Source organism: Balaenoptera borealis, assembly GCF_965194805.1.
Source record: "Balaenoptera borealis genome assembly, chromosome: 13".
NCBI classification, from domain to species: Eukaryota; Metazoa; Chordata; class Mammalia; order Artiodactyla; family Balaenopteridae; genus Balaenoptera; species Balaenoptera borealis.
The window spans coordinates 44,253,496-44,377,360 of record NC_138870.1 but is presented as its reverse complement, the minus strand read 5'-3'; the positions used below and the strand labels follow the sequence as shown (position 1 = coordinate 44,377,360).

Below are 123,865 nucleotides of genomic sequence, written 5' to 3'. Positions count from 1 at the left end.
CTGCTCCAGTAGACATTTCCTGGTGATGGTTACCCTGGGCCTGCACTTCCCCCTGCCCCAGATCACATTCCTGTCCACTTAGTTTATTTGTCCCTGGAGAGGAAGGGGACACCTGTGTATATTTGAGACACTTTGTGTGAATGTCTGTACACTTTTGTGTGTATGCACCTGCCCTGGGCTTGGCTGCATGCACACCCTAGGCATGTGTGTTTACATATGTGTCTGCATGTCTGTGAATGTACTTATACAAGTGGGCGTCTATGTTCGGGGGGGCAGGGGGATAGGTGTGTCTGTGAATACACGCTTGCACGCCTTTGTACGTATGTCTGTGCAACGTGCTTGTATTTGCCCTCAGACACTCCTCCCCATTCCCCACCCCTGCCAATTTCCTGTTTAAACGTCCCCAGCTCTCATCACCTCCCCCACCTGAAACCACCACCAAACAATTCCCAGCAGTTTCGAACCCAGCCCAAGATGGGGATAAATGTGCTGTTAGCTCTGCTAGAGGGGCAGCCTGAGGAGCCTTTGGAAAAGACAGCCGACAGGACATTGTCGCCTTTAGTCCACCTCTAGTCCCGCCCAGTGAGCTGGCCAGGTTGTCACTTCAGATCAAGCCCTTGGGGGCATCCTGGGTGGAGGAGGCTGGGGATGGAATGCCCTTCCTGGTTTCCATTTCGGTTAGACAAGGAGGACTAACGCACAGGAGCCCCTTCTCAGTGATCACAGTGGAGACCCAGGCCCCTTTCCCTCCCTCTCCTCCATATTGGTGTTGGGACAGCTCAGGCCAGAGGCTGAGGGATGCCCAAGGAGACCTTCAGTGTGTCTGCTGCAGGGTGTGTGTGTGTGTGTGTGTGTGTGTGAGAGAGAGAGGGAGAGAGAAAGAGAGACACACACACACACCACATCACACACATACACACTCACATACATATATGCATACATAAACACTCCCATACATTCATACACACACACACCACATCACTCACATGAACACATGCACATACGCACATATATACCACATCACACACACACACACACACACACACACACACACACACTCATACACTCCAAAGTCCTTACCCTTCAGCGCTCATCCTCTTTTCCCCACTACCTCCTACCCCAGCCCCCTCGCCCTCCACCCCCTAAACCCACCCAAGTTCCACAGCTGCCCCCCCCACAACCTGGATCTGCCCTCTAGAGGCTACGCCCTGCCCATGCCAGGAATCCCTCCCTTCCCCGCCACCCCCATTGCTTCCCTAGAGCCTGGCCTGGGAACGCTGGCAGGGCAATGCTGGTGACCCTGAATAAGTCGCTGCCCCACCCTGGGCCACAGCTTCTTCACCAGAGACGAAATCCTCAGGTTCATGGGGAGAGCGAGCTGGGAGGACACTACAAAGGAGAAAAGGTCTGCGGGCTTTTCAGGCCCAGGATGCAGCCTCGCCTCCGGCCACATTTCCCCATTCCAGACCCACCCAGGATCCGCCCATCGCCTCCCCATCCCCTCCCCCAAGCGTTCCTGGTGGCTCCAGCCCTCACCAGTCTCTTCCTGTCTCTCCATTCCTAGGCCAATGCCATGAGCCCGCTGGGTGCCAGGCTGCCCACAGAAACACCCTCTGGAGGGCTTCACGAGGAGTGTCAACACCGAGAGGCCGAGGATCAAATTCCTGCCCCACAAGATTGCCCCGTCCATTGGTTCATCTAAACCCAGTCTCCCACCAGCCCATGCCTCTGCTGGCCTCACAGAGACCCTGTTAGGAGATTCCGGGCATAATCTTGAGATGAATTAATTTCCAAAACCTTTTCGCAGTTGTTCTTCCGTAATCCAGAGGCTCGCTTCCATCTCTGTAGCGTTCTGTCACACAGACACACACACACACACACAGATATACCCGCCATGCACATCACTTGTCCTCCCACTGCCCGCCTGGCCTCCCCTGCACCCCTGGACCCAGCTGTGAACAAACAAGCAGCCCAAGTTCCACAGCGCTGCTTGGTGTCACTAAACCTGTCCAGACACCGCCGTCCTGCAGCCCTCAAAGCTGGAACTGGCTGGTCCTCTCTGGAGAGGTGGGGGAGACATTCTTTCTGGCTCCATTACTCATTGTCCATCCCCTCAAAACACCTCCTCAAATTCCTAAAGAAAAAAATCTTTAAGGCATAATGTGTTTTCATTGTCTTGGAATTCCAGTGATTGCAATCATAACAAAAGCCATGTAATATTTTCTCATGGAATGTAATATCTTAAAAATAAAGTCAAATGACAAAACACATATATGGCAGCCAACAGGCTTTCCAGAAGAGACAAATCCATAAGGAAAAGACAACGCAGCAGAAAAGTGGGCAACAGACATGGATATTATCAGCCAATGCTTATAGAGTACTTACTTAGCGTGTGCCTGGCCCTGTTCTAAGCACTTCGCATAGTGTACGTTATTATCTCATTTTAAGAAGAAATTGAAACACAACGAATTTAAGTAAATGGCCCGTGGTCACACAGCTAATATGTAGAAAAGCCAGGATTTGAACCTTGGCAGTTTGAACTACTAGGTAACTTATTAAAAAAGAAAAGAAAGAAACAAAATCAAATAGTAAATATGAAAAAAAAATGCTCACTTCATTCAAATTAAAGAAATGCCACAAGAATAGCAATAAAAAGCCATTTGCACCTGTCAGATTATCAAAGACTAGTTTGCTAACAGTGTTGGAAAGTGTGTGGGTAACAGAAAGTTCTGTCCTTTGTGCGCGGGGTCATCTATTGGCGCATCTTCTTTAGAGGGCAAGTTGGCAATAGCTATCAAAATTAAAGACATTTGCCTTTACCTCAATAAACAAAACAAATAAAATGAATACACTTGTCCTTGATCAAGTACATTCACTGCCAGGAACTTATCCTACAGATGTTCTCACCAAAAGTGCACACATACATGTGGTCTCTACCTCCATTATTTTATACTAGCGAAAAACAGGAAACAACATAAATGCCCATCAGTGGGATGTGATTCAATGCATTGGGCTACATACATTCAGAGGAATGCTATCTATTGAAAAGAAGAAAAGCCTTTATATACTGATTGAAATTTTACCTTTATATATTGATTGTACAAATCACTGTAATTTTTACAAACTCCCAGGAGGCTCATGCTATACCACGTCCACCCCCTCCCCTGTGGCTGGTCCCTGGGGGCCCCACAGTCACCTCCTAATCCCCTGGCCACTCTCTCACATTCACCAGGGATTCTGGCACCTGGTCCTGAGTGCTCCTCTTCACCCTGGCACCCTCATCTCCAGGCACGTGACCCACTCAGCATCTTAGCCTGATCATTCCCTAGCTCCTCAGTTCCAGTGACTTTCACGTTCATCCTTTTTCTCTTGTCTCTGCCCTTGTCCCCTCTCTAGACCCTAAACTGGTTCGCCTCTTAAGTTTCAAACTCTGATCTCACACCACGGTACCATTCATAACCCTCTCACTTGCGGCAGATGGGTTCTTCAGCCACACCAGCATCTCCAGTCCTGAACCCAATCATTCCATTTTCTAACCCCCCACTACCCTCCTTCACACTTTCTTTCCAGCTTGGACTCCTTGTACCCCTCCTTCTCTGGCCCCTACCCTTCAGTTTCCTCCACCTGGATAAACCCCCAGCCCTGTTTAGCCTAAACGCTGACCTTCTCTGCTGTAAACTGCAATGCCTCATGAAGAAAACTGTATCCTCAAGATCCGGCGTCACCACCGACTCACAGTCCCCAGGCTCAGCTGCATCCTCTTTGCTACTAAGGGCTTCTCTCTGCCTTTGGTCAGCAATTTCTCCCAGTCCCCCTGGTTGCTGCTGCAAAGTTTCTTTACTCTCTTCCTATCGCCCACCCTGTACCCTACACCCTCGTTCTCAGCAATAGATCATAGCCTTCTTCTTCGCTGAGAAAATCAAAGCCCTCTGGTTAAAAACTCTCTTACCTTCTTTCCCCCCACCTGAACTTACCTCCGCACCCATCTTTTCTCTCTGCCTCCGGGCTCTGAGGACAGACTGTCTGTCCACCTGCGCCCTGGATGCCAGCGTCCCGCACGTCCTCAGATACGGGCTTCCATTCCGTGGCCACCACTCCCTAATACAGTCACCCTTTCTTTCTCCCCTGTCCCTCCCCTCCCTCTGACTGCCTTCCGTTTGTCTGCATGCACGTTCATTGGCGCTGTAGGAGTAGAAGCCAAATGTCAGCGGGCTGAGGTCTGAATGAGGTGAGGACGAGGAAACTGTGAGTGCCGAACACAATTTCTAATGGAGCCTGGCAGGAAGAGGAAGCGAGACGGGAAATTAACTTGAAAGGAAAGAAAACTCAAGGAAAGGATTATTGTAGGATAAGAGACTTGAGTAGGCAGATTGACAGAGGAGAAGGAGAAGGGCCACAAAGAGAGATGTTAAGTATGAGAGGGGGGCGGAGCTAACTAAGGGAGCGAGGTGGGTGGGGGTGGGAGATGGATTTAAGAGTGGGCTGCGGCATATCCAGCCCTGGTGTAGAGGACAAACGCCTACGTCTATGGCAGGAATCAGCTAAGGGTGGACAAAGATCTAGATATTCCAAGGTGTGGGCAGAGGAGGCTAGTTCAGAGACGTTTCTACAGACTCTAAGAGAATGGCTATTTCTGCTTCCAGAACATTCTGTGGGGCTGTCCTCACCAAATGCTCTACCCAATCATCCTATGCACGCACTTTCTCTGATCTCAGTCTGCGTGACAGTGACTCTCCCTAAAGGAGATCAGCAGTCTCCAAGGAAACCAGGCAGCTCCAGGTGAAAGGTGACGACTCTGACTCAGCTGCGCTTCCCAGCTACACGACCTTGCAGCTACCTTCTGTGAGACTCAGTTTCTCCTTCTGTAAAATGGGGGATTAAGAGTGTCTGTCTCATGAGTCCTTTTAAGTATTGAAGAAGATCATATAGAAAATGTACTTAAGGACTCAGTAAGCAGGAGTTGTTGCTGGCCTTGGAGCACCTGCCCATGGCGATTCCTACCGTCTCTTTTCTGGTAGGAGCCCAAGGAGGTTGGGACTTGAGACACCACTCCGCTTGATGTGCCCTTCATTTGACGACTCAGTGCTACTGGGGGGTTTACAGGGTGTTCCATTACCCGAGGTGGTGGCGCCACCCCCCACCCTGCTCCCATTCCTCCATCCCCCGTCCCCATGGCTCTCTTTCCTGCACGCTGCCCCTGGCAGTCCTCACCCACCCTCTCTTTCTTTCCGTCTGCATCCTGGCATTTCCCATGTACCTGCTGGACTTTCTGGGCTTGTGGAACCGGATATGCAAAAAATCACTCCCCTACTTCTTGGCAAGGTTTACTGTGATGTACAACGAACAGATGGCGAGCAAGAAGCAGGAGCTCTTCAGCAATCTACAGGAGTTCGCAGGCCCCTCCGGGAAGCTCTCCCTGCTGGAGCTGGGCTGCGGCACAGGGCCCAACTTCAAGTTCTACCCGCCTGGATGCCGGGTGACCTGTATTGATCCCAACCCCAACTTTGAGAAGTTCTTGATCAAGAGCATTGCTGAGAACCGACACCTGCAGTTTGAGCGCTTCCTGGTGGCTGCCGGGGAGGACCTGCACCAGGTGGCCGACGACTCCATGGATGTGGTGGTCTGCACACTGGTCCTGTGCTCCGTGAAGAACCAGGAGCGGATCCTCCAGGACGTGTGCAGAGTGCGGAGGCCGGTGAGTGCGGGACGTGAGGAGGGAGAGACCACCTTCACTGCGTGTTAAGCCGCTAGAGCATCGGGCTGCATAGACGCCTGTGGGCTTCAGGCTCCCACGGGCCTTAGACAAGTCACTTCATTTATTCCTTTGATCACTGATTTATTCAACAAACATTTAAAGAATGCTGACTCTGTAGCAGCACTGTCTTTCCGGGGTGAGAAATGAGCCTCAGAGACGTTAAAGGACTCGCACAAAGACAGATGGCTCATAAAAATGGCAGAGACACAACAAAAATCCAGGTGCCCTAACTTCTAGGTTAAGAAGACCTAGGCCAGAGATCTCACCAAGCCATCCCTCTAGTGGCTTCCAACCTGGGGTCACCTAAGTCCCATCACAGACTCCAGTTTTCTAACGATGAGAACACTGAACCTCCCAGAGGGCTGCCAGAGCGTCTCCCTTCTGCAACAAATGAGAATGCGTTAAGTACACAGATAGCCATCTTCATTTATAGCATATGTTCTTCATTTTTCACCTTGGGGCCTCAGGAGTTATCTACATACCATTCTCTAGCCCTCTCCTCAAGCAACAGTCATTAATCATTTGTAGAAAATGAACAACTATGCTGGGAAAGAAAGGGAGAGTCAGGGCAGAGCAGTTCTCCAAAGACATTGCAGATGGTATCACCTTGCATATTTGGCCACTGTTAACTTTTCAGAGTTCCTTACGTCATTGTCTTTAATTAAAAAGGCAATTAATCAATGTGTCCTACTTGCTTAAAAGAATTCAAAACTTCAAGAGGAACATAGAGGGAAAAATGAATGTTCTCCCTTCACTTCTTTAAATCGAACTCCCCTTACCTGTCCTTGTAGGTCACTATGTTAGTGGGTGTCCTTCTGGTTTTTTTCTTTTTTAAATTCATGTTTCTCCTCCCTGGTGTTTGGCAGTTTTTCTATCTATCTCAAGTTTACTAATAATTACTTTCAGATTTCAAGTTATATTTGAACCAGTACTTCCCCATCAACATACCAGAAGTGTAGAGTCATGTGACACCCTCCACCTATTTTGTTTTTTATTTCCTCATCCTCATCCCCTCTTTCCTCTCAACACCGTCAGTCTCTCCATCCCATATCCTGGGCTTGGTTGAAATAATCTGTCATTTTAATTTCAACTTTCTGCTAAGGATTTTCCCCCTTGTCTTCTATTTCAAAGATCTTTTCTAATTTATAACATAGCTAAAAGTCAATTTATCATCATCCATTTACTTGCTACAGATTTTACTAGGTTTATTGCTCTCCACTGCTTGATATGCTTTTAGTCTTCTCTTATCTTGAGATGTCTCTGTTTTCATTCAAATTTAGTTTTCATTTGTCTTTACCTTCTTGAATAGGTTCCTGAGAAATGGTTCATGGATCTTGCAGATCTGAAAATGTCTGCCTTCTACCCTAATACTTTAACAATATTTTGGCCAAGATTCCTTCCCCCTGGAAGCTGTGCGTCTTTTCCATGGCCCTGGGGCTTTCCAAGTTGCAGATGATAACTTCAGTGCCAGTATAATTCTCTTTCCTTTTCAGATAACCTGTTTTTGTTGTTGATTGTTTTATGTCTGGGGGTTTTTAGGATTTTCACTCTTTTTTTTTTTTTTTAAGTTCTGAAATTTCACCAGGGTCTAGGGTTCTAAGAACTCAAAGAACTCAAAGCTTCTGATGTATCTCCTCTGGGATCCAGCAAGAAACCAAACTTTCCCCAACCACTCATTAGCTGGTTAGCTTTTTATCCTATTGGTTGAGTATCCCACCAGGACAATGGGAAAAAGAAAGTCTCCTTTCCCCACTTCAGCCACCATTTTCCCAGTATGCCCCAGATATAGATAGATCGAAGGACGGATGGACCCCTTATTTTCTCTCTTGCACTTGAATCCCTGTTTCCTGCATTCTATCTCTTCCTCTTTCTTAGTTTACCCCTTAGTTTTGATAGAGCATATCCTCCAGTAGCTTTCTGAGAAAGGTGAGGTAAACGTGTTGATAAAATGCATGTCTGAATATTCTTTATACTCAAAACTAATTCATAGTTTGTACAGCTGTAGAATTCTGAGTTGGAAAATGTTTTCCCTCAAAAATTTTAAGGTTTTCATTGTCTTCTAGCTGCTAATATTACTGCTGACAAGTTGGAAGTCATTCTGATTCTAGATTCTGTATATGAAACTTTTTTCTCCTCTGTAAGTTTGTAGAGTCTTCTCTGTTCCCAGTAAAATGATTTGTTATCTGTTGGAGATTTAGTGGTCCATTTCAACCTGCAAACTTATGTCCTTCAGTTCTGGAAGTTTTTCTGGGATTCTTTCTTTTTTTCCACCACCCCCCCCCCCTTATATTTTCCTTGTTCTCTCTTTCTGGGACTCTTCTTACTTAAATGCTGGACCTCTTTGAAATGGTTCCCTAACTTTCTTATCTTTGATGTCCTATTTCCCATATCTTTACCCTTTTTCTCTACTTTCTAGACTCCTTCATATTCTTTTCAAAATAATTTACTCAAGTTTTCATTTCTGCTATCATAGTTTTTATATTTCCAAGGGTTGATTTTTTTTTTCTAACTATGCATTTTTTTATTGTATCCTGTTCTTGTTTCAAGAATAAACTATCTTCTCTTTTTCTTTGAAAATATTAATAAAAGGGAGATTTTTATTTTTAATATTTTCATCTCCCTACTTAGTCTCTGCTTCCTCCAGATTTCTTTTCCTGTTTGTTTTCTGAGCTTCAGTTTTTATGTTGGAGGCTCTTCTCAGATGACTATCGGTCCATGACTGATTACTCACATTTCCAGAGGCAGCACTAACAGCTCCATGAGCATGCATGAAGCATGTCAATGCTAGGCTCTCTGTAGAGTGAGCTAGCTAAGCTATTCACGTGGAGAGATTCCAGTAACAGTGTTTTGGGTCTTTCCTTTGCAGCTGGTCAGAAAAATCTTCCAAACCCCCTCCTGGAATCTGTAAGTCTGACTTCTAGCATTCTGGAAACCAAATGAGAGAAGAGGGCTGGGGGTCTCAGCACTTGCTTGTAAACTTTACTTCATTCACCATCTTTTCAGTAAGGTGTCTATGCCCCACTGTGCCTTGTTATAAAGATCCTCTGTTTAACCAACTCCAGAGAATAAAACTGAAGTCCTCTGTGGAGGTGGGGAGGAACAGTATCTGGCTGTTCTGAGGAGGGGAGGGGATTCCAAGGTCCAATGGCTCATAAATAGATTTCAACCAATCTTCTAGATTTTTTAAATCAGTTTTATTGAAGTACAATTTGCATACAATAAAATGCATCCATTTTAAGTGTACAGTTGGATCTGTTTTGATAAAGGTATACACTCGCATAGCCACCACCAAGATAAAGATATAGAACATACCCATTACCCGCAAAGGATTTCCTTGTGCCTCTTTATAATCAATGCCCACAACCCTAGGCCCCAAGCAAACACTCATCTCTTTTCTGTCACTATAGAATAGATGTCTCTTCTAGAATTTCATATAAATAGAATTATACAGTAAGTACTCTTTAGTGTCTAGCTTTTTTGCTCAACATAAGTTTTTTGAGATTCATGCTGTTGCATGGGTAAGCCTTCATTTCTTTTTGTCGCTGAGTAGCATTCCATCACATGACTATAGCATAATCCATACCTTTTATGGACATTTGAGTTCTTTCCAATTTGGGGCTACATTGAATACCTGATATGAAAGCTCTTGTACATGCATTTTTTATGGACATACATTTTCATTTCTCTTGAGTAAATAAATACCTAGAAGTGGAGTTGCTGGGTCATAAGTAAATATATGTTTAACTTTATAAGAAACTGCAATGTGATTTTCCAAAGTGGTTATGCAATTTTACTTTTCTACCAGCAACACATGAACATTCTAGTTGCTCCACATACTCACTAATACTTGATATTATCAATAATTCTAATGGGGGTTTGGTGGATCTCATTGTGGTTTTAATTTGATTTCCCTAATAATTTATAACATTAAGCATATTTTCATGTGGTTACCAGCCATTCATGCATCTTATTCTGTGATGTGTATGATCAAATATTTTACCCATTTTTAAACTGGGCTATTTGTCTTCTTACCAAGTTGTAAGTGTTCTTTCTATATTCTACATTCAAGTCCATTGTCAAATATATAAATTATGAATATTTTCTACCAGGCTGACTTGACTTTTCATTTTCTTAATGATGTCTTTTGAAAAGCAAAAGGTTTTATTTTGATGAAGTCCATTTTATCAAATGTTTTCTTTTATGCTTCATGCTTTTTGTGTCTTAGTAAAGAACTCTCTCTCTACCCCAAGATTGTAAAGATTTTCTCTTATGTTTTCTTTTGGAAGTTATATAGTTTTACCTTTTATGTTAATGTCTATGATCCATTTATAGTTCATTCTTGTGTAATGCATCAAGTTCTTTTTTTTAATGGATACCCAGTTCTTCCAGGACCCTTTGTTGAAAAGACTATTCTTTCTCCATGGAATTGCCTTTTTGTCTTTGTCAAATATCAATTGACCATATATGTGTGGGTCTATTTTTAGATGCTATTCCATTCCATTGGTCTATGTGTCTATCCTTTTGCCTATATCATACTGTCTTAATTACTGTAGCTTTATATTAAGTCTTGGAATTCGGTAGCTTAAGTCCCCCAGCGTTAAGCTCTGTTAGGGTAAGTTTAGAGTAGTCTTTACTCTGGACTACCTTGGGCTTTCCGTTAGTGCATGATCCTTCTGGGGTCTCTGCTGAGTGCAGAGTGCAGTGTTTATGAAGGACTCTCCTCTCTGATTGGTTCTAACTTGAATGAGCTCTGAAAATTGTTCAGCTTACAACTCCCCAGTCATTCTTTGCCTAACCTCATGGAGTATCACTCTCTCTATGCATACAAGACTGGTTACTCAACCATGGATCCAGGGAGAATCCATGCAGATTTCTGAAGCTCTCTCTCTGTAGATCCCTTCTTTCTCCCAGCTGGCTTAAGAGTCAGCTTTCTTGGGTCTAAGATAGTGTATTTAAAAACCTAGAGTTTTCCTCCCATGTGTCTCCTTTACTACTCACACAGAACACTTCACTTCTGACACTTCTGGTGGCCAAATGTATGGGAAGTTTTCCCCACACCAAGCAATTCTGCAACACCATCCAGATGTCCTACAGTTTACTCCATTCTGGCACTTATCCACCTAGAGATAGGGTCAGGTCCCAAGATTAAGGGCTCAGTCCCACAAAATTGCCCCCTCCCTTCAGCCACCAGTCACAAGTCCAGGTTGTCAGGTGTGCTTCTGATTGATTTGCTATAAATCTGAGGTTCCCACGACCCCTTCCTCAGGTTCCATTAATTTGCTAGAGTGACTCACAGAACTCAGGGAAACATTTATGTTAACCACTTTATTAAAGGATATCATAAAGGATGCAGTGGACAGCCAGATGGAGAAATACATGGGGCAAGGTGTGGAAGGGTCCCCAGAGCAGGAGCTTCTGTCCCCACGGAGTTGGGTTGCATCACTCCCCCAGCCCCGTCCATGGATGTTTTTAGCAATTTAGAAGCTCTCCAAACCCCCTTCTCTTGGGATTTTATGGAGGCTTCCTCACATAGGTGTGATCAATTATTAACTCCATTTCCAACCCCTCTCCCCTCTCTGGAAGATGCGGGGGAGTGGAGATAAAAATTCCAAGCTTCTAATCGTGGCTTGCCATCCAGAGCTCACCCAGAGCCTCCTGAAAAGAACAAAAGATGCTCCTAGAGCTCTTACACTTAGGGATTTACAAGGGTTTTAGCAGTCCTGTGTCAGCGACAGGGTCAAAGACCAAATATTAGAACAAAAGGTGCTCCTAGAGCTCTTATCACTTGGGGAATTATGAGGGATTTAGGAGCTCTGTGCCAGGAATGAGAGGTTGGGGGGCAGAGATCAATATATTTATTTGTCTAGTAGCTCACAGTTAGTTACAACTTGTTCTACTTTCTAACTTCCAGAAGTGTCCTGCCTTAACCCTTGCTGTTTTCTTTGTCTTACACACAACAGTTCTGCTATAACATGATATATACATTCCTAAAAATCACAGTACTATGTGTACATCAACTATACCTCAATTTAAACAAAAGTTTTTTTTTAATCACCATACTGTGCAAAATCATGCAACAAAACCACAGAGCTTATGGAGGGGAAAAGGGGTTAGGGGCACAATACTCAAAAATGTCTTCAGTGACCCGTTAAAAAAAGATAGCCTAATAAAAACAGTAGCGCAGTTTTACACATATTAAATGGCTAAGAAATACATAACAGCTACAATAAATAAAGCATTTTACCTGGGAAAAGACTTGACATTTGCTTGTGGACATGGGCACCGGAAGGGCTACAGCTTGTGAGTTATTGTGAAGTTATTGTGAGTTGTATGTTATTAGCAGGAGGAGGGTTACCTGAAATTTGATGAAAAGCTGTAACAGCTAATGTGGATGGGTATGGGTTGTGAACTGAGGCAGGTGGTAGTTGTTTGAGTTGTGTGCGTTTTGTGTATTTCTACGTGGCTCAGTTATCCGCATTCACCCATGTGCCTTACACACAAAATTGTGCAAAAGCAAATGTGAAATTCACATTAGGCTCAAATCGTTCCATAATATATCAATCATGTTGAAATGAATTCTCATTTTCAAAACAACCAACTGTATTTGTATCCAAACAAACTTCACTGCAGTTTTTGTGAGTTTCGGAGAGTAAATATGTGTGTTCAATCTGCCGTATTTATTTCTTTCCGCAGGTGACTCCCCCAAGTAGACAGTGGGATCTGCCGGAGTAAGGACAGGTGACACTCTGTCAAATTTCCCCACTGTCTAACCCAGCATCTGACCCTCAGTGGGTGCTCACTGATGTTGGTTTAATAGAGTTCCAATGAAAGTTGTTCTTTGGCCATTTAATGCATCAAACAGACAAAATATTTGTGTGAATTTATGAAGACACAGTATTTAAAATAGGTTCCCATCTCCAGGAGATGCCCTTAACTTCTTGGAACATACAGTAGCCAAACATTCTAGCTGGAATTTCTCCGGTCAGCAATTCCTCAGCCTAGCTAGACACTTCTTATTTGAAACCTGTCAAGAAAGAGCCAGAATGTTCTGGAAGGGGCTACTTTCTTTCAGCCAACATTACAGCTCCCACAGGCCCATTGGCCAGAGAGCTATCCCTTCCTCATACCTCTGTGTACACAGAACTAAAAAGAAAGCAGTAGGCACTGCAAGGGCCTCTGCATCTCAGGAACTTAAGACCTGCCCTTTGTCAGTCAGGTTCCAATAGGGAGAAAATGGTCACACTAGTTATTTAAACAGAGAGAATTCAGTGTAAAGAATTGTTAACTAAGTACAGAACTGTTAACTGCATAACTGAAAGAGAACCCTAAGATATCAGGGAACTGGCACTGACAGAAGTAGATACTGTAACTAGGGCTGAGGGAACAAAGGGAAGAGGTTAGAAGTGTTAAAACTCAGAACCTTAGAGGCGGGGCCCCTGAAACGCAGAACTCTGGGGCAGAGGCGCTGCTTGGCTGGCACTGATACCTCTAGTAGGGGGCAGGATGAAACTGATTGATTCTTCAAGTGTTGGGAAAACTGCCAACTGGATTCAGCTGCTGCTACAGGAAGGCAGGGCTGCCGCCAGGGTGAAGACACATTGCTGGGGCATTGCGTGCGGACCGGAAGCCCACAGAAAGCAAACACCCTGCAGTCTCCCTCTGGCACCCCCTACTGGCAGATCCTAACAGAGCCAGCTGGAAAAGCCAAGTCACAACTCCACATTGGAGCTAAGGCACAATAACAACTATTACACCCGTCAACTGGGAATCCCATCTACCCGCCATCACATTTTCCTGAGCTGACTAAACCAGCCCATCGTTTGGGCATTTGCCCCATATCACCCCTCAGTCTTTCAGGGAGAGCATTACCAGCACAGCCCTGAAAACAATTGCCTTAGTCATGGGTTGAATTAATGGAGATGCCTTGTTGTTGGCTTTCTCACTGAGTTGTGCAATAAAAGTATCTTTGCAGTTTCCATTCCTGCCATCACTCCTGGTAAACAGCAGGTACGCCTTAAATGCTCCTTGAATAAAAACAAACTTGCATTCAAGTATATGCTAGTTAAATCGAGTAATTTGCCTATTAAAGTATAGGCTCTCTTTTTTAAATGATAACATGCCAATGTCATTTCAGTGTGGCATTCAAATTAGGTCAACCCTTAAGAGCTACCTGGTTTCCAGTCCTAGCTTAACCAGTTACTAGAAGTGTAACTTTTAACAGTCTCCCTGAGCCTCAGTTTATCTCTGATATCTGGAAAACACCTACTTTGCAAGATACATTAAGGATTAAATGAGAAAGAGAAAACAACCTACACAGAGCCTGGTACATACTAGGTATTTCATAAGCAGTGAGTGTTTTTATTATTGCCTTAGGTAAACATGCAGATGGAAAGGTGTAGCAACATTACAGCTGTAATTATATTTAAAAGAAAACAGGCGCACAGAGGGGAGAAACTGAAAGGAAATACACTAAAATACTAAATAGTGGTTGTATCTGAGTGGTAAAATTATGGATGACTTTCCTCTTTTTCTGTTTTCCAAATATTAATCATGCACTTTGGAACATTTAAAATGGCAAAACAAGAATCATTTTGAAGGACAAGTTTTGAGAAAAACCTCCCAAAGATCAGGAAAAGTAACGATTCATTGGTCAGTAAAAAGTCTAAAATGTCGTCTGCCTGACTGTATTATTCAGTCCCAGTGCTATAAGATGGGGCCAAGGAAAGCAGGCACCCACGCCAGAGAGCTGTAGGGCTAGGGAGTGACGGGTGCTTGTCTCTACACAGAAGAGGGCATCCGTGCTGGGGGCAGTGGCTACAAGAGGAGATGATGGATGGGAGAAACCTAGAATGAACCATGTGATGTTGGGATTGATATTGAAGGTATAAGTGTAGACTCATGGCCTTCAAATTAGACAGATAAATTAAAATACATAGACTTAAGTTGTGTATGTGTGTATACATATACATATATGTGTGTATATATATATATACATATATTCCCTATCTCCCTTCACTGATGTCTTAGATTCAGTAAACTATTGTTTACTCGCTAAATACATCATATATTTCCATTAAAAGTCTCATTATGCCCATGTTGTCCACCACCTGAACAGGTTTTTTTTTTTTTTTTTTTTTTTTTACTTATTTATTTATTTTTGGCTGTGTTGGGTCTTCGTTTCTGTGCGAGGGCTCTCTCTAGCTGTGGCAAGCGGGGGCCACTCTTCATCGCGGTGCGCAGGCCTCTCACTGTCGCGGCCTCTCTTGTTGCGGAGCGCAGGCTCAGTAGCTGTGGCGCACGGGCTTAGTTGCTCCGTGGCATGTGGGATCTTCCCAGACCAGGGCTCGAACCCGTGTCCCCTGCATTGACAGGCAGACTCCCAACCACTGCGCCACCAGGGAAGCCCCTGAACAGGTTTTGCAGTCACTAGTCCAGAAGGTTAAAGCTTGAAGGTAACATTCTGTTCCTGGCTTAAGAGTCAGAAAATCACTGACAACATTTCAAAAGCTGTGAGCATACCTACTGCCCAAATCTTGGTTTCTAGATACCATCCTCCACTAAAAGAAACTAATTTCCCTCGGAGAAATGACAAATTCTAGGGCTGACACAGATAAATCACAAGATGAGTCAGGACTATCTTGTTCCAGAAAGTTGGGAAGTGCTTAAAGAATGGAGGGACTATATCAAAAGGACACAGAAGCCAGCTTGAAGGGGTTCCCACTGGCCAAAGCTGAGATAATCTGAGCCTCAAGATAAATAATAAATAAAATAGGGATCCCTGAGTCTATACTAATATAAATAAATAAATATGGAGTAAAGAAAGTGTTTTTTATTCCCCTACAAAAGATGCCAACTAATAAATGTAGAAGTAATCCTGGATTTGTCAACCATCATAGTAATAATTAAACCAAGAAACATCAGCAATGCTCGTGGAGGAAGTTTGGTGAGAATCAGGATATTTACATGGTCCCAAAGTGTCTTTCCACAAAGTGGGTTTTTTTTTAAATTTTATTTATTTTATTTATTATTTATTTTTGGCTGCATTGGGTCTTCGTTGCTGCGCACTAGCTTTCTCTAGTTGTGGCGAGCCAGGGGGCTACTCTTCGTTGCAGTGCGCGGGCTTATTGCGGTGGCTTCTCTTGTTGTGGAGCACGGGCTCTAGGCGTGCGGGCTTCAGTAGTTGTGACACATGGGCTCAGTAGTTGTGGCACACAGGCTTCGTTGCTCCGTGGCATGTGGGATCTTCCCGGACCAGGGCTCGAACCCGTGTCCCCTGCATTGGCAGGCAGATTCTTAACCACTGCGCCACCAGGGAAGCCCCACAAAGTGCATTTTAATTACAAAAAGGAAAAAAGCACTTTACAATGGAGAAAACCCGGCAGACTATTATGAAAGTTAACATCACCGGTAATGGGACAAATTGAAATTGTGCGCTGCCTGATAGGATACAGGAGGAGGAACACAGCATCCCTTCTGTGGTACTCCTGGCCAAAATGCGTACTCATGAGGAAACATCAGACAAACCCAAACTGTGGATTATTCTACAAAATAACTGGCTTATTATCATCCTCAAAAGTGTCAAGTTCATGAAAATCAAGACTGAGGAACTGTTCCAGATTAAAGGAGACTAAGAAGACAAGAGACCAAATGCAGTAACAAGATTCGGAACTGGATGGTTTTGCTACAGAGGATATTACTGAGACAACTGGTAAAATCTGAGACCCCCTCAGACTGGGGTCTGTGGATTAGGTGGCAGTAGTGTATCAATACTAATCTCCTGGTTTTGATGGCTCTAATGTGGTTGAGTGAGAGAGAGAGAATGCCTTTGTAGGAAATACACATTAAAGTATTTGGGCGGTAAAGGAGCATCAGGTCAGCAATTTGCTCTCACATGGTTCAGAAAAAAAAGTTCTTCGTACTATTCTTGCCACTTTTCCATAAGTTAGAAATGAGTCAGAAGAAAATAAAGTTCAAGAAGTTTATTTCAGCTGTGGCCAAAAGCTCTGACTCTTTATCTCAAAGATAAAAACAAAGGCTGCAGCCAGTTTGGTCAGCCAAACCTGTTTGTTTTGACGGTTGCGGACAGACTGACAGGCATGGGCTGGGCAAACAGCTCAAGGGATCAGACCAGAGGCTTGGAGGGCTGGGATGGCAGCTTTGGCCATGGCTTATGCAAGGAAACTCAGCATGGAACACTTAGGAAGAGCTCAGAAACTTATGGCGTCTGGGACTTGGGGTAGGAGGAGAAGCAAACCAGGATTCTTTCCACACTCCACTAGACCAAGCCCCCTCCCATCAGACCCTAAAGGCTCAGAGAAGGAGGAGGCTGGGGGAAAGAAGGGGAGAGGGAGAAGGAGAGAGAAGAGAGGACAGCCTTGGATTTCTGGTATTGTCACATTGTCGATACAATAAATAAATAAATAAATATATAAATATATATATATATATATATATTTTTTTTTTTTTTTTTTTTTTTTTTTTGGCTGCATTGGGTCTTCGTTGCTGCATGCGGGCTTTCTCTAGTTGCGGTGAGCAGGGGCTACTCTTCATTGCGGTGCGCGGGCTTCTCATTGCGGTGGCTTCTCTTGCTGTGGAGCACGGGCTCTAGGCGCGTGGACTTCAGTAGTTGTAGCACGCGGGCTCCATAGTTGTGGCTTGCAGGCTCTAGAGCTCAGGCTCAGTAGTTGTGGCGCACTGGCTTCGTTGATCTGCGGCATGTGGGATCATCCCAGACCAGGGCTTGAACCTGTGTTCCCTGAATTGGCAGGCGGATTCTTAACCACTGCGCCACCAGGGAAGTCCCAATAAATATATATTTAATCCATAAAAAGTCACCAAACTTTGTTGTCCTTGGACCTCTATGCCATTCCCCAGTGTTGTGTCCCCAGCAGCAGTGGGCAGGACCCTGCTGGTGCAGTAGACAGGGGAACCAGGAGAGGGCTGCCTTTGAAGCAGGTGTCCCAGCCACCAGTCACTGAGGGATTGTGAGGTTTGGTTTTTTTGCCACCCAGCAAAGTTGCTGCTTCATTTTTTGCATATTTTAATAGGTTTAGTGTTTTCCCTGAGACAGTTCTGCAAATTTCAAGAATGGAAAAGAAATAAATGTTTGTCCACGCATATCTCCTCTGTGTGACTATGAGCTGCTATAGGCGAAAGCTGTGCAAAGTCAGCCTCAAGTAGCACTGTTTTATCCACTCTTTCTAGTCCCTAATAAGGGCTGGGCCACAGCCAGTGCTCAGTGAATGCTTTGTTTCTCTCTCTCTGTATGTGTGTGTGTGTGTGTGTGTGTGTGTGATTTAATGGACTTTTTATTGCATGTGTAGGTGGCAGAGATAAGTCCCATCACCACACAACTTCCTTCCATTTTTCCACCTGCAAAGGCTCTCTGAGGCATCTCATCCCAAATCATGTGTTGTATGTGAATGTCTGGAGTGTGTTTAGTTACTGAGAGATGGGTAAGCCATAGTTAGATGCCCTTAGAAACCAGTCAGTTCCCAGCTTCAAAGAAGCAGTGGCTCCTAGCGATAAGAAGCCAGGCACGGGGGATCTGCATAGTGTAGCTAAAATATTGAATGTTGCAACAGATGCTCATCTCCACTTAAGCTCACCCAACACATGGGCACTGTCCGTTGTGCTGAACAGTCACATTTTGCAGAGACAGGGAAGGGCAGACCCCCTGCCCAGAGTCACGGGTATAGGAGAGAGAGTTCAAAGTAGGAATTTCCACATCTCAGATGTTCACCAAAACCTAGAGGAAGTTCATCTGGGTCTTCATTGGAGATCACTGATATCTAGATGAAGAAGAGAGGCTCTCGGGGAACCAAGACAGGGCTCTGGACGTCACAAGCTGGATTCAGGAGCTCTGATAGAGATGAGGCCACCCCCAGGCCGGGCCCAGCCCCAGGGCCAGAGGCCGCACCCACAGCAGCAGCAGCTATGAAAGCAAAGCCTTCTAGGGCTTGGCTGGGTCCTTTTCAGCCTGTTCTATCTGAAAAGCACCTACATATCACAAAGCCCATATCAACAGCACCTTCAGCCCACAGACCTGGGGGTACTCAATTCAGCCCCAGGGGCCTGCCTTCCCAGCTCCTGAGATCCAGTTACTGGCAACAGGCATCGCCTTGTGATAAGGTAGCAGCTAGACACGCGCCTGCTCCTGCCTGGGTCCACCAGCTGACCCCAGTGTGACCTCCCTCCTCCAGGACATGGGCTTGACTCATGCTTCCAGAATGGGAACCTGAGGATTACTGCTGCCCCACGATACCTGACTCATAGCTGGTCCAGGGGTAGCTGTGGAAGGGGCTCAGAGCAGCTGTCAGCTCTCAGGGAGGAGACACCTATCGCTTCCTGAGTAGCTGCAAGGGCCAGGCATCAGGCACACTGCCGCATTTCACTGGTATGATGACTCTGTGGGGTCATTCCTAGAAAGGAGGAAAGTGAGATTCAGAAAAGATCATGCGCTTAGCCAGCCACCCACTTACCCTTGGGAGACTCCCTGGAGCCAGCCAGCACCACCCCTGGGAAGCACCGTTTGTTCATTCATTCCTCCAGCCAGTATTTATTGAGGGCTTCCTGCCCCCTGCTTCATGGCCACTCAGTCCCTGAGGGCAGCCTGTAGGAGGCCCACCCAGCTCTCCTGGAGGAGCCTGGCTTGGCTGGGAAAGGGGTTCCTGGACCCCAGGTCCACCAAGGTGTCCCACAGGTATCCCACTCCCTGTCAGCATGCTGCCTCGGGCCCGGGGAGGGATCTCTGGTTGGGACTGGGGCATCAGCTGGGCAGCGGGCCTCTGCACCCAGTAGGTGCTTCAGAGCAGGAAATGTGCTTGCTCTCCGAGGCCTCAGCCTGTGGCGGGTGGGCAGGTCGGGGAGGCAGTCTCTTCTCATTCCTGTGGTTTCAGGTGCCTGGGTGATGTCAAACCTGAGCGATGCGTGGGACTCACTATGACTGGGGCCCAACTGGGGGTGGAGGCATTTCTTTAAAAGCTTATAAATCACTACTTCCCCTTTCAGCCCAGCCCCACCCCTGGCCTAGGAGGAGTTGCTCCTCAGGCACCCAAAGACGGCTTCCCCCTCGCCCTCCTTGATTCTCACATGTGTCTATGGCACTGCAGATCCAAACAGTCACCCTTCTGGGGATCTCCTATCCCCACACTGCAGTGATAACGTGTACCCACAAACCTACCTCACAGGCAGCCAGCCCATCTTGGACACACAGGTGCACACTGTAGGCAGCCCCGTGCACGGGCTCACACACACACACACACACACACACACACACGTGTCCTCATGCTACTCCCATGCTCACTGGTGTCCTCAGGCACAGATGAGCTCCTAACTGTCAGAGCCCTCAAGCTCCTCCAGGTACCCACAGAAACATGTGCCTTTCCACTGTCACACGTGCTCTGGAGTGTGCGCACGCACCAGTATACAAGGGGCTTACACACGGGCAACAGTCTGCGGGAGCCCGCATTCCATTCACACACACGCACACCCGTGTACGCACTCTACACAGACATAGACACACTCCAGTCACACACCCACACCAGGCACACTCGCCCAAGTCTCCACACACCTTCACACACTCAGGCACACCCTACACAAACAAGTGTGACTTTCAGAATGCCTGGGGTGAGAATGTGAGCCAGCAGGGAGCCAAAGCCAGTACGAAGCCGCAATCCCCAGCCTCACCTCCAGGGGCCGCTGTCCGGTCCGCAGCCCCAGCTCAGCTGCAGGGACAGAGCCCGCCTCAGGCACAGTCATCCCAGGAGGACTCTTCAGGAGGAGAGGGACATTCTGGAGAGAAGACAGTCCTGAACTCCCCGCAGTGTGTGGGGTGACCTCCCACCGAGGTGGGCAGGGATTCCAAGAGGGGAATCTGAATGGGGGCAAGTGAGTGGAAGAGAACCGCAGGGAATAAGGAGCAGATGTGAAAAGGAAGACCAGGAGGTCCTGGAGGGAAACAGGAGACAGGGAAGGACTGGGGGCAGAAGAAGAGAGAAATGGAAGGAGATGGAAAGGATGGTGCCAGGGCGGTGGTGGGGGTGGGGGGTGGGTCGGGGGGGAGAACTAGAGGGAGGAGTTAGGGAGACGCGTGAGAGATGAGAAGGGAAAGAGGGCGCCTGAGACAGCGATGAGGCTGAGAGCCCCTCTTCCAGGACCAGGAAGGGGGTGGTGCTTTCTGTCTCCTAGACCACCCTCCACCCTGCCCCACCATCAGCAATCCCCTAGGGGGTGTACTCTGCCCCGGTGCCTTGGCCAGCCCTAACCTGCCACCCGCCTGACACCCATGTGAGGATGACTTCCAACAAGACCCAGGTGGCAGGTGCCCCAGGAGGGAGCCCTGGGGTGTGAGCACCTCTCAACCCGACTCACCCAGCTGCTCCCCTAGAGCGTGGAGAAAGCTGGGAACCCTGAGACACAGCTGGAAGTTCTCCTTGTTGCTGGAATCCCTCCTGCCGGCCGCAGGGAGGCCTACTGCCTCCTGCTCAGGGCTCTGTGGAGTAAGAAGTCGAGCCATAAAAATGCCAAGATTTACAGATTTTCCGAGCTGGGCAAGTTCCAGGTTCTCGCCCCTTTATGCCTAAGCTGTCACCCCATCTTCCCTGTCCTCCTAACCCTGGAGGGCTCCGTCCAGTTCTCACAGGATAGGTGGTGAGCCTGGTAAGCTGGAAGGTTCTGAGGGAGCAGCTCAGATTACAGAGGAGCAAAGGGGGCCTTGGACCCAGCCTCCTGTCCACCAGCTCTTCACCCTGGACACACTCCCAGAACCCCTGTCCCTCCGGTCCCTCCGAGAGCACTCCAAGAGCTTCGCATCATGCCCAGAGCCCCCCTTGGGCCATTTGCCACAGATTCTGCCTCTCCCACCTTCCGTGCCCCAGGACTCAGGCCCAGACGGAGGAACAGTGACTGCTTATTGCTTGGATGCCCCAAGTGACAGGGACAAAGGTACGGTGCTCTCTATTTTACAGATGAAAATATTGAAGTTCAGAGAGGTGGCCTGTCTTGTCTGAGGGCCTGTGGAGCAGCCCAGCATCTGAGATCGGAACGGAGGAGGAGGCGGAGTCAAGGCCACAGTCAGGCCCCTGGCCTGCTCTTCCTCCAGTTTCAGCCCTATGGCTCAGCCTTCCCCCTCCAGCGGAGCCCCGACTCAACCCCTACCCCTGTACCCCACCCCTCCCACCCGTGTGGGCACACCTCAACTCCCCGCTCCAGACCCACGCCCCACTCTACAACCATCCCACTCCCTCTCCCTCCCCAGGAGCACGCCATCCCCCACCACTCCCTCCTCCTGAAAGCTGAAGTCAGACCCCTCCATCCTCCCCCATTCCCAGAGCGCTGCAGCCCCTGCGTCTGACTACGTCTCTCCCCTGCTTAAAAACCCTTCAGTGGCTCCCCCCTCACCTTGAGACAGAGTGTTCACTCCTCAGCCTGGCATTCAAGACCCTTGCGAACTTTTCTGGCCTCATCTCCGCCCACTCCCCCCAACACCCAGGCCCCCCGTCTGCTCTCCAACCATGCCCCTGCTTTCAGGTCCTGCCTCAGCCTACCGGGCTCAGCTTCTGTCTCACCCCAAGCAGGCCCACACCACCATTCATGGTGGCTCGAGTGTTGCCCTCAGAGCTCCCGTAGCCCCCTGGGCTTCCCCCAAGAGGCCCGTCTGAATCTCCCTCTGCGCAGGCAGGACCCAGTCAATCTTTGCCAAATGATTAACCTCAGTTTCTGGCACACTGCTCAGCTTCTAGCAGGTGTTTTATAATTGGCTAATAATGATTAGACTCTATTTCAATGATGGTGTCTCGGGCTCTCCTCTCCACAAATGCGGGCCAAGGAGATGCTCAGTGCTGGGTGGGATAGCTGACAGTCAGCTTCCCATCAGCCCTCCATCCCATGCTCCCTCTCTGGGCGCTACACCTGCCTCTCTCCATGGGGTTCACAAGCGGCAAGACCCACTGCAGTGCCTGGGGCCCCAAGGACCATCCCTGGGAGAGTTGGCTCGACATCCCAGCGAGGAGGGTAGATGCACATCTTGCTGACACACAACTCCCTGCTCACCTTAATCCCCTCAGACTCTACAAGGGCAATGGGTGGCCAGGAGGGCCTGAGACACCACCACCCACCTCCACCTGCCTGCAGGTCTCTGAGGCCTCTGCAGAGCCACCCAGAGGCCCCCGAGTGCATCTCCCTCCTCAGCAGCTTTCCCAGCTCCTTCAATTCCTGGAGCACCTAGAGCAGGGAGACCATGCATGTGAGCCCTGCCCTTGGGAATCTTCCAAGCTGGAAAGTGAGGAATGATCCTGTGACCCGGGGGCCAGACAGACCCAGGGACAAAGCCAGACCAGGATGCAGGTGGACACGAGCTGGTGGATGATGACGGCCGCAACAGTCATGATGGCTACTCCTCATTAAGCACTTACTAAGTGCAAGACTCCAAGCTGAGCAATTTATAGATGTTTTCTCATTTAATCCTCCCATTACGCATATGGAGAAGATATCATTCTTATTTTACGGACTGAAGGAGGAAGCCCAGAGAGATCTAGCAATCTGTGTGGCATCGTACAGCTAACCAGTGGAAGAGCTGAAACGTAAATCCAGATGTGCCAGTTCCAAAGCCCATGCCCCTTCCACTCCATTTCACAGCCACTCCAGACTCCAGGTGGGGATTTGTTACTTCCCTTCCAAAGAGGCCTCAAGGGCTCCCCACTGCCAAGAGCATAGCCTCCCCCAGCTGAGGTGCCCCACGATCTGGCCCCTGCCTGCCTTCTGCTGCCACCCCGCCCACACCCACTACACTTCGGATTGCAATCTTGCCATTGTCCAAGTCGAGCCCTCTGAGCTTCGCTGTTCACTCAGGCTCAAACATCTGCCCCCATTCTACAGATGAGAAAACGGAGGATTAAGAATGTTAAGGGGTTTCCTCCCTGGTGGCGCAGTGGTTGAGAGTCTGTCTGCTGAGGCAGGGGACAGGGGTTCGGGCCCTGGTCTGGGAGGATCCCACATGCCGCGGAGTGGCTGGGCCCGTGAGCCACAACTACTGAGCCTGCGCGTCTGGAGCCTGTGCTCCGCGGCGAGAGAGGCCGCGATGGTGAGAGGCCCGCGCACCGCGATGAAGAGTGGCCCCCGCTTGCCGCAACTAGAGAAAGCCCTAGCACAGAAACGAAGACCCAACATAGCAATCAATCAATCAATCAATCAATCAATCTTTGAAAAAAAAAAGAATGTTAAGTAACTAGCCCGAGGTTACACGGTCGGGAAGCAATTGAGCCTGGTTGGAACCCAGGTCATTAGAGCATCAAGTAATAAAGCATTCATTTGTGTTACAGACAATTAGGGGATGGGAATTAGCAGGACATGCTGCCAGTAGTGCAGAAGAAGGTAGGGGAGAGTAATCAGGTTGGTTCCAGAGTGAAGGAGGGCCAGGCTAGGCCTTCAGGAATGGCAGGGTCTGGATGGGCGAACTTGAGAGGGGAAGGTCTAAGAAAAGTACAGACAAGAGAAAAAAGAGACAGAGAGAGAAAGGCTGGTCAAAATTAGGGAGGCAATGTACATGGTGGAAAGGGCCGTGTCATGGGAAGGCCCGCAGTGTCCTCCAAATTACTGTGTGACCTTGAGCAAGTCCTTTCCCTCTCTGGGGGATGCCTTGTCTGTAAATGCAGGATAGATGAGCCTTGATGGTCTCTAGGGTCCCACCTGGCCCTGACATCTTAGGATTCTGACTGTGTGTGTTGCAACTGGGCCTTAAAACATAGGATCTGATCCCAGACCCATTGACACGGGGCACAGGCTTGGAAACCAAGAGCAGACAGGGGCCGGTAGTCAACATGGCACTTGACAGGGCACACTGGGGGTTGGCCCCAGTTACACACCGAGGATGGCCCATGCATCCTCCTTTTCCACACATCCGTGCTGTACCTTTGGACTCACTGCAGTGGGTCCAGTCCTATGGAAGCTGGAACACAGGGGTGAATGAGTCAAGGTGGAATTGTGGGCTCAGGGGGGAAGGTCCAGGACATGTCCAGCACAAGCTAAAAGCCCAGGCCCCAGCTCCTCCACAGGAAAGGGGAAGGGAATGGGGGTCCCTGAAGAAGGGGAAGAGAAAACATCCTGAGGGTAAGGTGAGGGCGTCAGGACTAGAATAAACGGTCTGCCCAACTGGAGGACATTTGGGGAACAAGAATGGTCCCCAATCAAGACAGCATTGCACCCAAATATAGAGTACATTCCAGACCATCAGCAGAGGCGTTGTTCTCCCTTGGGTCCCTGTGGTACAAAAACACAGATACACTGGAGGGCTCAGCTGGGGCAGAAAATGTACCACTAGAGACTGTGGACACACATATGTGTGCACACGCATGCACACACACAGAAACTCCAGCACAAAGACCCCCAAATCAGATCATCCATCCCCCTCACCTCCAGACTGAGCCCTTCGAAGTGCTCTCTCTCCCCAGAGAACATGCCCTTCATGTGCCAGTGACACACAGCCCTGAAAGTCAGAAGGTCTCGCTGTCTCACCTTCATCCCTCTTGCTGCAGTTCTGATGCGCCTGCTTCCTTTCTGACTCAAGAGGTGCCAAACAAACAGGCCCACCCACCTCTGCGTGGATGACTTCTACCCTCTGGAACGTGAGCTCACCTCTTATCTTTCCTGCCTCTTTGACCTCCATCTCTTGCCCTCAAGAACCCTGTCTTAATCACCGCTGAACACTAAACTAGGGGATGAGTGAGCCTTGGGAGCCCACCTGGTCCCCCAGTGGCCAGCCCCACTGGACCCTCAAGATGTATCAAAGAGCTTGAGACTATCAGGATGCAGAGTGAGCCCTCAGTGAGGACTGCCCCACTTATTAATATGTGTCCTTAATTATCCCACTAATCCATCTCCTGAGTAGGAAGTCCTTCTTGAAGTCTAGCCTCAAGCCCTCGTGCCATGGTATGAGTCAGTGTACCACCTTTGTTGGAGTCAGGAGACCAAACTGGATGAGGCTACACTGGTTGGCTAGAGGAGCCACCTTCCTGGAAGGGGATGAGGCCAGGAGGGAGATTACGCAGGCGCCGGGCCCAGGGCTCCACCAAGCACCTGCCATGGCTCCGATGGAGATGGGGGCGCCTGCCAACTTACCCCGCCCCATGATCTCATAGCTGCGTTTGCCAGGCGCTGGCTCAGGGAGCAGGTGCTGACAGCCAAGGATTGGGCACAGAGCCCAAGGACAAGAAGGCGGGAAGGCTGCAAGGGACAACAACAGAGCCGTCTCCACGGGGCTGAGACGCGAGGTCCCTCCAGCCTCCATGTGCCACCTTTGGCTAGTGACGCCCCGTCTCGGCTCCTCTTCCCAGGCCCCCCGATTGCCCACCCATCCCCAAAGGACAACAGAAAAGGGGAGGAGAGACTCCCTCTTCCTCCCCAAGGGTCAGTCTCTCCATTTGCATCTCTTTCGGCTTCTCTCTGCTCCAAATCGCTGGCCCTGAACAGGATGCTACAGTTTCGAAGCATGGAGAGCTTGCTGGGCGGGAGACGGATGGTCAAATGTTGTCATTCTGGAGGATGCCGCAGGCACGCATCTAAATGCCAGTTAAAAGTGACTATGAATCCCTAAATAGTTGCCTCTGTCCTGGTTCAGGCTGTCCCCAGAGGTGTCAACCCTGGTCCCAAGGCTCTCCTGAGTCTTGATCCTCAATTCTTCCTCCCAAGGATGCCCCCGACAAGAGCTCCCCTCCACCCACCACGATATCCACCTCTGGGGTCAAGAGACCCCTCCACGCAGCTCTAGTTGGATAAACTGCCACTCTTGGACTCCGCACGGGGACACCTGGTGGAAACCCCAGGCCTCAGAGTGAAGAGTCATCTGGTCCGAGGACTGCAGTCAGAGCCCTGCTGGGCCATCAGAGGCTCCATTTGCCTCTTGATTCAAAGGTGAAGCCCTCAGTTTGGGCTGACAGCTCTGTCCCTCGGGATGCTCCGTCTGCTTCCCATTGCACTCTCACCTCAGCCAGCCTCCCTCTGCATGCTTCCCTCTCCCCACCAGGGAGCCCTAGCCAGTCTACCCCTTCTAGCTGCTCAGCCCTGCTTCATGGCCGACCCTCCTACAGGGCGCCACCCGGGATTTGCCCCTCTCCCTCCTCAACCACTGCCCAGCACTACTGCCCGAGGCGCGTCTGCTGTTCCCACCTTGGACCGCAGCCTGGGATGTGCCGGTCACCCTGAAGGGAACGCCTCGAAAACCACAGCAGTTCCTCTTCCTCAAACCCTGGGTCTATCCCACCCCCTCCCCCACCCACACAATCTACCCTCCCCTCCCAACTCCTGGCCCTCCAGGTCCCTCTCTGTACAGGAAGTGGGTAGACTAAGGGCCCCTCCCGTTCAGGAGCTCTGTGAATCTGAGGTTTCTCTCCACCGCCCCAAGCCCAGGCCCAGGCCCAAAGCAACCAAGCGTGGAGACAGGCTGACTGCAGGTCTGCCGTCATCGTCATCACTGTCGGCTCCCTGGCCCCTGAGAAGGAAGCAGGAGGCTTTATTAGCATCTTCCCTCCACCTCTCAGAATCCCCCTCAGTCTCCCAGAGGCCCCGCACTCCTCCCTCATCTCTTTCCCCAGACATCCCAAGAGAAGCCACCTGGACGGTCCACAGGCCAAAACTCAGCCAAACTTCCTGGAGGGGAGGACCTGGCTCAAACCTGCACCACATTTCTATGTCATTTCTAAGTGGCTCCAAGTGGGCTGGGCAGATGTGTGTCAGATCAATCCCCACCCAGGAGGTGGGGCAAATTCCCAGGGTACCAGGTCACTGAGCCAGCACTCTGAGGCATGGCTCCTGGGGACAGGCTGACTCCAGAATGATGATGTCACTGGGATGCTAGGTGCCTGCTGTCCCCCTTGCCTGCCCCTACCCCAGGAAAGACTTGTCCTTCTTCAACTGGTCCACACCCCCCGGCTCTGGGAAGCCTTTCCCGGACAACCCCACCCAGCTCTTGCCACAACCTATTCCCAGCTCCCGAATGACTTAGGTCCAAAGTTTTCCGTGTATTCAGTTGCCCTTGTTTATGTGCTGCTTTGCAAATGTTCTCATAAAGCTATATATCTCGGGACATCCCTGGTAGTGCAGTGGTTAAGAATCCGCCTGCCAATGCAGGGGACACAGGTTCGAGCCCTGGTCTGGGAAGATCCCACACACCACAGAGCAGCTAAGTCCGTGCGCCACAACTACTGAGCCCGTGAGCCACAACTACTGAAGCCGGTGCACCTAGAGCCCATGCTCCGCAACAAGAGAAGCCACCGCGATGAGAAGCCCGCGCACCGCAACAAAGAGTAGCCCCCGCTCGCCGCAACTAGCGAAAGCCTGCGCGCAGCAACGAAGACCCAAGGCAGCCAAAAATAAATAAATTAAATAAATAAATTAAATAAATAAAAATTTTTTTAAAAGCTATATATCTCATAGTCATCACTAGTTGTGGGTCCCCGTATTAATTCAGCCCATTTTGCTAGAGGATTAGTTTCTGCCCTTAAGGAGTGCCAAGAAAGACTCTGAAATCTAAGTCACATCTCTCTTCCTGCAATTTTTTCCTCTTGATAATCAAGCAATCTCACTGATGAAATGGGCAGTTTCATCATCTCACTCCCAACAATGGGCAGCTTCTCCCCATGGCCAAGTTCTTGCCTTGATTGCCAACGATAATGCTGTATCCCAGCAGGAATCTCTGGGGAGTATCTAGAAGAGGTCAGCTCTTCCTCAAGGGAAGTTTCTCACTTTGGAACACTGCGAACCCTTCCCAGATCAGGTTCCCTCTTCCTGGCCTCTGGAACTAGGCTGAGAACTAATGCAGTGTCCCCACCAACACACTGGGGTCCCTCAGACACTGCAGTCGGATGTAGGGAGAGACTGACATGGGATTGAATCTACACTAATTGTGAGGGCTTATTTCAGTGCTCCGGACCTTGATTTCCTTACCTGTAAAATGGGCACAACAGTAAAACGGAGTTGACATGTGTAAATCAGGCTGAAGCAAGTCCCACCTTTTGCAGAGGAGGATGCTGCAAGTCACTTCAAGGTCACACAGCTAGTTCCAGGGGTGCATTCGTTAACCCAGAAACCCTTTAGTGAGTCCCTACTGAAACCGAGCAGAGGGCTAAGTTTATCTGCTTATCTAGGTAAACTTATGGTAGGAGGAGGCAGACCTGTGAGTGGGAAGCATCAATAGGACGGAACAGGTTCAAAGCTATAAGAGAATATGAACAAATTGCTAAGGGCTCACAGAAAGGGACCAGCAGCCCCTCCCCAGCATCTCCTTCTGAGTCCAGAAGGCTCTTTTAACTTCATTTCAATCATAAAAGACAGTTTGGTACAATCAGCCAATGAGGCTTCAGCAGTGAGACTCCAGGGGGTAGCTTGCCCTGGACGCTGCAAACTCCTGGGCTGCCCCAGAGCCCCCCCCCCCCAACTCCCCAGGGGCAGCTCCAGACCAGCGCCTCTTGAGCACAGACAGGCTTGCTCAGAGAGGCTCTCTTCATCGGCAGAGGTGAGGAGGGACTGAAGGCAGACTCCTGTCTATGGGAGCTAATGTGGGTCAAGGGCACCTTGCGGGGAGGGGCAGCAGGAAGCAATGTTGGGTCCAGGCAGCAGCTGCCCTGCCCAGGCAGAGACGGAGGGCAGGGCCCGGACCTGGGTCTTCCTGCCCAGGAATGACATCAGCCAGCTGACATTCCCAGCCCACCGGGCACCCCGGAGGACTGTGGGGAGGGTGGGATTTATGCTTCTCCCCAGCCCCACTGACACCCCAGCGGGAAATGCTTTGAGCTCGTCAACATCTCTCTGGCCATGGGCCCAGCGCTCCTGTGGCCCTTGAATGATGGGGCAGAAGCCAGGTCATTAGGCAGGAGAGACTATCATTAATGCAGGTGATGCCACTGCCACACGGACAATGGCAAACAGTCATTAGAGGCTGTGTCACACGGGTGAGGCAATGCTGGCAAGGCGCAGGGAGCCGCCCCTCCCCCAGCGCAGCTCACACACACTCGCACGCTCACCTGTGCACACACACCGAGGAGAAAGCAGGCCCACACTGCCCCAAGCACACGTTCACGCACTCACACACTTGCCCACTCACATGTTCACACACACACACACACAAACACACACACACAAAGGGCCTGAACAGACACACTGCCCAGAAGGGTCCACAAGATCTGGGATGTCCCTCCACACACATCTGAAGGGCAGGGTTCCTGGATCCTTCCACAACCAGGTACCCAGACACACAGGTATCGCCCCCTGACTTGAGATGGACACACAGACCTCCAAGGGCCCCAGAGGAGAGAGACTTCAGACACCCGCTCCCATCCCACCCACTCCCTGCTTCAAAGGACCAGCACCCAGGACAGAGAAACCACGCAGAGTGCAGAAGCAGGCAGGATACGCGTGCCCTGAGGGTGGGGACCACATTGGTTTAACACTGTAACCCCCTCCACACCTCCAGCCCTAATGGCTAGCACATGCCCTGCCTTACTTGAACCCCCAAGAAATGATCTGCTGTAGGTATGTTTCTAAGCACTTTTCTGAGCCCCCCAGCAGGTGGAAGGGAGCAGGGGGCCGACTGAGTCCTGGGTTCAGATCCAAGCTCTGCTACCAGCTGGGTGTATTCGTTTCCTGCTGCTGCTATAACCATGAACTTAGCGGCTTAAAATAATGCAATTTCATTGTCTTATGGTTTGGAGATCAGAAGTCCAAAATGGGTCTCCATAAGCTAAAATCAAGGTGCCAGCAGGGCTGCGCTCCTTCTGAAGGTACTAGAGGAAGATCACTTCCCCACCTCTTCCAGATTCTAGAGGCCACCCACCTTCCTTGGTCCCCTTCCATCTTCAAAGCAACAGGAGTCTTTCTCACAGCATCACTCTCCTGGCACCCTCTTCCACATTTAAAGGACCCTTGTGATTACACTGGGCCCAATGTAATCATTCAGAGTAATCTCTCCATCTGAAGAGCCTTAACTTATTCATGTCGGCAAAGTCTGTGGCCATGGAAGGTAACATATTCACAGGCTCTGGAGGTTAAGACATAGACATTTGGGGGCGTCCAAGACATTTGGGGGGGTCCATTATTCTGTCTACCACACTGGGTGACCTTGGACAAGTCCTTTAACCCCTCAGAGCCCCAGCATCTTCAACTGTAATCTAGAAATAGCTCCTGCCACATGGGTGGTCATGGCGACTTAGAAGCCACATGAACGGGAAGCTCCGTGCCTCGCACTGGGGGCGGGGGGTGTCCTGGGCCAGCAGCGCTGCCCTCTCCCTTTTGGGCTTCCTGAGGATAGAGGAAGAAGAGCAAGCTGCAGAGAAAGCTGGGTAAGGGATCTCAGAGGCTAGCGAGGGGGTGGGTGTCTGGGGGCTCAGGCAGGACTGGGAGGAGGTACGGGGGTCTGTGAGGGTCCCGGGACCTGGGCAGCTGTGAGGTCCTGCCTGGAGGGCGGCCACTCCACACGGCTACGGACACACATACCTGCAGTGACCCGGGGTGGGGCAGCAGGCGTGCCGCTCCTGCCTGTTCCTGCCTTCCTCTCCCTCATCTGCCACCATCTGTTTGCAGGGCTCTGGGGCCAGCGGGCAGGCAGGAGCCCCAGTCCAGGCTGCCATTACCCTGCTAAGTTCAGAGTGCAGAACAATGACCCAGGAAGATAAACCCCACATAGAGGAATCGCCCGCTACAAAACACTGATTAGGCCCCAATCTCGCCCAGCGCTGTCTGCCCACTCAGGAGGCAGCAGGCCACCTCAGAGAGGAGCTGAGGGCGTCAGATTCCCACTGGCCGGTCCTGCTCCATCCAGCAGCCCAGGCCACGGTGGGGGTCCAGCCCTGCACCCTGCTTCCTCTGCTCCTCACGCCACCTTCCCTTCCCTACCCCTGCCTGGTCCATCCCCACCCCGGCTCATCCCCGCCTCTCCCAGCCCCCAGCTCCTCCCAGCTTCCCCCAGAACCTCAGAGCTTAACTCAGGAATGAAGACTCCAGTCGGGACTTCCCTGGTGACGCAGTGGTTAAGAATCTCCCTGCCAATGCAGGGGACATGGGTTCGATCCCCGGTGCAGGAAGATCCCACATGCCGCGGAGCAACTAAGCCCGTGCGCCACAACTACTGAGCCTGCACGCCACAACTATTGAAGCCCGTGCACCTAGAGCCCGTGCTCCGCAACAAGAGAAGCCACTGCAATGAGAAGCCCGCGCACCGCAGCAAAGAGTAGCCCCCACTCGCTGCAACTAGAGAAAGCCCGCGTGCAGCAACGAAGACACAGCACAGCCAAAAATAGAAATAAATAAAATAAATTTATTAAAAAAAAAACTCCAATCAACAGGAGGAAGCCTGGGCTGAGGGCTGCATTTAGAGGCAGAAGTTCCAGGTGCCAATCCCACAGCTCCGCACGATGAGGGGCCAGAGATGCCTGGCCCGCCAAGCAGTGTTGGGGAGATGAAATTGGGTCACCTGCTGGAGCGCTTCTTGTAAGCCTGGGTACTAATTTGAGTTATGGGGACATATGGAAGGACTTCCTCCTCCTTTTCTCCCAGAGACACAGTGGGCAGGGCTGGCCTTGGATTGGCCTTTCATAGACAGCTGTCTTGGAGACTCCCCCCATCTCACTGCATCAGGAGATCCCCAGCAGGTGCTGGAGGAAGGAGACGGAAGGATGGAGAGGGAGGGAGCGCTCTTCTAATTCCTAGAGGGGATGCTGCCCAATTCATGAATCCCTAATAAAGCCAATTAGATCTTCAATTTTTTAAAAAAAAGAACAGAAAGAAAGGGACTTCCCTGGTGGTCCAGTGGTTAAGACTCCGCACTTCCACAGCAGGGGGCAAGTGTTCGATTCCTGGTCGGGGAACTAATATCCCACATGCCGTCTGGCGCGGTCAAAAGTAAAAAATAAAATAAAATAAATTTGTTTAAAAAAGAAGGATGGAGAGAGAGAGGACACAGCTGCCTGCACGTGGTAGGTCCTGATAAATAGATGTTGAGTGCATAATGTTCAACCTCTGAGCTCCTACTATATGCCCGGCATTGTGCTCAGTGCTACGGATACAAAGATTTATGAACCACAAACCACCATCGCTCAAACATCAGTTCTCCAGATCCATCCTGAGGGTCTCCCGTGTGCCGGGTATGGGCACTGAGGAGCGCTGGATGAGTGGGACATCCCTGCGCTGGGGGGTGGTCTGCGGGCTGGTGGCTACCCACGGGGCCGGCCAGCCTGTGTCAGCTGGCACAGTACCCAGCACCACCCTGGGCTACTGCCGTCCTGGCAAGCTCGCACAGGCCAGGCACTGACGGCTCCGCAGGGAGCAGAATATGGTTTCGGTCTATTATCAGGGCAGATAAAGCAGCAGCTGAAGCTCAGGGAGCAGTCTGGGCTTACAAATAAGCATCTCCAGATGCCCTACCACTCCCCCATCCTGCCTTTGTCAGCCACTCTGGCTTTCCAGTCCCTCTTTGTTCCTCGCTGAAAGCAGCCCCAGGGAGGAGGACCCTCCTAAATAGCTGCGTGCAGTGTCAAGAATGGAAGGGTGAGGAGGCTGGAACCAGCCGAGCAGCTGGCCTGGAGGCAGCGGCTGGATGGAAAGAGATTCCAGAGTTCAGAAAGAACTGGAGTGGGAAGCAGAGGGGTCGGTAATGTGGGGAGAACACCCAAGTCACCACCTTGCCACCCTGATCTTTGTATGTGCCCCACTGCTCAGCACAGGGATAGGCGCCCAGGAGAAGTGCAGAAAGCATTTCCTGAATGAAGGCACAGTTGGCCGCGGTAGTTAAGGTTGGCGGTTTCTCCAGTGACCAGGATTCCAGGTGTGGGGGGACTCACTGGAGGGGAAACTGGGTCCCCAGATCCTGTCTAATGGGGGAGGGTGCTGGAGGAAAGAGACCCTTGCCTAAGAGAGCCATGGAAACAAGTGCTAAATAATAGAGGACACACCATGTTTTAACTCAACAACTATTTCCATGCGCACCTACTATATGCCAGCGATGATGGAACAGTGGGTAAAACAAAGTCCTGCCACCACAGAGGCTGCTTTTGAGAGCTCTCCACATCAAAGACAAGTAAGGGGGCTATCTGGGAAGACTTCCTGGAGGAAGGGGGCAGGCAGGCTGGCTGAGTGGCCAGCATGAAAGCTCAGAGGCAGCCAGGAGGGAGAGCCGTGGGGGAGGAAAGAAGAAAGCTGAGTGTCTGAGGCCTGAGAAATGAGGACTGTTGGGAGGAACCATCCTCGTGGGTTGAGCAGCCACAGTGGGTGGATGGAGAGTGGGCAGGAGGCCACTAGGAGTCCCCTGTTGCTGGGACCTGGCATTTCCTCCTGGGAAGGAAGGAGGTGAGAAGGTGCAGCATTTCCCGGGGAACAGGTGTCTGTGCTGCCGCGGGGCCCTCCCTGGGAGCAGCCGGCGGAAGCAGGGCCTCCTGCCAGTTTCCCTTTGTGCAATCCTCCTTCCTGCCCCCTCCACCCAGAAGCAGGCCTGGCAACCCCGCCAGACGTCACTGGCATGAGCCCAGCACCCACACAGCTGGGCAGGGGCTGAGGTACCCTACATGGAAGGAGAGGGACCTGGGCAGCTTATGGCTCGGTCCCTGCCCTGCCCCAAATGCATGCCTGACCAAAGTCTAAGCCTAATGGGGCTTCTGCCAGCTTAGGGAGGCTTCCTCCTGCCTCTTTCTTTTGCAAGAAGGACCATGAATCTTCTCGCCCACCTGAGGCACCTGGCCGTGACAGGAGGGCATCAGAGTTCCCACCCTGTGCTAAGCAGGAGCCAAAGGAGCAGGAGGCCAGGCCTCCGGGAGTCCACCAGTGGGCGCGTGACACCCCAAGCGGAGGACCTGGCGTCTTGCTCCACGACCCACCTGGGCTCTGTCGCTCTACACCATCTGAAGCTCTTGATGTTGTAGCCTGTGTTGCAATATCATATAACAAGTGCCCGGTGTGGAAGGGTGGCCTTTTACTCATTCCAGAAGGAAATAGTCATCAAGAACCTACTATGTGCCAGGCACTGTGCCAGGCCCTGGAACCTCAAGGCATAAAACCATCATGTGGTCCCGGGGCTCACAGAGCTTGACAGGGTAGGCAGGCACAAGTAAACAACCAACAACAAATCATCACAAATTGGGCTAAGTGCTGTGAGGACAGGAAAGTGTAATTAGCCTATGCTTACCTCTCCCTGACCCCAGAGGCCTGCCCTCAGTACAGAATGCCCATACCTGCCTGACGTCCCCAGAACACTGCTTGGCTAGAGACCTTGGATCACACTGGAAACCACTGAGTACCTGGCATAACAAGGGGATTGACCACACTGAGAGGAACATTTGTCGAACCAAATTGGAAAAAAAAAATTTTAATTAAAAAGAATTCAAATCATCCAGTACAATCTAATTTTACAAGCTACTAAGGCCCAGAGAGGCCAAGCATTTGGCCCCAAACCACACAGCTGGTGAGTAGCAGAGCCCAGACCAGAAACCAGCTCTGCCACCACCCCATGCTGCCCCCTAGTCTATCCTGGACCAGTTCACAGCCTCCAGGGCTCTGCACCCACCTGGCCCATGCCTTCTTTGCAGATCAGCACTGGCTGATAGAATTGTACGCAGCGATGGAAATGTTCTGTATCTGTGCCAGCACGGACACATGACGTCGCTCGTCAGGTTCAGGGAAACGGGGCCAGTTTGGTGGGGGTGGGAATAGGCAGGGCCTGTGGAGAGAAGGAGAGTGTGAGGAGATGAAACACAGAGAGGAAGAAGGGCAGCAGGTGCAAAGGATCTTGTTTGACATTCCAAGGAATCTTCTAGACCTTAATCCATGGAGAGCCACTGAAGGGCTTTATGCCAAGTGATGAGATGCCTGCATTGCAGCCTTCCTGGGTCCCCAGGGAGGCTGCTGCTCCTCTGGGCTCCGTAGCACCTCTGACACCCCAGTCACGCTGGCTCCCGTCATCGTCACCGTCCCACACGAACAGTTTGCTGCCATCTTAGCCTGAAAGAACCTCCCCACACCCTTCCTGGACACGTCTTCCTCTTCCTTCAAGCCTTTGCTCACTGCCCCAAACAGCTTCGCCTGGGTCAGTGCCTCTCCCGTGTCTCCGCAGCCTGCCTGGCACGTGGAGGGAGCTTCATAGGCACCGTTTTTAATGTCTCCATCCTTGCTATTGGTCCCCCTTTCTTGGCAGTGGGACAGAAAGGAAGGGCAGTGGGCCAGGAAAGGAAGCTGTCTTCTTACCATCTGGGGCTCGATCCCACCTAACTGTCTTTAAGTTGGATGCTCAGTTCTCCAGAGCACCTTTGGGTAACTCAAGTCTGCTACTTCTTGCTGACTCCTGCTGACCTCCGTCAGCCCCTGTGTTTTCACAAGTCACAGTCCCTGGCTTCGAGGCTGGCCTTGCAGGGCGGTCTCTGGGGTCCGAGCACTGGGTGGCCTTCCTTGCGGGTGGCCTGGCTTCTTGGAGGCACGGAGGGCACGCTAACCTTGGACGCTGCGTGTGGGGAGAGGGATGTGGTCCCACCTGCTGCTTCCTCTCTGGCCCAGAAGGCTTCCTTGGGTGCAGTCATAGAGGTGTCTTTGGCTGTCACAGCTCTGGCTGCTGAACAGGATATGCAGCAAAAAAGCTCCAGACGTAACTCCGTGGAAGCACCCAGACCCACCTTCCTCCCCTTCTCCTTCCCTACCCTAGCTTCACCCATGCCTCCCTCCACCCATGAATTAGCATCCTTGGGGGTCCACTGTACAGACCTCTGACTTTCCACCCTAGCTGAGGACCTGACATAACCCTCTCCTGGCCTTGATATGGAGCCCAAACTTCCTAGGGGTTCAGGCCCCCAGGGAGCAGGAAGCCTGGCAGGGGTTAGGAGAGGGAAGATGGAGGGTGGGCGAAAATTTCAAGTCTCTCTGGGGTATGTTTGGGTACCTGGGAAGTCTCCCAACCCCTCCTGGATCTACTCACAGACAAACCTTCTTGGGGCTTCTGGTGGGGCATGAGCTTGGGTGACCCCAGCTGGAGACAGCGTCTTGTGCCCCTTTGGGATTCTGGAGCCCTGTCCTGGTTGATCCTTACATAGTCCAGGGACAGAAATCTCCATCCCCCACCTTGCACCTCGAGTCCACCTCCTTTGCCCCTGGTCCCCTGTAACTGGGGACAGGAGGCAATCCTCATCATCCAGGAGGCCGAGAAAAGGTGGAAGAGGGACAGGGGCTGGCCAGAGGTAAGAATGGGGGAGGCTTGGGCCCCTGAAATTAGTCCTCAGAGAAGCAAGGGGGAGTTTTCTTATTTTCTCTACTTCCTCCTTCCTTCTACTTCTCTCTCCAGGTCACTACCAGCCAACAGCTGATGTATCTCCTGCTCACTCCCATCCACCTCTTGTTTCTTGCCTCCCTGCCTGCCTGTCCCTCTGGGAGCGTCCTGGTCCAGGGCTCCTGCATCTCTCAGCCCTGGGATAGGAGGAGCATCCTGGCCCCGCAGCCCACCTGGATGGCGTTACGGGAATGGCACGCCCGTGTCACAGTTTCAGTGCCTCGTCTGTGCCTCTTCCCCATCTGGCCCAGGAAGGCCCGGGATAATGCAGAACAGCAATGCATACTTGCTGGATGAATGTGCCAGTGAGCACATCCTCGCCTGCCTGAGGCTCTGGGGCGGGACGTGGCTCTGGGCGAGACCGACAGGGACTCCGGCAAGGAAGGCTCTTAGCCTCACCACAGGGCATGATGGGAAGGCCGGGCCACTTCTCCAGGAAGCTTCCCATATGAACCTGCTTAGGTTTTCTGCCCCTCTCTCCTCCTCTCTCCAAAATGCACACCCACACCTATGCCCTCGCCTGGGTCAGTGCCCTCTCTCTTTGTGCAACCCGTGGCTTGGTGGAAAGAATTTCTGAGGGCCCCAGAACTGGGGACTGGGAAGCTGAGAGTAGACTGGGAAGGGCTGGCTTAGAGGCTAAGACAAGAGGAAGGACTCATAATTCCAGTTGTCTGGGTTCAAATCCATTACTTATAAATTGCTATCAACAGACCAGACCCTCAACCCCTCCGAGCCTCAGCTTCCTCCTCTGTAAACAGGGGCTGATGAGAATTAAAGCGTCTACAAAGGATGAGTGTCGTGAGGGATTAGAGGAGCTAATCCATGTAAAGCACTGGGGACATGCATGATATGTCTGCTGCTATTTTGGCACCAGCAGAGCCCATATGCCTTTGCCTGCCCTCCCCCCTCCCCGCAGAGCACACGGGGGTGGCCAGGGTTGGGGCGGGCAGGGTGCTGAGTTCCACCACATGTTATTCAGATATCAGGTCAGGGAGGCTGGGTGGGCCGTGCAGGTGGGCGCTGCATGGGGGAGGGGAAGCACGTGTCAGGAGGGGTTGGGAGACTGCCCAGGTACCCGAACTTACCCCAGAGACACTGCAGAGACACACCTGCAGTGACCAGAAGTGTCTCAGCAGCCCACCCCCAGCATCAGAGCCTGGGATCCAGCCTCAGTATAGACTCGTGCCCTCGGGGCAGATTCCTGTGCCCCAGTGGAGCCAGAAATGCCCACTGTGTAGGACGGAGGTCTGGCCTGGGAGGCAGGAGGCCTGGAAGGGGCGATGTGACCCAGGCAGGAGCTCTCATCTCCAGCCTGTCTCCCCCTCCAGTCCCAGAGATCTCTCCACCCCTGACCACCGGAGTCTCTCCCAGACACGCTCCTCTCTCTACTGTAGCCCCACCACCTAGGGTGGTGCGCCAGGTCCAGGGAGGGCACACAGAGCCATCCAGCCAGGGCGAGAGCACCCAGGGACATCAGGCCAGGGAGGAAGGAAGAGACAGGCCCAGGAGAGCTGGGAAGTCCCTGGAAGTGGAAGAGTGGGGCCTCCAGAACTTCAGGAAGGCAGGAGGGAGTGCGCTGGGCTGGCCGAATCCTCTGCTACTCCATCAGAGGCTCTGCGGGAGCAAATCAGTGTCTTTTCTATTTACACTTCATATTTAAGATGAAACCAGGGCAGGAGAAGGAGAAGAGGGGCAGGAGGAATGGGAAGAAGGGGGAGGAAGGGGGCAGGGGCACCTTCTCATAGCCCTTGAGGCAGAGTTGCACTTGACCCTGGCCATCTCCCCCTCAGGCTCAGATCCCGGAAGGTGGGCTCGGGTCTCAGCCACCATCCATGGAGGGCTTGGTACCCAGCCCTCTCCCAAGTTCTCTGCATATACCGCCTCCTGTGGGGTTGGTATCTTCATCCCGAGTTTACACGCTAGGACAGAAGTCAAGGAACATGCCAGAGGCCACACCAGTGGTGAGCAGCCAGGCTGAGTCTTTTTTTTTTAGGTTTGGGCAGGGATGACTTTGTTTTTATTTGTTTGTTTGTTTATCTGGTTGCGCAGGGTCTTAGTTGAGGCAGGCAGGCTCCTTAGTTGTGGGATGCGAACTCTTAGTTGCAGCATGCATATGGGATCTAGTTCCCTGGCCTGGGCCCCCTGCATTGGGAGCACGGAGTCTTTCTTACCCACTGCACCACCAGGGAAGTCCCCATGCTGAGTCTTGAACCAAGTCTCACTTGTCCAAAGCCACGGGCTCTTGACCTTGACCTTCTATTTCCTCTCCAGCCCTTCAGATGGTGGAATGCACACAGTAGGTGCTCAATAAATAATAGATCAAAGGCAGGAAGGAGGGAGAGCAGGAGGAAGAAAGGAAGAGGAGAAGGTAAGCCGGGAGACTCTTGCGCACGTAGAAAATAAACAGTCAAGGTGCTGTTTTCCAATGCCAGGCTGGCACGGTACCCAGGACGGCTGTCTTACACTCGGGAGCCCAGGGCCTGCGCTTGCCTCATCTTTTCCAGAAGTATGTAAGCCTAGATACGTCAACCTTCAGGTATGCAGTGAGGTCTTCGGTGAGAGGCATAGCTCTCTCTCTCTCCTTCTTTGTTGAATCTGCCTTTCCTCTGGCTACCACCCTACCCCCACCCAGCCAGCCAGCCCAGCCATGTCCCTCTCCCCTGGAGCCAGGCCTGGCTTGGTTGGGAGGCCTAAGAACAGCCCCCCTCAGCAAGGCAGATCCCTGCCCCGGGAGGAGATGGGTACATGGTGCCGGGGGAGGGGCGGGAACCACATCATCTAACAGGTTGGTCGGGCTGGGAGGCGTCACGCCTTCGTGGAGCTAATGAGCCCTGTGCGACAGGTGTCTGCCCCTCAGTCCCCAGCCTGCCCTGCCTGCGACCGGAGCCAGCTGCCACCACCCCTCGAAGGCTCGCTCGCCCATCCCTGCGCCCTGCCCGCTCTGGGTCCCCGGGGGCTGCGATGGCCTGCCGCTGCTGCATCGTCGGCTTCGGCAACCTCAACAGCTGTGAGGTGACCCAGGCGAGCAGTCCCTGGCCTGGGACCTCCGAATGGAGCAATTACAGGGCCCCCGAGCCGGGCTTCAGCTCCGGCAGCCTCACAGGCTGCCTGACAGCTAGCACCATCCACAAGGTGACCGTGAACCCCAGCCTGCTGGTACCTCTGGACCTCAAGGTGGACCCAGCTATCCAGCAGCAGAAGAGCCAGAAGAAGGAGGAAATGAAGGTCCTCAATGATAAATTTGCCTCCCTGATTGGCAAGGTGAGCAAAAGGTGTGGAGGGGCTCTCTCAAAACTAAGCCCTGGGCAGGTGGCTGAGCTCTGTATTTCCCAAGCATCACGTCTCACACCCGCCCCCCAGCCAATGGGAAGCCGGCACTGCTAACTCCGCAGGCTAGCTCTGAGCGGAGAGATGGGGAGGGAAGTCCCTGCGCCATCCTGACATGGGGGAGAAAGGGCCCCCAGAATGGCCTCTGAGGGGTGTCAGGATAATAATGTGCTGCATGGCCTGGGGTCACCCTCCCTCCCAGGCGTGGACTAGGGAGGGGCTCTGAGTATGACCAAGAGGATGCCCCCTCGTAGGAATGGCTGATGGGGCCACGGGCTGCAGTCTGACTCCAAGGTAGATGGACAGGGCCCACCTTCCTGTCCACGCTGCTGGCTCTGTTCAGCTTTCCAGGGTCAGAAACACTGGCAAGGGCTGGGGGGGTGGGGCGTGTGGGGCGGCCAGAAGGAGGCTGCAGAATGGGGATGCAGCCCTGGCTCGTCAGGAGATAGGAATGCGAGGGATAGATGCTGCGAGTCAGAAACAGGTGGCGAGCCAGTCCTCCCTGCACCCACCTGAGTAGAGGGATTGAGTCCCTGGCACCCCACTTCCTGGACCCCACTGCCATGGCCAGCACGCTGGTCTGGGCACTGGTGTCCATCTCCGGCCCAGGGCAAGGGCTTCAAGAGCTCCAAGGAAGTCCTGTCCACCTCCCAAACCCTCTCCTCACTCACCTCCTCCAAGAACCGCCCCTAACCAGCCCTCGAAGCTCTGCTCCCTCCTGCCCTGCCCGAGAATAATAGTCAGATAGTAACAGCTACTGATCGTTAACAGCTTACCATGTGCCAGGAACTGTGCTGCGTACTTTACATATTTATCTCAGTTTCACCTCAACCTTAGGAAAGAAGTCATTTTCATGCCCATTTTACAGATAAGGAAAACTCAACTTTCTTGCCCCCACCCCCTCAATCCTTCTGCCCCTGGCTGGGTCCTTCTCTTCCCCTTGCTCTCCCAGCCTCTGTGTCCCTCTGTACTTCCACTAGGTGGGCACTCACAGAGAGGGGAAGAGGGAAGAAAGTAACATCTGGAGCACCGGCTTGTGCTCTGCCCACACCACCCAGCACTCCACAGTGGCTAGTTCCCCGACTGTGTAGATGAGGAGACGGAGCAGCCCAGGGGTGAAGTGCCTTGCCCACGGTCACACAACCAGCAAGGGTACGGTCTGGACTTGAACTCAGGTCTGTGAGACACGAAGCCAGTAGCCTCTGAGGTGGGAGTCATTTCTCCCCGGCCCCCTCTCCCGCATTCATGTGTCCAGACCAGCATTCCTGCGCCCACACCTGGGGTGCCTGGGGTAGGGGTGTGGAGGGGAAGTGACAACTGGAGGACAACCATCCTAGGAGAAGAGCCCGCTGCCCTGGGAAGGCAGGTCCCTGCAGAGCCACCTCCTCTCCAAGTACAGCTTAATCCCTTAAAAGGAATGTTTCATGAGCTATGTAATTCAGCGCGGATGGGTGGCTTTCTCCCTGAACGCCAGGGCTGATATCACCCTGTGCCTCTCCGCCATGGGGACAGAAGGGGTGTGTAGGCACAGGGAGGGGCCCGAGGGGTCTGGGTTCTGTTCCCAGGGCCAGGGCGATGCCCTCTGAGATCTTCAGAAGAACTGGAGCTTCCCAACCCGCAATTCAAGCCTTGGCCTTGAGGATGGTGCTCTTCAGGGTGGGACGCAGGCAGCCGGGGTGCCAGCCCCTTGGGGAAGCTGATCGCTGGGGCTCTGCCCAAGGAGTCTCAGCTGATCCACCAACTCTATGGAGAAGGTCTGTTATTAGCTCAAATCCCTCCTTGTAAAGACCGTGAGGGCCCAAGTGGAAGCAAGCAGAGGTTAAGAATGTGAAACCTGGAGTCAAGAATGTGAAACCTGGAGTCGTGTTGCTGGGTTTGAATCCTGGCTTCACCTCTGACCGGCTGTGTAATCTCAGGCAAATTATTTAACCTCTCTGTGCCTCAGTACACGTCGGTGTAATGGGCTTGTCAAACGGGATCATTTTTGAAAAGCATTTATAAAGTCCTTACCAGGTACCAGGTGCATTCTGTTTGTTATATTAAAAATACCATAAATGGGCCCAGCCCAGGAAACTCTTGAACCCATTTAGTCCCTTCCAGGCAGGAGGGAGCCTGGGAAGAGGGAGGGAAGGGCCCTGATGGAGGGAGGGGTGGAGGAGCTTCGTGGGTAGGGGTGCAGCACGGGGCTGGAAAGAGATACATGAGCCGGGGGGTGAGATGCCATCACCAGTGGAGGGGTGGGCTCTAGGCAAAGTGAAGAGACAGGCAGGACCACCCTCCAGCTCCGCATCCCCTTCTGGGCCCTCTGAGGCACCGAGAGAAATCAGAGAGCACTGAGGAGGAGGAGGAAGAGGGAGAGGGTTGGCGGGGAGAACCCCAGGAGTCCACCGAGGGGCCCTGGAGCAAAGCTAATTCTTCCACTTGCAGGCTGTGTTTCCTTGGGCAAGGCACTTACCCTCTCTGTGCTTCAGACGCCACCTGCCTGCTCTGCTCCTGCTCTGAGGGTAGCCCTGAGCTCATGCCAGTGGAGGGACTGGTACAGCTGCAGCCGTGAAGGAGGGGGATGAGGAGAAGCAGCAGCAGGAGAGGAGGCCGAGGGAGGAAGGGGGGGGCAATGCCAACAGCCAGCAGAGGCCTCTGGCTGGGCCCTCTCGCCTTCACATGCAGACACCAGAGGGGATGGAGGTGGGACAAGAGGAAGGACTACCAGCGGCGCCCAAGGAGGCTATAGAGAGGGAATCCCAGAGGGGTGGTAAAATGCCTGGGGACAGAGAGTTAGGCACAGTGTCTTCCCTTGGTCTGTGTGGCCTCTGGAAGTCACCAGAGCCACCCGGCACCTGCATGCGGGAAGGCACAAACCAGCCCTTCCTGACGAAGAGACCCTGAGGCTCCTTAGGCAAAGCCAAGTTCTGGCTGAAGGCAGAGGATGTGACACCACCTCCACCTGAGGAATAGGACCTGCAAGTGCCAGAGGCATCGCTCCGAACGCTCACCTGCCTGGACTGTGGGCCATGGGCTGGGGACGTGAAGCCTCCCAGGCGGTCAGCCCCCCTCCTCAGAGGGGGCCCCAGCCCATCCCAGGCTGCTCAGCTCCCTCCACAAGAAGCACATCTCTCCCCACCCTCGTCTGGGCCTGCTTTTCAGTGGGGCGGCCCAGGACCCTGGAGTTGGGTCACAGTGAGTTCTGTGCTTCTGAGCCTCAGTTTCTTCATCTGTAAAATGGGAAGCAGGTAGACCAGAGGCTTGCTCTCTGAGGCTCCTCCTAAAGCTGCCACCTACGATCTAAGGGCAGGGGTCAGCCAGGACAGGGAGGAAGGGGAATGAGAGGGGAGCGCTCGGCAGCCTTGACAAGTTGGAAGCAGTTAATCCGGCACCTCACAGGGTGCCAGGATTTCCTGCCCTCCCTAAGCCTTTGTTCTGAGAGGGAGGAGCCCTTCTGCAGGGAAGGTTCTGGGTGGGGGATGAGTTTCCATCACCACCCACTGAGACAACAAGCAACTCCCCCAAGGGCAGCAGGAGGAGGGGGCTTCCTTGGATCCCCCAGAGGCAAAAGTGCCCTTGAACTGGCTGGCCAAATGCACACCATCTCCCAGCAGGCAGGTACTAAAGCATAGGGGATCGAGGTTAGACTAAGGGAAGGACTTCCTGGTCTAAAGGGTTTTTTGGTTGCTTATGGGTGGAGGAAGGAGTCTCACATCTCTCCTCTCACCCCACCCCCAGTAGAAACATGGGGCTCTTACTTGTCAAAACACAGGGAAGGTGGAGTGAGCAGAAACCTGCCCTCACCCCCACCCAGCAATCCCTCACACACACGAGTAGGACAGAAACTCTCTTGACCGCATCCCTACTGAACCTGTTTGATTGCGATGACGGCAAACTGTAGGCTTAAAGTCAGCTTCAAGCAGAATTTGCCGGTACCAGTGGGAGTTAAGGAGGGGAATGACAGCCCACAAATGCCATTGTCCAGTGTTCCCGCTGGTGTTGTCTGCTGCAAGGGTCAAAGGGGTCTTCCCCAGAGCATCAGAGTATCTCAGGGAAACCCGGGAATGTGGGTAGGACAGAGAGAGAGGCGAGCCCACGTGGCACCCAAATTCAGGAGGAACAGGAGCACGAATGTCCAGAGCAGGCAGCTGCCATCAGATGGGCCTGTCTGTGAAGCTTGGCCACCGAGTTGCTGTGTCACCCTGGACAAATGATCTGACTGCCCTGGGTCCCTATCTCCTCCTCTGTATGTGAAGGGTATAGACCAGCTGATCCAAAAGGCTCCTGGCTGTGGTTCTGGCTCTTTCAGGATGTGATTCTGGGAGCTGATGCCAGCCGTGGACGGGAGGAGGTCCAGCTACTTGCCTGTGGTCACAGGGAACTTCACCAGGCTCGTTGTCACAACATCCTCACGACAACAACAGCCTGCACTGTCCAGGGGCCTAGCCCCAGCCACCCGTCTTGCCTCAGTGGCTTACCCGCGTCCCGGGCTCTGACGGCCTAGGGACCCCAAGAGGCGAGCAGATGGCTCCCAGTCTGATAGGGAACGTGGTAGATCAGGACAAACGAGGAGCAGATAAACCGAGGAGGGCCGAATACTGGAGGGAAGAGGGGAGGCGGCTGGGAGCACGTGGGGGAGGGGCTGGGATGGTGGGAAGGAGAGTGAGTGCCCGAGAAAGGCTGGGCCTGGAGAGGACAGGCGGGGTGGGGAAGAGGCAGGGGGGAGCCCCCAGGCTGCACTGGGCTGAACTGGGTGGAGGGAAGCAGAGGACTCAGGAGGGACCCTGCCAATCTGCCAGTGGCTGGGGTGGGAGCTGTACGAGCCCCTGCAGAAGTCTGAGCAGGAGAGTGTGAAGGACGCAGAGTTTGAAAGGAGCCCTGGGCCCAGAGCCCTCCCACTCTTTGTCCTCAAGGCAAGACCAGCCCTAACTAGAGGCAAGAAGCCCGCCCGGCAAGGGCAGCTGGGTCCCAGGGCCTGCAGAGACCTTGCGGCCGACCGGAGGCCTATGCTGCAGCGGTTCAAACATTCTAAGCCCAAACTGCCTGGATTCCGCACCTGGCCCTGCCGCTTGCTAACTGTGTGACCTTGGGCAAGTTATTTCACCTCCCTGTACCCTGTTTCATTGTCTGTAAAGCGCAGCTGAAAATAATACCTACCCCGTCGGGTTGTTTGGGGATTTAATGCGTTAAAGATGTCCAGCCTCTGACACCCCACGTTCCCTGGGGTCTCCCACCCAAGTCCCAGGCAGGCCTGGAGAGCCTGTCACATGTGGGCACGTTCACAGCTTAGTCCCCCTTCCCTCATCTCCTTGGCTCTGCCCCTCCCGTAGGAAACCTTGGCTAATTGTCCCCACCTCCCTGGGATTCTCAGATTCCATCCTTTTATCTCACCATCTGCCGTTTGAAAAATCGGTAACTGGAGATGCCACCTGAAGGCTCTGAGTGAGGGCCCCGGGTGGGTGTGCTCCGAGCAGGTGCGCTGCCCCTTCCCATGGAGGCCCCCGGAAGGGGGGTGAGCTGGCTGGGCCGCACCTGGCCCTCTCACAACAGCCCTTCCTCTCTCCCAGGTGCAAGCCCTGGAGCAGCGCAACCAGCTGCTGGAGACCCACTGGCGCTTCCTGCGGAGCCGGGACTCGGCAGCCTGTGACCTCGGACACCTCTACGAGGAGTACCAGGGCCGACTGCAGGAGGAACTGCGCAAAGTGAACCAGGAGGGGGCCCAGCTCGAGGCCAAACTGCTGCAGGAGCTTGCGATGGTGCAGAAGTTTCAGATCAGGTAGGGGGCGCCCTATGGGGGATGTGGGCTGGGACTGAGGCTGGGGATCAAGCTGCACTCAGGGGCAAGGTCTGGGAGCCCAGGCCAGAAAAAGAGGAAACTTCTTTAAAAAACAATTCTTTAGTCCACACTTACTTATTGAAGACCTGCAGTGTGCTAGCGGTACTCTAAATATTGGGAGGATATGACAGTGAAGCTACAGTTACCCCCCAAATAGTGACCCTTGCGACGAAGCCAGTCTCATGCTGGCTGACAGCCAAGCCCTGTCTGTGCTTGCTGGCCCCTGGGCACTGTCACAGCTGGCATCCCCATACCCTCCTCTTGTGCCCATAAACACACTGGCTCTCGGCCACATGACCCTCTGGCAACGGGAAGTTGTGTCACCAGCTAGAGCAACAGATGGGCTCCTGCTTTGAATGTAGCTTGGGATTTTGATCTCTCTTGGACTGGCAAGAGAAGGGGGCGGGCAGGCAGGGAGCAGAAATGATGGGGTTTGCTTGCACAAGGAAACAATCCCCTAGAGGTAATGAGTGCCTGACCTCAGTGGTGGACTTGGGGTCTAGAGAGAGATGAGGAAAAGAAAACAGCCCCAGCCTGCAGGATGCTTTTATAACTTAATGGGACACAAAGACAGGGGGATAAGCAGCTGGCAACAGTACGGCCCAGTGGTTAAGGGCCCAGGCTTGAGCATGACTATGTCCTGTGGAAGGGGGTTACTCCCTGCCCACACCCCTCATTAGCTCTGTGACCTCGGGCAAGTTGCCTCACACGTGAACCCCAGTCTCCTCCCGTGTGGAGTGGGAACGGTGATGGCTGATGCCAAGCCAGGGCTGGTGTGAGGAGGAAGCCGAGAGTTCAGCGTGGTGCCTGGGGCTGATAAACGGCCACTCTTCTGACCCCTGAAAGGCTGAGTGCCCAGCACACAGCGGTCCTTGACTTGGGCTTGCTGAGCTGAATCAGCCAGTCTAGAAAGGCAGACCAGTTACTCTGGTAGCTCAGAGGAGAGGTGACCCTTTCTGACCAGACAATGGCCACGGCTTCCAGGACAAGGAGGCTGGGCAGAGCAGAGAGGCCGGTCTCCTTGCAAGGAGTGAGAGGAGGACACCCTTGCAGGGTGAGGAGAGGACAGGGTGCGGTTGAACCCACACCCTCCTCTGGCAGGGCTTGGGCCAGACCCCAGGCCAATGATCTGAGGCGAGGCCCAAAGCCTCCAGAGTCAGAGGGTGGAGGCAGCCTGTCAGGAGTCCAGGGACCTGGCTCAGCTTTTGCCCACCGCCTCTCCGCATGGCCTCCCCTGCTCAGACCACATTCAGAGGGGAGGGTCACACAGGGAGCTCTCCCCTCTCTGGGGACCTCAGTTTCCTTATCTGTGGATCTGGCTGGAACTTCCCAGCCAACTGCCATGATCTGCAGCCCTGGCCTGGGCTGGTCCTCGAGGCTGGGCCCCTTTCTGACCTGGGGGCCACCTCTCCCCCAAGCCCTGCCCTCCCAGGTCCTAGGGAAACACACAGGGAATCTGATTGCCCATTCTGACGGGGACGAGGCAAATCATATTGGTGCACCAGAGCCCACGACTCATTTCACTGATACCTAGCAGGTCTTTGGCCCTCAAAGGAGCAGAGAATGGCAGAGCTGGATGGCAACTTGGATCCTCCTTTTATGGGGAAGGAAACAGAGGCCCAGAGAGGGCGGGGGCTTGTCCTCAGTCACATAGCCACGCATACTAAGTCCCATCCCTGACCTCACAAGCTCCCGGGTGAAGCTGCTCCCGTGAGAGCAGCCAGATCACATCCACAGAGGCACTTTGTAACTGGACGTTCTGTACAAACACTACTTGTTGTCTTAATCTGGCTCAGCCCCCCTCATTTGGCCTGCTGCCTGGTTTGCATCTGCTGCCTGATTTTACTATTTAGGCTCAGGGCCTCTCTTCACCTCTCTGGGTAGGGAACACTCCTGAGTTGGGGGAGGTAAGGCTGGAGGGTTTCTGGGTCTGCGGGCCAGAGCCATAGAAGCTGAAGCCTGGCTGTGCGAAGCCTGGGGCCCCCAGGAGCCAGGAGACGCCAGGCCAAGCCCTGACAGGGAGGGGTGTGCCTTGACTCTACAAGGCCGATGAGATCAGCTTCACTCCTAGAAATAAACAAGTTTGGGGGGGGGGGGAGGTATGGGTGTGACGAGCTGAAAAGGGCTAAGAATGGTTTTGGGAGCCGGTGGCTGACAGACTGGCAGGGGATTGGTGGTGAATGGGGGGACATGGCATCACGTAAGCCTCTAGAGGAATGGAGACTTCCAAAAGCTTTGATGTAGCAGGGACCCCAAGGATCAGCTAGCTAACCCCTCTATTTACTAAGGATGAAGCAGAGGCCCAGCAAGGGAAAGCAACTTGCCCAAGGCCACACAGCAAGTGACTCAGGAATGTCGCGTACGATTGTGTAAGCTGTCTGCTGCACAAGAGCATCTGTTTGAGGGGGTGACCTGGAATTGAAATGCAGTGGAGTCAATGAGAAGGGGGCTGGAAGGCTGCACAGAAGGCTGGGAAGGGCAGTGAGGGGTAAAAAGGAGGTTTGGCACCTAGGAGGGCTCCCCGCTGGACAGTTCTCCCCAAGGTCCTGCACCCAGGCGGGCAGAGCTCTGCTATCCAGAGAAGGGGGGGAAGGGGAGAGGCTGGACACAGGGTGCGCGTGGGGAGGGCCAGTCAATGGGAGCTGCTCGGCTTGGGGCTCCCCAGACCCCTGTCCCCAACTCAGGAGGCCCCCAGATTCCAGAGGGAAGCCTCTTCAAGTCAGATTTGTGAACGATGTGCAGAGAACTGCCCCCTCCCTCGCCTGCAATGAGGATTCCCGTGGTTTCTTTCTGGAAATGCTGAGACAGAGGGGCTGAGGGCCGGGGCCTGGTGTCGGAGAGGAGGGAGCTTGGGTAATAATAATAGCAGTAGCTTTAGTGGATGCCACGCAGCGTTGTAAACACTTTATGTATTAACTTATTTAATACTCACGACATCAACATTATCATGACAAAGGCACACAGAAGTAGCCTATCCAAGGTCACACAGCTAGTTAACAAGACAGCCAGGAATTGAACCCAGATAGTCTGGCTCTGGAGCCCCACGCTTAACCAGCACACTACACGAGCCTCCAAGCCCCTCTCTGTGCCTCCATTTCCTCATCTGTGAAATGGGACCAACAGGACATCCTTGGCTGGGAGCTCTGAGGGTCACGGGAGGGGGTGCAAGTAAAGCTTCTTGGGCATTTTGTTTGCCCTGGCAGGCCCCAGATGGCAGACCAGTCTCCCTGGCCCTCCCCACCACCCTGCCCCCATGACCCGTACTCTCAGAGTCCCTCCAAACTCTCGGAAGCCGAGGCAGTGACCGGGGAGAGCGCAGGCCCTCAGCACACTGAGTTCCAGAGACTCAAGTGCCCCATGGGCTCTCACCCCCTGGGGCCTACTCCTCTGAGTCCCTCAGGGAGGCTGGGGGAAAAGAAGGCCTAGGGGATGGCAGGTCCAGCTAGTTGACATGGGCGATGGGTGACACTGCGCCATCTGTGAGGTCAGGGACTGGGGCAGGCGGGTGGCTGTAATTAGAGCTGCCAGTGATTCAGGCATTCCCTGGAGAGGAGGGGAGAAAACAGGAAGCCACAGAATCCCCACATCTGCTGGGGCAGGCAGGGCTGCAGGTGGGAATCATGCAGCTGGCCGACACCAACCCCGGGGGCCAAGAAAGTAAGGTCAAGGATCCAGGGAGCCTGCCTCCCCATCCAACAGTGTGCTTGTTCTGAATACGAGGTGGACTCGAGCAAGGAAGAGGCACATCTGAGGAGAGAGGGAACCCACCTTTGTGGAACGCTGGTGGACTTCAGCCCCCATGCACACACGCATGCACCCATGCACAGGCACACGTCCACAGCCCGATAGACAAGCGAGGGGGTGGAGTTACCTGCCCCCAAACACACCAGGGACCCATCTGACCGCAAAGTCCATGCCCTTCCCGTCCTCCCGCTGCGGGGAAGATGGCATGGTGTCCTACTGTCTAGCAAAGCAGTGGGGATAAGGGTGGGGCTGCAGGGGCAGGTAGAGTTAGGAGAGGATAACGTGTGAGCAAGATGCTCAGAGCAGACTCAACCAAAGGCACAGCTTGTTTGAAACTGAGACTCTCCGGGGAGGAGATGGGAAAAAGATGAGGGAACAAAACGTCAGGGTGAAAGGGCTGCACAATCAGGAGAGGCTTCCTGGAGGAGGTGAATGTGAAGCAGAGCCAGGAAAGGGGCAGATGCCACTGGGAGAGGAATGGCTGATCATCAGGAAGGAGAAAGCCTGGAGAGCGGGATGCCTGCTTCCCCAGAGCCAACACTAGGGTATCATGGAGGAGAGGGGCTGCATCCGCCTGAAGAAAGGGACCACGTTTTCCTAACTGGCACAAGGCACCAAATGGAACTACAGAGGCCCTGAGCCCCACCCAAGAAGGGTTAAACAAACCCTCACCAAGTCCCACCACATCCAGCTGAGCAGCCCCTCTCTCTCTCCGTCTCTCCCTGCCTCCCCCTTCCCTCCCTCCCCACCTCCCAGGTATGAGGACGAGGTCTCCAAGCGCACGGACATGGAGTTCACCGCTGTGCAGCTGAAGAAGGTAGCCTCCCCAGCCTGCCCCGGGGGCTCCTTCCTCATGGACACTCTGCCCTCTTTTGCTCAGGATCCCCAAGCAAAGCCTCCAGAGGCTGAGTCCCAGGACCACAGGCAGAGAGACAGGAACCTGTCCCCACCCTGCTCCTTCTGCCAGGCTCTGAGCCACGTCCCCTCTGGGAATCACCCCCATCTCACCCAGGAAGCAAAGTCCCCCCTACCCCACCCCTGCCCTGGGACCCCTCCATTCCCTCTCCCATCATTCACTGCTGCTCCCACCCCCAGGACCTGAATGCAGAGCGTCTTCGACAGACACAACTAGAGACCAAGTTAAAAGGCCTGAAGAGCTTTGCGGTAATGATGAAAAGCATCTACGAGCAGGTGAGAAGATGGGGCCAGGGTCCCGCTGAGGCGTGGGTAAGGGATGCAGGGGGGGCAAAGGTGTCCAGTGGGTCGTGGAAACTTCAGCAGGCACTCACTGTTGCCAGCCACAGATGTAACAATTTCCTAAACCCCTTGCATGCCGCCGTCAATAATCCAACATGTCCCCTCGTCACTCATTTCATGGAGTGTGGCAGGTTCCCACAAAGCCTCTCTCAGGGAGAGCCCTGCCTTCATGTGTGCTGGAGTGCTGAGGGCATGCAGGAGACCAGGTACATCAAGGGTCAGGAGGTGGCCTCAGAGCAGGGAACCGGGAGGCCTTGAACAACCTTTCTAATTGAACTAACCTCTCTCTCATCCCCGTAGCCTAAATTGCAGACACCCACAGTTCTAGCTCTGATAGGCCTTCACGGCACCCTCCTCCACTTTGGGGTCAGGCAGGAAAGACCTATAGTCAGATTCTCTGGTTCCCAGACAAAAATGACGCAGTAGGGACTTCCCTGGCAGTCCCGTGGTTAAGACTCTGCACTTCCACTGCAAGGGGCATGGGTTCGATCCCTGGGGAACTAAGATCCCACATGCTGCGTGGTGCCGCCAGAAAAAAAGACCCAGTAAATGTAGACAGAGGAGCCTCCAGACACGTTCTCATTTGGCCTCAGCTGAGCCTGGGGGGACAGCGGCCCAGCAAGGCCTGTCCCACTGCCAGTGCCGCCAGCAGATGAGCCCTGCCACTGGACTCCGCCCCTCGGCGCCACTCTGCCTCCCGGGCATTCTTTTGGACGTGTGTGCTCCTCTCTACATCCCCCGTCTCAGGGGTGAGGAGGCTGATGGGGCGATGCTTCAGTTCATCTACAAGCAGGCAGGACCCTAGTTGGGAATGACTGGGCGCAGCGGCCTGTGTGCTGCAAACCGCTGGTGCCAAGCTATGGCAATGCAGCCCAGGGCAGAGCAGGGGTCAAAGTCACCACCGCAATCAGAAAGGTCTGCTCAAATGGCCCTAGGGCTGCTGACCATGGCTTCAGGGCCTCGCCCTGTGGAGACGGAGACTGGGCCTCGTGGCTGCACGTGGGCCTCAGTACTCTCCGGCGGCTCAGCACCCAGAGGGGCTTCCGTGGGCCTGAGACCTGCCTGCAGCCATGGGAGGTGGCAGAACTGAGAGAACACCCCAACCCTTGCCAACAGCAGGGAGGCAGCCCTCGCAGGCAGACCGCTCCAATGCCCACCGAGTGGCGTGGGGAGCGGGCGAGGGTTTCCGCTGCCCACACTCACCAGGCCTGCTGCCACCCCGGCAGACGTCAGCAGGACCAACGTTTCAGCCTCTGGTCCGTCCTGCTCGCCCACACCTCCGCGAGCCCAGGGCCAGGTGGAGGCCCTACAGGGGTAGAGACGTAGCTGAGGAAGGTCAGGCATAGCCAGCCATCTATCTGAGCATTGCTGGAGGCACACCTGCCAAACTTCTGGGCCCCCGCCCCAATGGCCAGACTGTGAACTCCATTCGGACTCAGCAGCCCTTGGGCCCCAATCCTGACTCTACTTTTTTTTTTTTTTTTTTACCATTTCTGTGACTCAGAGCAAGTTATTTCTCCCCTCTGTGCCTCACTTTCCTCATCTCTAAAATGGGGAGAGTGATAGTAGCAGGCTCGTCGGGCTGTGACGGGATAAATCCGTTCATTCACTAAACAAATGTTTATGGCATGCCTGCTAGATGCCAGGCACTGACATCACAGCAGTGAGCCAGGCGGGCAAGTTCCCTGCTCTCAGGAGGGCACAACTTAGCTAAGAGGCGACAGGCTAATAAGCACCTATCTGGACAAGATCATTTTGGAGGGTGAAAAGTTGCTGGTATGCAAAGAAACAGGGTGATGCCTTACTGCAAGAGGGCAGGGAAGCTTCCGCCCCTGAACCCGAGTGTTGACGGGGGTGCGTCTCAGAGGAGGCCCAAGCGTGTGAAGGCCCAAACGAGGAAGATCCAGCTCAGCAGAGATTTGAGGAGGCTTCCGCCAAAGGAAGAGCTGTGTGAAGCGCCTGAGGCAGGAATGATTTGATCCGGGGAGGGAGAGAAAGCAGCAGCTGTGGCGAAGGCAGAGCAGGCAAGGGCCAGCTCAGGCAGGGTCTGGGGCCCAGGATAGGCTGTGGGCCTTATTGTAAGCATGATGGGCAGCCCTTGGTAGGGACCAGCGTGGGTGCTACAGGCGGGGTAAAGGTATGGCTTGTGCTGCTGGAGGACTGCAGTAGAGAAAGGGCCACAGTGAACGCAGGAGTGCATTTAGTATTACTTATGTTATATTATAAATACTATCATATTATATATTATATTATAACATAATATATTTAATATATTTATAATATATATGAAATAATATATTTTTTATTATTATATATTATATATAATATATATAATAACAGCAGTTATTATTGCTTTGGGAGGCAGCGAGGTGGCAAGTTGATATCGGGCCGTGAGGTTTGAGCTTCTCTCCACACACCTCTGTAGGCTGAGAAGGGAACGCTGACCCACTGCTAAAAAGATTCCCCACACCAGTGGGTCTCTAAGCTGGCACTGCCTAGTAGAAATATTATGCAAGCCACATAGGTAGTTGTAAGTTTTCTAGTAGCCACATTGTTTTAAAAAGCAAAGAAACAGAAAAAAATATTTTTAATGTATTCTATTTAGCCCAATATATCCAAAATATGATTATTCAACATGTAATCCATATAAAAAAATGAATGGGCTGTTTCACATTCTTTTTCCCATTCTAAATCTTCTAAATCTGGTATTTTACACCTCCAGCTCATCTCAGTTTTGACTGGCCACGTTTCGTGACCACATAGAACTAGTGGCTACCACATCAGACAGAGCAGGTCCAAGCACAGGAAGGTGCCAGCTGTGGCCACCTCAGGTAGAAGGAAAACAGGGCGGGATGTGAGTAGCTCCAGGTAAGGCCAGACTCTCTGGTTTCAACTTTGGAGCAGACACCCGAAAAGCACGGCTATATAGGCCCACCCCAGGGTCCCAGGAAAGAGCCCTCCCCTCTCCCCAAAACACACACACACCACACACACACGCACCCAGGGTAAGTTGTGGAAGGCCTTTCCCAGAAGCCAATGGCCATAGGCTGCTCAGGGCCTCATCTACACACTGCAGCCTCCCAGGCAACCCCCTTACCCCTCACCTGCAGGAATACAGGCTGTGAGAGGACCCTGGGGCCCCCATTCCCCCTCAGCTTCCAGGGTACAGCCCAGCTCCCAAGTGCACTGGGGCCTGGCTGCATCCAGCCAGAACGCCACGTGCCCCACCCATACGCTCTGGTTCCAGGGAGATTAGCTGCGGAATCCACTGACAACCCCCTGCAGCCAGGCACACCTAGGATTCTGATGCCTGCAAAAAGGACCTGGCATGACTAAGCTGCTTTGGCACCTGCCTTCGTGGTGCCTCGGGAGGCTGCTCCAGGCCCTGGACACTTCCTCCCGGCTCCGTCACCGTTACCAATCACAACAATAGTTTCCTTAGCTGTTGCTTATTGAGCACCTACTACATTCCAGGCACCAGGCTGAGTGCTTTCCAGATGTAATCTTCCCAATAACCCTATAAAGTAGGGATAATGATTAAGAAAGCATGGACTTTAGAGCAGCTTCGATTTGAATCCTGGCTCGGTGATCATGTGAACTTGAGCAGGTTCCTTTATTTCTCTATGCCTCAATTTCCCCATTTGTAAAATGGGGAGAACAATAGCACCTAGCTCACCGGCCTGTTGTGAGGATTTATTTTGCTAATATATCCTAAAACACTTAGAACAGTGTCTGGCACATGGTATTTGTTAAATGTTAGCTGTGTTCAGTTCCATAATTATACACATTTTTCAAATGAGAAAACTGAGGCTCGGCTAAGTTTACAGACTTGGTCAGGGTTGCCCAGGTAATAAGATGTGGTGGTACTCAGAGCTCAGTTCCCTTTTCTTTTGGCCGCGTCATGCGGCATGCAGGATCTTAGTTCCCCAACCAGGGATCAAAACCGTGCCCCCTGCAGTGGAAGCGCGGAGTCTTAACCACTGGACCACCAGGGAAGTCCCCCAGTGCCATTAAACACTGCATTTTACCAAGCAGTACTGGTACCCCCTCAGAGTCACCATCTTCCCTGACCTGGGGGACCACAACAAGAGTGGTCATACACATGGCAGCCTCCTCAGACTCTGGCTCCTAAGAGAAGCTCTAAACTGTACCTCAGCTTAACTCTTGCCAACTTGGAGGTGCACATCCCATGGTGGCACTTCCACACCACACAAGTCAGTATTGTTATGCCCTCTGCCGCCCGGCAGGGGCCGGCATGTCTGCAGATGTTCTAAACCTTCCACTTCCTGCTGCTGTTTACCATGCTCATGCTTACGCTGCCTCTTTCCAGAAAGGATCTGAGGCTGCCCCATCAGCTATGTTTCTCCCATCCTTTTGCCCCAGTGGTGCCCTGTGTTCTGACAGCACCCTAGCCTTTTCCTGGTCCACAACAAATGCTACGCTAGGCCTGGGCTGGAAGTGTCCCTGGAGAGCTTTGTCTGAAACACCCCAAGTCCACCAACTTACACAACATGGTGACTGAGGAAGCCCCAAGCTACATCTCTGAAACTGTTCACAGCCAAGCTCCGGCCGGGATGTCCGTTCCATTTGGGAGATGTCAGTCTCCAAAAATGACCCGAGGCAGCAGAGGTGGGGCATGAATCCGTAGGCACCGTCAACCTTATTCTGGCATGGGTTGGGGCCTCCTGCTGCCCTGCTCCGAGATCTCTGTTAAGTTCATCTGAAGATCAGCCAAAACCCTCCATCAGGAAACCCCCTAAAGGGCGGCTGGCCACTGAGCTCAGAGTCCCGCTGGCTCCAGGGTGGAGACAGGGTGCTGCCACTGCCCAAGCTGCCTTTTCCAGGAGGCGATCCTGACCACCAGAGGTGCTAGTGGGCAGGGTCGGGCAGCGAGCAGACAGGGGAGGGGCGGCCTTCCTCTGCAGGCCTCGCAGCCGCCCGACCCCACGGTCCACAGCCACAGGGACACAAGCTGCAGGTCAGGAGTAGCGGCATCCGCAGGTCCAGACGCCAGAGCTTCAGCCACAGCCTCGCTGAGCATAAAGACAGATGAGGGTCAGGAGGGGGCCCAAAGTCAGGAACCTAGATCAGAATGCGGTCATGAGCCAAAAACAAAACCTGGATCTGAGCAGGCCTGCTGATCCAACTGCCACTTTTCAGGAAATGCAGGGGCCACAGGAGCACGTTAAACACCAACACGCAGGGCAATCGGTAAAATTCAGACTATGGGCAAGCAACTCGGTGTTTTCAATACAAAAAAGAAAATCAATAAACAGAGACAGAGAGAGATGGAGATGGTATCTACAAAATAAGAGAGACTTAGAGACATATGGACCAATGACAGTGTATGGACTTTGTTTGGATCCTGAAACAAACACAAACTTTTTTTTTTAATTATATATATATATATATATATATTTATATATATATGCCATAAAAATGAGAACACTGACCAAATTTTGATGATTGAAGTAAGTGTCAAGGATGGATTGTGAACACCAGCAGAAGTAACTATGCCGACCCTGTCCCACCCCCTCCCTCCCCCGGCTGAGCCCCGCCCCCCCTCCCAGGGTGCCCGGCCCCCCTCCCTGCCTCTCCGAGGCTCCCCAGCCACCTGCCTCACTCTGTCTGTAAGATGCTGGCCACGGACACTCTGCTTATACCCACTCACTCCTTCCCACACGGGCCCCACCCAGGCCCAGGTTGTTGATCAGCACCTCCAGGGAAAGCAGCCCAGGGCCCTGGAGGTGACACCTTGCAGCCCCTACAAAGACACCTGTCCCCACCTGCCTTTCTAAACACCCCTGAACCTTCAGGCCAGAAAGCTGTCAGGCTGCGGGGCATGACAGAAAGCAGATCTGGGGCTTCAGCTCCTGTGTCCACCCCGCTATGTGAGCTTAGCAGGAGCAGCAAAGGCTCTGGAGTCCAGCCCTGCACTCACAGCTGTTTCCATCAACTCTGTGTGCTGCAGTTTCCTTCCTCTCTGTAATCTGGGGCTAACAATCGTGCCAACCTGATGAGGAGGAAATGTGACGATGCCTGGAAAGCCCTTAGCACACACACAGCCTGGTCTATCATGAGCCCCCAGGGAAATGGGAGGTTTTACCGCTTCCGGGGTCTCTGAGGACATAGGCTAGCATTTTCTGGGCAGAGAAGAGGACAGAGAAGAGGGGGAAAGAAGGATCCCAAAGGACAGAGAGAAGAGAAGATATTGAGGCTAAATCCTGCTGTGGCCGGGCAAGCCCCTCAGCTAGACGGGGAGGGGCACTGAGTCCCCAGGTTGACCCTGAAGTCACCTCTGCCTTGGCCGCTGGCAGGGGAGTGGGGATGCACGATTGTCAGCCTCTGGCCCACTCCTGCCCTCATCATTCATGGGCTTCCATCCCAACATGCATTCAACAGAGACATTCCCCTGCCAGGTATGGAGGCCTGGAGGTGAAAATGGCTCATCCAGGCCCTCGGGGAGCTCCCGTCCCGGGAGGGCAGGGATAGGGGAGGCCAAGCTGCCCAATGGTAGAATTCCCTCAGGCCCAGAGGTCCTGGGCCCTTTCCTCCCCTGCCAGGAGAGGAGAAAGGTGGTCCGCCCTGGGAGTGGACAACAGTGTAGACAGGGGGAAACTGAAGAGGAATAAGGCTTGTAGGGTGGGCCCCTGGAGCCAAGGGTCCCTCCCTGCCCTCTCAGAGAGGAAGACCAACAGGTGGGTGAGCGGGGGCCAAGAGCTGCTTCCCAAGAGTCCAAGCTGGGGAGGCGGGGCAGGGAGGCATCTATCCTCTGATCATCTCTCCGGGGAGACAGGGAGGAGCCCGCCCTCCCTCGGCCCGGGGGATGAAGGCACAGTGGGGACTATGTCTGGCTGAGGGTCTGGCGCCCCCCTACCAGCCCTGAGCCCCCAAGTCTGTGCCCGGCCAGGAGCTGAAGGACCTGGCAGCCCAAGTGAAGGACGTGTCGGTGACCGTGGGCATGGACAGCCGCTGCCACACTGACCTGAGCGGCATCGTGGAGAAGGTGATGGCCCAGTATGGCGCCGTCGTGGCTCGCAGCCTGGAAGAGGCCAAGGCGTACTCCCGGAGCCAGGTTCGGAGCTCACGAGCAGGCTGGGGAAATGCAGCCAGGCAGAACGGGCTGCAGCAGCGATGGCTGAGGCCGCCTGCAGCTCTGCGTGCTGAGACCCTGGGAGAGGGGAATGGGGAAACACAGGGGGGACGGAGCCCACAGCAGTGAGTTCACAGGCAGGAAGGAGAATGTGAGAGCCCAGCGCTGTGCCTTGGCCCCTGGCAACGCCAGGCCAGGTGTGGGCACGGCCCGTGGGGCTCAGTCTAGGGCAGCCAGGAGAGGCCATCCAGAGACGGACGGACTTGGTGGGGGGAGGAGGGGGAGGCTGGCCGGGAGTGGTGGGCCACAGAGGAGGAGGTGGCGCCGGGGTGAGGAAGAAGAAGGGGCAAGGGGCCAGGGTGCTGGGGGGACACAGTGAGTGGCCCCTCACTGCCGCCTCCTCCACGGCCTCCAGCTGGAAGAGCGGGCTGCCTGCTCAGCCGAGTCTAGGAACAGCCTCCAGAGAAGCCGCAGCAAGATCACTGACCTCAACGTGCGCATCCAGAAGCTGCGATCCCAGATCCTCTCCATCAAGAGCCACGTGAGCGTCTGAAGTACCCACCTGGGGGTGGAGCAGGGAGGAGCGTGGGACACACACTCTCGCCCACTCTCACACACGCACACACACTCACACATGCTGAGTCGAAGCAAGCCCTGGCTGAGTGACCCTGGGCAAGTCACTTAGCATCCCTGGGCCGCGGTTTCCTCATCTGTCCTCCTAAGATGGCTCTGCAGATCACATGAGCCTTGCAGGTAGAAGTGCTCTGTAAACTGGCCGGGGCTGTTGGAACGCTGGAGGGCCCCGCCACATACACCCAGAGCCCACCGCCTCCCTCCAGGCCTCCCACCAACTACACGGAGAGAAGGGAGGGGAGGCCTAAGCCCCAGCTTCCAGCCAGAGAAGTGCCATCCTTTAAGGACAGTTGAGACAGGCTCCTCTGGGGGCCTGTTGTACTTCCCCCTTTGGTGGCCTTGGGGAAGTGTCTCCTTAGGTCTAACTGAATGCCCTCCTGCTGCAAGGCGACCCACTACCACGCTCAGGAATGCCGTGCTGAGTCCTCCCTCCCCATGCACACCCCCACCAAGGACAGAGGTGGGCTCCTGGCCCTGGCCTGGTCTCTCTCTCCCACCTTGCTCACTGACCCCTTCCCTCTGTCCTCCTGGCTGCAGTGCCTGAAACTGGAGGAGAACATCAAGGCAGCCGAGAACCAGGGTGAGCTGGCCTTCCAGGATGCCAAGGCTAAGCTGGCCCAGCTGGAGGCCGCCCTGCAGCAGGCCAAGAAGGACATGGCGCGGCAGCTGCGCGATTACCAGGAGCTGATGAATACCAAGCTGGTCCTAGACATCGAGATTGCCACCTACGGCAAGCTGGTGGAGGGCGAGGAGAGCCGGTGAGGAGCTGGGCCAGCGGGGTGGGGCTGGAAGGCGGGGAGGACTGGAGGACCAGCCCCACAGGAAGCCAGCCCTCTCCACCCCCCTGCCCGCCCCCGGCATGATTCTATGAGCCTGGAAGGCCTGGATTCATGTCCTGGCTCAGCCACTTAAACAAACTGGTACCTCGGTCCAGTTCATTAAATTCTCAGCTTTCCCATCTGGAAAATGGACCGATCATAAGCATGGCTCGCCTGTGGTGCGGAGGATTAATACGATCCTGCATGCAAATGCCTGTCACAAATTAGTGCTCAGTAAATGACAGCCATTCATGCAGGGGAAAGGGGACAGAGCCCAGAGAGGACAAGCTGGCTAGCCAGGGTCACACAAAAGGGCAGCCCAGAGCTGGGAGTGACAGCCAAGAATTGCCCTCCACATGCCAGTCCCCAGGCCCCCAATCCCAGGGGAGCTTAAGCCACAGGCTCCCTTCACATCCCACCATTTCCTCCTCCCCCAGGATGGACTTGCCCTCAGCCACTGTGATCAGCTGTATGCAGTCCAGATCTAGAACTGGTGAGCTCGCTTGCCCCAAGAACCCATGGTGGGAGGTGGACAGTGGGGGGATCATGGCCCTAAAGTCATCATATTAAACGGCTCCCAAACCTCCAGCCCGTACCCTGCCCCACCCCTTTTGTTCTCTGTAGCTGCCTCCAAGTATGGCCTCTCGAGATCCCCCTCCCGGAAAAAGAAAAACAGGGAACACCCCGTGATCAAAATCACCGAAACCTCAGAAGAGTTCCTCTCGCAGGAGTCAGAGGTCTCACAGTAAGGCCGCTGTCCAGACCCCAGGAGCCCCACGTCATTCCCCTGTAGCAGGAGGAACATAAGCTACACTCAAGAAAGCAGCTTGGAGCCTCTAGGCTGGGAAGGAAGACAAACCTGACCCTGAACTAAGAAGAGGAGGGTTGGAAACAGTGACTGCTTTTCTGTGGGTTGCCAGGGATCCGACAGGACTGTCACCAGCTATTCAAAGTCACTGGGCTCCATAACAATATCTCACAGTCCTACCCTTCCAACCTCTGGCCAGAGGTTTTCCTGACTGGGTAAACTGGAATCGGGGGTCAGTTTTGCCTGCACCTCTTCGCTCCTCTGAGTCTCCTCCCCCGACAGAGGGCTCTGACCAAGGTCCCTTTGACCCTTTGCCCAACCCTTGCCCTAAGCTCACATCTCAAGTCTTGCCTTGCCTCTGCCTCTGAACCGAGGCGGTGCCCTTGCTCCCCCAGCCCTGGCCAGCCACGGACCAGGGGCTGATGGGACTGCCTGGGCACCCTCTGTATCTGGAGTTCCTGGGGAGGCTGGGTGCCGAGGACCCCTGGCTTTCCTGCATCACCTGGGCTCCCCGGAGACCTGACAGTATTAGGAAGTGAGGGGAGGAGGCTCCCTGAGTGTTTGGGACCTGAGCCCGGAACTCTGAGATCAGCGCAGACACCTGTGCCCCTTCCCTCCTCCTGTGGGTCCCTCCCAGCAGGTCACAGTCAGACGTGCACAGGCTGCCCAGCCAGCTCCCAAGCACCTTTTCTAGAAGCTATTCTTGCCATGACGAACTCCCTGGCAGGGAAGTGGGAAGCGGGGAGGCCGGATGGCAAGCGGAGATCAGGCAGGAGAACTGGACCCTCCTTTCTCCTCCCTGCCATCCTGGGGTTCACCACCTTGCCTGGGATCTGAGCTCTCTGCCTCCCACCCAGGTGTTTCCCAGCCTGAAACCTGGCTTGGGTGCACCAGGCCCTTAAGAACCCTAGCCCCACCCCTGCCATGAAACCCCAGGCCCATTTCCCATGAATCCCACTCCTGGGCGTCTCTGTTCTCTCCATGGGGCCAAGCAGCCTGGCCCTCCCCTCCTCTGCACCCACACCTGTAGGTTAGAGCTCCTTCCCTTCTTCCCCCTCTGCCCCTCCACCCTCCATGCCCTCCCCCCTGCCGCCGGGGTGGGAGGGTAGGTGGGTCATGAGGAAGGCACTGTCCACTCGGGTCTGGGAGCTGCTGAGCCCTTGAGGTCAGGCGGGAGGGCCCCAATAACAACCAAAGAGAAATTCTGCAGCGATGCAACAAGAAGATTTGGGGCTGGGAGGAATGCTCCTCTTTCCTCCTCTTGGCTCTCACCTTCGGGGCCTTGCAGGGGGATCCTGGCAGCTCCAGCCTGCCACCCCATAAGCCACCTTCTCTCCTTCCCTACCTGCCCCTTGCCTCACCTCCTCTTCTAGCCCCAGTTTTGATTCATTCATCTTGTTTTCCAGGAGAGGGTGGCCCAAGGCTCTGGCCCCCTCCTAGGCCTCAGGGTCCTCCGGGCCTGTGGGAGGCACTGAAGCACTGCTGACTCTCAGGCTTGGGGGAACTCAGACATATGCTCATCCTTCAAGTCCCAAAAGGGTGCCGATTGCTGCTTTTTCTCCGCCTATTTATTGGTTTCCAAGGGAGCAAATCCTCAGTGGGGATACAAGATATAAAAAGTATATATATTATTTTCTCATAACTTATATGTCTTTTAAATTATTGCTTCCCTTCCTGTTTCTGCATAATCAGTGCTATGTATTATACTATCTGGAGAGACAACACATACTCCAGCCACCCCACCCGACTGGCTGACTATCTTGGGGCAATGCCCCCTTCTCCCCGCCAAGGGATGAATAAAGTGCTGAGATTTGTCCATGGATAAAGCTGTGTGTCTGTTTTTATCTCCCCTCTCAGGATTGGTCAGTCACTGGTCAATCAGGTTGACCACAGGACTTTGGAAATTCTCCAGTTATGGGGAAAGGAGTCCAGGGACCTAGTTATACCTTCAAACCAATGCAACTTGGACACAAAAAGTTCTCCTGCCCCACACCCTGCAAGGAGGCTGTACCGGTGTGACCTATGCTCCCAGTGCCTCCCGATATGCCCAGGCACCACGTGGCCGCCTCAGCAAGCCCAGACACGGGGGATTCCCTATGTGGTGGCGGTTCCCCCTCAAGCTCTTCTGTCCGACTGTGCTGGTTGGCACAGCCCAGAATATTTCTGATAGGTACAGGCCTAATCCTGCCCAATCAAATTCTAGATCAACAAACAAGGATTGAGGGCCTTCTCCAGGCCCAGCCCTGTGGTAAGACACCTACGAGCATTCCCCACCCCGCCACCTCGAGAAGCTCACTATCAGGTCAAGAGAGGAGGTATCTGCTCAGGGTAGCCATCTGAACTTCCTCTCCACGTGAGGAAGGCAGGGGAGAGGGGCTTGTTCAGGGAACCCGGGGATCAGAACAGGAAGAAGAGATGTCTCAAGGACAGGAATCTTGGGGGTGAAGAAGGGCCTTTGAAGCCTCCATGTCCTGGCTCACCCACTCACTGGAATGAGACCTCAAACAGAGCCTCACTTTTCTCATCTGTAAAATGAGCATACAGCTTCCCTACTTACCTAAAAGGGTGTTTGGGGATCTGACGAGATGGCTGGGTTCACTCCTACCAGGAATAGCACATGTCAGTGCTTGAGCACTCCGAACTGTAAGAGCTCAACAAAGGTAAAGGATTATTATCGTTATTGTTATCACAGCAGATGTTATGGATTAAAGACAACCCACTAGTCGAGAGACTAAAATCAGGCAAATAGGCCTGAGGCTGGCTCTCTCAGGGCACAACACAGCCATGCCCCTGGGCTGGAAGACTAGAGACTTCCATTCAGAGTTTATCCATTCTCCTGAGGCCCCTGAGGGATGGGCTCCGCTCTCAAAGCTCAGAAGAGACGGTGGATAAACCCCACTCCTATTCAGGAAGGGCCTGGGAACTGAGACCAGCTCTCTTACTTATATCAGCTTTGTTTTCTATTGTATTAGTTTCTGAATTACTACTTATCTTTGTTTTCTATTCTGTTAATTTCTGAATTATGAATTTCTGAATACTAATTTGAATTTCTGAAACTGAATTCATAATATCTATAACATAAAAAATAACCTATTCATTATTTCCTTTCTTCTACTTTCTTTGAATTTATTATTTTTATCAGTTTTTGACTTCTTGAGTTGAATCTTTAATTTTCCATCTTTCTTCTTTTTCAATATAAGATTGTCTAAAGACCATAAATTTCCTTTTATGTACTATTTTGACTGCTTCATATTAGCATTTTTTATTAGCATTTAGTTAAAATGATTTTATTCTTTGACTCGTAAGCTGTTTAGAAAGCTCCCCACACAAGGGTCACGTATTTCACATTTACTGAGCACATACTTGGTCTGTGCCTGGCCCCGCTCTGGATGCTTAGGGAGACATTAAATCCAGCCAGCATTTATCTCTGTATCCTGGCCTGCCTAATCCTCTACTTTAGCCATGCTTCCATTGCCTACTTTTGTGCCTTTTATCCTCTAAACTCCTTGTGGGCAGGGATTGCACCCCATTACGTCCCCAGGGCCTTGCACAGTGCCTGACCCATGGCAGGTTTTCAATAAAAGTAAAATTAATGAAAGAATGAATGAATGATGTACCTCCCCAACCGAGGTCTCCTAGCCAAAAAGTCCCATGAAGGGGAGGGCATATCTCCTCAGCCTTTGTGTCCCTGGTGCTAATGTAATGCCTGGCAAGTTGAGGGAGCACAGTTAGTGAACAAAGACAGAGAGAGAAGGGAGAGGGATAAAGAGAGAGAAAGAAGAGGAGGAGTGCAGAGAGGGAGGGAGGGACGGAGGGAAGGGAAACAGTGACTTCCCTACCCAAACAAGGATGCTCTCCTGCCCCTCTCCTGCCAGCGGAGGATCCTGACTAGCTGCCGGGAAGGCTGGAGTCTGATTCCCCCTCCTCGTGCAAGCTCCCTCCTTCCTCCTCCTTCCCACTCCTGGCCTCCAGAGTGATTCAGTGAACACCTAGCCAAGGGCACAACCCCTGCTCTGAGTACAACAACAAAAATAAGCCCCTACCTGGGCTTGGCTCTTTCTTCTCCTTGGTCTCTGGTCCTCCCAACCACCTGTGAGATGGGCTGGACAGGTGTCATTAGCAGAGGCCCAGAGAGGCCTAGCACTGTAACTTTGGTCACCCAGCAGATAAGAGGCAGCATGTTGGTTCCCTGGAAACATTTTTCACCTGTAGGCTACCTGCCACAGGGACAGTAAAATGGCCAAGCCCGGGAGGTGGTGAAGTGCAGACTGAAGGTCCCCACCTTCAAACACAAAGGGTGCTGGGGCTGAGTGGGTACCCAACAGCTGGTGCCCAGCCTGAGCCCCTAGGCACAGTGTGGAAGATCAGGGCTCAGGGGTCTTGGACCAAGACTAAGTCAGTGCCCTGGTAGTGCCAGAGAAATCTTCCTCTAAGGGGCTCCCAGGGCCAGGGCCCAAGGCAGGCCCTGTGTGCTGGGAGCTGACCACACGACCTCCCTTCCTGCCTCTTCTGGTCTATGTAGGCCTGAGGAAAAACAGCTGGAGGGGAGGCAGTCCCTGTGTTTGGGAAGCTCCAGAGCCTGATGCTGGGAAACAGAAACAGAGAGACAAAACCAGAGATACCTGGGCAGAGCTCAAGACCTCAGCACTGGGGCCTGCAGAGCAGCTGGGGGACTTAGTCAAAGAGGGCTTCCTGGAGGAGGGGAGGGAGGTGGCTTGGGAGGAAGGGTTGTCTGGTCTGGCAAAGAAGAAAGCAGTGGGAATGGCCTGGGGGCAGGAGTGGAGCAGATTGCTCAGCCTCTGGCCTGGGCAGAGAGCAGGTTGCAAGAACCAGGCTGAGCAGAGGAATGAGGAAAACTATGTGGGCACGGGTCATAATGTGGGGTAACCCCTGAAACCCCCACCAGGAGATAAGCCAACAGGGGTAGGCACTGTGCCTTATTCAACTGTGCGTCCCAGCGCCTAGTAGGGTGCCAAGCTCACAGTCAGCACTTACTAAATGCTGAATAAATGAATGACGGCATGAATGGCAGGTGACTGCAGCTACTGAGGGATGCAAGATTTACTCATGAAGGACTTTTTGAGCACCTACTATGTGCTGCGCCCTGTGCTAGGTACAGCAGGGAGGAATGGGGTAAAATGGGGTCCTTGCCCTCAAGGGGCTTCTGGCTTCTGGCCAGGATCCAACTCATGGTCCCCTGTCGTGGGGAACCCTCTGTTGTGGCTGACCACGTGACTGATCCCTGTGGGACCTTGGGCAACGCTGGAGTTGTTTCTCCATCTGCAAAATAAAGGAGTAGATGAGTGCTCCTGCAGATCCCTCAGGGTCAGCACCCTGACAGTCCCCTTCTGCTCATCCCCTGCATACTCACCTCAATTCCCTGGGCAACACGCCCTCCTTGGAGGCAGCAGTCAGAGGAATTGAGAAGTGGCCAGCGAGCAAATCCTGCTTCTCGCTGTGTGGTCTTGGGCAAGCTCTGGGAGACAGAATACCTGTCTCGTAGATCTGGTGTGAAGTTTTAAAGAGATGATGCATGATAAAAGAACTTAGCGCTGTGCCTGGCACATGCTAAACGCTTAAAAATAACAATAATAGCAAATATGCTAACTGTGGGAGCCTTTCCCCTTAGCCCAATGGAGTTGGAACTTGGCCAGGAGTGGTTAGGCAAGATCTGCCCAGCCTCACTTGCATCTCCCTCCCCACCCCCCCACCCCGCAAGGAGAGGCCAGGGCTCAGAGATCTGTTGCGGGGCGGCTGAGGATTAGAGAAGGGAAGGGAAGGGAAGGCGCCCAACCGTCCCGTTCCCGGCGGAAGCTGACCGCCCACATCCCGCTAGGGAAAGGTCAGCGCCCGCCCGACTTGCGCGCACCTCGGCAACCACTGCCCTCTGCCGGCCGCGGCGAGACCAGCACTTCTTAGGAGCCTGAGCCTGCAGAGGCTTCCGCTCCCCTGGGGAGGGTGAGGCGGGAAGCAGGGAGGGGGTATGCGTTTCCCAGCGCTGAATCCGTGACCCAGATCCCCGCACATTTAGCGCAAATCTCAGGCCTCAGTGCTCAGAGGCTCCCAGGGCTGAGCCCTCAGAGCTGGGGCCACAGACTAAGCCACCTCCTCTCCCCACCGCCACGCCCCCGATCATCGCCCGCCCGCAGGGGCAGGCTCAGCACCTTTCACCGAGAGGCTGCCGCAGCCCACAGGCCTGAGACCCTGACCCCACCTGGAATACTCAGCCCCCAGGTGTGGCTCCTTCTCCTTTGTCAAGCCAAACATCACCTCCTCAGAGAGACCTGCCCGTCTAAAAGAGCCCTCACCCCCACTACCTGCACACTACTTTTTATTTTCTGTTTCATTATTACCCAGTCCTGTGTTCCTCATAGCACTTAGCACAACCTGCTTTGTCTGTTGATTTTCCCTTCTTTAATGTATCAGCTGGGATCTGGTCAGGAAAAGAGAAACCAGGCTAGGCATTTCAAACAGAGAGGATTCAACGCAAGGAACTGAAAGTGTGGGTACTGAAGGTGTAAAGAACAAAGGAGGAAAGCAGAGGTATTCTAGAGATTAGTAAACACTGAGGCAACGTCATCCCTAGGGCTGAAAAGGTGGCCTTACCCAAACCCAGGAGTCCCCAGGGGGCTGGTTCTTGCACATGGGGCAGGGAATGGATGGGTAAAACATTTTCCTTCTACTGGGAACAGTTGGGACTTAAAGACCGGGTGATTGCTCTGACGAGGTGGCCAAGGCCCATGTGGGCTTCCAGAAGGTGTACTGCACGTGCGTCCTGGTGGAGAATGTGTAACCCCTGCAAACCCCCTGCTGGAACCCTCTGTTCAGAAACACAGACACCTCCCAAAAATACACAAGTGAGACTACATCAAACTAAAAAGTTTCTGCACAGCAAAGGAAACCATCAAGAAAATGAAAAGGCAACCTACGGAATGGGAGAAAATATTTGCAAGTCATATCTTTGTTAAGGGGTTAATATCCAAACTATGTAAAGAACTCATATAACTCAATAGCAAATAACAATAATAACTAATGACCTACTGTATAGCACAGGGAACTCTACTCAATACTCTGTAATGGCCTACGAGGGAAAAGAACCTAAAAAAGCATGGATATATGTATACGTATAACAGATTCACTTTGCTGTACACCTGAAACTAACACAACATTGTAAATCAACTATACTCCAATAAAACGTTTTAAAACTAGCAAATAACAATAATAATAATAATCCAATTTTAAAGCGAGCAGAGGAACTGAATAGACATTTTTCCGAAGAAGACATATAGACGGCCAACAGGCACATGAAAAGATGCTCAACATCACTCGTCATCATGGAAATGCAAATCAAAACCACAATGCGGTATCATCTCACACCTGTCTGAATGGCTATCATCAGAAAGACAAGAGGTAACAAGTGTTGGTGAGGATGTGGAGAAAAGGGAAACGTGTACACTGCTGGTGGGAATGTAAATTGGTGCAGTCACAATTGGTGTAAATTGGTGGAAAACAGTATGGAAGTTCCTCCAAAAATTAAAAATAGAACGACTATATGATCCACTTCTGGGTATTTATCTGAAGGAAACAAAATCACTATCTTGAAGAGATATCTGCAGTCCCATCTTTATTGCAGCCAAAATATGGAAATAACCTAAGTATCCAACTATGGATGCATGGATAAAGTTGTGGTGTGTATACTACTCAGCCATAAAAAGAAGGAAATCTTGCCATCTGCGACGACATAGATGGACCTTGAGGATATTATGCTAAGTGAAAGAAGTCAGACAGAGAAAGGCAAATACTGTATGATCTCACTTACATGAGGAATCCAAGAAAAGCAGACTTACAGAAACAGAGAACAGATTGGTGGCTGTTAGAGATGGGGCGGGTAGTTGAGGAAAAAGGAAAGAGAGAAAGAAAGAAAGAAAAAAGGAAAGAAAGAGAAAGGGAGAGAGAGAGAAAGAAAGAAAGGGAAAAAGAAAGGGAGGAAGTGGGGAGGAATTAGAGAGAGAGAAGCAATACCTCCCCCACTTTGATTGGTATATTTTTGTATGATAATAATTTTTTTCAAAGAGAGAAACCTGCCTCTCCCTGTCCCAACTAAGGCACAAGAGTTTGGTGGATATTACCATAGCCACTCAACTTCTGTCCCAAAGAGAGCAAGAAAGAACCAGAACATTCTTGCCGTCTCCTCCTCCCCGCCCCCAGTCCTCCAGCCCTTGACAGGTTTATGGCAGCTGGGGCTCAGCTGAGGCCTAAAAGTCAGGGACCCCCGTGTCATCAGCCCCCATCACCAAGGGATGCGTGCCACTCAGAGCCAGCACTCAGCATTCCCTTGACAAATATTTATTGACGCCTACAGTGTACCAGGCATGTTTTAGGCTCTGGGGAGAGAGCATGAACAAATCTGCCCAAATCCCTGCTCACATGGAGTTTACATTCTCATGGGGAGAGACAGATAAGAAAGAAACGTGTTACAAAAGATATAGTTGGCCAGATGGCAATAATAAATGGTATGGAGAAAAATTAAGTGGCAGTGTGCATAGGGAATATTGGGGGTGGGGGGGGAGTCACAAGAAAATTCAGGGAAAGCCTCACTGAGAAGGAGACATTTCATCAAAACCCAGACAGGAGTGAGGCAGAGAGCCACATGGATGCTTGGGGAAGAGCATTCTAGCAGAGGAAACAGCAAGGGCAAAGGCCCTGAGGCAGGACCCTGCCTGGCATGTCTGAGGACCTGCAAGGAGGCCAGTATAGCAGCAGCAGTGGAGGGACAAGGGGGAGAATGGGAGGAGACTGGTCAAGCTGGGGTCCAGGCTGTGCCCCGGCCTCATGGGCATTACTGGACTCCAGCTTCAACTGAGGGAGACGGAGCGTTTGGGATGGAGAGTCAGATCCTGACTTCTGTGGTAAGAGGCAGAGGACCAGAGCAGAACAGTAAGATCTGGAATTTTCCCAGCCCAATATTTGACAAGAAATAAAAGAGAGAAAGAGTCTTCTCTGCCAGGCTTTCTTTTACCCCATAATTTCCATTTTGGAGAATCAAAGGACAAGCCGTAGGACACCTGCCGCCATTAGAGCCTAAGCTCCTGGAGGCAGGTGCCACCCTGTGTGATGTGCTCACCAATGCACCCAGAGGGTCTCACAAAAGGGCCTGGCATTCAGCGGGTGCTCATTAAAGGTCTATGGAAGAAATGTGCAGGCGTACCGTGAGGGAACCTCCGGAAACCTGTAATAGGCTCCACGGCCAAGGTGTGTGTCAAGGATGGTGCTGGGCACCTAGCAGACATCGCCCCTTTTCAGGAGAGCTTGAGTGCCTTGCCCTGGGTCACCCCGAGGCCGAGTGGGAATCAGACAGCAAATCTGTCTGACTGCAGGGCCCTCGCCCCCTTCTCACTGCCACAGAGGCCCAGCACACCCTGTCAGGCCAATGGGTCACTCCCACCTCCCTCTGGCTCGCCCAGGGCCCTCAAACACCAGCCCAGAAGGCTCCGGGTGGGGGGGGGGGGGGCGTCCCTTTGCCTGTCCCTCTGAGGGTGTGTGAGTCTATGGGTAAGGGGGGTGGGGGTCTGACCCTCCGTGGAGAGGGTGTATTTCTGTCCCACTGGGAATCTGGCCCTCCCGGCACAAGGTCGGTCCTCCGGATCCCACCTCCACCCGCCCTGCTGGTGGGACTGTACCTGTGTTTCAGTCCCGCCCGGCTGGTTCCCATCCCCGCGGGCCTGCCTCGCATCTCCATCCGCGGGCCCCGAGCGCCCCCAGCCGACCGCTGCTCCGCCTGCACGTCCACGGCCAGCAGGAGCCCAAGGGCGTCGGTGCAAAGGGGCGGTGCAATGGGAAGTTCCCCGACACCCAGGAACCACAGGGGAGTCCGATCTTGGATTGAGGGGGGATTGCCTGCCACACGCAGTAAGGGGACAGGGGCACAGAACTCACAGATGCATCCTCCAGGCCCTGGGACTCTCCTGCAGGCTCCCTGGAGCATTTTCCGGGGTATTGGGGGTCTGAGCCTTGAGAGAGGTGGGTAGAGAAGGCCAGGGGGGAGGGGCAGGACCGGGGCTCCCGGGGCCAGACCACACTGGGTCCTCTGCCCCTGCCTGGGACTGAAGAAAACCCAGGCTGATCCCCACCCCCAGCCTTAATCCCTCTTATCCCCTTCGTCTTCCTCTTTTCCAACCCCTTGCCAATCATATCCCTCCCCAAAATGGCTTTCCTTCCAAATCCTCAGAAATCCCAGTGCCATCAACAAGGCCATCGCACATCCCATCTTGGCACTGAGTCAGGAGCTTGAGAAGGGGACAGAAGGTGGGTGAGCAGGAGGGCAAGGTCAGCCTTTGGAGAGGACGACATATGCAGAGGCTCACAGCTGTGTGCAGACGTGAACGCATGTACACAGCATGTGCACGTGTGCACACATGTGCACTCAAGTGTCGTATATGTGAACACATATGCACAGATATGCCGTGGGTACATATGTGAGTCACATGCTCACACACGAGCATTGCATGCACACCTTCATGCCTGGGCACAGGTATCCACACCTACAAGCAGGTGTCCTTAGAGAAACACAGACTGATACAGGTCTGCCATCAAAGCCCACATCTGCACACTTGGGTACACACACAGCCCTCAGTCGATACCCATGTGCACACACGTCTACACATACCTGGAGGAAAACTAGACTCTGGAGTCAGAAAGACCTCAGTTTGAACTCTGGCTTGGCTTTACCACTCTCTTGCTCCGTGATCTTTTGTGTGTGCAGCTTTTCAAAGCCTCAGTGTCTCTGTCTATAAAGTGGGTAATAAGGGTGCCTGTCTATCGGGTTGTAAGGATTAAAGGAGCTAATGAATGGATCAGGCCCGACACGTAGTAAGCGCTCAGCAGTGGCAGCAGACGGACCCCCATCCTCAGGCCTGCGTGTGACGGTGACTATAGGGTAACCAGAAGGGTTCCCGTCTAGGGACGGAGGCAAGGAGGCCCCCAGCACAGGCACGTGCGCGTGCACACACGCCGGGGCTGCTCTGTGTTCCTGCTGCTCGTGCAGGCTGCTTAGCTACAAGCTGCGCTGAGGAGCACGTGGGCCCACACGGGAGACTGGCCCTCCCACCCCAGCCTGTTGGGACAGGGCCTGCCCAGGATTCATTCCTGCATTCCTGCTGCCTGCCCTCTTCCTCTTGGCCACAGACAGTTGGGGTACAAAATGGAGGATTTAGGGAGCCGCTCACCCTCCAATCCACCATAGGCTTTGCCCTGCCCACGGTGAGTTAGGGGTGCTGCAGGGGCCCTCCCTGAGACAGAGGGAGCCTGGGGTCCTCCTTGGGGCTCTCCAGCTTGCCTGACACCCCCTCTCCGTCTCCTCACAAGCCCAAGTCTGCTGAGACTATACACCTGGCGGGGTGAGAGGTGGCAGGCCCTGCCCCCCCACACACACACACACATGCCCCCCCATGGCCTCCTGGGAAAAGGAAGCCGGCCAGTATCCCTGTGAGCTCCTTTCCCAAGGACTCTAAGTCCCCTCATGAAACCCCGCCCCCCAGGCCACTCCCATGGCCACCCTAGTGCCCGGGACCGGTAGGGAGAGGAGCTCCTTAACCTGGGTCCAGAGCAGAGAACAAGCTGGGCTCATAGGCTGGCTGTGAAGACCACACAGCAGGTCACCTCTTGAAAGTGTGCCTTTCCGTCGCCAAACCCCCAAACTATCAGGCCCCAAAGGGATGGCTGGGACTCTTCCCCTTGCCTGTCTTCACCCCCAGGTGGGCAGGAAGCACCTGGCAGGAACCGCTGCCATACTTCATGCAGTGACAGTGGCGTACATACTGCCATACCGCAGACAGTAAGAGCCCCTTTCTTTGGTAAACTGGCCCAAAGATAGCGGGTGCAACCTACCCAGGCCCTTCCCCTTCCAGGTCCCTTCAGAACAGGTCAGGGCCACCTCACACCTCAGGTGTAGGGTTGTATGACAGTAGCACAGGCATCCCAGGGGTGACACCCAGCCACAGAAGTGTAGCCAACCACCTTATTTTACAGATGGAGAGACTGAGGCCCAGAGAGAGGAAGGGCCTTGCTCTAGGCCCGCAGTGGAGCTGGGCCTCCGGACCCCTTGCCACCCTCTTTGGAGACAGCCAGGGCTCTAGCAAATCTCCCACTCAGAGCTTTGCTCTGTGTCCTGGGACTGCCTAACTGGTCAGGTAGAAAGAGAAGGAGGGGATGCACACCCCAATTCAGCTGATATTCTATTGAGAGGAGATGCAGGCTTAAGAAGGCTTCTTCCCAGGGCCTGGCCTTAGGGCTGACAGGAGTATCAGTGCCCAGACAGGGTCCCTTCTGGAATTCCAGGGGCCTAGAGCATGCCAGAATGAAGGGGTCACTGGTGTGACCACAAACAGGCCTGGGGTTGGAAAGGGGGACCCTGAACATATTCTGAGACCCACACCCTCTCCACCACTGCGGCTTTGCAGTTGTAAACCCCAAAAAATGTGGAGTAAGAAAACGGAAAAAGAGCACTGGACTGGGAATTAGGGGCTCTGGGTCTGGTCCTGTTTCTGTCACTAACTCATGGGGGGAAGTTGAGCCTCAGTTTACCCATCTGTCAACTGGCAATGGGATTTGTGCTCTCCCTGCTTCCACCACCCCACACTGCCAGAGCCTGTCCCTCTGCGATGGGATGGGGTGCAGGGGACCGTGAGGCCCCTCCCTGAGGAGTCTTGCCCCGGAGGAGCTGCCAGTCTGACTGGGGAGGTGGGCAGGGGCGTTCTTTACTGTCCCCGGCCACTGTCCATGAGCCTCTCCTATGGGTCAGGGCTCACGACAGTACTGGGAGGTAGGGTCATCGCTCTCTTTTACAGATGAGCAAACTGAGCCCAGAGCCGGGACTCCAGCACAGCTCTGGCTGCCTCCAGCAGGACAAGGGGGAGGCCACCGGAGAAGGGTGGCCCAGGGCCCTAGCCACCCACCATCAGAGCAGGTGTGTCATGCCACTGCGGGCAGGGGGTCCCCTGGGCCCGGAAACTCAGGAACTCGGGATCTGTGTCTCCCGCACCGTTCCGCGCCCACCCCCACGGCGCACGACGGGGACAGGACCCGGTGTGGCGCCAGGTTCTGGGGAGGGGCTCGGAAACCTGGTGTCCGCCCGCCCGCGGGTCGGCGTGCCTGGGCAGGGAAGCGGCTTGGGGCCGCCCGGGCCGGACGGGACACGACGCGGGCGGCGACGCCACATCTGAGCCCCGCCGCCTTCGGGGGCGCCCCGCCCGGGGCAGGGGAGGAGGAACTTCCCAAAGCCGGTCGGGCCCCGCCCCCTGCCGGCCGCCGCAGGTGGATGCAGGTCCGGGAGACGGCGCCGCCTCTCGGGTCCCACTACCCCAGATCAGTCACTCATCAAACACTTCCTGCCTGGGGCTGAGGCTGGGGGTCCTGCAGAGGGGAAAGCCAGAGCCTGGTAGAGAGGCCTTGCCTTCTACCATCTTTGACCTGCCAAGCCTCTCAACCAGCCCGGCAACACCCAACACACCCTAGGCCACACCCAACACACCCTAGGCCACACCCCGCAGCCAGGCTGCAGAAGTGGCCTCCAGTTTCTGGACTCCCCTTGCCCAGAAAGTGGGCAGAGCTGGAGCCCCCTCTTCCTGACTCCGAGCTGCTCTCACACCCTCCAAGCACACGTGTCATGCTACCCTTGATGTCCACCCCTCCTCCTGCCTACAACCCAGCCGGCAATGTCCACCCAGTCTTTGCCTGCCTGCTCTAAGACCCCTCAAATACAAACAGCAAAATGCTTATGTAGGGGCTTCCCTGGTGGCGCAGTGGCTGAGAATCTGCCAGCCAGTGCAGGGGACACGGGTTCGAGCCCTGGTCTGGGAAGATCCCACATGCCGCGGAGCAACTGGGCCCGTGAGCCACAACCACTGAGCCTGCGCGTCTGGAGCCTGTGCTCCACAACAAGAGAGGCCGCGATGGTGAGAGGCCCGCGCACCGCGATGAAGAGTGGCCCCCGCTTGCCACAACTAGAGAAAGCCCTCGCACAGAAACGAAGACCCAACACAGTCATAAATAAATAAATGCTTATGTAGCAATTACTATGGGCGAACACTGTTCTTCCTGCTTTATAAACATCATACATTTAACAAGCCTGCCCAGAACAAACGCTGCACCGCCCCTGCCACACACACACACACACACACACACATATTTTGTGCCTGTCAGTAACTCCATGTTCCCAGGTCTGGGCTCATGTGGCTTTCCTATTCCCCCCCACCCCACCCCGTGCTGGCTGCTGTGCTTCAGAACATTGAGCACTGCCTGTCCTTCCCTCCGCTGAAGCCCCCTCCCCCACCACTGTGCCCCGTCCTCAGGCAGCTCTGTGGGCAGCAGGCGCTGGGGAAGGAACAGAGACTCTAGTCCCAGCCACTATGCACTGCTGTGCGACCCAGGGCAGCACAGGACCCTCTCTACGCCTCAGGTTTCTGAGCTGCGGGAAGAGGTCATTTCTTAAGGCCATGTCAGACCCCATACCAATGTGGGGTTTTGTATACAGTAAGTGCTCACTAAATGCATGAACAGCTGTTCACAGATTGTGACCCTGCTCTCAGCCCCGCTTTGAGTCCAGGACCTGGGAAGAACCGTGCCCTCTGCCTCCCGTGCCCTGGCCTTCCTGGCTTCTAGAACTTCCTGATAGATCCTGGTCCAGGCCCAGAGGAGTCCATGACAGGAGGGGTGATAATCTGTGAACAGGCCTGGCAGCCTCCTCCTCCCTCTAACCCTCTTCAGGGCCTGGCACCAGCATACAGGCCAGAAGAGAAAGATAGTCCAAGTTCACATGTGTTCAGAATCCCCCATTAGAGCACCATGAACCAAAGGTCCCTGTGGGTTGGACCTACAGGGTCTACCCTGGAGTTTCCCATCTGTAAAATCAGGAAGAGTCAGCTGATCATGGTTTTCAGCATGGACTTGAAGAGCTGCCCTTAACAAGCTCGTAACACTTATTGAGCACCGACTGGTGACAGGCACTGCCCAAGGCACTGGAAAGACAGGCTGCTGCGGGACGCAGAGAAGATGCTGGCAACCAGCTCAGATGCAGAGGCAAGGACAGAACCTGAGGCAGCAGGTTCTCTTCCTGGAGAGGGGAGCATGCACAAGGTGTGGAAGGCGAGGGCAGGGCCAGCTGGCTGGGGAGCGGCAAGGAGAAGGGCATCCCTGTGGGAATTCAGAACGGAGCCTCGGGTTTCCGCAAACCCCACAGGTGGAGGACAGGAGACAGTCCTGACCTCCAACTCACTGTGGCCTGAGCGCCGGACAGTCACATCCTCCAGCGGACAGGACAAGAAAAGAGGGGGTTAAACACACAGCAGAAGGGACCAGAGCCAGGCACCAGGCAGATCTTCCTGCTAGAACTGTCTGAATTCCAAACTGGCAAGAGACTGAGGGGTTCCCTGATGCCCAGGGCTTTCAAGAAGGGGTGTCACCAAGAGGCTTCAGGAGGGTCCTTTCTTTAGAGGGCTGGGGGCAGACCTCTCAGGGCCGCTCCACGCAGGGGAGGCTGGGAATAGGACAGCAAGTTTCAGCCATCCTCACATGTCTGGCCTTGTTTTCTTCACACAACAGAAGTTACTTCGTCAGCTTCCTGGAAAACCTCTGTGCAATCACTGATGGAGAAGCCCTGCCCCAGGCCTCTCTCTCTCTCTCTCTCTCTCTCCTCCACCCTCTGTTCTGACGCAGGAGCACAGACCCGATCGCTCCCAGCACAGGCTTGGGACCTGGCCCTCACCCTGTCCTCTCCCAGCTGGGCCATCAAGATGCACTCACCAGCACAAAACCCAATGCACCCCCAGGCCCAGGCCCAGGCCCAGCCAGACGGGGAGGCAGCGGGGAGAGCACACAGCCTGTGCCCAGGAAACGGGGTGGGGCTGGGGGTCAGGAGTCCCGGGCTCTAGTCCCAGCTCTGGGCCTCAGTTCCCCAAGCTGCACAGTGAGGGGCTGAACTAGATAATATCCAAGGATACTCCCAGCTCCAACTGTTCTAGGACCAACAGGAAGACACAGTCCCTTCCTTCACTGCGCCCACAAGGAGGCCAGGGCCAGAGCAGGGGCTGCTTCCAGACTCTACCCCCACCACGCTGTGTAACCTCTCTGTTGAACTCACTTGCCAAAGTGTCCTGGCAGAGGGGCTGTTGCTAGGGTCAGATGAGATAATGCTGGAAAACTGCACTGGGAGCATGGAGTCGGCCCTCTCACCTTTCGTCTCCAGGGTGAAATTCCAAGATGGTGCATCTGGCACACACAGGATGACTGGCACAGGAAGATACAAAACACATTGTACTCAAGGGCTGGGGAGAGTATGGCCAGGAGGTAGGCTGGGGGCTTCCAGGGAAGGTCTGCTTCTCAAGGGAGGCTCTGGTCGGGAGCTGGAGATGCGAGCATTACAGACAGGGAGACGGGTTTAAGGAGGGGGCACCTGCTTCCTCAGGCCGTCTCCACCGAGCCCCCTCGCTGGGAATTAGGCAGGCTGAGCCAGACCACCCCACCTGGAGAACTGACCAGGAGAACTGCCCTGCGACCCCAGCTCCCTTGAACAGAGAGGGCGGCCCTTGCCAAGGGAGCCCAGCAAAGGCTCCTGGGCTTGGAGAAGGGAGCCAGGGCTGTGCGGTGTGGCCTTGGCCTGTTAAGAGTCTATAAGTGAAGGGACACTCCATGGGGCTTAAGATCCTTGGGGGAATTCACGACCCCTAGCCCACCTCCCTAAATGTGCAGAGGAGGAAACTGAGACTTGGAAAGGAGAGCTCACTTAGCCAAGGTCACAAAGCAGCGAGCTCCCTCTCTGAGCCCTGACTGCCTTTTCTGCCTCCCAGGTGGGGAGGGCCAGGTCTCCCCAACTCCAGGTGCCCTTACCCGGGTCTGGGGCAAGTGTCAGTGTCTCCATGGAGACCGGGGGGGGGCATTGTTGGGCTCAAGGCCAGGACTGGGATACTGCAGAAGCCAGCTTCTTCCTGAAAAGGGCGGGGAGGCCCGAAAGCAGGGAGATAGCCTGGCCTCCACCTGGCAGACAGCATTTGTTACCTTGTAAGGTACTTTCTCTTCTCCCTCAAACAGCTTCTGACCGAACTAGGTGGGGCTGTGTGTGGAGGAGGTGAGGCTTGTTCTTGGAGCCGCGCCTACTTACCCACCCAAGGACACCTGAATAGCCCTCCCTGGGAGCAGCAGGGTCCAGAGCAGCCCCCTAGCCTGTCAGAGAAAGGCAAACAACATACAGGCACATCTGAGGACCCAAGCCTGGCCTGGGAACCACGATCCCTGGGTTCCCACCCTCGCCCCTCTGGGAGGGGTTGTCTACCTGCGCTTAACCTGCGCTGCTTCCCCCTCACCTCTGATTTACAGCCAATCTGGCTCTCCTGCCCTCTCACACTCACACCCAGACATACACACAGCACCTGCAGGGGGAGGTGGGGGGCAGGAGGCAGGAGGCTGTGTGGAAACCGCACTTGCTATCCTTCCCTGAGGGCAGTGAGGCCTGGTTCCCCAAGGAGGGAGCTGCCCATCAGGGTCCCAGGGCCTCCTGCCTCTTGCCCAGAGGAAGCAGGCTGGGCACTGCCCAGGAGTCCAGCAGGGCCATGTCTGTCTCCGTCTTCGGAGGCATGGAGGGATCCAGGACCCAGGGCCGGTGGCCGGGAGGGGCAACAGGGTCGCTCACTCACCGGACCCTGTGGGGCCCCTGCCTGACTCTGAGTGAGGAGTGGTGTCCAGGGGTCCCAGTGACAAACTGGACTGAAGTGGAGGACCGGGGCCAGGCCACCATCACTGATGTCCCACACCTGGCACAGGGCAGGCCACACTGAACACCTGATGAGGGGCTTTAAGGCCGGCTGGTCACTCACTAGCTATGTGACTTTGGGCAACTATGAGCCTCCTTAAGCCCTGGTTTTGTCTCTGTAAAGTGGGAGTGATAGTTTCCTCCTCCCGGAGTTGTTGACAGTTTGGACAGTAGCACATGATGGCCTGCAAATGGCCTTTACTGGGCAGCTGAGGAAGGGTCAGTGTGCTCCCCAGGGTCTCTGGCTGTGTCTGTGGACACCAAACCATTTCAGCCCCTCCAGGCCCTAACCGGAGGGAGCTCCAGGGGTACAGGGCAGTTGGTCACCGAGGAACACCTCAGGAGGGGCTCACAGCACCACCGGGGAAAAAGCACTGAGGACAGGGCCCATGCCAGGCAGGCCCCTCTGCCCCCAGGTCGGCATATCCTGGCCCCAGTGCCATCTGTGCACACAACTGTGTGTGTGTGTGTGTCCAAAGTGCCGCCAGGCCCCCTGGGCCACACCCTGGTGACTCAGGGCTATGGCATGCACCCCGCCCAGCCAGGGGGAAAACAAAGCCACCAACTCAGGGCCTCAGCATCCAGGCTGAGTCACACGCAAACACACCCAGCCAGGTGCCCCCATGCCTCCCAGGCTGGTCCCACCCCAAGGGATCTGCAGTGGAGAGCAGAGGCAGCCTCTCACACTGACGAGGGAGGGAGGGGGGTTGGCGTCAGGGGTTAGGGTTAGGGGTATGCCCGGGCGCAGCTGACTGACAGGTGCCTGACTGACAGACAGGTCTCAGGTCTAGACCAGGGCCATCAGCCCACCTCTGGGCCCCCAGACTTCACTCACCCCAGGCAGCAGAGTCACAGGCCTGACCCTGGGACCCCAAGTCTGGCCCTGAAATGTGTGGGAATTGTGACAAGGTGAGACGGCCAGGCCTTCCAACTACCGCTCTGGTTAAGGCCGGGTGAGGAGTGGTTTCCCCACCTGAGCCTGGGAGTCAGGGTGGTCAGGAGAGGGGCCAGGGCTCACCCTGATAAGACCCTCCATCTCCCTGACCACCAGTGGCTCAAAGAAGGAGCAAAGGTTCCCAGACAAGTGTCCAGAGTGAGAGAAGAGGCCCAGGCAGGAGGGCAGGGAGCAGGTGGGTGGCCTTCACTGGCAGGGAGGAGCCCCAAACCCCAGGCCAGCCTGGGGTGGCATGGGGCCCCTGCTTCAGCTAATACCCAGGCCCTAGAGAGTCCAGGGCTCAGCTGCAGAATGCCACCTCCTTGGGTCCCCGCCTGAGCACAGACGGTGGAGGGGGTCCTGCCACCATCTGGGGCCAGAGCATCCAGTCTCCAGCCGAGGCCTTAGCCGAGAGCAGCCCACCAAAAAGGGAGAGGACAGACCCAGCAGGACACCACAGGGCAGACAACCAGATCCCTAAGACCCTCAACCAGCTGCGACCATGCCCGACCCTAACACAGAAACCCTGACCCCAACCCAACCCAAACTAACCCCAAACTGTGCACGACGCTCACCTGGGCTTGCCCCACCCCCATCCTGAACCCATAGCCGGATCTGGCACTGCACTAACCCCAACCCTAAGGCCAAGTCTGAACCGTACCCAACCTTACCCTGAATCAACTTCACTCCAAACCCGGGTGCTTCCCTATGCCCAAACCTTACCCCATTCGCAAAACTCAGCCCTAAAGCAATCCCATCCCAAACCCCAGCTCTGACCTGCACCCACTCTCAGACTTTTGCCCAAAATTCCAATGTCAGCCCAACTGCAGCCCCAAACCTACAACATTCCTCCAAACGCTGCCTTCCCAGGCCCTCCCTTAATCCTAACCCGTATTCCACATCCCAGTAGACCCCACGCCCTGTCTCTACTCTCACCACTGACCCTACCCCAAGATCCCCAAACCCCAAGCTCCCCACAAGCCCACTTCTACCCCACCCACCCCCATTGAGCCCACCCTGTGTCCATTTTCTGACAATCAGAGACCTCTGCTGAGCCCTGGAGTGTCAGGTGGGGCATAGATCCAGGGTAGTGGGTCAGGTCCCACATGCCCAGGCTGCGAGTTGAGGTAAAAGGGCAGGGGCTGTGGACAGGACATGCCCCCAGTAAGAACGGCAAGCACTCTGCCAGTACCATGAGCCCTGCACCCAGTGGCCCCATGTGAGGACTTGTATGGGGTGGGGAGGGTGTCATTCAGACTCTGGGCCTGCACTAGCATGCCTGTCCTCCCAGCTGAGGTGGGAGTTCCACTCAGGGCAGTCCAGGGGCCCACTGTGCCCACCCGGCCCAGAAACCCACCACAGTACAGCCCCCAGCCCACTCCTCTACCCCAGACCCTGGGGTACCCACACCTCGGGGGAGGGAGTCAAACCCAGGCCCCTGAGACTTGTGCCAGCACTCCCCAGGGGGCCCCAGCACCCCTACCCCCTGTCCCTGGTCTATAGGCCCAGTAGGCTGAGCTCAAGGCCCTCCCTCTGCAGTCTGGGGGAGAGGGAGCAGGGATGTCTGGCTGGTATCAGCCGCTACCTCCTGCCCCCAGGCCCAGGCTGCATTCCCAGCAAGCCAGGACCTGCCACTGGGTAAACAAGCCACGCTCAGCACCCTCTTCCGCTGTCCTCCCAGACTCCAAGGCAGCTGCTGCAGCCAGATGAGAAGCTCTCTCCCTCCGCTCTAGCCTGGGGGCTTCATGCTGCAGTTTCTGTCACGAGACTCCCCAGGACTCCTCTCAAGCAGGCCCAAGCACCCCAAACTCCTCAGGCCGCCACAGCCTTCTCTCACCCACTCAGCCCTGCACCCCAGGGACCCTGTACCCATGGCAGCAGCATGATCCTGAGTGGGTCCTTTCCTTAGCCTGCCACTCTCTGTCAGAAGACCTGGCCCTTAGTGGGACAGTCAGGAGCTGCGGCTTCATGCCCCCCACCATAGTGGGCAAGGGAGACCCTGAGAGGCCGTAACTCATCACACCTCACCTAGGAGGGTTAGGGGGTAAATTGCCTTGCCCCACCTCAGGCCTCAGCCAGTCCAGGGCTCGCTCCAGAAGCCTGGATAAGCGTATGGGGCCTCTGGAAGCAGTGGGAGCTAGAAGATGCAGGGGACTCAGGGATGGGGAAGGCAGGACCAGGCCCCCGGGACAGGGCCTCCCCAGACCTCGGCCCTGGAAGTTCTTGCAGTCATCCAACCTGATTCCCTACAACGCAGTCCAAGGGGAGAAGGAGCTTTTCCTCCTCTCCGTCGCTCCGGGCACCAGTCAGGTCTGGACCCAGGCGCCTCTGGCCTGGTGCCCACTCTTCCCCACCCCTGCTGCTCTCACTGGCCCTGACCCTGCCGCTCCCATGCTTAGCAGAGGGACCCAGCCCTCCCTCGTCTGGGGGTCCGGGCTGCCCAGAGTCTCCCCACAGCTCCGCTGCTGCCCGTGGAATTCACGGCAGGACTCCCACAGAGTGTCAACCCACCCATCCCAGCAACCAGACCCCTGCTGCTCTCCACCTGCCCCTGCCCGGGCCACGCTGGCCCCTTACGCTCTCCAGAGAGGCCGTGTGGTGTCAGCCTCCTGGCTTCGCTCAGCTGCCCCACAGCCTGGAAAGCCCTCCCCTCCACTTCCACACAGGAAGCAAACCCTATCTGTCCCTCAAGCACCAGCTCAAAGGCAGCCAGGACTCCTCTCAAGCAGGCCCATCTCCTGCCTGCCGCGCCAGGGACGGAAAGCTGTGGCCGGATGGTCTGTGCCCTTGGGAAGCAGGAGATCAGGGGTGGCAAAGACCCATCACAAAGCTGCAGGACAGGGGAGGTGGACGTGCCCTCAGAGACAGAGCACAGTGGTCTGGGCCTGGGCTTCCCGGAAGGGGACTCCTCTTGGAGGAGATGGGGCTGTGATTTCACGGTGGTCTTGTCTGACACCTCCATCCCTCCGCAACCGGCTTCAGGCCACTGGGTGGCAGCTGGGGGCTAGTGCTTCCCACCTGGAGCTCCAGTTCTCACGACAGTTTTGTGACATTGATGTTACTGTCCCCATTTTACTTACTGGGACACTGAGGCTACAACAAGTTAAGTGACTGCCTACATGGCAGAGTGGGAATTAGATCTCAAAGCCCACCCTCCAAAGAACTAAAGACTTGCCACAAGTGGGTGTGAAGGTAGGGTCCCCTGGGGAAGGGCCAGGAGGGTGGCAGAGCCAAGGCCAGACTTTCACCTAAGTCGTTGAAACCCTACAGCAGGGTCCCCGAGCCTGGGGGAGCAGCCGGTACCCCAGGGCACCTCCACAGCCGGAAAGCGACTGATGCCCTGCCCGCTCCCCCGCCCCACATTCCAAGTGTCGTGAGCAAACCCAGCACCGCAGTCCGTGCACCGCGGAACGCACCCACACACCTCAAACCTGCCCCCGCTTTCGCCCCCACTGTCCACATGCAGACCAACCAGACCGGCTGCGCCGCCACCGAGAGAGGTTCCAGAGTCTCCCCGCCCCCACTCGGAGCCGGCGTGAAAATATTCCGTGGCGCACTAGCGCCCCCAGCTGACCATTGTGGGACAGGCAGGGCACAGGGACCCAATCCAGGCACCAGGCCAGAAGGAGGAGTCCTGCGTGCCCCAGGATCCCTGCCCGCCCACCATTCCTCGACCTCCCTGAGCGCCCAGGGTCAATTCGGAGGGGGTGAGCCAGGAGCAGAGGAGAGGAAAGGGCGGGCCTGGGGACCGCATTAGCACAAACATGGAGGGGAGAACAGCAGGGCCTGAGGCTAATGGGTGGCTGGAGTGTGGGTTTCTGCCTTGGACTTGGTGATGGATCAGGCCCGGGCTGGAGAAGGGAGAGTCGAATGGGCCTCCCAGATTTCTGGCACCGGCTGGATGATGATCAGAGCTACAGGTGAGAACAGGTCTGGGACAGTGGCTGAAGGACTTGTCTTGGTCATGTAGGCCTTGAGGGACCTGAGCGACATCCTGTGGAGACCAGCAGGAAGTGGGCTGGAGAGTCCGTGGACATGGCAGGAAGGCAGGGACATTCATTACAGCGCTGGTCCCCTCTCTGGCTTCTGACCCATCCTTGGGCAAGTCTCTCAGTGGGTTTGGTGTGGATTAGCTGCTCCTAGGGTCCCTAGATGCTGCAATACCACCGTGGGCAAGCCTGATCCCTCCCTTCATGGAGCTTACATTCCATTCGGGGGGAAAAGGACAGTAAACAAATATGTACAACATTGTTGGGGTCACTTCATGGGTGTGAAACCCACGCAGTCACCCAGGGCCCCACACTTGGTTTAACGCTCTGCTGCCACTGTCTTGGAATTCTCAATAATTTTTTAACAAGGTGCCCACGTGTTCCTTTTGCATTGAGCCTGCAAATTACGTAAGCAGTCCTAAACATAGTATGTTCGATGGTCGTTGCCATGGAGAAAAATGAAACAGGAAAAGGGAATGGGGGTGACAAGGAGGAGGGATGATAAATTTAAATAAGGTTTCATCCAAAAGCGATGGTTAGTGAAGACTTGGATGAGGTGACGGAGCCAACCAAACGGCTGTCTGGCTGAGGACAGGTCAAGGGCGGAGGGCAGAGGTGGGACGTGGCTGGGGTGTGAGGAGAGGCAGGAGGCCAGGGTGGCCAGAGAGAGGTGATGGAGAGAGGGCTGCTAGGAGGTGAGGCCCGAGAGGCCCCCGGGCTAGTCACTCAGGACTTGGCTTTACTGTGAGAGACAGGAAGATACAGGAGACTGGTGACCAGGGTGCTGACGTGATCTGACTTGAGGACGTACCAAGAGCCTCCTGCTGCCACGTAGAGGAAAGCCTGCGGGGCAAGGGCAGAAGCAGGAGACCACTCTAACACTTTACTGGGATCCCCGTTACTTTTCTGTGTCCCCAGTAGACCTGATGGACTAGGGGTGGGGAAGGGGAGTAGAGGCCTCGGGGCTGATGCCCAGGTGTCTGGTGTGGGCAACCAGGTGGGCGGAGGAGCCATTCCACAAACCAAGACGGGGACCATCACAAGAGGGCAGGGCCGGTGGGGAGATGAGAGGCCATGGCTGCAACTTTCACCTCCGAAGCTGACCGCAGGCCCAGCCGGGGTCAGGGGTCCACCCACAGACACCCACCCCCCACCCACCCTCGAGCTCATCTGTTCCTAGATGCTGTGGGCAGTATAAAAACCTGGCCCTGCCCCTCCCTTCTCTCCCCTCTCCCTGACCCCTCCCACCCTTGACGAGGGAGCTTCTCCTGTTCCTCTCGGACCTCCCCAGCTCTTCCTGTCTCTCTTACAACCTCAGGGAGGTGAGGGCTCCAGCAATAGTTAACTTGCATTTCACTTAGAAACGTGACCAGCAGGCAGGGCCACCAAATCCAGCCTTCAACCAGGGTCCCCTCTGCTGCATCCTGTGTAGCAGGTGCCCTCTGCTTTCATATCTCCAGGGCCCAGGAGCTCACTCTCTCACCAGGAAGCCCAGCCCATGCTTGGACAGCTCAACCAGCCACCATTCACCTCCCTGTTAGTCCCTGCCTGGTCTTCTCTGAAGCCACGTGGAACACAGCGGCTCCCTCCTCCGTGAGATGCGGGCAGGGGGAGACAGAAATGGCTTACTAAGCACCTGCTCTGTGCCAGGCACTTGGGGTGCAGAGGCAAGCAGCGTGCTAGGTTCCTTGCCCTTAGGTCACGTGACAAGTCCCTGCAATACAAATTGAAAAGGAAAAGAACAGCGAATTTTATCGAGCACTTAACTATGTGCCAGACAATATTCCAGTGCACTTTATGTGTAATAAAATCATTTAGTTGTCCCAAAAGCCCTCAAAGCTGGGCTCTGTTAATTATATTCACCTATGCATTGGCCCAAAGTCCTGCAGACACTATGGTGAACCAGAGTTCATGCTCAGAGGAGCAGGCTGCTGGAGTTAGCAACTAACTGCCTGTTTTAAGTGCTGGCCAGAGTTTCGCTTCTCAGTTTAAAGGGTTTCTCTCTTCCATCATCTCCAAAATACAAAATGCCTCTTCTCCCGAGAATGGCCCGCGCAGGTGGGAAGGGGCACAGTCCTCTGGCGCCATCTAGGGGCAGAAACATGCATTGCAGAGGTTTAAGTGCCGCCGAGGTGGGCGCCCCCGCCTGGTAGGGACCCAGAGGGACTAACTGCAAAAAAAATCCTATTAGGACGTCAGGCACCTCCCACCTCCCACCACGTGGGTGTGGTTCAGCACTGTAATGATGACTGCACACCTGCTTCATCTAGTTGCCAATCAGAAGACGGCTCCCTGCAGAACTGTGTCCCTAAAACATTATTGTTTCTTTGGGGGGGGGGGGATCCCAAGCCCTTTTTATATGAACACAGGTGACTTTAAGTTCTGCAATCTGATGCTCTGACAGACGGCTTCATACAGTCCCTGAGCACTGTTAGATTGTCCCTGATTCTGGAGTTAGGTAGACTTGAAACAGAGACCTTACTGGGGGATGCATGTAAGGGGGTATCACTCACAATACTGGCAACATTCTTTTCCTTAGGATGGGGGTGGGTACATGGATATTCATTTTATTATTTGTTAAACTTTGTCTATAAATTTTTATAGATATGAAATATTTTATTTAAAACGTATTAATTCTTTTAGACAAACTTCCCAATGTTTGAAACCAACTCTATTATCGCCCAGTTGTACCCACAATGAACCACAGTGAAACAACCCTGGAGGCAGGCCCCCAGGGAAATCTCAGTTTCTGACCCCACGCCAGCCACCCAGAGAATAAAACCAAGCCCCGAGGCCAGGAAGCTGCATGCAGCTCTATCCTGAAAACTCTGCCCCTTGGGCTACCGAAGCTTAATGTGCAAGAACTACAACGGGTGTTTCACTCATTTGACAAATAGTTAGTAAGCACTTACTATGAGCTAAACACTGTGTGAGGTGCTGGGAATCCAAAAGTGAGCTAGGCATGGCTCCTTCCAGCAAAGAGGTGACCCTTTTGGAAATGAGTTCTGACCGTAAACAACAACAGGACAAGATGGGGAGTGAGAGGTGCCATAAGAGGGAAGGGGGGGTACAAAATGATCACTTCTATCTTGGAAAATCTGGGAAGGCTGCCAGGAGGAAGAGGCCTAGAGCTGGGCCTTTAAGAGCACTAGAGGTTGGCTGCTGGAAGGAAGAGGCTCATTCCAGAAGGAGGGAAGAGGGTCAGGAAAAGCCCAGAGGGAAAGGATCCAGGGGTAGGTTTAGGGAACAGCAAGAAAAAGATGGATTTTAGAAAAAGAATCCTGGAATCTCAGGCAGGACAGGTAGTTTGGTTTGCTATAGTGGCAGGCCTGGAGTGGGTCTAGACTTGACTCAGGAGGAGTAGGGAGCCATGGCAGGTGTTTGAGCAGGAGAGTGCCCCATCAGAGTTGCAGCTGTGTGCTAGGTGCTCGGAGCAGGAAGCAACTGAAGCTGACCAGTGAGCTGGCGGCGTAGGCCTGTGCTGGGAGGGGCGAGCAGAGGGAGAAAGGATTGCCCCTTCGGGTCTGTCTCTGTCAGTGAGTCTGTGCAGGGTCAGGAGTCATGTGGCCGACCCTCCCACCCACCCACCCGACCAGAGGAGGTGGGAGTTAACCAGACCAAAGCAGTGTGTGCACAGCACCCACTGGGCCCTGAGGGGCCACAAGAGATGCAGGACAAGAAGCCCAAGCCCACCCATAGGAGCCAGGGGCAGCTCCCTGGAAAGTTGCCTCTACGAGGTGGAGCTTTTAGGAGCCCACTGAGCGCTTTCCTCCCACCAGAAAAATCCCCCCCACCCATCTACTCGCTAAGGACTGCTTAGATGCACTGCTTAGATCCAAACTTTAGTCCTTGTAGTAGATTGCATTGCTTAGATCCAAACTTTAGTCCTTGTAGTAGATTGAATGGTGGCCCCCAAAAGATATGCCCACGTCCCAGAATCTGTGAATATGACCTTATTTGGCAAAAGTGTCTTTGCAGATATAATTAAGGATCTTAAAGTGAGATCATCCTGGATTATCCAGGTGGACCCTAAATCCAACAACAACTGTCCTGATAAGATACAGAAGAGAAGGGCCTTCCCTAGAGGTCCAGTGGTTAAGACTCTGTGCTTCCACTGCAGGGGGCACAGGTTCAATCCCTGGTTGGGGAACTAAGATCCCACATACTGCGCAGCACAAAAATTAAAAATAAAATAAAAATTAAACAAAAAAAAAGTTTTTTAAAGTTTCAGAAAAGGAGGCATGGATATGAAGGCAGAAGCAGAGGTCGAAGCGATGCAACCAGAAGCCAGCTGTCATTGTTATTATACTGATGCACAGAGAGGTTAAGTGATTTACCCAGGGTCACACAGCTTCTGAGTGATGGAGCTGAGATCAGTAGCCAGGTTCCTGCCCGCACCCTGAATCATTACAGGAGCCTCTCCCATCATCTAAGTGCTCCCTGCTTTGCTTCTCTCACAACACTGCTCTGTTTCCTTCTTTCTGAGGACAGCCTTGTAACCAAGGCTTTCTGCCCCAGCTGCTGGGAAAATCGAGTCAACACTAACACCCAAGTACAGCAATGGGACTACCCTTCGTAGTCCCACCAGCTTTGTTTTCTTCCCAATTAAGGGGCCCTAGTTTTCTATTTTATTATTAATGATAGCCTGCTTCTTTCTAGAGAGAATGCGGAAGGCAGCATGTATTAAAGACATAGCAGTAAGACCAACACAGAGAGCTAAAACGCTGGGCCCACAGGAAACAGCGATTGTACAAGGCTGACCGAGTGGCCACAGATGCTGTGATTAAGCGTCCGGGCAGCCAGGGTGGAAGAGGAAAGCTGATCTGTTACTATCTGCAGGAAGCAGGCTCCTTTCTCAGTGGGAACAGAGTTTTTCCCTTATAATAAACTCAAGTGAAAGTTGCTCACATGGTCCTTGGTATAGGGAACACTGAGTGATGTGATCCACTGGCTACGTCCTGAAAAACTATTTTTGCAGCAAAAGGAAAGTGTATTTCGTGTGATTCTTGGCCAACGTCAAGGGCACCGCACTGAGCCACACTCAGGGAGGGAGAGTCATCCAGGAGAGAGACCAGCATGGTCCAAGGACAGACTGGCCAGAACTCGGAGACCCAGACCTGGATGGATGGCTCAGCCCTTCAAAGCTGTGCCCTAAACATCCTCCACAGGCTTTGGTTTGTGAAAAATCGTGTTCCCTGAGAACAGGGTCTAGTCTTTTCGTGTCTGCAGTGCTGCTCCCGGCTCAATGCCCTCAACAGCTGAGCTGGTTGGGAAGGTGGGCAGAAGGATGGTTGGGGCCGGCACCACGCCCCCTTGCCTAGTGTGGTGGGCACTTCCTTTGCCCCCCATGTCTGCTCTCCCCTTCTGTAGAAGCAGTGGAGCCCTGATTTGTCACTGGGCACATGGGCGCCCTGGTGTTTCCCAGCACCCCGGGCAGCTGGCCGTGGTCATGCAATAGGACAGCCAACAGGATGTGAGTGGAGGTCATGAGTCCCGCCTCCACTTTGAGGAGACACCCTCTCCCTGTCTCGCCCCCTTCCGCTGGCTGGAAGCCAGAGGTGGGGTTGGCAAGTCAGCGTGGATGGAGCTCGCCTGTCAGCGTGTGGAGCAGCAAGACAGAAAAAGCCTGAGACCCGATGCTGTACAGCTGCTAAGCCAGTCCTCGATGTTCCTACCAGGACGGTACAGGACAGAAAACCAAGTTCCATCTGCTTAAGTCACTGTTATTTTGAGTCTCTGATGCATGGAGAATGGATAGCCCAACTAATACCCCAGTGAACCCAGGAACTCGGGTGAAAAGCCATCGTCTTTTGTCCCTGGGTGCTGGGTTCAACCAAGCAGTCTCCCCTGAGGCTAGTTCCCAAGTAGAAGGATGGCTGTTCCCACTGAGGCTTTTCACGCATTACCTCTTCCTCACAGCAACCTTGCAAGGGACTACACACTGTCCCTGTTTGGCAGATGGGGAAACTGAGGCTCAGAGACATGACCAAACCTGCACAAGGGCTCAGAGGCACTGAGAGGGGGAGCCAATCTCAAATCCAGGTCTGCCTGCTCCAGAGTCTTTGCTCCCGTGAGAGAAATGAGAATTGTTCACCACTGAACCAAATGCAGACACGCTGTTCTCTGAGCGGGGGAGACCCGTGTCTGCAGGAAATGCCTTGGTAAGCCTGCCTGACGTCTGAGCTCAGATCCCCCAGGTCTGCGTGACGGGTTGTGACAGTCAGTCGGCAGGGCGCACCAAGCGCGGTGGGGTTTCGCAACCCTACTGAGGCCTGGTTCCCCAAAAAATCCACTGAGTGCGGGGCGTGGCGGAGACCCCACGGGAGAAGGGCCCTTGTGTGGGCAGGGACCCAGGCTGCAGTCAGCTGCCGCAACGTTTCAGATCTCCTCCAACTTAGTAACATAAACAGCATCTGGTTTATTGTGCTCACGGAGTCCAGGGGTCAGGGGGCTGGGACAGGGTGTGTGTTGGGGGTGGGGGCTGCGGCCTCAGTGGGGAGGACTCGAGGGGCCGAGGGTGGCTCAGATGGACGTCCGGGGCTAGAATCATCATCACTCCAGCTTCTTCCTTCACATGTCTGGACCAGACGATTCAAAAGCTGACCTGGGCTGCCACTGGCAACTGGAGGATCCACGCAGGCCTCTTCACCTGACTGCTCGCGGCATGACAGCTGGGTCCCAGGAGGAAGTGTCCGGAGAGGGTCATCGGGAAAGTAGCGTTCCCAGAGGCCCAGGCCAGCGCTGCCTGGCTTTTATGACCTAACCTTAGATATCATATGGCATTGCGTCCACTGTGCCTATTGGTGAAGTGGTCTCAAGCCCACCCAGTTTTAGGGAGGGGACATAGATCCCACTTCAAGGGCAGGAGTGTCAAAGAACTGGGGGCCATATTTTAAGCTGCCTGGTCCCATAACACCTGAGGCTATCTCTTCAGTCGACTTACCTGTATGATTCCAGAGTGTTCTAACGTCAAAAAATAACTCCCCTTCCCATAGCTGATGCCCAGAATTCCCCTGGAGAGCTTTAGTCTTTGAGCCCCCCCCCAGCCCCAGCCGCCATGGGGACTGTGCTATAGGCCTGACCCTCCTTATGCCTCAGTGTCGGCAGGTGGGCTCACCAGGTCTTTCCAGAGAGCAGCCAGTGGCTAAGAGAGGAAGAGAGAGCACCTGGGCCATTGTGTTACACCAGAAGTCCATGCTGACTGGACGCCCGGGAAGGGGGAGGGAAGGAAAGAAGGGGGGGGTCCTAAGGTCCAGGGGTAAACTTGGCAATGTCACCATTTAGCTGGTCCTCTCACAAGCGTCTGCCTCACCCCCACCTATACCCACTGCCCCACATCCCACTGGCTTTTGAGAAACAGGACTCCTGTCCAACGCTGTCCCTCTGAGGGTCCCTCCCCACTCCTATCCCCCAATCTGGGGTGGCCCTCTCTCTTTTAGAGCCAAAGATCTGTTAGGAGCAGATTCAGCATTGTTTTCCATTCAAACCAGCCTCCTCTGAATACTTACTGTATCAGCAGTGTAGGAAACAAGCCAATCTAGGTTAAGAAAGGGGGGTGGGATTCAGGGAATTAGATGCTTATAAAATCACGGGTGGAGGCAGGAAGCTGGCGGCTTCCAGTGGAATTGTTGAGTTCAAGGACACACCAACATACCACCAAGTCACCATCCGCAGGGCAGGAATTGCTGCAGCAATGGCCCCCACGGCACCTCCGCCTTCCAAATCCTGCACAAGCGGGATTTGCATTGGCTCTACCTAATGCACTCTAGCTGCAAGGGAGTCTGAGAAGGGCGGTTTCTGGCTTTCTGGCCTCCACAGTGCAAAGGACGCATTGAAAGAGGAGGGAATGGATGCTGAGATCCAGGGCACCGTACCCAGCACAGATGACAAGGAAGGAGTTTGCTGGACCCATCCCCCTCCTCTCAGGCACCTGCAGAAGGTGGGGTCTCTCCTCCCCAACACGTGTCCCCTGATTTATTTTTCCTGCCATTGCTGTGTCATCTCTAGAGCCATCAATCGCCCTGTGGGCTTCCTGGCCTGAGTAAGCTGACGTCCTCTCTGATGCAAAGTGGAAGGAGATGGGGTGACACTGGCTCCCTTTGCCACCGTGTCCCTTAAATCTCCCCCAAAGGCACATTTACTCCATATGCAAATTTCTTTACTGAAACTTTTACATAAAAGGGAATTACCTCTTCTGAGAGAAAACGGGTAACTCTCCAACTGACTTGGACTTTCCCTTGTGGCTCACTAAGGAATGTACCTAAAGACGAGGGCCTTTCCAAGGAAGGGACTTCCCTACACGGTGTACCCCCCTCCCACCTCTCCCTCTCTCTCCCTCCATCTCCATCTAGCATCTGCCTCTTCCTGCCAGATCCTCCCCCCTGCACCTTCCATCCTAAAGCCTCAGGTCTGGGTCCTGCAACCCTAAATAGTGTCCCCCGCTTCAGTGGGGTGGGGAGAGGAAGCAGCGCCTGGCTGCCTATCCCTACAAGCCCTGGGGGGTTGGGGGATGGCTTGGAGGAAGTGGGGTGCAGTCCGGCCTGACATTGACTGGAATCCTCCCATTGGGTTCCTTTTCATGATTCCCACTAGAGGGAGCTAGACACCCACCAGTGCCTTTGCAGGTGGCTCCAGCCTAGAGGACCACGGGAGCACCTCCCAGGGACCAGAAGTTTAGACAAATGAGATTCAGAGGAAGAGCATTCCCACATTTTCAAGGTGCCTATCCTGCTCCAGAGGTCATCGGGTCCCCATTAATCCGTCCAGAATCCTTCATTTCTTCCTGGTCCCCCAAGGCCTAATGGAATCAGAAGAGAAGGGCTCTGGCCTGGATTACCTTCTTTGGTTCAGAGCTTCCCTGGGAAGAAATGAGGGTTCTTTCAACTTCCCTAGCACACTTTCAGGGTACCTTGGGAGCTTAGAGGAGGGGGTTTAAGCTGAGACAGACAGCCCTCCCTCATTCCCACCACTGCATAAGTTAGGGGGTGCGGGGGTTGGGGGAACATGGTAAGGGGAACATGGGGTGAGGAGAGTTTTGCCGTGGGGCTCCTTGGAAAGTGGCTTCCTTGCCCTCCTAAGAGAGCCTCCCAAACCCATCCTCCCTCTCTCCCAGGACCTGGATGGGAAGCCACAGCCCAGGGAGCTGCTATGCCCTCTTGGGCCACACGAGGGCGCCAGTCTCAGGTGGATGCTGCACCACATCTGCCTGGAGAGAGACCACTGACTCCCCAGGCCTTGACAGACTGAGCCCACATCAAACCAACCCTGAAGTCCATCCTTCCTCTACACTGACCAGTTGGTCGAGCTGAAAAGCTCCCTTTACTGCTTAGCCCAGTGTGAGTGAGGTGTGTCCTTGCAGGTGAAAGCTTCCTGCTAACTCCAGGTGCTTCTCAGGATTGTGTTCCCCAGTCTCTTCTGACCCCACCCCCAATCACCACCCCTACTACTGGGCTAGACGTGGGGAGTGCAGATAGGAAGGAAGCACAGCCGGACTCACAGAGAGACAGACAGACACATTGTCGCCAGAGTGCTAAGTGCTGCAGTACAGCTGTGCTATTGTGAGCGTGACCTGGCAGGTGTGGGGTCCTGGGGTGGGCGCTACAGAACCCTGAACAAGAGGTGTGTTTGAGCTGAGTCTGGGTTTATGCAGGTAAACAAGTGGCTCCAGGCTGCAGGACCAAGGGCACCCGGGCATGAAGGCAGAAGACAGTCGACACAGGCAGGGAGCTACGGGGAGCTGGGGTGGCTGGAGCGGAGGGTGCATGCGGGCACAAGATGGGGGATGCAGCTGGACAGGTGCACCTAGACGGGGTGGAGGCATAAACCAGGTTAAGGAGACTGGACTTTATCCAGAGGGAAATGGACAATCAGGGAAATTTTAGGTAGTAACGTGATTACAGGGCAACGCTGGCCAATAGAATTTTCTGCAGTGATGGAAATAGTCTGTATCTGCACTGTCCCATACGGAAGCCACTAGCCACATGTGGCTACTGAGCACTTGAAATGTGGCTACTAAGACTAAAGAACTGAATTTGTAAATTCTACTTGATTTTAATTAATTCAATTGTAGCCACAGGTAAGTAGTGGCTACAGTAGTAGACAGTGCAGATCCAGAGGAAGGACTGGAAGGGAGATTTGGAGGCAGGGACATCGGTTAGGAGGCTATGGAAATGGTCCAGGTAAGGGCCTGAAGACAGTGGCAAGGAATTGGAGAGGAGGGCACAGATGCTAGAGGTGGATGCTAGGAGGACTCCCAGGGTGACCTGGGTGATGGGAGGCTTGCTGTATCATCACTGAGAACAGGGACCCAGGATGAACAGGGGTGGAAGAGGTGGCAAGGTCAACTTTGGACAAGCAGACATTGAGACGCCTTGGGACATCCAGGTGTATGGGCATCTAGTAGGTAGTTCTGTATGTGGCTCTGGTGCTCAGGAGAGAAATAAAGCTGGAGAGCGAGATTTGTCAGTCACCAGTGGTCACAAACTGGCAACCCATGGGCCAGCTTTGGCCACAGGTGGAAGTTGGGATTGGCTCACACCATTTTTTAATGGATTCTACATTTTAAAATCAGTAGAATTCATATAAAAATCTGGATTTCCATCTCCTCTTGAACAATCAGAAGATCTGACACCATCAGGCCTGAATCCCTCATGCAACAGTCATCTCAGGTCCCTTAGAGGGGCGCCCTACGTTTCCCGCCTAGCCCTCGTGAGCACTGTATTTGATCACCCGATAGTATATTGGGTAGCTGTGGTAGATGGTTTTGAAAGAAACTCACAACAATCCCCCCATCCCACAGGCCCCTTTACCGTGTGCCTTTGCCCCTTCTTTCATTAAGAATCTCTTAACTTCCACTCTTTTAAGTCCAGCCACACAACCAACATGACAACCACCAGCCGTAACCACAGCAGCCAGTTACACTCAGAAATTAAAGTTCAGAAGGTATAACATGGTAAAAACATACCCAGGTAAGGTCAGATTCATCTAACAAAACATCTCTCAACCAATGCAGCCAACTTCCCCACAGAGCCAGCCCATCAGGCCTTCGAGCTTCCGAGCCTTGGCCCCCGGTCCCCACTCCTCAGCCAACAGCCCAGGCCACCAAGCCTACTCTCTGGGTCAGTTCATTTTAGCCGACAAGGTTGCTGACTGGCAGTAGAGATTGGTCAAACCAAAGCAAACAAAATAGCTATTCAAGGAATGGGCTTCCTTCGTGACAATCATGTTAAAGGGAAACCAGCCAAGATCTATTGTGTCGCAGGAACCACGGAGCACGGTGAACTTTGGGTAAAATAGTTGTGGCACACTGAAATTCTTGAATCACATTTGCATCCTGCATGAAATTCTTGTACATATTTGGCCATTGCTCCATGCAGAGATTTGTTTCACATAAGTAGTAGTTCCGAAATGTGTTTTTTTTAAACTCTCTTTGGAAAAAAAAAGTGAATTTAAATTTAGTAATGTGGCATTACAGTCCTTGGAAATAAAATTAATTTTATACTGTTGTTCTGACAAAGTAAAGGAAATGCACGATCCAAAGAGGCATGATTTATGCTTTTTTTTTCCAAAGTTCTTCTTCTCTTCTAAAGGGAAGGTTTTCAATGTTTCCCCAAAGGATGTTGGTTGGAATGGTGGTCCCATGGGAGGCTCCTTTAAAAAAAAAAAAAAAAAAGAGGAGGAGGGGAAAATCAATTCTTGGTCAAATCTGCTGGGAAGTGCTCTGTGCTTCTCTTAGAGTCATCATAATATTGGCATAACAATGCCTCTTACAGGAACTGCAATAAAGAAACAATTTTAACTTTGCCTAACACAATAATCCCCTAATTTATTAGACCACAGAACCCTATTTTCAAGCAACACCCATTAAAGTCCCTTGAGGCTGGAGGATCATGGAACCCACTTTAAGAAACACCGCCTTAGCCACCGGGGGGAGGGGAGGTGGGACATCAGCCTTGCTTTCCACCAAATGGTTTTCAAATATTCATCATTTCTCCCAAGTGACAAAGGACAAACTATAAGTTTCTACTTTTAATTCATTTCTCCAACAATTCCTATAATATTTGGTGTCTGATAAAGACATTTTAAATGAAAAGATACATTCAAATTTGGAACCAAACAGGCAGCACGACGTTCCTATTCGCCTGCCACCTGTGCCTTTGAAGTGGCTGTTTCTGCTCCAGCCCTTTCCACAGCCTCTGGACCTCGCTCCCAGGTGCTGGAACATGCTGTTCCAAACTTCAGCCAATCACACAGCCCAGTCCTCTCCACCCGGCTTGCACACAGGAGAAACAAATGTGCTTTTTTTTTTTTGGCAAACCCATGAAGAGTGATATCTAAAGAACGGACAGTATTGAAAGCATTTGGAGTTATTGGATTTCCTCACAAAACCTCATTGTTGCTGAATCCAAAAGATGAGCATGACGATATCCAGAAGTCTGCCGACTATCCCCCTTAAACTTTGCTGTCATTTCTCTAAAGCTTCCGTTCATGCCAGCAGCATGTCATATGATCAAACTCCAAGGTGCCTCAGCTAGGTTCTAGCACATTTCTGGGAGCTAACACATCTTTCACTCGAGAGAACTAAGGGGCTAGAATCCATTTATACTTTCTCCCTCCTCCCCACCCTGTGATCAAAGAAGAAATTTAAATTCAAAAATTTAATTCATTCAAAAATCGATTTCCTCATAGCCTTCTGTGTGCAGTGAATGGAACAGCAAAAATCCCTATCCTATTGGAGCTGACATTTAAGCAGATGGCTCAGGCAGAGAAGTTTCCAGCTAACATGGTAGCTCTTGTCATGACAGCCAGTCCAAGGAGGTAAATCTACTTTTAGTTGAGTTGTTGGTTTTTTTTGTTTTTTGGGGTTGTTGGTTTTTTTTAATATTTATTTATTTGGCTGCGCTGGGTCTTAGTTGCGGCACGTGGGATCTTCGTGGGGCATGCGGGATCTTTTTTTAGTTGCAGCATGCAGAATCTTTAGTTGTGGCATGCGAACTTAGTTGCGGCATGCGGGCTCTTAGTTGCGACATGTGGGATTTAGTTCCCTGACCAGGGATCGAACCCGGGGCCCCCTGCATTGAGAGTGCGGGGTCTTAGCCACTGGACCACCAGGGAAGTCTCAGCTGGCTTGTTGTTTTGCAAGGAAGGGATTCAAAGTCAAATAGGAGGGTTCACATGGGCTGTCAACTGTGGGTGAAGAGCTGCTGTCATAGGGGTGAGGAGTCCAGCCTGCTGTGGGGAGAGACCCTGGCAGAGAAATGCCCTAGGATCTCCCCCCGTCCCCGTGGAGGGAGCAGAGACCCGGGCTGCGGACACCTCCATCACGGACCCCTGAAGCCTGGGGGAGCAGCTGTGTACAAGGCAAGGTGACTGCAAGAGGAACACAGAGGGGACAGTGAGGTGAAAACATTAGGGATCCTCAAGTGGTACAAGGGATCGAGTTAGTTAAGTCAAGTCGCCCGCACAGCTTGAAACCCTAACTGGATCCTTTGCTAAAATACATCTTCAGCCTCCAGCAAAGTTCAGTGTGATCTGGGCCAGGGGAGGGGGCCAGCCAGGGACAGGGACAGTATTCCAGCAGAAGCTGTGCCACTTGCTGGCCATCTGGGGATTCTTGGAGGAGAATAGCATCAGGCAACAGATGCTCCAGCCTGAGAGCTCTCGAGTCCGGCCCCACAGGCATCGCTCTGTCCCCAGACACCGCTCCCCTTCCCGTGGGGCGTGTCCCCTTCCCACGCCCCTGCGCCATCATTGCTGGGTTGCTCTCTGGTTGAGTAGAGCACATTCTTTGGTGGTTTCCTGAGAAAACATACGAGAGAGGTGCAGGTTCTGGCTCTCCGTGGAAGAGCTGGTCAGCCTCTCACTCATCCCCCCACCCCACCCCCTGACCTTGGCTCTCACCATGGCCCTGGTCCCTGGGCCTCCTCGCTGTTTGCCCCTTAACTGTTGGCTCAGGTGGGCTCCTTCCTCAGGCTCCCAGCTCTTGCTGTTCTGCTGTCCAGAAGGCTTTTCCCCACTTACCTTTATTGCTCTTTCTCACTCCGGTCTTTACTCAAATGTCACCTTCCCCATGACCCCACTTAATACTTCAACCTTTCCCCCACACTCTCTGTGCACCCTCCCTGTTTTGTTTTTCTCCACAGCCCTTATTACCACTTGTTATGAATTGCAACCCCCCAAAAACAGATGTGTTGAAGTCCTACGCCCCAGGACCTCACATGTGACCTTATTTGCATTGCAGAGGCAATTGGTCAAATAAAAGTGAGATCACACTGGAATAGGGTGGGCCCCTAATACAATATGACGGGTGTCTTTATTAGAAGAAAGATATTTGCAGTCAGGTGCACAGGTGTCACGTGGAGAATGCCACATGACAATGAAGACAGAGGTTGGAGTTACGCGGGTACCAGCCAAGAAACACCAAAGGGTGCCAGCAAGCCACGTGAGCTCGGGAGAGTTCCCGACAAATCACAGAGGGAGCATGGCCCTGCCGACACCTTGGTTTTGGACTCCTGGCCTCTATAACTGTGTGACTTTGTTATGGCAGCTCTAGGAAACCAATACGCCATCTGATATTCTCTGTTTTAAATTACTTGTGTTATTTATCATCTGCCTCACCTCACAAGAATGCCAGCAGCACAGGGGCAGGGACTTTTTATCTGTTTTGTTCACTGCTGCATCCTCAGGGTCTACAGCAGTGCCTGGCACAGGTAAGTGGTTTATAACATTGGTGGAATGAATGAATGAATGAAACCTATCATGCCTCTGTACCACTGAAGACCGGGCGCATGTCTGCCGCTACCCCTCCCTTCCCACCCCTGGGTGCCTTCTGTGAAGCATGGCTGGCCCTCCATCACACCACCCTTTAATGCAGCTCCAGTCACCTGCCATCCACCCTACCTGAGCTACCTGAGCCCACCCTTGAACTTTGGTGTCACCTGGAACTGTCCCATCTGGGTCAGCATCGGGGCTGGACCCAGGGTCTGGCTGTCTTGGGTGCAGATGTCCCCCAGAGAATCTGTTATAATCTGAGAAGTGAGAACAAATGGGAGTCAAGAAAGAGCCCTGGAAAAAAAATAAAAAAAAAAAAAAAAAGAAAGAGCCCTGGTGGTCCAGTGGTAAAGAATCCGCCTTCCAATGCAGGGGACGCGGGTTCGATCCCTGGTTGAGGAACTAAGATCCCACATGTCGCCAGGCAACTAAGCCTGTGCGCCACAACTACTGAGCTCGCGCGCCTCAACTAGAGAGAGAAAAACCCTCATGCCACAACTAGAGAGAAGCCCATGCACCACAACAATAGATTCCTGCATGCCTCAACGAAGATCCCATGTGCCGCAACTAAGACCTGATGCAGCCAAATAAATAAATAAATAAATAAATAAATAAATAAATAAATCTTTTAAAAAAAGAAAGAAAGAGCCCAGGGCCTGGGGCAGGGGAGCAGCCTCCTTCACCCGCAGGTCTGAGGGCTGAGCTGGAGGAATAGAACAGGAGCAGAAAGGGAATCAGAGCTGGAGGGGGTCAGGGCTGAACGGTTCAGGACAGAGGCTGTGAGGATGTCAGGCGGGCAAGGGCTTTTGCTGTCGTTGGGTGAGGCTGAGACACGTGGGTGGGTGTGTGGGTGTCCCGAGAAGGGACACGAGACGTGTAACTGAACACTCGGAGGGAGACTGTCAGGGGCGAGCCCAAGCTGGGGGAATGCCTGACAGGGACCCCCCAGGCCTGAACGGGGGAAAGAGGCCAGCTGGGCAACGGGAGGAGGAGGGTCAAAGGCCCAGAAGACACGGTGGAGAGTGGGCAGAGACGATGAGAAGAGGGAGCAGAGACCCAGGAGGGCAGCAGCTTGGGGACCTCATTTTGGACTCCATCCTTGGAGCAGTGAAAACCCATGCTGGCAGGTGGGGATGGGGGCGTCCAATAGGGAAGGGCTCGACAGTCTACTCCTTTGTAAAAGACCGCTCTGGTGCCCGTGGAGAAGGGGTGGACAGAGAAGCACCGATGGATGTGGGGCTGTGGGAGAGGTGGGGCTGTGGGAGAGGTGAGGCCGGTGGCCAGGGATGGAGCAAAGCTTTCTAAGGGGTAGAATGGACCACATCTGGTGATGGGTGGCTGTGCAGGGGTGGGAGGGGGTGACTCGAGGACAACTGCTGGGGAGGATGTGGTCCCTCGCGAGGATGCTGCGCCCGGAACAAAGGGCTTCCTCCCCGACTTCCGTGCTCCCTCTCGCTCATTAAGCTCCCGCCACACCAGCCTCCTTTCGGTCCCTCAGACGTGCCAATCTCACTCCCACAAGAGGACCTTTTGCCCCGCTGTCCCTCTGGCAGGAACACTGTGCCCCAGCCCTCAGCCTGGCTAGATCCTCGTTTGACCAGGTCTTGACGCAGATGCCGCCTCCTCGGAGAGGCTTTCCCTGACCACCTCCACCTAAAGTCGGCCCGCAGGTCTCCGCCCCATTGCCCTGCTGTGTTACCATCTGCAAATGACCATTTGTTCACACGGCCGTCAAACATCCCCTCCCACCAGCACGTGGGCTCTGTGGCGGGGTCCCTCTGTCTCATTTACCACGTATTCTCCAGTGGCTGCCAGCGGAGCTGCTGAGGAAATCATCGCAGAACGGACCAATGCATTAACGCGGCGTTCAGGACCCGAGTTAGGTTGGGGCTGCAGCTTTCAGAGCCACGGCATACAGATGGCAATTTAAGCTCCAGGAGAGCAGAGGAGCACCCAGGGCAAGAGGGTAGGGTAAGAGGAAGGCCTCAGACAGTTCTGAGACGCTTGGCATGCAAGCCCTGGGCGAGGAGAGAGGAGGTGCTGGCACGGGACCTTCAGAGAGAGGTGAGACTGGGACGAGGCAAAGCAAGACCTCCCCAAGGGCTTGCGGCTGGGAGCCAGGGAGCCTGGATTCAACTCAGGCAGGCGCTGCAGGGACCTGGGGCTCATTCCCTGAAATCCACATCACCTCGGGAATTCCCCGAAGTTGGTGTTATCCTTACCCCACTTCACTAATGAGGAAGAGGGTTTCAGTTACCCAGTGAGTGGTGGACCCAGAGTGTGGACCCACTATTGCAACGGAGCCCATGGTTTCACCGTCTCCCCTCCACATCACCAAGCTTCCTCCCTAGCTATCGCGGAAGCCACGGGGACAGCTGTGAAGAGGAGGGAGAGGTCGGCAGTAGGTTGAGTGGCCAGGAGAGCAGCTGAGATAAGAACTGAAAAGCAGGTTCAAGCAACCATCCGGGGGTGGATCGTGACCGGTCAGCGCCAGTGTAGACAGGAGCCAGGCTGGAGAGGAGTGAGTGGGAGGTGAGGACGCAGGGACAGCAAGTGGGGGTAACTTTGGAGAAGTCTGATTGTAAAGATGAAGCAAGACACAGGGTAGTAACTGGAGGCGCCCTGGGTGCACAGGAGGGTTATTTTAAGGTGGAAGAAACCTGAGTGTTTTGAAGTTGGAGCCAGCAGAGAAGGAGTGGTTAAAGGAGCATTAAAAAAACTAAAGTGAAGGGGGTGAGGTGCAGAGGTGGAGAGAGCATCCAGTGGGGGGGAGAGGGGTCCTTTCCTGGGGACACATGGAAAGCCCCTGGCTCCAGAGGAGGTCTGGGGACAGAGTGGAGGGAGTCTTGTCTGAAGGCGCCTCCTTTCTGTGAGAAGTAAGAGGTGAGGGCATCTGAGCAGAAAATGAGAGATGAGGGGTGGGGTGGGAGCAGGGGCAGAGGTGAGAGTGGGCGCGGTCCGCAGTAATTCAGCTTCGGCAGAGCTGCCAGAAGCCGCAAAGGGTCCTGTGCGGGTCTAGTGACCATTCTTGGTGCCATCGGTCCACCCAGGGGTGAGGTGTTCTTTGGGGGCACTTGGCAGGCATCCAGGGCTGAGGTTGTACCAGGAGGGCTCCATGCGAGGAGTGAGGTCAGGCAGTGGGCAAATGGGATTGGGGCAACGCACCACGGAGTCTAACCTGGAGGAGAAGAGAGTCGGGGTGGGGAGGCGCTGAGGGATAAGGAGGAAGTAGGGACAAATGAAAATGTTGAAATGCACAGAGTGAAAGAGTAAAGGTGTGACATAAAGCACAGCAGCATCTGAAGTAGGGACTTCAAAGACGGAGTAGTTTCCAGCTGTGTCAAGGTAAACAGAGGAACCGTGGGTGTGGGAGATGTGGCTGAAGTCTCAGCCCTCCCGGCAGGATGCAGGCCTCACAGAAGTCACTGCAGCTTGGAAGGGAAGCACAGTAGCCGTGGAGTAGGATGAGGTCTTCTGTGTGTGCGTTTTGTGTTGTTTTGTTTTGCCTAGGTGAGCCGTGTGTGTGTGTGTGTGTGTGTGTGTGTGTGTGTGTGTGTGTTAGAGCATTCACACATACAAAGGAGTAAACTATAGAAAGGAAACCCATCCCTCTCCCTACAATGGCTTTGCCGGCCCAGAGGGACCACGTTCCCACTTTCTTCTGTATGGGGGCTCCTCCCCCATCACACAGGCTTAGGGCAGTGGTGGGGAGGGGTAGCTCAGGGAAGCCATGTGCTCCAGAAAGAAGCCTTCCGCCCTCCCTCCCTCCAGAACTGCGGGGCGGGGGGTGGGGGTGGGGGTAGATGGACACGCCCCAGTTCCAAAATCCTTTGTTACCCGGCTTCCCTCCCACCTCTCTGGGCGCCCCTCCTCCACAGCCCACCATGTCCTCTCGTCCTGCCCTTAAGGGGTGGCCTGCTCGGCCTCCTCCCTTCTCCCCCCAGCCTGGTCCCTTCCCACAGCTTCATTTTCTGCCTCTAGAGTCACCATGGCCTGGAAGTCCCTCTGCTGAGCCCCAGCCCCATACACTAATTGTCCACCTTGGATGTCCCTAACGTGCTTCCAACCCCACGCACCCGAGCTGGACTCATCACCGCCCCCTCTGCCTGCGGCGCCCCCATCTGCAACAGCCATGAGTCAGTTTATGGACACCCAGCCTCTGTTCACCCCAGGACTGAACCGGGATTAGATTTGGTGAGGCAACAGACTGCTCCTTTAGGCCTTGTGGTTTGGGGTGTCTGAGTAGAGCACGTGACCAAGGCTTAGGACATTCCATACTGGCAGCACAGTACCTCCAGGGTAACACACAGCCACAGCTGTTCCCAGGGTTTGGCCTGAGGGACCTGGGACCTGAGGGACCCTAACCCCGCCTCTTTCGTGATAGATATGAATCTGAGAGGCCATGAAGCCAACATCCCCTCTTCAAATAGAGGCTGAGACTAATAACAGGCACACTTACTGTGCCAGGCTCTCTACACATGGGGATCTCATTTCATCCTAACAAAACGTGTACTAGCTCGGCCCCACTTTTCCCCACTCTGAAGAGGAGGGATTTGAGCCACGAGGGGTTAAGTACCTTGCCCAGGTCACACAGCTAGAGATTGTGGTGCCAGCTTTCAAATCCAGCCACCTGATTCCAAGGCCTTGCTCTGACCACGAGACCACCCTGTCAGAGGCTGACAGAGGCTGCAGACCAACCAAGCCATGGGAGGCATAGAGGCCAGGCCTGCTCTCACTGTCAGACCTGAGTCAGGGCGGACCTGAGGCCAGAACTGCCGCTAGCCTTTGCAGTTATGTGCAGTATAAATTCCCCTCTGCTCAAGCCAAATATCTTTTGGGTTTCCTGTAAATTCAGACCAAAAAAGTCGTAACTGATAACACAGCCCCTCAGTGGGTGGCAGGCATCACCACCCGCTCAGTAATTCAGTCCAAGAGCTGGGGCTTCGTCCTCCCTGCTCCCTCTCCTTCATCTCTCACATCCAACTAGAGACCAAAGCCTGAATCCCAAACATCACTTGGATCTGCCCCCTTTTCTTTCCACCCCAGTCCAGGCCACCATTTTTTAAAAAATAAATTTATTTATTTTATTTATCTATTTTTGGCTGCACTGGGTCTTTGTTGCTGCACACAGGCTTTCTCTAGTTGCGGCGAGCGGGGGCTACTCTTCATTGTGGTGCGCGGGCTTCTCATTGCAGTGGCTTCTCTTGTTGCGGAGCACGGGCTCTAGGCATGCGGGCTTCAGTAGTTGTAGCACGCAGGCTCAGTAGTTGTGGCGCATGGGCTTAGTTGCTCCGCGGCATGTGGGATCTTCCCCGACCAGGGCTCGAACCCGTGTCCCCTGCATTGGCAGGCGGATTCTTAACCACTGCGCCACCAGGAAAGCCCTTTTGCTGGGTCTTGATCACAGCCTCCTTGCTGTCTCTCTACCTCCAGCGTGCTCCCACCCACAGACTTACCCCCCATTCCCTAAGATCCAGATCTTACCATGTCACTTCCCGGCTTAAAACCCTCCAGAGCCCTCACTGCCTCCAGGGTAAATTCCACTCCCGTCCAGGCTACCACTCCTCTGGTCTCACGTCCCTTCACAGCCAGCTCTACTTACCTGCTTCTAGGGTACCACCAGCCCCACACCCCACTGCGCCTCTGCCCCGGACGTTCTTCCTCCCCTTCTTCGCTCCGTGAATGCCCATTCAGTACCCCTTCCTCTACAAGCCGAGCCAGTCACGCTCTGCTCCTGGCTCTGTCAACGCTGGGCACCTCTTACTGTCTGCGTTAGCTTCAGTCTCGTAAGCATCACTCTTTACTGGACTGTGAGCTCCTTGAGGGCAGGGCCTCTGCCTCATTCATCTCATCCGCAGCCCCAGAGCCAGCCTGGCACAGAGCAGTCCCTCAATAAACACTCATGGAAAAGATGAATAATCGGAGTGTTCCCGGGAACAGGGTGGGTGGTGGGTGGTTCTATACCTTTTCTCTGGGGGTGGCCAGGTTCGGAGGAAAAAATAACAATGTCACATGATGATCACCGCCTTTTATCTACAGACAAGCACACTATATATTTGATCCTCATGCCATTGTTGCTTCCATTTTATGGAGGAAGATACTGAGGTTCATGAAGGTTTACAGTGTAGAATTCAGTGCACACGCTCACAAAATCCACTCTTTTTTTGAGGCACAAGCTCTGGCCAGACTATGATCAGACGTCAATAGGTCAGCTGAATGAAGACGTGTTCTTGCCCACACTGGCCACAGGGGGGCAATCGATTGTTGGCGTGAGAGTCACTGCCCCACTTTTACCCACCCTTGGAAAGCTTTGGATCTGGGTGTGGAAAGGGAATAGCCAGCACTAAGGAGAGACCAGGGGAGAGGGGCCATGTCTGGGGTTGCTATTTCAGGATCTGCCAGAAACAGTCCAAACTGGAGCGGGGCCCGGGGGTTACCGCTAATGCCAAGAGTCAGGAGCTGGAAACATAGACCGTATACCCCAAACTTGCATTACCAGCATATTTAATAACAAGCCAAAGGAAGAGATAGGGCAGTGATGGGGCATTGCTGGGGCACCCAAGACCTCCAAATGGGGGACAGTGACCCACAGCCCTCAGCAGGGACAAGTCACTGGCTTGTCAGACCACGGCCACCCTGCATCAGAGATGGGACAGGGCCCAGCAGGCAGGGGGCTGGTCAGCATCTGCGGGCACTGAGCATCCTGGGGGTGTAGCCTCTTCAGTGTCCAGGACACACAGCAGTTGCCCGGGGGCCCATTCATTCCTGGAGCGCTGACCTCCCAGACCCACACCATGAGCACTTCAGGAGGTTGGATGGAGCAGATCAGAGGCAGCAGCTGAGTGCAAGGATCCCAAGTTGAGGTCTCAGCACAATCCAGGTTTCTCCCAGGCTGTCATCGGCACCGCACATGGATCAAAGGTAGCAGGAGTTCCCCGTGCAGCCGGTGCGCTGGAATGAGAGCTCTCTGGGAGACAGACCACGCAAGGCTCGGGAATCTGTAACAGACAGCCACCCCCTGTCTTTGCTGGGAAGGGAGCCAAGGAATGACAGACCTTTCCAGCTCAGAGTGAGACTCAGGGGCTGGAGGAAGGTTAAGGCAAGACGTCCAACCATCTGTGGCCCCGGCCTTTCCATCAAGGACAGCATAGGCTAATGGGCCATCTTGCTGGTGACCAGGTGCCTGGCCTCACTCCACGGCACTCAGACCTACAGCCATGCCCCACCTCTCCCTCCCAGCCGGAGTCTGAGAAACGCCTTGACAGCAGCACCCATTTCCCAATTTTCTAAATTCTTTTCCTCCCCACTCAGTCTGACAGCCTTGACCAGGGTCAGAGTTCCACAGCAAACATCTCAGTATCTTTCTCCAGGAACACTGAGGTCTCCAGCACATGCCACGGGCCAGCTACCCAAGCACTGAGCTGAAGGGACAGCAAAGGCAGGAAGTTGGATGAAGAAAGCCTTTGCCTACCCCCTCTTCTCTCACCCCACTGGGACACCCCCAGCCCTGCCTGGGTGCGAGCAGACACCATGATGCTGGGGGCACAGTCCGTCCCTCCATCAAATCTCTCTACGCCTCTAACACCAGCCAGACTTGAACCCAAAGGCCAACGCAAGTCATCACCTTGACCTCCGATCCCTCTGCCCTGTCCACTTGGATTTTTTTTCCATAGGTGTATATATTCCAGCTGACCCTCTGAGCTCACCCCCACCCTCAGGTTCGGGCCAGGAAAGTTTAGCCCAGCTGGTTGGGGAGTTGCTGAGGCACCTGGAAGGCCATTCCCAGCAGCAAGAAGGTATCTAGCAAGGCTGCTGGGAAGTAAGGATGGGAAGGAGGACACGGAGCGGGAAGGGAGGAGTTGAGGTTCCAGTCCCAGAAACCATATGCCGAATGTGGTGTGAAGGTTCATTCTTTTGGGAAGAGAGGCCATATTTTGCATCAGCATCTCAAAGAGTGGTGAGAAATCAGGGAAAGAGAGGACAGAGCAAAGAGGGCAACCCAAGGGGTCCTTCTCACTCAGGGATGCCACCCCACCCCCTGAGCTCGGAATCAAGCAGGAGCCCCAGGGTCCAGTTCCGGCTCTGTCATTCACTTGAGCATGTCACTTTCTTCTCTCTGAGCTTCCCCATTTGTAAAATGAAGGGTTCACAGCAGAACTGGAGACGCTGTCCCAGATGGGGAAGGAGAAAAGAGCATAGTATGGAGATGGGAGAAAGGATGGAAATGCAGCAAATTCAGCAGAACTTATGGGAAAGGGGGTGGGTGAACCTGGACACAATAAAGAGGGGGAGTTCCAGCCCCTCCCCCAGGACACAGCAAAGGGAGGTGGGGAATGTTCCCGGGCTGGCCTGCCGCCCTAAGGCCAGGAGCAGTCACAAACACACACACACACACACACACACACACACACACACACCTGGCCAGCCCTCTCTCCAAGGGGGTGGGATCAGCATGCCTGAGGTGAGAAGTCCACAGCTCAGCAAGGCCAGTGTGGCACAGCTGTCTGGGATTAGCACCAAATCCTGGGCTGCTCTGCACAGGGATCACACGTCGTCAGCTTCACAGCTGAACCCTGCCCACTCCGGCCCCTCACCCTTCATCGGCCCCTCCTTGCCAGCACTCACTCCCTTCTCAGAGGGAAGGTGGGACCCTGCCTCTGCCCTGGCAGGCAGGGGAGGGGTTTTAGAGTGGGAGGGGCAAGAGAGGTCAGAGGCACCCCTGGTGAACAGCCCCACCCACAGAAACCTGGGAATCCCTCGGTACAACACTGAACAGAGGAGACAGACACAGAAGGCTTCCCTCGCCAACACCTATGGCTCTGCCCAAGGCAGCCTTGGCCTAGAATTACCTTGTCTTTAGGCCACCCAGGCCCTTCCCTCCAGCTGGTTCCTGTCCTTGGAGAGACAGAGGCAGGAGGGCCAGATGGAGCCCCTACAGCTGGGAACCCTCAGCCCCAGCTTCCTGGAGCAGCGCGCTCCTGAGGCCCCCCAGCTGTTAGGAATCTTGTCACCTACCCCCCTCCCGACGCACACCCCAAAGCCCCTTGCTCTGGGCCACACACGTCCCCCCACCTGAGCAGGGGCTGGGGGGAGGAGGCCCCAGCACACCTCCCCATCCCCCAGGGTCATCCAGGCTCCTGGCTCTGCCCTAAAACTCGATCCACACTCCCATCCCTGCCTCAAGAGGGAGGCCACAGCGAGGTATCATACCCAAACCCCTCTCCGGGGAAAAGGCTTCCTGAAGGAGAGGACGGGAGGAAGCAGAAGCCGGGGGCCTGGGTTGGCTGAGTCCCTGTGGCCATGGCTCTCCCCAGCCTCCCAGTGGGATGGGCAGTGCTGGGGTGACACCAAGTTGGGCCTTAGCACTAGGTGGGGCTGGCGCAAAGCGGGGTGGCGTGGGTGCAGGGAAGAAGGGCCCCCCAGCACGCTGTGGCCCCTCCAGACTCCCTCCTCTTTGATCCGCCCTGCTTCTCCCTCTCCCGCAGTTACACAGTGACCTAGAAAAAGGCCGTGGGTGGGTCGGGGCGCCGCTGGGCCGGAGAGACGACCGGGAGAGAGAGGGAAGGGCAACCTCTCCGCTCAGATCCCGGCACCCCTGGGATAGCCGCCGGCCCCACCCCGTGGGCTTCCAGAGCTGGAACGGGAGTCGCTGAAAAGCTGGGTCTGTGGCTGAGCGCAGCGAGCCCGGTCAATACGACGGTTTCCAGCCCCTGCGCCCCCAGTCCCGAGGCGCTGCGGCTCTCATCTGGGCGGGCTCTCACCTGTGTGCGCGCGCCAGCATCGCCGGAGGGCTTCCCGCTGCAGCCGTCTGGCGCTGGGGGCCGCTCCCTCGAAGTCGGGCGTGGAGTCTGCGGGCCGCCGGGAGGCCGCGACCCCCGAGCGCAGCCGGGCGCGCCTTAGGAGTCATCCTCGCCTCCGCTGGCGCCGCCGGGCTCTCCCTCCCGGGACGCGCGCAGCTCTCGGGCCAGCAGCGCCGTCAGACCCTGGGCGCGGAGCAGGAGGCCGGCGCCCAGGAACAGGAGCCCGCAGAGCACGAGCAGCGACAGCACGCCCAGCACCGCCGCCTGCACGGCGCGCGGCCCCTCGGGGGGCTCCGGCAGCAACCCCGACTGGTTGCAACAGGAGCTCAGCCAGGCGGCCCGGGCTGTGACGTCCGCCTGCGAGCCGTTCATGCTTCACGCCGGCTGCCCAGAAGTGCTGGGGACCGCCAGATGTGCGGGAGCCCGGGGCCGGCGGGTGGGCGGCGGCCGCGTCAGGGAGGGGCCCAAGGGGCGGATCCCAGGCGCCGTGCGACCCCACCCCCTGCGTCGGAGCGCTCAGGCCCTTTCTAGACAAAGGGCTCCTCCAGTGTAGCTATGGCCCAGAATCCCAGGGCCGGTTGTTACTTCTCGGCCCAAAGGCCCACACAACCACGCACGCACCCAACCGGCCAAATCCAGGAGTCCTGTCCCCAGGGCTCTCCCTCCCCCTTAGCAAAGGTCAGGAGATAGCCCTCCCTCAGAATCCCGAAAAGATCTTCCAGGCCACATCACAGGTGCTGGCAGGGTGCTGCCCCCGCTGAGCGGGACACGGGACAAACAAGGGCCATCCCCACTCCTGGGCTTTCTGTCCCTGGGCCAAAAAGGTCAATACTGCTAGGTGGCCCAGGTGGCCACTGGGACAGGAGACAAATGAGCAGCCTCTAGACCCTTAGTGATCATAGCCTTCATCGTGCATCATCCCCTTGGGAGCCTCCTGGGGCTGGACGAGCAGGCCAGTGCCTCCTTGGTCCCAGGGGAGGGAGATGGAGGGCAGGAGGACTTTAAGGCCTGCCCCCATTCCTTTGCTCAGGCCCCAGAGGTCAAGGAGAGTTACAGACCAAGGGGAAAGCACAGATTTGAGTCACCAGGGCTCCTGTCCTGACCTTGAGTAAATCAGTCCCCTACCTCCGGGAAATCACACCACCAAAAAGGGATGGAGATGTTACTGAACTGCCCACTAAGGGGAGCTTGCTGCCAACTGGGTGTCCCACAGCCAAGCCAGGGTGGGAGACTGGAGCAGAGCCTGGCTGCAAAAAAGTAGAAAGTCTGGGGAAGCTGGGATGGAGGAAAGATCCTCCCGCCCAGGTCTCCTGAGAACTCCTGTAGCAACCCTGAGCTCGATTTAAAACAAAGTCACTGTCGGCAAACACCTGACTCAGCCAACTCCCCAGAAGGGATGAGCTGATGGCCTCTAGGAGGAAAAGAAGGTCCCCCAGACTGCAGCAGGCCAGCTAGGGTCACACCTCATCAAGGACTTGCTGAGAATTGGCCTTCCCCATCTCCAAACCCCTGAGAACCTCCTGAGTTCTCCAACTCCCCAGTGCCCCAGAAGTCAAGGGTAGGACATCAGAAAACCCCTCATGAAATAGCACATGGCCAAGAGTGGCCTGGAATGAGAAAAACGTGCAAACACTTCCTGGCCATCCTGGCACCTAACTGCTCCAGGACCATGGACAAGACCCCCAGCCCCTTTCTCCCTTAGCACAGCTGCTTATGTACTGCTCATTTAGTTTGGTTAGAACTGGCACCTATGTAACAAAAAGCATTGTAAAATATGGAAGACTAAATCAATGAAAAGCACACAGTGGAGTTCACTGATTTTGAGCATGCTTGCCTAGAAATGAGTGAGTTACCAATGTCCTAACAACTGGCGAGGGCCAGCCCAAACTGGAAGAAGTGTTACCGGACACCAGTCTCAAGGTGGCCAACCTCTCTCCAGAGAGAGAAACACCAAATCAAATGAGCTTTCTGGTGCAAGTGGGGGCCTGTGGGTGCTCTATGAAGACAGAGGAGATATTCTTTGGGGTCATCTGAAGGAAGACCAGATAATACAGAAGGCAGGGATGTCATAGTTTCCTTAGGAAGGGAGGAGAAATAGCACAGTCATATCCGAAAGCAGTAGATCCTGATCTGTGTCCTCATTCATGGGACTGACCATGGTCACACCTGCTTATGTGAATGTCCAACAAAGTACAAAATCAATCAGCTTTAATCTATCTTTAATCCCATCCACCCACTCCCCTCATCTTGGAATACTGCCCTCAACACACACGTGTGTCCTGGCAGGTCTGCTATAAAAGTGTTAATGTTTCAGGGCAGAACACCAGCCAAGGGAGAGATGGCTCAACCCAAACTCACATTCTCGACTTTATTCACCATCCTAGTGACGGCTCTTCTGTACAGTGTAGGAAAGGGGACCCCCACCAGGGGTGCGGAGAGACAGTGTAGGCCGGACTTGACCATCAGTGAAGGTGACAAGGATGACCAGAGACTGGCAACCACACAACAGGAAGCCAGGGGTGGCCCTTCCAAGTCTCATCAAGCACCCGGAGCGGGTTCCAGAGCCCCAAGGGCTAACAGGGCCTACCAGTACGATCCCCAGAAGCCAAGGTCCGCAAGTCATCAAGGAGCGCCCAAGGCCCAGTGAGGCCTAGAGGGCCAGGGTGTCTTTGATGAGCCTGCGCATGGTGGTGGTGACGGAGGAGCCCAGGGCGTCGGTGATCTGGAAGGAGATCTTGTAGAGATAGGGCTGCACGTCCCGCAAGCCTGTGTCAAACACGTTGTCCACCTCCGACTGCGTGGGCATCTTGGGCAGGTACTCGTGCCGGTTCATCACCTCCACAATGTTGATGATCTTCTCGCAGAGCTTCTCACCCACCTTCTCCCGGCAGATCTGCCGCTCCTGCTCCGTGGCCAGGGCCACCACGTGCACCTTGACCGTCCACACTTCCCAGGGGATGCACTCGTCTGAGAAAGGCCAGCGAGACTTCTTCTTCTGATAGAACTCCAAGGACATCTGCCCCAGCCCATCGCCCCCGGAGTTTCGCAGAGCATCCTGGGGAAGGAGGAGCAAGAGTGAGCAGCCAAAGCCTCCGAGGGGTTCTCGCTCTGTGAGGGCCTGCTTCCTATGCCCCAGGGAACTGCTCTCCTAGCTTCTTTAGTCCTTCGGGGAGGGCAGGGAATGAGACCCGGAGAGTAAAGGATTCGTGTGAAGTGCCACAGCAAGCTGCCGGCCTAAAACTGAATGGTTCAAGCAAACAAAATCTGTGTGCTCACCCAACTCCTCCAGCTTTGCTCAGAAGTGATGTCTTTAAGCACATATTCTGGGCCAGGCGCTTTACACACACAATCCTGCTCGCTCCTCTCAACAGCTCTGTGCGGCAGGTATGTAACCTCCATTTTACTGAGGCAGAATGAGGCTCAGAGTCACTGGCAAGTCACCCTGCCAAAGTCCCAGGCCAGTGGATGACGGCGCCAGGGTTTGAATCCAGATTTCAAAATCTTTGCCTTTCAACTTTACAAGAAGGGCCTTCCTTCTCCTTCCACAACCCCGCCCCTTTGGCCCCCATCCTTCAGAAGGTTCTCCAAAACCACCTTCTCTCCAACGTCTCCTTCTCCCCAGGCCAATTAAGCACAATCCCACTTCATTCACTCAATGACAACGTAAACTCACAGCCTCTAAAGAAAAGCCCAGTGATCCTTAAATAGAGAGACAGAAGCCAAGGAACCGAAGGGGGACAGGAGGGGAAGGACAGACCAGACCTGGAGCTTCTCCCTCTTCTCCTCTGAGAAGCCAATGGGGCCACCTGGTCCAATAAATCTGCCTGTCCCCCCCGTGGGGTGTGGCGACCCCACACTCCTCCTCCTAGTGCAGCCGAGACCCTAAAGCACCTTTCCGAGTCAGGGCCGACCCAGAAGGTAAGGATGCCTCCCTCAAGTCCTTAACTGCCCATCAGGAGTAAGTCTCTCCTTCACGAACAAACCAAGCTCGTGTGCCCTCAGCTGACAGTAATGACAGCTGCCACTTCTATAATGCTTCCTGTGTGCAGGCTGTCAAGCACTTGGCGTATCTGACTCATTTAATCCTCATGGTGCACATATACCCCATGAGGTGGGTACAATTTTCATCCTCAGTTTACACACAGGGAAACTGAGGCTGGGAGGAGTGGACTCACTTGGCCAAGGTCACACACCTGCTGGGTGGTAGAGCCTAGCTCCAGAGTCTGTGCTCTTACGAGTCCACTGTGTTCCACGTGCCACTCACAGGCATCCGGAGGACAGAGGGCTGAGTACCGCTGCCTCCCTTTGAAGGGGCACTGGGAAACTCTTATGAACTTGCCCTTTCTGGCCTTGGAGGGATGGGGGTGGGGAGCCCACTGTGGCCTGGGAGAGGGTCCACCCCCTGCAAGGATCACACCTCTGTGGAATGGAAGTCAGACAGACAACCCTCCTCCTCTGACCTCAGGGAACACCTTAAGAGAAATTCCCTTGGTTACTTTAAAATTTAAAAATATGCACTCATTGAAATAGTGAAACACTGCAACACTGAATGAAGACAAAATAAAAATCACGCCTCCATTCCCACCCCGAGGTGACCAACATTAGCAGACTGCCGTGTCCCTTCCACCTTTCCCCTCGCCCCTACAGGCACACACAGACACGTGCCACGCTGCCCAAGAGACACTCCACTTGGACGCCCACTGCCTGAGCCCAGCAACCCTCCCTCTCAGGGAGTTTCATATAAGAAAGGCCCAAATGCGGAAGCAGAAGCAGAGGGCCATCAGTAGAGAGAGCTGCAGGGTCAGAGAGAAGGTCAAGAGCACAGGGGCAATGATCACCCCAGGGGCCCTGACCGCCAATGCTACGAGGGCTTCCTGCTCTGCTGCCTTGTATTTTTACGAGGTCCCCTCACCTCCCCGCCCCCCACCAAGCCCTCCTCACCCACAGAAGCTCTGAAAGTGCCTGTTCCTTAGAACCTGAAAGAAGCCGACAAGTACACCCAGGAAGGGCAAGCTGTTCCAGCAGCAAGCCGGGGCGGGGCGGGGACGACACTCAGGGGCCACCTGCCGCCCACCGCGCCCCACCTTACCCTGAACTCCCCGACGACCTTGCGCAGGGCGCGGTCCAGCTCCTCAGAGGAGACGCGCACGTAGGTGAAGTCGATGAAGTCGCAGTCAACGTCCTGGGTGCCCACGGTGCCAATGGAGTAGGTGCCCTCCTTCTTGTAGTGGAACTTGCCGGTGCTGCGGTGCAGGAGCACCGTGTGCAGCACCGCCAGCATGGCCTCCTCCACCTGCCGCCCCTCCACCGACACCTCCAGCACCTCCGAGCGACAGTTCATCTTGCAGCCGGTGGCCCACGCCGGGGTCGGGGACGAGAGTAAAGACGGGGGAGCTTCGCCCCACCCGGGGACCGCCCTGCAAAAGGAGCCGGATCAGATGTGGACACCTTCTGCGTGACCTGCGTGTCACCCGTTCACTTCCTTCCAGGCCCAGCCCAGCCCCTGCCGCCGCAGCCCGTCTCTGCACTGCGCAGCACGTGCTGGCAGAGAATCACAGACTCTCGGCATCAGAGAAGGGGAGAGCCTCAAAGTTACCAGCCCAAACAACCAGCCCAGGCCTGAATTCCATGACGGTATGCAGTGCGGTTTACAGCAAATGCTCACTGTGCAACACCTGTCAGCCCCTGCCCTTGAGAAGCTGCCAGGATGGAGGAGAGACAGGCAGGTAAACATTACCGGAGTGGTGAGACTACACGGTGGGAATAAGAAGAAAAGGAAGATTGGAATCTGATTTCCTGGGATCTTGAATGACCAGATTAAGGCATCTGGACTCTGTCCCGAGGGCAGTGAAGAGTCAATGCATCACTGTCCGACACTGAATCTGTGCATCAGAAAGTTAACTCTGGTTGACAAGCAAAGAATGGCTCGTCACTATTTTGGGGTCACAGACTGCTCTGAGAAGTCAGTGAAAGCTAAGAAGACTGGACTTGAAAACCTGACTGACACATACACACCAAGTCTCACGTTTCCATCCACAGACTGAGGTAAAAACTTGCCAATTTAAGGCAGAAAGGGCTGGGCAAGGAGTCCAGTTAGAGGCCACTACAGCAGTGACACAGAGACAGTGCAATGGGATACGGGAGAGTGAAGTACAGAGTGTGGGGTTTTCACGTCCAAAGGGCCTGGGTCTGAATCCCAGCTCTCCTATATCTTGCTCTGTGACCTTAAGCAAATCATTCAACCTCTGAGTCTATTTTCTTATCTGTAAATTTGGATCGTTATGAGGATTAAATAAAATAACACATGTAAAACACAGTAGAATAGTGGTTAAGAGCAGTGACTCTAAAGCCAGACGGCCTGGGTTGGAACCCCAGCTCTGCCAACTGCTCACTGTGTGATCTTGGGCAAGCTGCCTCACCCCTATGTGCCTCAGTTTCCCCAATCCATAAAAAGGGCATATTCACAATAGCTACCTTGAAAGGGTCGTCTCAAGGACAGGATGAGTAAGTATCTGTAAAGCACTTAAAGCAGTTCCTGACAAGTAGTATTAGCTGCTGTAATTATTTCATTGTCATTGATGAGAGATGACGCAAGGCTACAGGACAGGACTGGTAGAGGGAGTGGGAAGGAAAGAAGAGACTTGAGGGCTTCTCTGGTGGCATAGTGGTTAAGAATCCGCCTGCCAATGCAGGGGACACGGGTTCAAGCCCTGGTCCGGGAAGATCCCACATGCCGCGGAGCAATGAAGCCCGTGCGCCACAACTACTGAGCCTGTGCTCTAGAGCCCGCGATACACAACTACCGAGCCCGTGCGCCACAACTACTGAAGCCCATGCGCCTAGAGCCCGTGCTCCACAACAAGAGAACCCACCACAATGAGAAGCCCACGCACCGCAAACAAGTGTAGCCCCTGCTCGCCACAACTAGAGAAAGCCCGCACGCAGCAAAGAAGACCCAACATAGCCAAAAATAAAAAAATAAATTTTAAAAATTAAAAAAAAAAAGAACAGACTTGAGAACCAGAACTTCATCAGTAACTGAATATGAGCCCAGCAGGAGAGGGATCAGTCAAATTTCTTAGCTGAGAGGGTTCAGCCTACCACACCTCCCCTGACAGAGAATTCACTACCTCTCCCAGCAGGCCATTCCGTCTTTTCAAAGCTCTATGCAGTGATTCCCTCTATGGAAGGAATCTGTCTCTTAGTGCTTCAAACCACTAAGCTTAGTTTTGATATCAAGAGCCACACACAGAATAAGTCTCACCCTTTTTCCACAAAGGAGCCTTTCGGATATTTAAAGGCAACTCTTCCATCACCCCCTTACCCCCCCGTCTACAGATTAAAGGTCTCCAGTCCCCATAAACATGCCAGCTTGACATCACATCTTATATCCTCAGGTCTGGCAGCTCTCTTCAAAGTGTACTGGTCTGTCTCTTTGTCCCTGAAGACAGGGCAGCAGTCCATGGACTGCTGAGAGATCAAGCTGGCTCTGCCTCTCGCTTGGCAATCAGCCCAGGACTACCTGTATTATCAGTTATCTTTTCACAGGTGTTAATCTTGACTGATCTCTCCAACTAGGCAGACAATTCCTTGAGGGCAGGGACTGTATCCTAGTCATCACTGGAATCTCAGTATACCTGATTCCTAGTACAAAGTGACTGCTCAATTCATCCTGATGCAGGAATTGTTGCTGGGTTGGTTCTCTAGTCTAACTCCATCCAGCAATTTCCATTTAAAGATTCCCAGCTCTGGTCCAGCTCCCCTTTCTTCCAAAAACCCCCTCTTGTATCCCCTGCAAACCATCAAACAGGCCATCCATCTCTTCACTTTTGCCCCAAACCCAGGCTCTTCCCTCATTCTCAGCGCTACTCTAGACTCCACTTCTTCAGGAAGTCAATACTAACCAACCTCAGCCTCCTTCCCAACGCGGCCACCTTTCGTCTGTGATGAGCTTGTCTGCTCCCTCACCCCCGACCCCGGTGAGCAGGGGACTTCTCCAAGGCAGGGCCTGGGAAGTCTCGTCCCTTCGGTGTCCCCAAGGCCCAGATCTGCAGAGCACAGGGGCAGAGGCTGACTGATGCCTTCTCTGAGTCAGGCCGGAGCCCAGGGTACCCTCATCCTCACCTTATGCGGAGAGGCTGGAGCGCGGGTCCCTCAGGCTGGATCTTGCCCTTCCTCCTCCTCAGGCGCAGGTACGCCCTCCGCAGGTGCGATCTCCGCAGGTACGCCGCAAACTCCGCGCGCCCGATGAGCCGCAAGAAATGGGCTGAACGCAAAAACACACAGTTATTCGGCTCCGCATCAAGAAACCCCGGCCGGACGCAGGAAGCACTTCCCGTCCGAGTCACGTTTCTCCAGCCACCAGTCCCGGCGAACCTCCACGGTCCAGGGCTACGCGGGAGGAGCGGACTCCTCCAGGTCTCGGGAGCGGCGCCCCGCGCCCAGCCTGGCCGGTCCCGGGAGTTCGAGGCGCGCCCGCGCTCGCACAGAAGAAGGGGGGCACTCGGCTAGAACGGTCCCCCACCTCCCCGAATCGCCGTCCTGGACCTTCGGGCCACGCAACCACCCTCCCCGCGGGCGCCAGATCACCTCGGCAGGAGGCGGTGCCGGCGCCGGAAGCCCTGACCCTCCTCTGCGAGCCTGGCCGGTCCCACCTGCTCCATCGGCCTCCGGCGGGGGCGCGAGCAAGGCTGGCCGAGCCCTGACACTAGTGCAGCTACCCAGATAGTTCTACCTCCACTCCAGAGGACAAACAGACTCATACGCTGCTCTATAATTTGAAAGCTACCTTTTTCTGGATTATCTTTCGGCTTTTAAGATTTGATGGTAAGAAGTATCTCCCTCATTTGGACGAGTCCATTCACTCCCACCACAGAGGATGTTGTGTTTCGGCTGGAACAACTCACTTCCGCCATAGAGATTAGGGGGAAGGAGGGGCCTGATGGGCTCTGTGCTGCCTCCCTTGGCCGAGAGTAGTCATCGGCGGCGAGCCACCCCTGGAACAGAGCCCCAAGTCTGGGCTCAGAGTACTGGAAGGGGCATCGATCCCCCAAGATGAGGGGCATGCCATTTGGAGAGGTGCCCTGGAGATGAGCTCACACCAGTGTTCTGAGTGAATGGCAAAACTTTAGCTTGTTCAATGTGCATGATAGACAAGATCCCCGACCCCACAAAGATGCTGGACAAAGGGGCTTAACCTTACTCCGTTATCTTCACACAGGAGCACGTCTTGGTGCTCTACCATGACGGATCTGGTGACATTTCTTGTAAAGCTTGTAATTGTGCCATTGCCTCTTGATGTCATTCATCCATTCTGATTTTCTCCTCTATAAATGGGGTCTGGGGAAGAAGAAAGCTGCCTGCTTTACAGACCAGCATCCTCTTCTAGAGCCTGGATTTAACCAGAAGGGAATCAGGATAAAATATTGAGAGGGGAGGATCTGTAAGGAGCCAAAGGAGGGGGACCCAGGGAGGTTAGAACCAGCCCCGGGGAGGGGGAAGAAACAGAGCCTAGAGACTTCCCTGGCGGCCCAGTGGTTAAGACTCCCCACTTCCACCGCAAGGGGCGCGGGTTCGATCGCTGGTGGGGGAACTAAGACCCTGCATGCCCTGTGACCAAAAACAAAAAACAGAGCCTAACTTCCAGAGACTGCCAATGAGTGAGGGGAGTGAATGACCGCTCTCTGTCCCCTGACACACTCATCTCAGGGCCCTTCACTGCCACTGTCCTGACATCCCCATCATCACCACTGCCAGTCACCGAGCTTTCCAAGGTACCACACCAGCACTTCACATGCACTAGTGCGTTGACTTCTCCAACTGCCTTTGAAAGTAAATACAGGTTCCCCCCAATTTACAGATAATGAAACTGTGGCTCAGTGATAGGTAGTGATGTGCTGTGACAGCTAATGTTATGTCTCAACTCGACTGTGCCACAGAGTGCCCAGACATTTGGTCAAACATTATTCTGAGTGTGTCTTTGAGGGTCTTTCTGGAAGAGATTAACATTTGAATGCAGACTTAGTAAAGCAGATTACCTTCCCTAAGGAGGGTGGGCCCCATCCAATCAGTTGAAGGCCTGAATAGAATAAAAGGTTGTGACCCTCCCTGACTGCTTTCAAGATGGGACATCAGACTTGAAGTGAACTATCTGCTCCTCCTGGGCCTCGAGCCTGCCCGCATTTGGAATCGCACCATCGGCTCTCCTGGATCTCCAGCTTGCTGACTGTAGATCTTGGGACCTGTCAGCTCCCATAATCACATGAGCCAATTCCTCATAATATATCTCTTTCTATATATACACATCCTATTGGATCTCTTTCTCTGGAAAACCCTGACTAATACACTTGCCAAAGCCACACAGCTACTCTTTCCTCATTCTGCCAGTCTTTTTACCCACTCTCCTCCCTCCACACCTCACCTTGTCCCTGGAGCCTTTCCTGCCTGAGCCCCCTCACCTATCTTATCTCACATCCAGACACTGGCCAGTCCTTGCCTCCTCGTACCTCCCTGAATCCTTACAGGGCCATTCTCATTGCAACTCTGACCCTGAGTCCTACACACAGCAGGGTGGTCCTGTCAGGGAGCAAGGGTCTCAGCCCAAAAAAATGAGGCTGTGTGGAATGAAGTCTCCCATCCTATGCCACTACTCCTGATGACCCAGATGGAATCATTCAATCATGCCACACCTGTGTAACTGTCCCCATGCCAGGCCGATGTCCTACCAAGGGGGACAAGTCACAATCCTGGCCCTCCAGGAACTCAGAGTCTCACAGAGGAAATGGACCAGAAGTTGTACCTGGGTGAGAAAACACAACCAATGGTATGAAAAATGGCAGCAGGTTTTGCAGGGGCCAGAAGGGGCCAGGATGGAAGCCACTGCTGTCATCCCAGAAAGATGCCTGTGGCCTGGAATAGAAAGTGACACATTCAGAGTGAAGAGGAGTCCCAAGCCCTGCTCTCAGCAAGCTGGGAGGTGACTGGGCACCAGTGGAAAACCAGGACGACTGCAGAGAGCACACAACAGCAACCTGAGGAGATGGACAAGAAGGGGGCTTGGCAATTCCACGAAGAAGTGGGGCTACAGGGAATTATGCTGGGGAGGCTTCCTGGAGAAGGAGACAGAAAAGAGCTGGAGAAAGAGGTCTCACTGAGGGCTGAGAGTGGGAACTGAGAGTTCCGAGGCAGCACAGGCCAGGACAGAGGGAGCTGACTTCTCAGCCAGAGTCACGGCCAGCCAGTCAGACAGGCGACTGGCGAAGGCCCTCTGAGGCACGTCTGCAGCAAAGGCTTTGTGGAGGGACCTCGAAGGCCAACCCAAGACCTTGGGAGTAGGCAGCTGGCTTCGCATGGCGAGTGTGGCCTCGGATGGCCCCGCCCCATCCTAGTGCGCCCAGGGGAGAGCTGAGCCCTGAAGCTGGCCCTGCAGGCCACCCCCAGCCACTCCAGAGCTGACCCCAGTGCGTCACAGGGAGTGACTCAAGCCTCTGCAGCAACAATGAGTGGGACTGACGTCAGGCTGGGGGCCCCTGACAGTGGCCAGCTTGGCTGTGTAGCCGGCACTCTGCCTGCTGACCCTCTAATCTGAGCCAAGCCACAGGGGCGATGAGGACCAGCTGTCCCCTTCTGACATCTGCCCCCTGGGATCCTGGGCAGGGGTTGCTCCACCTCCCACCCTTTCTGGATGTCACTCCCAGCCCCACCTCTTCCAAGGCAGAGGAAATGGCTGGGCGGATGAGAGAGTGGCAGAGAGCATGAGAAAGAGGTGGCTCCCAGCCCAGTCTCATCAGGCAGCCTCTAGACCTGGGCTGGGTGGGAGGTGGCACATCTGCTGCCCTTTCCCCTGGGATACATGGGGCTCTGTCCTTCTGTGATGGGGAAGGGTGGTGTGCCTCTTTCTCTGAGAAGATCTACGTGTTTGTCTCTCTGGCCAAGCTGGGGCGGTGCTTTATTTCTGTGTCCTGCCGGGGTACGGGGTCAATCTCTCCTTCCTGAGAGGTCTGCGCCTCTGTTCCTTTGGGAAGTGTGTGCACATCTGTTGTTCTTTGGGGCAGAGGATTCTGCGAGGCTATCCTTGCAAAAGAAGAGGCCTGTTTACCCACCCTTGGTAAGGGAGTCTCTCCACCTACTCCTGGGGGGCTGCTTCTCTGTCCCAGGTTTCCTATCGGGTGGGGTCACCTCTGTAGCGATCCTCATGGTACATCAGTTACCTGGGATGGGGTCCAGGTCTGCTGCTTGGGCTACCCCAAGGCTGGGCGGGAGCCCGGGTGGCGGCCCTTTCCCTCTGATGTTCCTTGACTAGGGCAGCGACAGTCAGCACCCTGCCCGCCCGGCTCGCAGCTGGGCACTGCTCCCTGCTAACACAGCATGTACTGAGACAGGCCCCCCCTGCACTCCCCTCCCCAGCCCAGCTGCTCCCCCCCGGCCCTCACAGCCGAGCTGGCATGATTTATGGTCCTGAGCCAGCACCTGGGTGAGACCTTGAGGAGACCTCAAGTGGCCCCCTGGCCTGGCAGGGTCAGGGCCCAGCAGGAGGCAAAGGGGAACCAGGGTGGTGGGCAGGATGGCCGGAGCATGGGCCTAGGGGTGGGGGACGGGAGGCAGACGCCGAGGCCAGAGCCTCCAGGGCCCCAGAGCCCTCAGAGTCCAGCTGGGGACCCTGGAATGTGCCTCCCGCCCTCAGAATGTCCCCAGCTGTGTGGGGAAGGGGATATTGAAGGGGTGGAGGGGGGTTTCCTCAGCCTTGCACTCCTTCCTGCCCTTCCCACAGGGGGCTGGACGTTTCCAAGTCCCACTACGCAGCCTAGGCCTTACCCAAACAGCCCCCAGCCCGGGGGCCAGGGCAGGGCTGGCAGCGGCCTGAGCCTGAAGCAGGGAGGAGCAGAGCAGCCGCCGGCTGAGCTGTGGGGCTGCAAGGCCAGGCCCGGACAGGGAGGCAAGGCGGACGGACGGCGGCGCATCCCTTCAGCCTCATGTTCTGAGAAGGCCCCGGCAGCCCTGGGGTCACTGCTAAAGTCAGGGGCTCGGCGGGGCTGGAGCTCATCCAGATTTAAGCTAAAACACGCTGGGAATCCTCAGCCCCAGCTCTCACGTGAGGGGACCCAGCAGTGCCCTCAGCCGGAACAGGCCCAACACAGCTGCCTCACGGCCACGGAAGGACATCGCTAGACCTGCGGACCGTCCAGCCACCACACAGCAGCCTGCCACCTCTGACAGGCTGTCACAGGCTTCCCTCTGCGGCCACAGAGCCGGCTGCCACCCAGCCCGGCGCACGGACACTCAGAGCAACCGTGCGGTATCGTACAGCTCAAGTACCGGCTGGTTGCCTGTGCCCTTCAGAAGCTTCTCGACTTCCTTGAGGCCGACCCTCACCACCTAGCTCCATAACCACGTCTGGGTGTAGGACGGCTTCCCCCATCCCAGGCCCCAGTGAAGGGCCATTGGCCCCTGCTCAGAGCCCAGACCTCAGAGCTATGGCCCCAGTCACCGAGCCACCTCCAGACTGGGGAGGGGGCCAGGGCCTCTAGGCACAGGGCCCTGCGTGGGTGGGCTGTGGGGAGACAGGGAGCTAGGCTTCCTGGGTCTCCTGTGAGGACGAACAGCGGGATTTGAGGCCTCGGAAGATCCCGCCTGGGATTCCAGGCCCTGCCGGCGTCACTGCCTTTTGACTATTGTCCCCGACGGAAACGGCCCAGCCCCCGGGCCGCAGGGACAGAGCGGCCATTGTGAGGCCCCACCAGGCTCAATGCCCCCTTGTTCGCCCTCCTGGCCCCTAGCAAGAGTCAGAGGCCAGTTCTTCCAGTTGCTGGTTGGAAAGAAAAGGCCTGCCTGCAGGCTCCAGCCCTTGGGCAGGGCAGGGCTGGAGAAATCGGCCCCCCACCCCGTACCCCAATCGCCAGCGTCCTGGAAAGGAGCCACCATCCATGCAGCTTCTTTCATTTACAGGGACAGGGAGACCTAGTGGTTAAGTAGTTAGACCCATCCAGCTCAGCCACTTAGAAGTCAAGTGACCTTGGGAAAGTCATTTCCTTTCCTCTGAAACGAATTCTCCTCTTTGGTAAAAACAATAGCTATTATTTATGGGGTGCCTGCTACATGGCAGGCACTGTTGGAAACAGTTTGTATACATTCATTCATGTAATCACTATTAGCAACTTTGTGAAATAGGTACAACTAATTTCCCCATTTATAGATGAAAACGCTGAGGCACAGAAAGGTAAAGTGACTTGCCCAAAATTGCACAGCTAGGAAGAGCTGGAGCCAAGATTTAAAGCCGGGTAGTCTGGTTCTGGAGTCCTCGCTCTTTACCACTCTGCTGTGTTGCACGCTTTCCTTACAGTGTGGTATCGAGGGCTAGAAATAACAAATATCATATGAAAAGAACTTGGTGGACGATAAAGCATAATATGGGGTAGCTACTGTCATCACTATGGGGCCTAGGTATCTATAGGGACCAAGATTCTCCACTACCCCGGCCCATTCCCGACCCCTGGCCCCTCCTCAAACACCTTTTGCCTTCCCCAGGGGCCTGCCCTGTCTTTGCCAAAGAGTGATCCAAAGGGAGAGGGACTCAGTCCAGCCACAGCTGGTGGGGGACTTCCCAGCAAGCTCTGCTCCTAACCAGAGTACTGCCACCAGACTCACCTCCGCGTGGAACAGACAGGAAACCAAGGCTCAGTGAGGGGCTTCTCAGAGAGCAGCGTGGAGCTGGGGGCAGGGCTGAGAACAGAAGCAGATCTCCCAACCACCCCACCCCTAGCCCCACCTATGCCAGGTGCTGGTGCTGTGATGCAGGCTCACTCACGAGCTCTGGCGGGGGTGCCAGGGATGCACGCTTGGAAGTCCACACACTGCTGGCCGTGGCAGTCATCATGCACACGGCCCAGGACTCCCCAGTCCACCCCACATGGACCCTTCAGAACAGAACCTGAGCAAGGGCAGGTGGCTGGGGACTCCTTGGGGAACCTGCAGACTGGGGCTGGAGGACCAGGGAAGGCCCTTGATTCGGTCCTACTGCAGAGCAGAGCCCTATTTTGTTCGACTTCCATCCAGCAGGGGCTGCCCTCATCCAGCCAGTTCCTAGGGGCTGTGGAAGTAGAGGTTCAGGGGTCCTGGGCCAAGGGCCCTCCTGGGTCATGAGGCTGGAAAGGCACTGAGAGCAGGGAAAGGGGCCGGACCCCGCGTGGCTACCTTGGGCCTCGGGTTAGGGTCAGGCTACGTTCATGTTTCTCGAAAGAGTGGCCTCCAGGCCTCCAGCCTCACAAACACCTGGGTGCTGGGTAAAAGTAGAGCTCCATGAGCCCCACCCCGTGAAATCCAAGTCTTTGGGGTAGAGCCTAGGAATTTTTTTTTTTTTTTAAAGAATCAATTTTATTTATTTTTGGTTGCATTGGGTCTTTGTTGCTGCATGCAGGCTTTCTCTAGTTGCGGCAAGCAGGGGCTACTCTTCATTGCAGCGCGCGGGCTTCTCACTGCGGTGGCTTCTCCTGTTGCGGAGCACGGGCTCTAGGTGCACGGGCTTCAGTAGTTGTGGCACGTGGGCTCAGTAGTTGTGGCACGCAAGCTCAGTAGTCGTGGCGCACAGGCTTACTTGCTCCGCGGCATGTGGGATCTTCCTGGACCAGGGCTCGAATCCGTGTCCCCTGCATTGGCAGGCGGATTCTTAACCACTGCACCGCCAGGGAAGTCCCTAGGAATTTGCATTTTAAGCCAGCTAAGCATCTGATGGGCTTGGGGGTTGGAGAACCTACATGGGGGTATTTGGGCACAGGTAGGGACCTCAGAACAGTTTTCCTGCCAAGAGGGTGCTAGACGCGTGGGGAGAAATATTGAAAACGGGGATGGGAAAAAAACTTATACTGGGTAATGATAGCTGCTATCACCATCCTGAGCTGCCTTGTACCCAGCCCTATGGTGAGCACCACACCCACACTCTCGCAATCCCAGCAGCCAGGTGAGGTGGGGAATGCCCTCCTCCCTGTGTTACAGATGTGGAAGCCGAATCAGAGGCCATCACCCCAGGTTAGGAACTTACAG

The 123,865-nt window shown here is 54.3% G+C and overlaps 3 protein-coding genes and 1 pseudogene across 11 annotated transcripts; 2 read left to right on the top strand and 2 right to left on the bottom strand.

Moving 5' to 3' along the window:
* Nucleotides 1–5,211: 5,211 nt before the first annotated feature.
* LOC309609299 (thiol S-methyltransferase TMT1A pseudogene) lies at nucleotides 5,212–11,464 on the top strand (annotated as a pseudogene). The gene has a single exon. The product of its transcript is annotated as a thiol S-methyltransferase TMT1A pseudogene (transcript).
* A 28,300-nt stretch (nucleotides 11,465–39,764) lies between these two features.
* Nucleotides 39,765–62,364, top strand: KRT80 (keratin 80). 3 transcript variants are annotated; one of them, XM_082350541.1, is made up of 9 exons: nucleotides 39,766–40,301; nucleotides 45,917–46,125; nucleotides 50,686–50,746; nucleotides 51,025–51,120; nucleotides 58,097–58,261; nucleotides 58,695–58,820; nucleotides 59,450–59,670; nucleotides 60,168–60,223; nucleotides 60,320–60,497. In XM_082350541.1, the coding sequence occupies exons 1-9, from the start codon at nucleotides 39,786–39,788 to the stop codon at nucleotides 60,352–60,354; spliced, it is 1,485 nt and encodes a 494-aa protein (XP_082206667.1). In that variant the 5' UTR covers nucleotides 39,766–39,785; the 3' UTR covers nucleotides 60,355–60,497. The 3 variants fall into 3 exon arrangements, with proteins under 3 accessions (XP_082206666.1, XP_082206667.1, XP_082206668.1); XM_082350542.1 differs by having other exon boundaries at nucleotides 39,853–40,301; nucleotides 60,355–62,364; XM_082350540.1 differs by having other exon boundaries at nucleotides 39,765–40,301; nucleotides 60,168–60,437.
* Nucleotides 62,365–66,028: 3,664 nt separating this feature from the next.
* On the bottom strand, nucleotides 66,029–109,904 carry SMIM41 (small integral membrane protein 41). Of its 3 annotated transcripts, none has more exons than XM_082350569.1 (2): nucleotides 107,792–109,904; nucleotides 66,029–66,043 (listed from the first exon to the last, which is right to left on the bottom strand). In XM_082350569.1, the coding sequence occupies exon 1, from the start codon at nucleotides 108,200–108,202 to the stop codon at nucleotides 107,927–107,929; it is 276 nt and encodes a 91-aa protein (XP_082206695.1). In that variant the 5' UTR covers nucleotides 108,203–109,904; the 3' UTR covers nucleotides 66,029–66,043; nucleotides 107,792–107,926. The 3 variants fall into 3 exon arrangements, 2 of the variants coding, with proteins under 2 accessions (XP_082206695.1, XP_082206694.1); XR_014233366.1 differs by lacking the exons at nucleotides 66,029–66,043; nucleotides 107,792–109,904 and adding exons at nucleotides 73,882–76,935; nucleotides 94,225–98,307; XM_082350568.1 differs by lacking the exon at nucleotides 66,029–66,043 and adding an exon at nucleotides 104,518–105,028.
* A 280-nt stretch (nucleotides 109,905–110,184) lies between these two features.
* Nucleotides 110,185–116,960, bottom strand: ATG101 (autophagy related 101). 4 transcript variants are annotated; one of them, XM_082350561.1, is made up of 4 exons: nucleotides 116,619–116,960; nucleotides 115,955–116,096; nucleotides 112,920–113,247; nucleotides 110,185–110,885 (listed from the first exon to the last, which is right to left on the bottom strand). In XM_082350561.1, the coding sequence occupies exons 3-4, from the start codon at nucleotides 113,169–113,171 to the stop codon at nucleotides 110,481–110,483; spliced, it is 657 nt and encodes a 218-aa protein (XP_082206687.1). In that variant the 5' UTR covers nucleotides 113,172–113,247; nucleotides 115,955–116,096; nucleotides 116,619–116,960; the 3' UTR covers nucleotides 110,185–110,480. The 4 variants fall into 4 exon arrangements, with proteins under 4 accessions (XP_082206687.1, XP_082206689.1, XP_082206686.1 ...); XM_082350563.1 differs by lacking the exon at nucleotides 116,619–116,960 and adding an exon at nucleotides 116,420–116,509; XM_082350560.1 differs by lacking the exon at nucleotides 116,619–116,960 and adding an exon at nucleotides 116,355–116,438.
* Between the last annotated feature and the right edge of the window lie 6,905 nt (nucleotides 116,961–123,865).

What these genes read in the sequence shown, in the direction of transcription:
- KRT80 (XM_082350540.1), top strand. Translation starts at nt 39,786, where the DNA reads ATGGTGCCGGGGGAGGGGCGGGAACCACATCATCTAACAGGTTGGTCG. An exon ending in GTGCAGAAGTTTCAGATCAG is followed by an intron (nt 46,126 to 50,685) that starts GTAGGGGGCGCC and finishes CCCACCTCCCAG; the next exon opens with GTATGAGGACGAGGTCTCCA. An exon ending in CCGCTGTGCAGCTGAAGAAG is followed by an intron (nt 50,747 to 51,024) that starts GTAGCCTCCCCA and finishes TCCCACCCCCAG; the next exon opens with GACCTGAATGCAGAGCGTCT.
- SMIM41 (XM_082350569.1), bottom strand. Translation starts at nt 108,202, where the DNA reads ATGAACGGCTCGCAGGCGGACGTCACAGCCCGGGCCGCCTGGCTGAGC.
- ATG101 (XM_082350561.1), bottom strand. Translation starts at nt 113,171, where the DNA reads ATGAACTGTCGCTCGGAGGTGCTGGAGGTGTCGGTGGAGGGGCGGCAG. An exon ending in AGGTCGTCGGGGAGTTCAGG is followed by an intron (nt 110,886 to 112,919) that starts GTAAGGTGGGGC and finishes CTCCTTCCCCAG; the next exon opens with GATGCTCTGCGAAACTCCGG.